Raw genomic sequence first — 142,627 nt, forward strand, 5'->3', positions numbered from 1 at the left:
AAATAAAGAGAAATGTCTAATTAGTGAGAAATGTCCTCAGTCTATATAAATATTGTTAGGATGCCTGGGTCGCTGACCCAGGGTATTTGAGTTTATTATATTATTTATACTTTTTAGTCTTTGGTTTCTTTGAGTTCTGTCTTATGGTTTATGTCTCTGTCTTCTTTAGTTGCTCTGTCTCCCCTATCACCTGTATCCCCTTGTCTAGTTTGCGTCTCTGTGTATCCTTAGTTCCTATATCCCCGTGTTCAGTCAGTGTTTGTGTCTGCCCTGGTCCCATGTCTCTGTTCCCTCTGTAGTGCCTGCATGTGAGTCTGTGTTATGTGTTTCCTGTTTTACTTTGAAGGTCTCTGTCTTATCTCAGTGTGTTCAGTTTACGCTTCCTTTTGTCTCGTCAGTTCTGATTTGCCCCAGCTGTATTTCCCTCCTGTTATTCATTCCCTGATTGCTCCTTCTGTGTATTTAAGCCCTGTGTTTCTCTGTGTCCGTGTCGCGATCTACCGTTTACCAAGCTGTGTGTTCTGTCAGTCCTCCGGTGTTAGTTTATTTTGATTGTTTCCAGTTATGTTATATTTGAGTTTAACATTAAAGCGGTTTTGAGTTCACATCTGTCTCTGGAGTCTGCACCTTGGGTCCTATCTCTGTCCGCACACAGCCGTCATCTAACAAATACCTGACCCCCATCGTGAGCAAATGCTTCGAGAAGCTGGTCAGGGACTTCATCTGCTCTGCACTACCCGACTCACTGGACCCTCTACAGTTTGCATACCGCCACAACAGGTCCACTGATGATGCCATAGCCCTGACACTACATACTGCCCTGTCACACCTGGAGAAGAGAGACACGTATGTGAGAATGCTGTTTGTAGATTACAGCTCAGCATTCAATACCATCGTTCCCTTGAAGCTGGACAGGAAACTGCAGGATCTAGGACTGAGCAGCTCCCTCTGCAGCTGGATCCTTAGCTTCCTGTCTGACAGACGCCAGGTGGTCAGACTGGGCAGCATCACCTCATCCCCCATCACACTGAACACTGGTGCGCCACAGGGGTGTGTACTGAGCCCTCTCCTGTACTCACTCTACACCTACGACTGCACAGCCACTAACAGCTCCAACATCATTGTGAAGTTTGCGGACGACACTACAGTGGTGGGTCTTATCACCAACGGTGATGAGACGGCTTACAGGGAGGAGGTCAGCGCCCTGACCCACTGGTGTCAAGACAACCATCTCACCCTCAACGTCGCAAAGACAAAGGAGTTGATAGTGGACTTCCGGAGGTGCAGAGAAGTACACACCCCCATCACCATCAACGGCGCTGCTGTGGAGAGAGTGAGCAGCTTCCGGTTCCTTGGCGTACACCTGGCTGAGGATCTTACGTGGTCAGTACACACAAACAAAACAGTGAAGAAGGCCCAGCAGCGCCTCTTCTTTCTCAGGAGACTGAAAAGATTCGGCATGAGCCCCCGCATCCTCAGGACCTTCTATCACTGTGCCATTGAGAGCATCCTCACTGGATGCATCACCACCTGGTATGGCAACAGCACCGCCTACAACTGCAAAGCTCTCCAGCGAGTAGTGCGGTGCTCTGAACGGATAATTGGAGGTGAGCTTCCCTCCCTCCAAGACATCTACAGGAAGCGCTGCCTGAGGAAAGCGGGGAGGATCATCAAGGACTCCAGTCACCCCAGCCATAAACTGTTCAGACTGCTTCCATCAGGAAGGAGGTTCTGCAGCATCCGGTCCCGTACCAGCAGACTGAGAGACAGCTTCTTCCATCAGGCCATCAGACTGCTGAACACGTCATAGACACCTCAGCTTCACTACTGGAACTTCAACATTATGCACTCCACACTGTATATAAATGCCACTTGTTTTGCACATATTCAACTCTGTATATTTTATATATTTTATTATTATTATTATTATTATTATTTATTTATTTTTTTTTTTTTTTTTTTTTTTTTTTTACTATTTAATTTGTAAAAATGTGTATACACACACACACACACACACACACACACACACACACACACACACACACACACACACACACACACACACACACGTAGGAAAATATTTAGTATACACATCCAGAAATGCATATACTATTATATATTGTACATATATTTATTAGTTTCAGGTTGGCCATTCTTGTATTTTGCTCGTTTGTGTTGTTGTGTTTGCACATCTCTGTTGCTTGTGGGGCTCGCACACAAGAATTTCACTCGCATGTGCTGTGCCAGTGTGCCTGCACATGTGATGTGACAATAAAAAGTGATTTGATTTGATTTGATTTGAAATATGAGCAGTGACATTTCTCCCCAACAGTCTTATTAATTTTCACATTCTACATCACTTTCTTTTTTCTGTTTCTGAAAACAGTGAATCTATGTGACATTGCTTTGAACCAGAAAAGATAAATAAAGCAATCACATTCAGTATTTCAATCTTTTTGTATTTTTTATTTCTGTATATGCATGTTTCCACATCAGACTCTCTCTGTGAGGTTTCTAAAGTGCAGAGTACTTGTAACTAAAAGAAAATCAGCAACTGTTTGTAGTGTAGGACAATCATAAGGCTGTCGTTCAAGCCAATAACGAAAACGCTTTGAAGTTTCATCAGAAAATTCTTTGGGCAGTTTCTCGCCTCTGTCATTTGTCCAAAACAAAAAGGAAAAAAAACCTGGTGCCAGGTGAAAAGTGATGAGAGACAAATGATTATTTGTAGGAAACTGAGCCACAGGATAAAAACAGACACGTAGTCACAGCTTTATTGACTCAAAGTGAAACGGTGACGTTAAAGAGAGAACGTGTGAATACGTGCGATACTGCACCTACACGCATGCCAGAATCTGAAAGTACTTCAATTGTCACAGCCTCGAAGCCGACTGAGACCAAAGTGCCCGATGATTATGCTGCATTGGAGCTTTCATCGCCCGCTATTGTTATCAGAGTTGATGGCTGTCTGTCTGTCTTTCAGTCAAGATATTTTCCTTCTTTAACTCGCTTCAGCTCGGCCTGTAGCCGCAATGACAACAGGCGTCCCTGCGGGTCAGGTAATGGCTTTTCATCTTTGCTTCCCTAAAGGCTTTATAGTGACACCACCCAAAGAAAAATCTATCTGTGCTCTCCTGTCGGTCACGTCCTTGTACACACCACTCTTCTTCTCACTTCCAAATAGTTACAGCGTTGTCAGAAAGACACAAAGATGGCTATTACTTCATTGTAGTTTGTAAAAGAAACTTGTACAAGAAACTAACCCACTTGAGTGGAATTCAGTAATAAATCCCACAAAATTATATAGAGATATTATTTAGCAGTAATTTATTCATCTGTGATCTCCACCCTGCTTTTGTTCCTGTACAGAAAACCCCAAACAAACCTCTTAAAAACCACAAGACCACAGAGAAGTCTCAGACACGGTGAGAGCAGCGTGTTCTCTGTGGACTGTCCCACTCCCACAGGTAAGCAAGAGACACCTGAAAGCTTTAGCTGTCGTTTATGTGCAAATCATCATCATTTTGACCAAATCAAAACTGCATAAAAATGTTTTCTTGCAGATGAGTTTTGCATTTCTTCTACTGACTCACTCACAATGTGAAGATAAGAATATAAAACAGTTTCAGGACACTGGGGCCGCCTTGAAACCGCATCAGTGTTGTCGGGTTTGTTGACAGTGCTGCCACTGCAGGGAAAGATAAGCATATTAATTTCTTATTGTCACTAAACCTTATTAAGCTACAAACTACCTCAGACACAATTCATCACTTTAATTGCTAAAATTGTGAGATTTTGGTAATGTTTGAGGCAACATTAGCCTTTCTGGGTCATCATCCCTTCCCTGGGGATGGGGGATGAATTCTTCATCTACATGGTCATTGAAGGAGAAAAGGGGAAACGTGTTGCCCTTGCTCCTGTAATTAAGGTTTTGATTTAAGATTTTAGCACCAGGGGATAAATGATATCGCACATGTGCCCTTTAATGAAGAAGAATGTGCTCTTTATTCATCTATTCTGAATCTGATTTAGACATGCATAACGCTGAGTGCTGCAGTCTTTTCAGCTGGGGGGGACCAGAGGCAACGTTTCACTATTCTGGTCAGATGTAGTTTTGGGGGCTGGAAAAGTAGCAGAAACACAATGATGTTAAGGTATGAGTTTAGAACAGCACGTGTTGAATTTTGCAACCACAGATAGTACAATAGAATTAAAACTACTTAATTAATTTTAGAAACTGCAATTGAACCATTGCCTTTCATTTCAAAGATTTCTTCCTAACGGCTGCGTAGAAAGGATTAAATATTAAATACCCTTAAATAAAAAGTGATAAAAAAAACTTGTTGTAAGCCATATTAAATAATTATTGAATCTGATTTATTGTTTTGCTATTTTATGTTAATTTATTCTTTTAGCTCTGCAGCACTTTGGTCAACAGCTGTTGTGCTTACGTGCTTATAAAAATAATTTGACACTGACTTTTTGACTTAAAGCTCGAGGGACCCCAGATGCTAATTTTGCCTGATTTCACCACTAAGGCAATAAAATATGCTGGTGTTAAAAGTCCATTATTCTATCACTGTATTCATCTAAATACTAATTTATCTCCCATGAAAGCAGCTTAAACAAAACTCTAGTTTGCATATGTGACAAACATTATCCTCAATCTGATTTTCTCACTTTGTGTATTTAAGCTACAATCGTGCAGAGTCGGCCTCCTTGTTGCCTGTATTCTGGTTTGCTTCACCTTTTCACGTTCTCCACGTGTTTCCTATTTTCAGATCTGTGAGCTGGGCTTCCAAAAACTAATCTACATACAGTTTGATTGCACATTTGTTACCCTGACAAACTCTAGCTCACAACCTGATCAGCAGTTTCCCTGACACTATTTAACGCCTCTCACACTGACACCATTAATGATGTGAACAAAAGAAACAACGGTGGAAAATCAAGTTGAATGTAATTGTCTTTTTTAATTTATTGATAAAACTCTTATTGCCATACCCATTTTAATCTCTTTGCCTTTTGTTTTTTGTGTTTTCTATAACTCTGCTCCAATTTCAAGTTGAAGGTCATCCATTCATACTCACACTGCCATAGTCTCACACTTTCTTGGTTTGTTGAGTTGGGGACTTCTCAAGCCTTCAAGCCTGAACCATGAAATAACTAAAGAAAATTCTCTTCTTTTGAAAATGTGTTTATTGAAATTAAAAAACTAATTAATTTATTATTATATATAAATGTTAATTTGTGTCAAATTTGCGACATCCAGCAATATTTTTACAATTCATTCCTTACAAATGTATTCTGGATTTATTTTAGTTTTTTTCAGCATCTCACTGATGCCACAGAAGTGAAAGCGTTTGGGTTGTGTGTGGTTTCTGTTTGATCTTCAGCCTCTTGGTGTCCTCGTATCACCTCTTTGCCTCTATTGGGCGATTCCCTATTTGGTTACTTCCTGTTTTGTTTTGTTGTTACTCTTATCTGTCTCTTAGTTTTTCTCCATGTTGTTTTCTTAATTAGCTTCAGCTGTAACCTGTTTTTTCCACTCTCCCTGATTACCTCCCGTGTTTATTAAAAGCCTCGGTTTGCATGTGTTCTTTGCTGAGTCGTGCTGTTGCTTCTCCTTGTGCCCTTGTGCGTCACGTGACCTATGCAAAGGATGGCGCCTTCAAAAAAACCTTTCTAACAAAAAAATCATCAAACTTTCCTGCTTCTTTTTTAGGAGCCCTGAAGTGCAGGGTTTGTTTTTACGCCGTCTTTGAGCATGTTCACCAGTTTTGGCTGTTTAATAAAAACTACTTTCAATCCTTTGTGTTTGCCATGTACACACTGTTCCACATGCTGCTGTGATTATAATTTAATTTTTATTTTTGTTGTTTTCAGTTCAGCTGCAGGGTTTGATTATTTTGACCAAAAAAAGTGATTTTCTCAAATATTAATGAGCCAGCGATGGCCTATCAGACGTGGGCGAACCTCCAGAAAGTTTACTGAAACTCTGAGTTTGTTAACCTTGAAATGAAGGAAACTCCAGGTTTTCTATTCCAGAAAGAAAGCTAAATGTGCACTCTCCTCTCTTCCCTGATACTGAAATATTTGGTGTACATTACTGTAGCAATCACTGTTTGATTAAAGCTTCTGTGTAAAGCTTTATGAAGCTGTAGACACTCTGATCAATGATTGGAATCAGTCACAGTGATGGATGAAAATGTGTCACAGCTGGTTGAAGATGGTGTAAATATTTGAAGTTGAGGCTGAAATGACTGTCAGTCATTCTTCACTCATTTAACATCAATGACATTATTATAGTTTTGCCCTGACACACACTGGATAAAATAAACAGGTGGAAGCTGCTTGGTTTCACAACCTCTGTTACAGAAATAAATGAATGCAATGCTTTGCAAATCTCATAAATAGAAAATAGAAAAAAATACATCTTAAAAAGATTTGGGAGCAGGCTCATGCTCACCACCCTCTACTGAGGAGAGCAGCTCCGTGACTGTTGTCATGTTCTTCTCCGACAGAGGATCGAAGCTGCTCAGTGGTCCTGACACTTTGTTATCATAGTTTTCATTTCCTGAAGATCAGTTTGTGAAAGGTTTGGACTACATGCGGGCCAGCTTAGGACCTGGGCCAGTAAAAGTTCTATTTCTCCTTGTCACAGAATACTTTTTCACTCTGCCCCAGTCCACTTTAAATCAGCTGTCAGAGAAGACAGCAGCTTTTGTTTACATTTGGCTTATTCGATGCATGAAATAGGCTGCAACCTGCAATTATGGATAGCATGTTGAACTGTGTTCAAATTATTTCTGCAAGTGTTCCCGAGCCCAGTGCAGTGATTTGCATGAAATCATGCCTGGTTTTTAAAGCAGTGCAGCCTGAGGGCCAGCAGAGATTCCTCCACTTACTTTCTATAATACGACAATAACATCATCATGTAGGTGGTTGGTACCACCAACAATGCATTTTATAATCAAGGTTTTCTATAATTCCATCTTACCTTTAGTTTACATATGTAGCTAATATGGATGCTTCATTTATTTTGGTGCTTAAATGAAGTCATGGAGGGACACAAAGATTCACTTGAGATTCAGCAGAATGTAATTAGGCCACGAGGTCAACACGACTCTGATCTCACTGCTGATTAATGGTCACATTTCTTTGTTACAAGTTTTCTGTGTTTTTGTGTTTGACTTTCTGCTTCTGTAATTGTCTGTTCCACCACAACTGTTTGTGTTATTGTTTATCATTTGTGTGCATAATTCTCTTTTGTTGTAGTCTTTGTCTTCCATTTCTGGAGTTTTAGAAGGAAAATCCATTTTTACGCATTTCAACTAGTGAAACGTATTAATTCTTTAATCAGCACTGTGGTTTTCATCTGTGCCGAGATAATTGGAAAAGGGTTTTATTGATAACCTGTTAGCCTGTTAATAAGAACAACTTTCATTTGGCAACATAAGAGTGATGAATGCTGAAAATGTGTCTGTGCACGCAGTGATTTCATTAAAAATAATCAATAATTCATGAATGATTCTGTCAGTTATCAAATGCCATTTGCAACATTTCTAATAAACAAAAAGCTAAAACAAATGTTATATTAGAGCATAAAGAGAAATGTGCTAATCCTTTCAACAACAAACTGACCCAAAACGTTTATACTGTTTGTTATAATATCCTCTATGGATCAAAGTATACACATTACATCCACAGGAGTTTCTATGACATTTTAAATCCAGACATGATTAGCTGGGTTTGTTGGCAACAATAACAAACAATGCCGCTTACAGTTGCTGATTCTGTTCATCTGGACGTTTTCAGTGCGAGAAACGTTTCGTCGCTGATCCAGGTGATGTCTTCAGTCTCAGCTGACTGCAGGTTTCCCCAATCTTATAAACACCACATTTGCATAATGACTGAAACCAGCACCACTGAATGAACAATGAGCTGGGAGATCAGTTCCTTGATCATTAATATGCAAATTGTCATGACCACTAATCAAAGACCACTGATCCATGGCCATGAGATCAAGTCAGCCGTTCCCCTACTCTCTATGAATGTACCATTCATAGAGAGTAGGGGAACGGCTGCAATCACAGCATTGTAAGATGGTGAAAGATGTACCCTTAGGCCCCCTCCTCGATTCAGAGATGGTCTTTCCCTTTTCACGTAAATGGCCTCCTTGACTCCGCGCTCAAACCAGCGTTCCTCCCTGTCCAGGATGTGTACATCCTCATCATTGAAAGAGTGTCCACTGGCCTGTAGGTGTAAATAGACTGCAGAGTCCTGGCCTGATGAGGTAGCTCTTCTGTGTTGTGCCATCCGTTTTCGCCAAAGGTTGTTTGGTTCCCCCAAAGTATAAACCCTGGCAATCCTCCCCGCACTTAACAGCGTACACTATGTTACTCTGTTGGTGTCGGGGGACCCCATCCTTGGTGCAGCGTGTTTTGGGGGTTAAAAGCCACAGAGAAGCAGTGTTTAGAAAAAATACCTCTTAACTAGAGTTATGTAAAAGGGAATGTGTGCATGAAAGGGAATCTGAGACAGGATGTTTCTAATGTTAGAGATATTGCACCAATGCAAGAAAGCAGTCCTACATTCAATCGTTTGTGTGTTTATTTGAAACGGAGCTTTTATATTTTAAGCTTATTATATTTGTCTAGTATAGATAACAAATCTGACTCCACTGTGCCTGTCACACTTTAATGGGCCAGGCTGCATTACATTGTTCTGACAAACAGTAAAAGTAATTAGCTGCAGTGTTTTTGGAAGGCAACACTGATTGGGACACAGCAGTCTATTCTTGTTACCTGTTGTGTAAAGATGAACTATTCAAATAATGATTTGAATACAATTCCACAAATATATCCAAGAAAAGCAGCATTTGACATGATTATTCACTGATGCGTCTAAAACCTTGAGATCCGCTGTTTATTTTCAGTTTTCTAATTACAACATGTATGAGTTTATAGCGCTGTGCTGACTTGAACCTTCAGATACTGTACTGAGGTTACACTGAGCTCAAGAAAACTATGCCTTCAGTTTCAAAGTAATTGTTAGTGCTGCAGTGGCTGCTACTGTCACCTCCCACCAAGAAGGGCTTTGTTTCACGTCTTTGGTCAGCTGAAGCCTCAGTGTGGATTTGAGGGTTCTCACTGTACCTGTGTGGGCTTCCTCCCACAGTTTGTTATCTTGATTGGTGATTCTTAATTGGCCACAGGTGTACTTGTTTATCACTTTGTGTTGAGCCCAGTTTTATTTATATGGTACCAAATCACAACGAGAGTTGCCTTAAGCCGCTTTTATTGCAAGGTACAGACCCAACAAGGTTCCCGTACGTATCTGTAGGTAACAATGGTGAGGTCCCTCTTGACCTAAAAAGTAAAAAATTACATCAAATTACTCAAGCCCTTAAACTAAAGCCTTTTTACAGTAACTTTACTGGCATCCAGCTGCCAGAAGTTTCTGTAGAGTTTACAGTTATGTGTTTACAGTGTAGGATTTCTTGATGTCGGCTACTTCCTCTTTCTTTTGATGCTGGAGTCTGTGCAGGTGCTTGTTCGTCCACGATAGCTCCTCTTCCTGATGCTCATCACTGTCTGTCTTCAGCTGTCAGCTTCAGCTCCATCCTCCTGATCTGTGTCTCCATGTTTCTTCATGGATTGTGGCTCTGACGCTCTCTATTTCTATATGTCCTGGCAGTATACGTTTTCTACTTTAAGCATTATAACACAACTATTAATAATGACACGTAAAGTAACTTCTCGACGTGTTATTGATTGACTGGTTTAAATACAGAGTGATGTTTCAGTAAAGCAGCTGATGAATGTCATATTTGCTGAACAGAGAGGTCACTGGCAGTGCAGTGATGCAGTAGTTAGCACTGCCACCTCAGAGCAAGAGGGCCATGGGTGTGAATCCAACGTCTTTCTGTGCTTTTCTGTGTGGAGTTTGCATGTTCTCCCCATGTCCTTACAAGTTCTCTCCAGGTCCTCTGGCTTCCTCCCACAGTCCACAGGTTTGCAGCTGGTGGGGTCAGGTTAACCTTTAGTGACCTGTCCAGGGTGTACCCCGCCGCTCGCCCTTTGGCACATGGGATAGGCTCCTGCAAACTACCCCTCCAAACTGGATAGATGGATGAAAATGGATGGATGAACAGAGATCAGACAGATGTTCATGCTGAACTGAGTTTTTATTTTAATACAAAGAAGCGGCTTGTTGCTGCAACATTTCTATCTGTGCTGGATTATGGAGATATTCTCTATATATGAATGCTTCTGCTAAATGTCTTCGAATGGTTGATACTGTGTATCATGCTTCTTTGAGGTTTATCACTAACCGTAAATTTCAGACTCACCACTGTGAGTTATACTCTCATGTATGATGGTCTGCTTTGGCCAGTCGGAGGAACTCTCGTTTATAGTTTCATGTATAAGGCAATACTGGGATTGCTGCCTTCCTATATATGTTCCCTGCTTGCAGTGAAACATCTGCATGGTTACTTGTTGCTTTCTGTTCCATTTGTCTGAATTGAACTTGGCAAAAGAGCTTTTGTCCATTTAGCACCCTCAGCTTGGAACAAACTGCAGAACCACTGGGAAATGACTGAATTCATTTCATTAAGTGCTTTTAAATCTAAACTAAGAATCCTTGAGGCCAAGTCCATAACATGCAACTGTTTCAATTAACTGAGTTAGTTTTTAATTAATGGAATTTTATTTTTATTTTATTTTTAATTTATTTTTTATTTTTCCATGTGTGTTGTGTGTTTAATTGTGTCATTTTTGTAACTGTGAGACACTTGCTGCTGCCTATGTTGGCCAGGTTTCCCTTGAAAAAGAGGTTTTTAATCTTAGTGGGATCTTCCTGATTAAATAAAGGTTAATTTAAAAAAATAAATAAATAAAACGGTGCTTTTCTGCTCTACCAGAGCTCTGAAAGTGCTTTAAACAATGAATGAATCAAATTAAATTCACTTTCATCTGGTGCCAAAGTGGTTTACAAGCCTCTTTCACTGGGTTGTGGAGTTGAAATTGTCACGCTCGCGGATACAAGCGGCGGAAATGAGCTTCCTCCGAAGGGTGGCTGGCCGCTCCCTTAGAGATAGGGTGAGAAGTTCAGCCATCCAGGAGGGGCTCAGAATAGAGCCGCTGCTCCTCCACATCGAAAGGAGCCAGCTGAGGTGGTTCGGGCATCTGACAAGGATGCCTCCTGGGCGCCTATTGGGTGAGGTGTTCCGGGCATGTCCCAACGGGAGGAGGCCCCGGGGCAGACCCAGGACACGCTGGAGAGATTATATCTCTCGGCTGGCCTGGGAACGCCTTGGTGTTCCCCTGGATAAGCTAGAGGGAGGTCTGGGCCTCTCTGCTTAGGCTGCTGCCCCCGCGACCCGGCCCCGGATAAAGCGAAAGAAAATGGATGGATGGACGTTACAGCTGAACATCAGGCAGCAAACAGCACGCTGACCTGTGAAATTAACTTGTGCTAATTTTATTATTCTGTGGAATTCTGATGACCAAATCACAACATGATGTCTGGGGTGCCATCACAAAACTCTGAACTCAAACTAGACAATCTGAATTAATACAAAGACTTTATTGACAAAGGTGAATTGTAGCAACCAGTGTGGATCAGGGAAATTATTTTACTGCTATTGTTAAATAATCATCATCATTACCATTGCATTAATAATATAATTTACAGTATTGATATTGTATTCAGATGTTTAAACAGTGTGTGTCTTTCAGAAAGACTAAGTTGCAGGCTGACAGGAAGTTGCAGGCTTTGCAGAACTGAAACCGAAAGTAGTCTAAGTGCAGGTTATTTTGAGGATTACATGTGAGGATGAGCCTCTGTTCTGATGAAAGGTCAGAAGTGGCTATATATAGCTTCTTTCCCAGAGCTATCACCGTAGTAAATAAGCACAAAAACAATTGAACCTATTCCATACCGTCACTGTCATTATATTATGCTGCTATTCATACTGTCATTATATTAATGCTGCTATCCTGTATATATTGTACATACTATTGTTTGAGTACTTACGATTTTTTTTTTTGTACTTTTTATATTTTACATTTATATTTATTATTGAAACTTGCACCAAGGGAGTGGCACTCCAATTTCGTTGTACTCTGTACAATGACAATAAAGGCTATTCTATTCTATTCTAAGTGCAACGGGTGAATTGAGAGAGCATTTGAGGACGACATATACACACTAGAGGGGAAAAAACAGTTATTTTCATTGATCTGGGGAGGAATGTTCCAGTGATCTTAACAAATGCAAGAGAAGCTGGACAAAGTGGTTGCTTGCAAACTGGAGTGAGTAATTCCTTAGAGGAATTTGCTGGTTCAGACACGAACTGAGGAGAGGGAGTAATCAGCATGGAGAAACCAGGTGAGTCCAACAGGTGAGTAAACCTGAGCACCAGCATTTTATGTGTAATTTGTTATTTGTCTAAAATATATAAATAATATTGATGCTGTGGTTTTACGAGAACAAAGAATATGTGAAAGAAAGGAAATGGAAGCTTATTCTGAACAGCTCTGGTGTGCAGCGTTGTCTTGATGCATACAGTGCCCACTAAATTAGCAGCAGGAAAACATGCTGTGAATTCTACTGGAAAGGCCCACACTGTCACGATGGCAGGTTTCAGCTGTTTAGTTTTAAAATGAAGCACATCTTTGCTAACAAGGTTCACATACTGCACGCTGCTGGCTAATCACTGTGGTGGGTTATTATTTTGTTTGAATGCCTCTTTGTTTGAGTGTGGGTGCTCTCCATTTCTTTTTCACTGGCTGTCGCTGCAGCTTAAGCACAGCTGTGTGATGCACCAAAATATGAAAGCAGCACGGCTGAAATGAAGTGGAAAATAAAGTAGATGAAAAGGGATAATTGTACAAACAGAAGTGCACATATGTTGGATCACACATGCATGCATACAGTCATTGTGTTGTGTCATAAAAAATATAAAAATTTCTATATTTTTGAGTGTCGGCGCTTTCAAAATAATGTATTTGAGTGTATTTTTGGTGGGGAAGTTATGATAAAAATGGATATTATTCGTTTTCTGACAAATAATGAAGTCTAAGGAGCGTGGAAAGAAAAGCGTCTGGATTTCTTTAAATTGCTTGAAGATGTTTCACCTCTAATCCGAGAAGCTTCTTCAAGTCCAGACGGTTTTCTTTCCAAGCTCCTTAGACTATGATGACCTGGATGACTGAGAACCTTCACAGACAGACAAATAATGAAAAGTCACATAATGTTAGAAGTGTTGCAAAACTTCAAGCAGATACATTTACTTGACAATTGTAAATGTGGTTGTTGAGGTGACTAGGACACCTCCACGAGGCATCTAGTGATGCCAGCTGAGGTTCCTGCCTAGGTGAGGTAAAGTCTGCTCCCTCTGTGACCCAAAGGCTCAAACTTAGCAAAGATGGAAAAAGATGCACAAGCTAAAAAGTGACCTGTGAAATCCAGATGAGATGTGACAAGAGCATTGACAAGTATGGCGGTACTGTGTGGTGTGAGTGAGGGACGAAGGCGGTCAATATTACGGAGATGAAAGTAGGAAGACCGAGTGATATTATTTATATGTGCTGTGAAGGACAGAGTGCTATCGAGGATGACACCAAGACTCTTAACCTGAGGGGAGGGTGTGACATCAGAGTCATCAATGGATAACAAAAGACTGGTTGGAACTGTAGTCAGTTTTGATCTGGTGCCTATTAAAATGAATTCTGTTTTATTGCCTTTAAGTTTAAGAATGTTGTGAGTAAACCAGACCTTGATTTCACTTAAACAGTCAGAAATGGATGTGGGTGGGAGAGTAGCTGTGGGTTTGGAGGATGGGGAGAGCTGGGTGTCATCTATGTAGCAGTGAAACTGGATGTTATGCTTCCTAAAAATATTACCTAGGGGTAGGAGATAGATGATGAAAGTAAAGGACCCAGGACAGAGCCTTGGGGTACACCGGAATTAACTGGAGTAGATACTGATCTGTGAGGGAGTAATTGAACAAACTGTGAGCGGCCAGAGAGATAAGAAGTAAACCAGGCGAGTACTTTACCATCGATGCCAATAGATGTTAATCTGTGAAGGAGGATGTGGTGGGAGATAGTATCGAAAGCTGCTGTAAGGTCAAGGAGAATGAGGATGGATATAAGTCCAGAATCAGCTGCAAGCAGAAGATCATTGGTGATTTTTACTAGAGCTGTTTCTGTACTGTGACATGAATAGAAGTCGGACTGAAACTGTTCGTACAAGTTATTTCCAATGAGATGATGATGAACCTGTGCAGCCACTATCTTTTCAAGAATTTTTGCTAGGAAAAGGAGATTTGAAATTGGCCTGAAATTATTTAGATTGGAGGGATCTGAACCATTCTTTTTCAGTATTGGAGTTATTATTGCAGTTTTAAGAGAAGAAGGAACAGAACCAGATGTAAGAGAGGAGTGTACGATATTAGCACTCAGTGGAGCAAGAGACGGGAATGAGAGTTTAACAAGATTTGTCAGCAGTGGATCAAGTTTACATGATGATGACTTTAAGTTAGTAATTATGGAAGGTAGCTGAGTTATTGTGGGACGTTCACAATTGGACAGAGAGGATGACAGCTGAGAAGGACAAAAAATGCAGATAGAATAATTGACCATTTCACAGGACGAGGGCAATTGTTGATGAAGATTCTCAATCTTGGTGTAAAAAAAGTCCATAAATTTGTTGCAGAGTGTGTATGTATGGCAAAGGTATCTGGGGGTTTAACAATATTATGCAATGTAGAAAAGAAAGTGCGAGTGTTTCCTTCAGCAGATTCAATAACAGAGGTGTAGTAGGCAGATTTAGCATGATGAATAGCTTCTTTATAGTGTTGTGTATGACTGAGATACATGTCCTTGTGAATAGTAAGTCCTGTTTTCCTGGAGAGACGTTCTAGGCGGCGTCCAGTAGCTTTAAGTTGGCGAAATGCAGATGAGTACCATGGCACAGAGCGAGAGAAAGAAACAGTTTGAGTTTTTTGGGGAGCCAATGTATCTAAGAGGTTGATAAGTTCATTGTTATAGTGAGATACCAGGTCGTCTATGAAAGCTGAGGCATCAATGGTAGGTAAGTTATTAATGCCATGGGAAAGAGCTGATAGATCAATGCCCCTAATATTTCTAAAAGTAATTGAGCGGTTTTGTTTATTTTTGTATAGTGGGAGACGGAGACTAGCATTGAAGAAAACTAATTTATGGTCTGAAAAAGGTCAAAACTGTACAACAAGATCCAAAATGTGTCCTTTGGAGTGTGTGGGAACGTCCATATAAAGGTGTAAGCCAAAATTGTCCAGACAAGATATAAAATCTCTTGTGGCTGAATTTGATGTGTTGTCCATGTGGATGTTAAAATCGCCCAGCAGTAGTATATTTGGAGATAAGAGTAGGGTTTCAGCGAGAAAGTTAGAAAAATCAGTTAAAAAGTCAGAGTTGATTTTAGGTGGACGGTAAACAGCAACTAATACTGTGGGGGTTGGTCCGTTAATTTGGATCAGCATTCAAACGAGGAGTAAGCAGGAGCAGAAAGAGAGGATACCTTATACTGCATCCAAATGATGCATTTGACTTAATGAATTTTGAAGAGATTACTAAAAAATCTCTCATACATACACAAGCAGGTGCATTGTCCTTAAAGCATTCATCTCAGCATGTCATTTAAGAGGGGTGATAGTTCTGCTCCCCTTGCAAAATATGCCTGACTTGACTCTCGAAATGTGACGTCTGACGATAATTTGGTACATCTGAGCTAATGCATTAATATTTCATATTTTATAATGGTCCACTCACAGAGCATTGAGTGCAAAGCATAACCCATACACTGTACTCGAGCGACATAAGGCTAATTATAACCTTGTCCTCCAGATAATGACTATTTGAGTATATAATACACTTGTAAAGCAAGGCAGGAGGTTGTTTAGGCCATGCTACTTCACAGTGCAATGGGTTTTAAGCAGTGTTAGATAGTTTTATGTTTTTGCTTTTTCTTTTCCAGTCCAAAAGGAGTAATCTGAACTTCATTACTCAGAACAGCTCCATTAAAAGTGGAGCACTAATGTGCTCGAGCACTAAAGCAAGTAGCAAGCCTGTGCTGACTGATGTAGAAGGACAGGGCAACAGATGTTTTGCCCAAATGACTCCATACAGCACTCGTAAGCCACTATCCACAAGCAAACTGCTAGCTTCACACATCCTCCCTTTGATTACCACTGGTTAACATTAGCGCTCTACCCAGAACGAGGCCTGGGGGCCAGAATCCGTTCAGTCCAGCACACTTGCTTTGGAAAATCTTAAGGCAAGTTGAGTAAAGTGATTTGAATGCTCAGACAGTAGAAAAGTTCTACCTCCCGCATGGCTATTCATGGTACAACAAAGTAATGAAATGAAAAAACTACTAGATGACAGAAAAGTTCCTGTTTTTTCATTTCTGCGGTCCAGCCTACTTAACATGTATGTGGCCCACGATGCAAAAATGAGTTTGACAACCCTGACCCTGAATGTCCAACTGAAGACTTTTGAAGCTCTCTAGCATGGCGTCACGACTTCCAATAACCTCTTAATCTCTTGCTAAAACCAACACGCTAACACCAACTAAACCAAAACAATCCTGTTTGACAATTTGCTAACACGCTAATATCAGCACTCCTACATGACCGAGCATACAAAACGTTTGTGATGTGCATGTGTAAGACTGCAGGAATACCAAGAACATAAAGATGTTGCTGCTGAAAACATTGAGCATTTATTAGCAGTTAACAGAGAGAAGGGAGTTGGGTTTGAAGTAGAGCAGAAGAGCAGGGAGACCCAAAAAATCACAGAGGAAAACAGTCAAATACATTAAGCACATGTACAGACAAGAATTAAAAGAATCCTTTCAAGTAAATCTTTAAGACCTTCTGCAAGAGCAGGGGAGGCACAAGCACAATAAATACTCTAGTTTTTGTGTCCAGTGACTGCATCTAATGCTGACAAACATGCAATGCATGCACAAAGAAGACACAAAACAGTTAAGCTGCCACCAAATTTAGGACATTGGTTGATTGTCCAAAAAAATATAAGTTTTTAATGTTGCATCAATTTCTGATTTGCCCTAAAAATCTGTCTGTGCTACTGGCTTTGTTTTTACAAATGGTAAACATATGCACAGAAATGTTCTATGCATGTATAATCAATAGTGAAAATCTGAGTTCAACTTAAGTTTAAAGACACAAAAATAATTCTGAATACATTCAGTTTCGCTCAACGGTAAGTTTGTTTTCACAAAATACATCACTTTTCTTTTTTTTATAAGGGGGCAGACTGCACAAGAGCACACATTATAGCAATTCACCAATGAGCAGCTCGTGCACATCACAATTCATCCTCCTCTTATACGATGTCATCTTCTGGAAGTAGAAATGAGCCAACAGCAGGTTAGAAACTCCTGTGAATGGTGACATTGGGCTCTATTGTCCTGAAACACAGTGAGAATGCAAATGGAAGCAAAATCTCTTTGTGCAAACATGACAGCGTGATGAGCAAATGTTTGCAGTTTTGAGACGACATTCACTAGCCAAGCACAGCGAGGTACAGTCTAATGCAGGGGTCGGCAACCCTAGGCACGCGTGCCACAGTTGGCACGTGAAGGGTTAAGTGATGGCACGACCATAGCTGGACTGGCCATCGGGGATTTGGTCGGTGGTCCGATGATTTTTTCTTTGTAACGGTATAAACAATGGAAGGTGGTGGATTGGCCAGATGCTGGTCGGTGTGTAAAAATAACTCAGTTGTTTGGTGGTGGTTATGGCGGTGCTTCCACAGATTCAGTAACATTAGCAAGTGGTGGAGGCCAGCAGGTGGATGAGAGAAAGGGGAGGCAGGAGGAGAGACCCGAGGCGGCCGCTGGTCCGAGTGTCAGGTGAACTGAACTTCAGGTAAGAAGTTATGACCTGCAGTCTATCTGGGTCAGATATAAACCAAGTTTAGGTGGAGTTTATTTTCGTTGTGCTGACTTTTTACAGTCAGTTACAATAACTCGTACTGCTACTAGCTAGCATGACGGAGTTTCTATACAGCTGGGTGGGTGCTTTGATGTTGCTGATAGTGAACTTTACTAACTAACCTTATGAATAAAATAGAGTTGCCAACCATCCTGTAAAAAGGCAGAATCGTCCCGCATTCAGAAAAAATATTACGCATTTGGTGTTGAGCTGAGAAGAGACGCAGTTTGCCCCGGACTTCAGCTAGAATGGAAAAAGACACAAAAGTGGATTTATTCTGTTACACTGCACAGCTGCCTCTTCTTCTCTCATTCTCTCCCCTCTCTCTCCTGTTTCTACTTCAATCATGAAACTGATCAATGATCAGCTGATCGGCTTTTCTCTGTTGTTTGTTTATCGCCCATTTTGTGCCAGAAAGAGGAAACCAGCGGATGTCGCGCTAAACAACAGCAGCACGTTTAAGCTTGATCAGCTGTTGTTAGAATTTATTTAATATTAATTTCTAGTATCAGCTGATGTTTGCTGGAGCCACAGCTGTAAAGCTGCTGGTCATGATGTCGGTTTGGATATGTGGTGAGAGGGAAACATGAAGATGAAACCAGGAGATGTCCTTACTGAATCATCAGAGCTGAGCAGGTGATGGAGAAATAGGTTTACCTTTTAGGTGACATGAATGAGTTGAAGGGTTGGGTTGAATAATAACAAACATGCCATATTGGCCCAGTTTATTTCTCTTATCATTGTTGTGAGGAGACCATAAATAGCAGTTGTATTTTCTGTTGTACAGTTCATTTGCTGTCATGGAGTTCTTGTTATGGATAAAAAGTGTCTTTTTTTTCGCTATTCGCTGACAGCTGCCAACATCTGCGAGCAAATATAATTCTATAAAGTGGTTCTATATAGTGTGTAACTGTTCATATAGAGCGTTATTACATTTATTGCTAATGCAATCATATGGCACTCGTCATCAGAAAGGTTGCCTACCCCTGGTCTAATGCAATGAGGAGAAAAGGCTGAGTATATTATTAGCATGAGGCATTCAGCCTCTCATTTTCCAGGTGTCGCCGAGTCCCAGGATCCTTTTCTGTCAGCTGTAAGTAAAGTAAGCAGGATTTAAGTTACGAGTCATCTTCCATCCTCTAAGAGGCTTCTGAGTGAAAAGCACATGTCCATAATTCACCAATAGAGTGTACTTTTTATCGTGTACTGCCTTCTCATGTGTGAAATTGTTTAAAAAATATGTTTTAACAGCACGTATCATTTGTTCAGGGAACACTGGATAGATCGTTGTGTCGCTGCTCATTATACGCCTCTACTTGAATGCACATGAGCTACAACTGCAAGTATTTATAAAGATAATTGGAAGTGGCAAAATGAAAAATAGCTGTAATAATCATCCTGACATAATTCAGAGTTTGTCTGCTCAGATTTGGACTCATTCATCATTCCTGCTGAATTTGATGGCTACAGGTATGCAAGAAATGACACAGAAAGTATACTGCATTTCACAGACTGTCCAAGTCTTTCCACTCAGCAGCCACAGGGCCAACACACGTGTGGGCAGTTATTTTTAATCCCCTATCTAAATGAATATGGACAGAGCCATAACTTCACATTCTTCTTTTCCTGGCCACCGGGACAAAACCCGGATCACTTCCCAATCCCGATTTGAATCTTACTTTGGCCAAAGTCAGCAAGACTTTTTTTTCACTATTTATGCTTTTATACAACTTTGCACTCACATGATCAGTCTGTCCAGTCCTTTCAAGACCAACTACATTTGGCTGCAAGCAGATTTCTGTACCGTCTGCAGGACAGACTGCTGGTGACCACTGCTCTACAGCTGGGAGCGCTCTGACACTGCTGTTACTGTGCGGCACGCTGGCTGTACAGTAGCTGACAGGGAAAACTGCAGAGGTGATGAGGTCAGCTGAAAAGACCATAGGATGTCCTTTAACCTCTTTGGATGAGACTCAAAGCTCTTGATGTCCCTCCAGAGCAAAGAGAATCATCCTGGGCACCACTTGCCCTCTGGAAGGAGGAACATTAAAAGCAGAACAACATTAGGAAAGAGCTTCTTTCCATGGGCGGTAAAGACTTTAAATACACTTAAACTTAACGCTGCCAACACTGAGCTTACATCTCAGGTGTAAAAGCTGGTTTGTGAGTGATTGTAGTAACATGTTTCCTCCTTCCTCTTTTCATGATGTCTGTTTTCATCTTGTCTTTATGCACCTTCAAATGTAGTGCTCTGAAATTTCATTGTTTACTATCTGTACAATGACAGTAAAGATTAATCTTATCTACATAAATGTAAGAAAAATGGAAGTAGGCCCTGAGTTCTGTTAATGTTTCCTCATGAGCTAATCGACTCTGTCACTCATATTCACAGTGGGTAAAAAGTGACGCTGATTTTGTAAATTTTGGTGGTTTAAGGATTAGCCAGGGATTGGCTAAGAACGAGCCGATGAGCGTGCAGCCAGGCAGATCAACTCCTTCATCACATCACATCGTGTTTCAAAACAACAAGATGGTGAAAACACCGGATAACAAGACTTCACAAACCAGTGAGCGATGCCATAGCAGCTTTGTCCTTCCACCTGTTACACTGTCCATGGACACCTCACAGCTAAAACTGTGGCGGAGATGTGAGTTGGTAAAAAGCTCAGTCAAACTTACTGTATTTTGACACATCAGCATGAGGTAGATGAAAGAAAAAACGATTCAAGGTCATGTATAAGATGCATACAAGCTGACGTGTATGATACTTGAAACATACAGTTTTTGAGACTTCTACATCATCAGTGTGTTGTTGCCCCCAAAAAACTCATATATGCAAATTAGTATTCAAGCTTTTAAAAATGTGTTGATATAGCAACAAACCCAAGCTCTAAACCCAAGTAGGGTAAAATATTTGTTTTCTCAAAAAAACAAAAATGAAATTATGCCAGAGATGACAAAAACGCTGTATTTAGTTATATACATTCTTTTTAAACATGCGTCAGTTTGAGGTAGAGAAAAGACTAATGCTGAACTCAGACAAGTGATTCCAAGCATAGTTATAGCTTTAGCTGGCAGGTGTGCATGTCTGTGACGTCACGCATTTCTGCAGCTGCTGTTTTTACACTTGCAGGAAAATAGAGCCCATTGTCTGTTCGATGAAGCTTGTAGCTATTTAAAGAAAACATCTACTGTATGATCAAATTGAGAGAACATGTCTGCTAGAACCAAGATTCACCAGTGCTCAGTTTGCTTTGAGATTATGGGTTTTTTATCCCTCGTTAGCTATCATGCTGCTCATGCTGTGTTTTCACCTCACCATCCAATCCGTAACGTCTATTTTTGCGTTGCTGTGCGAGTCTAGCTTGGATGTGGCACTCATGTGATATACTGTACAATCAAGGTGATGGCTGGAAAAGATGCTGAAATTTCCATAACGTCAGACGACCGCTGTTAAACATGCTACAGTGTGTTTCCAAGCTAACCTCCAGTGGCTGTGATGCAATAGAGGGCACTGTGGTGTTGCCCTCCCTGAGGAAAAAACTTGTTTTATTTTTTACTTAATTATTTTAGTCCTTTTTTAAACTAGGTGCTCAAAAGCTTTTCACCTCCTGTCATTTGGAAATGTCTGAAGGTAATAAGCCACTGTCAGATAAAGGGTCTGGAGTAGCAGCAGTGTTGCCAACTTGTAGCACTTATCAGCCAGCCTGCTTACACTCCAACAAATGATGTTCGTAAGTAAACAGTCTGCCATCAACAGCTTTTGCTGAAAGTGCCGGCTGTACTGTGATGTGTGGGGCTGTGACTCTGGCTCAGTGTTCATTTTTCACCGTGACCTGTGTGCGCTGTTAAAGGCTCTGTGTGTAGAAGTTTAAAAGTCAGCATTTTGGTGATCGTTGGCAGCAAAAACAGTATAGCAATGACAACAGTTAACATTTCTTCACAATTTACAGTACTGTATAAAAAGTTCACGTTAGTTCTTCTTCTTATGAATGTCCGGGACATTTTTTCCTCTTCTTGTCTGCAGAGTGACACTTTTGGTTTGTCTTTGCATCCCTCTTCAGAGTTTGAATAACACAGGAGTAAACGGTCTGATGTCTGCTACAGCGTTTCCTCCTCCTCATCAGCCGTTCCGCTCATATTTAGAACAGGCAGATTTTCCCTCAGTGAGATATCATCCACCCGCTTGGGACCGCTGTCCTCAGGCTCCTCGGGTATGGATGGATCCGAGTTACTGATTACGTATCCTGGCAGGGTGGCACGCATGCTGATCGCGGTTGGACCTGTGCTCCGGTAAACGCGGCTGGAAACGAGCGTGGTGGAGCGTGTGGACGGCCCAGCACCAGCCAGGTGGGACTGGCTGCTGGTGCTGTTGTTGTTCAGACCTACGACCACAGATCCATAACGGTAGCGGCCGCACACAACTGGACCCTCCCACTCAAAGGAAAGATTCCACCGTGTCCATGTTTTCTTTATCTCTGTCTGAACCTGTGGGGGTGTGGGGAAAAAAGCCAGTAAATACACAAAGCTGAGTTGTTTTTTGCAAAGATCAGAGTGCAGAAGAAATATTTTGAGGTGCAGAATACTTTTCTAACCAGTGGTTCCTTGTTCCTGTTTCATTTTGTTTAAAATATCAGAGCAGCCAGACTGCATGCACATCCTCGCTTCAGATCTTATTGTTGCTTACATCCCTGTGTGGAAATTACATATTTTACCACAGTTTTCTGCAGGTAGTCCTGCAAAGACATGCTCTTTAGTTTAACTGGTGATTGCAAATAAGGTGCAGGTGTGAGTGTCAATGTGGCAAGCTGCCTCTCTGTGACTGTCAAGCAAACTGTTGAGGAGGCAAGAGGCATCTCGCTCAGCGCCAGCTGGGATAATCTGTGCAACCCTAACCTGAACAAGCAGCTAATTTAATCATTTAATTGTGTCACTTCCTCCTATATACACCATTTGCAAACACAGAAACCGACTTTTCCCACTCGTGAAGGTATTTTGAAAGGATTGATGTCCAGTAAAACTGTGTGACCCTCGCACAGTTGGCACAGGGACACACTTTGTAAAGAAAGCAAAGCCTGAAAAGACAACATTATTTTTATCTCTGATAAGGAAGTTATGTTTTTGCGAGCACTGGCAGACATGTTTTCTGTCTGTAATGATAACATTTGAACAAATTCTGATAAAACTTTGTGAGGGTGTAGACACGTGTGGTGTGTATTGTCAACATATAAAAAGCACTGTAAGAAGTTTTAAAATGTCGTGTCATATTTGACCCTTGACCTTTCCTTCAAGGCCAATAGACCATCTAAAGATCAAAGTGATATCAGTATACAGGGAATGATATATGTTGATTCTAAATATGACAATATTTCATCATGACATTTATGTGCATGCAGTAATGAGCTTTAAGCCTTTGAATACATGAACAATGCTCCTTAATAAGGTTTAATGAATGCTACACACGCACTTTAGCCATGTCAATGAAAATAATAATAATTGTGCATCAATTACATACAAAACAAAACTGACTCGCTTTGTTTTTGGGGGGGTTTGCCCTATAACAAACAAAACAAATTCTCCAATCCTAATTACGAGGAAAATAAACTTCTTCCTTGATGCATTCCTAATCGCCATGTCTAATAAGTTGTGGTACGAATGCTATGCATGGTATCAAACATTTGAGATTGTTTGCTGGACACGGCAGCCTACACTTTCCTATATGCAAGTGGATGAAAAAGATTCAACTGTGCACGCAGCGCGTGGGCTGAATGACTAAAACAGAGCATTAGGAGCAGCTTAAAGCTCCACGGAGCAGCAGAGTTGGGTGTTAATTCCAAGTGTTGGCTGAGACCCTTTTACCTTACATGAGTCATTTGGCTCAGTGTTAATAACAAAATAACAAATTGCTTTATGGCGCTTTTATTCAACAGAATACAAAAACCTTCAGTTTAATTTGGCGTTGTTTGGTTTTCGGTGACTCTGAAAGGCTCCGGAGAATAAAAAGGAGAGCTCCGCAGGATAATGAGGATCACGAAGGGAAAGTGAACGACAGCATAAAAAAAAGAGAGAAGTTTTGTGTAAAGATCAGAGTGTCAGAAATGGAAACTTTAATTCAGCGCTCAGCACTCTCCGTGCAGAATGAGATAATAAGAGTCAGATAATATGGCAGCACAGATGAAGGGAGAAAAACACGCTTCATCAGCCTGACCACAGATTACATGTACCACCGGAGTAATTAAACCCTTTGTAGGAGATATCAGCAGCTGCATCAGCGCGGCTGGAATTGTTTTCATGTTGTCAGTCTGTTTGCGTGTCTCTTAGTGTGTCATCACGGCAAAAAGTGATCCCAACACCAGCTGTGGGAGGAACTACAACAAAGGCAGCTTTGAGGACTTAGACAGGCGTACAAAAACCTGACACTCTGTGTGTGGACACAACAGTGTGTTGTGAAAGACGCAGACACACAACTCTGCAGCTGTGTTGTTGTGATCGAAATAAAAACTTCAAGTCAGACCCATTAGTACTGAGTTCCCATGTAATTATACAATGACGTAGTAAAAACTGAGTATATCTGAAGCATCAACAACATGTTGACAGGCACAGCAGCCATGCTCTCTAGTTATACTGTCAAAGCACTTCTATCAAGTGTGAATAAATCACTGCCTACTCACCTCTCCATTGCAGTAGCAATAGATAATTGACACAAAGAAGCCCTGAAAAGAAAAATTGAAATACAAGTTATGAACCGTTTCAGACATTTAGTGCGATCATCACATTCTTTACCACTTTGATCTACATGCAATACAAAGAATGGCTATTAAGATGATAGTGATGCTGCAGGTAACCAGTTAATATCACTTTGCTTTAAATACATTTAAAAAATTAAAGTTTTCCACGTAATTTTATGGGATACCTAAAGTGTAAGTTGTTTAATTTAATGAAATTGTCACGATAGTGACTGCGACCCAGTGTTTTGCATGTTTTAGTTTTATTCTTTGATTATTGTTATTTTCTCAGTGTTTCCTGGTTTATTTTGAAAGAGTGTTGTGTGTCACTGTGTTTAGTTTGACTTCCCCTGTGACGTCATTGTGCTAATTCTAGTCAGCTGTTTCCTGATCACCTCCTGTGTGTATTTAAGTCCCCTGTCTTCCGTTGTTCATTGTCAGGTCGTCTGTTTTCCTTCTACGTCGCATTGTAGTCGTTTCATTCTACAGTCTTGTCACAGTTTTTTAGTTTTTCCCAGTTTAGGTTTCTGTTTAGTTGTCGCTCCTACATGTTTACCAGCCTTAATAAAGCCTCGCTTTTGGTTTAAAAATGCAGTCCCTCGCTCCAGCGTCTGCTTTTGGGTGCATTAATAAACGTCCCTGGCATACTCCGCCATGACAGGAATCTGGTCACATTAAATGTACTTGAGTAATTGGGATAGATCCAGTTTACACCAAGCACACCACACCAAGCACTTGAATAAACAGACATTTGATTTTATATATTTCAGCTCAAAATTATGGCTTCAATTTTATCGAGGATGTAGAAGATTTTTCTTATTGTAGTGTCTAATTAAAATAAAGAAAGTGTGTCTCTGGCTCCTTCTGTTCTTGTGTTCACTGAACCAGAAAGTTTTTAACTCAGTTATGAATTATGAAGGTGTCTACAGACCATCTGTGTCTGCATGCTCATGTGTGTGTTTGTGTGCACGTTGCGATGCACAACTAGTGAGAGACATCTTGGTAGTAAATCTCTGAAAAGCCAAAACAAACCAAAGTTCTCTGGAGAGATTTTTAGTTTCTGATTTTACTAAACATTTCATCATGACAGTAACTGAAGAAGAATATACTATTTTTTTTATTTGGCCGGAGAAAAATCTATAATGATCTGCTTTTAAATGCTACTACAGTGCGACAGCAGTAATTAAAGGCTTTTCTAAATGCTAAATCTTTAGAGCCGCTGTGACCGTACAAGCCTCTTGGTTCAGGGAGCACTGTAAAATCTCTACAATCCCTGTCACTCACATCGTTACTGCCGAGACACGTCTAACAGTACTGTAATTAAAAATGCAGGAGCACTGGTGTTACTGTTAATTGATTGGTTTCTATGGATTTGTGGCGAGTCGTTTGAAATGTGTCAGTACCTAAGACACCTGCTGATTTGGCTTGGAAAGAGTGGAATCATTATTAAAAGCTGCCAAACTGGATAAGCTCATGAGTAAAGTCGCTTGCTTGATGCTTTCACTACTCGCTGTGCAATTGTGGTTTTACACGTGTTTATTTAGGCAGCAGATGGAACAGATGCCTGTGACCTTGGAATAGATATAAAGAGCTTGTGTGTACCAGTGTAAATAAACGATGTTCATTGTAGGCCCCCTCTAGCTGTCGGCAACTGCACAATTTTAAATAGTCTCTCATTAACTTGCCAAATAATGCTTGGACTGACCGGCTGAAAGTTTCCACAAACAAAAGAAAAGTGCAAAAGTTAGGAAAACAAAATGTTTTTGTTTTTTAGTTAAAGTGGCCAAAATATTATGGAGCAGGTCCAATGCTAAGCAAGTCCAAGCGACCAGGAAAAATGCATTTGCTCTGTGCACCAAAATTGCATTCCCTTCATGGATCGCCAAAGGTCTGAGCAAAATGACCTGGTGCAGGTGTGTTTGCTGCTCGGTGCATTTTTCACAGGAAGAAGCGGATGCGAAGCGCTCATAACATGTTGTGTAACACAGAAAGTACCTGAAATGAGTTGAAAAACAGCTCACAGTACATTCGGATTTCCCAGCTTGGTCCCTGATATGTATGAGGCATCCCAACGAAGATGATGTAGTGGATGCCGAACACCAGCACGAGCACAAGAGTGGACTTTGCCAGTTTCCTGTGAGGACACACACAAGACAGAGGTTCTAGTTTTCATATCGAAGTGACTGAAAGCAGCCATCGTTACAGTGTACGGCTTAACTAGCGGCAAATTAGTTTGATGTTTGCCAGGTTAATACTTTCTCTGGATGCAGAATTGGCAGTGATTTTTTTTTAAATTGCCAAGCATCTATTCTTCACACAAGCTAAGCTAATTCTCCTGGCTCAAATACAAAAGTACAGGACAGGTTTTCAAACTTGTTGCTCGGGGAATGTTAATTAAGCAAGGTAACTAGACTGCAGAACTAAAGTATACTTTTTCAGTTTATCATTTAGGCTCAGTCTTGGGAGAACGTGCAAAATAAATGATTTTAAGCAAACTCTGGGACTCCGTTTCCCAGAGCATATAACAAGCTTCAGTCTCCACTTCTGGCTTCAGTGAGAATCCCGTTAGTTACCGTTCGTCTAAATCAAAAAGTGACAGATGTTTGAATGCATCAGATAAAATTACTTCTGTTCTGTTGGGACTATTTCCTGGTGGGCATGTATTTGACCTGTTGTTTTTGAGCTCACTGACTAGAAATCAAACTGACAGCTTTATGAATGCTTTAAAAAAGCGGGAAGTACCTCATAGTCTTAGCAATATGAACAAATACACGTTCCAGTCACTGCAGACGGCTAACTGCAGTCCATCATCAGCTCATCAACAACGGCACTGAAGTGTGCACAGTTTCACTCTCAAGCATTTAATAAAGTAAATGAACATCAAAACAAATACTGTGTTAAAGTTGACTTATGCCAGCAAGCTGAAACATGTGCACACACAAATGTAGTGCCAGTGCACACGCTCATTAAACAGTACAGACCTCCAAGGAATATACTGCTCAGGGATCAGTTCCATGCTTTTAATTTATGAGACCATCTGACTTGTTTTGGATTGTACTGCCTTTGGCCTGAAAAACACACTGAAATGTCTAAACTGCCTTTAAGCTCAGATGAGAACTTCATGTAATGACTCATCCTGGAAAGTGAGGAGCAAGTTTGCAGCCTATTAAATTTCTGTTGTCCCTTGTACACCCCCGGGGGGAAATGGGCACAACAACTCCAGCAAAAGATTGCTACAGTCTGCAACAGAGGAGCAGTTTGAACGTCACAGTAAATTAGATCATGCGATGAATTTAAAACTTTCTGACAAGATGCATAAAAGGCTGGAAATACAGGAGAAATCCTTGAGCTTTGAGGATTTCTCCTAATGTGCTGTAGTGTGTTGGTGTGGCTCGTGCCAGGATCGCAGTTATAACTTCGCTTTTCATCTGTGACAGAAATATTATGCAGTAGTCGAAGTTGTCACATGCACATCATTTTGAATTTCCTGTACGAAAAAACAACAACAAAACAAAAAGCAAAAGCTAGCAAGCTAAGAGCAGCTAACATCCCTGCAGAACGAAAGTGGGTGTTCCCATATTATCCTGTAATTAATGGGGCTTAGAGGTGGTTTTTAAAATATGTTCCTGTTTCTTAATTCCAAGCATAAGGTTGTGTTTTCAGGATAACATTGGCTGTTAAAAGCCAGAGTTCAAAAGCACTCCAACGACTGTTTTCACATGACTTACACGGTGAACGTTTGCTTTGCACTTCGTGTGCATGCATCATAACAGCAGACAGTCGTTTCCTTTAATGTGACCAAAGAATAGAAATGGTTGGACCAAATGTAATTACTAAAGAGCTGAATGAATACTGATGCTCCGTCTCTGAAGAACGTTTTACTGTGAATGTTTTAAAATTACCCTTTAAAAATCAACTTGTCAGTGTTTCTTAAATTTCCAATTTCGCTGCATAAATTGAAATCAAAACTTTAATTTGACTAAGGCACAAGGCTAAACATGCGTATGCATTTAAATCAAATGAAAAACAAATCTCACAATATTCTGCATGAAAACATCGATGCACCGGACATGTGAAAACAAAGAATGAACCTTCATTCATGGAGGTAAAAAGGCAGATTTGGCGTGATCAAAGACATCATCTGCAGCCAGTTTAATGTTTTTTTAGCAACAACTTTGTGACCTTAGAGAAAAAAAATGAAACAGATTTTTTTTTCATGTTTCATCTCATTAGTCCACCCACAGCATTCACAGGAAGACACTGCAGGCTTTTGCTCAAAATTCATCAGCACATATTTGGCATGGTTTGTTCCAGTCAAATAAACTGATTAATTCCACGTGCAGCCTCATAGCTATCCTTTGAAGTTCTGCAATTATGGTCACCAAACGTATTTATTCAACCTTATAATCTACAGTTAGACTGCACTAACACAGATACAGACAGATGGAACTGTTTCACTCGCCTTGTCAGTTCCTCAGATCTCGTCTGTATGAATAACTGAAGGGACTGTGCATTACCATGGGGGCACATACGACCCTGGCTGTGGTATGTGTTCACTGACTGATGTAAAGTGCCTTTCAGAGCCATCAGTTACATCAGAGTTGTACCAACCTAAACAACTGATGATCAGATCATGTTTCTGGTCTGCTGAGCCAGTCTTTAGTGATACTGCCACAGCAGAGTGTGGAAATAAAGAAAAAAAACCTTGATTTTCCACAGATTATGTTGCTGTGACGAGAGCGCTGAGCCTGAACGCAAAGGTGTTAATTTACTGGTCGATATAGACTCTGTTCCTGTTCTCAACTGCGGTCATGAGAATCACATCGCGGATACAAGCACTGGAAAAGGGCTTCCTCTGAAGGGTGCCTCGACTAAACTTTGGAGTGAGCGTTGCTGCTACTCCACACTGAAATGAGCCATTTGAGGCGGTCTGGGCATCTGACTTGAATTCCTCCTGGACCCCTCCTACATGACGTGTTTCAGGCACTTTCTACTGAGAGGAGGCGTCGTGATGGATCCAGGACCTGCTGGAGAGATTATATCTCTCAGTTGGATTGGGAATACCTCGCTGTCCTGGACAAGCAGAGGGAGGCATGGAAAAATTAGCTCACTTAATTTAAAGCAGAGGAAACCAGTGCACAGCTTGGTTCTAATTAGTTATGTTACTGTTGATCTCAGTATGTGAATCTCTCATCAGATCCCTTTTGCATTTCCATTTTCGTAACTGCTGGAACAGATTAGCAGAAAGATGACTAAGACAAAGTTTAATGGACGTGTTTGTGTCAAAATCTAAGAATCAAATCAGTTTTTTACTTGATTCTTCGATTTTGGCCGTGTGGGTTCTCATCTCCTCTTTTTTTGGAGCTGGAAAAATAAGGTGTAAACAATTTTTCCTGCTGAAAGATGAACTCCTTGTGGTCCATTAGCTTTTTTTTTTTATCTCAGTGATTTTGTCTGAGTGTGTAAATGGTCTGATTCCGAGAAATAAGCTAATTGAAAGAAATCTACCAAAAGGATTAAAAAGGGAAAATTAATGGGAAAAGGGAAGAAACGGGGAAACTTAGAGAAAATAGCGAGAATGAAACAAAGATAAAGGTGAGGAGGACGAGAGAAAATGGAAACCGGAAGATGGAAGGGTAATTTGATTGCTTTATAGCACAGAAAGGAAAACATTTCTTCAGTTGAGAGTAATTGACTTTTTGATTAGTTTGTTTTTTGTCAAAACTCAAGAAGTGGTACATTTTAGATTGTGTTTTGCTTGTGTTTTCTTTCACAACATTAGAAGTGATTTTAATTTTTTTCTGCAGGTTTTTTTGTTTTGTTTTTTTACCTTTTTGGTGACTGGGATACAATGATAAGGAAAACATAAAATACAAAAGGAAAACTACAAACATAAACTGACTGGAACCTAAAGTGGCAAAAATACTGAGGCCGGAAAACACTGAGAAACACGAAGGGAACTTCAATAACTTCAGGTTCCAACAAGGGACAAAGGGAGAATGAGACAATATGGGAAGGTGATTAGGACAAGTGGAGACAGCTGGAGACACAGCAGAGACAAATCAGGAGTAACGAGACAGGGGAAGCAAAACAAAATCAAAATAAACACTGAGACAAAAAGGTAAACAAACAGAGACATGGCTGACTTCACAAGACAAGACAAAACCCGTGGAAGAGACAAAGGGAACAGGATAGGCAATAACTAAATGGAAAGATAACAAACAAACACATGAATAGACTAAATATAAGGATCTGACAGAGGAGGAAGGAGACACGGTGAAATTTTAAACTCAACACACAGACAGGGAAACAACAACACAAAGACAAAACTGACTTCAAAAAGGTGGGACGCTACACAGAGACAGAGTGGACATGAAAGGGAATCAAATTACTGAGAACTGAGAAATATGAATAAACTAGCAAACAGCGGAAATACTAAACTAGGAGACTAAACATTAAAAAGTAGACTATAACTATAATAATGACTCAGATCTAGATAAACTAGATAAGAAACTCTGAATGGAGGAAAAACACTTGACCACAGGATGTAAGTGAGTTGTTTTAATGTTGATTTGTGTTCTCATGTTTGCATTGTTCAGTTTAAAAGTTTTAAAAACTCAAATAAAACAAATGTGTATGACGTGTATTCAGCTTCCAGTTTACTGGATCATTATCATCTTTTCTGACAAATCGTCTGTTCATCTACACAGAACGACCTCGCCAGCGGCATTCAGAGCTACGCTCCTGTCAGATAATACACTGTAATTATACGGTTTTTATCTGACACATTGACGCCAGCACCAGCAGGGGGGGAAATGGTGATAATTGCAAATGTGTGCGTGCGTGCGTGCGTGCGTGTGTATAATTTTGTGGAGACACTTCAGTTCTCACAACCCGAATAATTCTATTCCAGTATCACATCTTTGCTAAAGGTTAAGGTGGGGGCTTGCGTTGGGCATATAGTGCTTATGTTAGTGTGTTTACTCATCTGAGCCTGAGACAGACCAATCCCTTTGTGGACACGGGAGTACCCCAACCCCATCTATAACAGCCCCTGGCCCCACATTAAGCACTATCGCCTTCTTTTCCATGAAGATCAGCAGCCAAGGCAGTCCCCACGTTTTTATGGTTTCGGGATCAATTTTTATTGCACTGTAATTATATCTTCATTGCAAGAATAGTTTTTTCTGGTAAGCGGTTGCCGCGTTATTGCAGACCCACGCTTATCAAGCTAAGTGAGCTTGTGTTTGTTTAGCTGTTTGCTAGTGGTTGAAGCTGAGCATTGGTGGTTATCAGAGGAACAGTAAGGTTAGGAACACCAAGTCTAGCCCTTACCCAGCTGCTAATGGATTGACCGTGTTGGAGAAAAGTGGTCAAACTTTGTTAAACACGAGTGTTGGAATCCCCCTGACAGCCACCAGGATGAGGAGTACAGCTGATGGCTAGAATCAAGTTACTGTTACATATTTTGCACAGAAATCTTACAATTTCTGTCACTTTTCTCCACATTTCCTTGTCGCTTTATAAAAAATTAATTTGAACCAAACAGCTCCAGCTGTCTTCACAACAGCATCTGTTACTTCCTGTGAGGCTGTGGGAGTGTGTGGGCGTGGTGTTGTCCTCTCCTCCTCCTTCTTTATTGCCCCTCCCCTGTCTCTCTCTGCCCCTGCCTTCTCCTTTTAGGACACACCTGCTGCTCATCTGCCCTCGTTTACCACCAATTACCCTCAGAGGTGATATAAGCTGGAGAAGAGCAGTGTGGCTGTGGGAGAGGCTTTTGGTGGAGTTCCTCTGTGCTGGCCAGTGTGTGAGGCTGGTCTAGGTGTGGAAAAGGCCTGCTGTGTGTGACCAGCCCCACCGTGTGTGGCTCTTTGAGTAGTTCTTAACTGAGCAGTGGTTTTCCTTAAGGGACGGTGGCCTCCATTATTATTGTTAATAGCAGCGTTGCTGTCTTTTTCTGTTGGAGCCTTATAGTTGTTTTCTTTGTTTAAGTGGTCGCCATCTCTTTGGGTTGACCTGTCTGATCTACCATTAAAGCAGCGGTGCTGTGTCCTTCTGTTGTTACTATTTATGTGATTGAGTTAATTGATTATAATAAAGATTTTGTGTTAACTACCTCTGCCTGGTGTTCTTTTCATTTCAACCCAGATCCAACTGTTACTGTCCCCCACCCTCTTCGCCTAGCTTTCATGTGGGGACATAACAGCATCAATAAGCTTGTTGATTTTTGTCTTTATTTACATCACATGGTGTGTATTTCTGTGAGTTCACCTCATTTCATAGACTTTGTACATAATTCTGCGAACCCACTATTAAAATAATCGAGATGATAGCACATTAAAGTGAGAACTAAATCTAAATGTTTTTGGTTAACAGAAGTTTTTTGGGGGGTTTTTTTTGCAGTTTTTTTAGATGAAAGAAATAAAACCAGATGAGCTTAAGGATGTGAGGTTCAAAAATTCAAAGATTTTAGCAGATGACTTGATATTGTCAAGGAGAGACCAGTTTGACGTCTTTAGTCAAACTTTTTACGGGACTGAGAGGCAGGAAATTCAGGGTAATACTAATGAAATATTCACTGAGGTAAGGGAGATTTTTGAAGTTATTAGGTCTAAACAGAAAAGCACAGCTGCATGTATAACCGTATAAAAATGTCATTATTCATTTTCACTACTGCTCTGGTCTTGATGGAAACCAAACTGGAACTTGTCAGATATTCTTGTCAACTGGCTGGCGAGCCTGATGAGAAATGGTTTCCTCAAGAATTTCAGAAATGAAGGGAAGTTTGAACATGCACTGTAATTATGTAAAACAGCCGTATCTGTGAGAGGGAGGACACTAGCTGTCTTGAAGCAATCATTTAATGCACCTGGATAAAAGAGAGATCGCTAACTGAGAGCAGCATGGGGGGGAAAGTGACAGGCAGAACTTTTATATGAAATTTGTCAGGATTCATTTTAGTTAGAGAAGAGACAGATGAGAAACTATGTCCAGGAGATCAGAGAAAACTCAGATGATAAAGACTTGAATTTTGATCTGAAAGAATTGAGCTTGCCAGCAAAGATATTTAGAACTTTTTTTTACAGCCGTCAGTAGAAAAGATTCTATAAGTTGATCAGCTGTGGGTCAAAGCATAGACTAGAACTTCTTCTAAATAGAAGGTTTGTGGTCTGAACCACCCTTACTTCAGCCTCGAGTCTGTTAGAAAGCTACTGAACAATGCATTTCCCCTAATGTAGATAAAGCATCATATTCATTCATTCACAGAGCGCTCTATACAACCCATCTGTCTCATACCTGTGGCCAATCATCATAAACTAATGTGCTCATCTTTGGTCTGTGGGAGTCTGTAATATTTTGGCACACTGAGAATTAAACTCAGTAAATATTTGATGCTGCATCAGTGGATCCTTCACTTGTTGCTCTGTTGAGCTGGGGTTAAGAGTTGTGCTCAGATTCACATCATTATAAGAGAATCTAGTTCCGTAGAGACCTAACACTGCAAATCAGTAAATATTGTCTGTCTGCAAAATTTTCAAAGCTTTCATCCTCACGTCCTAAGAGCTGCAATCAGAAGGCTATCAAAAAAGAAAAAAGGCCTTTTTTTTTTTTTTCCATTTAATTTCATGTCATACACACTGTAGTCTTACACTAGAGTAGTCCAGCCCTTGTATCTGACCATTTTCTAATATATTTCTAACTCTGGGGATGAACCAGTGGACCAGTGTTGTGTCGACACACAGCAGGCAACTTGGAGCCACTTGTAAATTGTACATTTAGGCTCTTTGTCACTAGCAGCCTGTTGCAAAGATGCATAAATTGTTTGCATTTCTTTAGCCGATTCCATGAGAAATACAAAAGATAACACAGTTTGACAGCCGTAAAATTATCTTTGACCAATTAAGTGATTTCCAAAGAGCTAGTAACTGAGAACTCCGTTATATCCATATCTCACCATGGTGTGCAGTTTCCTTAAAAGAAATGAGAAAACTGGACAAATGGAGGACAAATGAAAAAGTGGCAGGCCTAAAGTAATAACAATCTAAAGCAAACTGACAGTATCTGAACCTTATGTCCTTAAGAAACAAGACAGAAGCCTGACACAGCACCTGACTGATGCATCTGGGGAGTGAAACGGTGAGTTATCAGCACATCAGCATTCACGAGTAGTGACATACAGAGGCATTTAGAGCAAACTGCAACCCTGAGCACAGGATGAATGAGTGGCGTTACAGAAAAAGTCATTTCAAACCTGTACTGTTTCCTGGTGTCGTATCGCCCTGCGTTCGTCTCTCGTATTTTAGTGGCCAGAACTCGCACGATGTTCACAAACAAAATAAAGTTGAGCTGGAACAGAAGAAAAGCAAAGACTCTTCATATTTTGACATGCTGAAACTATCATATACATAAAATAAATGAAACCTTTTACAGTGGTGATTAATTCTGATCAGGACACAAAGACTTGACGGCCGTGTGGGCTGGACGTGCAGAACGTCAGCCAGAATCACGATTTGATTCGCTGTCTTTCGGTACACTGCACGAGTGTGTTTCTAATAATCCTTGTTCACCTGTACACTTGTTACAGAACTTGATTTTGTATATCATAAGGTACGGTGTGGAAGCAGGTCTATTAATCATAGCAAAATACCTTTAGAGGCTTACTAACTTCTCCTTTGGAACTTTTGTCATTTCCTCTACGAGACTTTAATGAGACTTGAGCAAAGTAATTTAAAACATGCAAATTGAGGCTTATGTTTTATGCCACCAATGACTTAGTAATACTTTCAGTCTGACACTATGCACCACCTGAATAAGCTTCAGAATCCATATAAAACACTTTGAGACCAGCATCGCTGCACACGTAGACATAATCCAGACATTAAACAGTGAGCCAAAGCACTTTACTTAAACCCACACCTCCTGTGAGTTCATACATTTTACAGTGTTTGTGTTCACTCTTTATCTTCTGCATATTTCCTTTTTAGTATCATAAACACATTACACAGACAAACTGATACAAATGTGACTGTGCTAATTGTAATTGTCGAACATGTGCCAAGGTTTAACCCAGAAAATGAGACCATGTGATGAATTTCAGCTCTAAAACAACAAACAGCCATATTATCACATTTCCAGAAACAGTCAAAGGAGCTTGCAAAGAAAAGCGTCTGGACTTCTTTAAGTTACTTGAAGACGTTTCACCTTTCATCCGAGAAGGTGGAGGGAACTCAAAACTGGATTAGAAGAGCCACCTCCACAGGACAAGACTCAGCTGTCCATCTGCATCTTAAGGTCAAAGGTCACTCTTTCGAGGATGCCAATGTTCACATTTTGGACAGAGAGGACAGATGGTTGTAAAGAGGAGTGAAAGAAGCCATCTATGTCCACTGTGAGCGACCATCTTTGAACAGAGGCGGGGGTTTACGACACCAACTCTCTGCCATCTATAATCCAGTTTTGAGATCCTTCCCAGACGCCTTAACGCCCACTCACATCCTGGGCCATCTGACCTCAGGAATTCGCATGATAAGGTGGGGCCAGGTTTCACAATGAGCTCACCCGAAACTCTGGCTGATTGGGACCCACACCCAGTTTCACACCTTGGCTCAGGCGATTAGAGGATCATCAGGGGGTCCTTTTGTCCCTCTGTGGGGGGAAACTCCCACTAGGTTTAAATCTGGGACTCCCCCCCCCCAATTTGACCTTAGAACTGAAGAAGCTTCTCGGATGAGAGGTGAAACGTCTTCAAGCAACTTAAAGAAGTCCAGACACTTTTCTTTGCAAGCTCCTTTGACTACGATGACCTGGATGACTGAGAACCTTCAGACATTTCCAGAAATACTGATTGACTGTGCTAACTATGAATGCTATCATCTGTGCACTATAAGCAATGAAAAACACAGATGAGATGTCTCTTCTCTTTGTGCTGGGTGTCCTTTTTACACCAACTGTATGCAATCTGCTATAACTGCCTGTGTGTGTCTGTAAGCATACTCGTTTACTTATAAACTTACCAAAAAACATAAAAAATAATGTTGTATATCAATTATGTGTCCAACATTTTCAGTAAATAATTAGCTGACTGTATCATTGCAAGCTGTGTAAATATGAGGCTGCATTTTAACAGCACAGTAGTCCTGCAGACACTAGACTCATTTTCTGTTCTGCCAGTTCAGATATGAACGTTTGTGTTTAGCAGCTCATTAAACAGAGGAATTAAACGTTTTTGTTGTAACCAGAGAAAAAGCATAGTTGAAATTAGAGACCATTTTGTTATGCAGTCGTAGTGTTCAAAAGTAACCCAGTGTCGAACAAGCACAGATCTGTAAAATTTTGTAACTATAGTTTCCACTGACATAACCAGCAGGTACTATAATAATCAAATCTGTGTGCAGACAGACAATACTCAAAATCCCCAAAGTACCAAACATTGTTGGCTGAGCTGTTAGTAACAGACTTTTACCATTAATCACTTAACAATGTAGCAACATGGCCTCAACTCTGTAAACACACAATGGACATTTCATTAGGTACACCTGTGCAGCCAACTGCTAACACAAACATCCAATCACATGGAAGCTGGCAACAGTGATTCAAAAAAAAAAAACAATTACAACCAGTTTGCAGAAGAGCATCTCTGAACCTTGAAGCAGATGGTCTGCAGCAGCAGACCACACCAGGTGTCAGCTGAGAACAGGAAACTGAAGCTACAGTTCATGTGGATCACCCTAAGTGGACAACAGAAGATTGAACAAACACTTCCAGGTCTGATGAGTTTCTGTTCCTGCTGTGTCATTCAGAAGGCAGTGTCAGAACATGAAAGCGTAGATTTATCCTGCTCTGTATCAGCCATTCAGGCTGCAGGTGGCCTGAATATTCTGAGGAATGTTTCCAGCACTTTGCTGAATCTGTGCCACAAAGAATTAGGGAAAGAAAAGTTGGTCCAACAAATGTACACACATTAAGTCTTCATTCAGTAATTTTCTATAACCAGCAGTGAATTTGTCCTGATGAAACAACGCTGCCTCTGATTAGAGTCTGTAGGTGATTTTACCAGTGGGAGCCTGGTGTAAACTCACAGCACGCACAGACAGACACAACTCGGAAGATGTCTTTGAACAAACGTGCAGTTTTAAGTAGCTTGTTCATTAATTCAGAGGTTTTGCATAAGTGCCACTCACAGAAAAACACTGCATAAATTGTGATGTTAAAGCAAGTTTGATATTAAAAAGCCCTCAGTCCAGAGGAGTGATATTCCACGAAATTGATATTCAGTTTTCTATTGGAGAACTATAATCCTGTCATGAATCGCTGTGCGGCAGGCAGGAGTTGGACCCAAAATGCAGGACTCACAGAGGTGAACTCAAAACTCAGCTTTATTTGCTGGCAGGGAAAAAACATACAAACTAATCTAAACTGGGAACTTAGAAAACTCACAGAGAGACACAGGTAGATCCACACAGCATGAGGGACGACGCGACACTGACTCAGAGAAACACAGGGTTTAAATACACTGGGAAGTAACGAGGGGAATGAGACAGAGAAGGAGGGCACAGCTGGGAGAAATCAGGACTGACGAGACAAGCAAAGCAGGACGCATTCACATGAGACACGGACCATCAAAGTAAAACAGGAAGTATCACACAGAGACGCGAACTTGACACAGTGGAGACAGCAACTAAGAAATACAGAGACATAAACCATAAGGCAGAGGTCTAAGAACCAAAATACACAGGGAAATACTCAGCTGGGAACACAAGAGACTAGACTAGAGAGAGTAACAAAAGACCAACCATGAGAACATAATGCACAATGCAGAGTGACCGAAAACAAGAAACTCAAACATGCAAAGACACAATTACACAGAACAGAGGGGACACAGAGAGACATGAAGGGCAAGGGATCAAAACTAGAAGCCATAGAATAAATCACACACAAGTACAATAATACAAAAATCACAAAGAACTAAAAACGCTGGGTCAGGAGACCCAGGACCATGACAAATCCAAAAGTAATTCCAAGTATTTACTACTAAATATTGAATACAGGGTGCGTGTATTACCTCCACATGTAGTTTATGTGAAACATAGAGCACTACATCATTACCAGTGTGAGACGGGGAAAGTTGGAGCCTTTTTAATGATTTGTAGACCTTGGCCTTCTCAGTGCCTTTATAAAAATATCACAGCTCTGATTATCTATGCAGGTTTTTCTTTTTAGAAACACGGAGAGTTCATTAAAACCGTCCTGAGGTCATTTTCTCTTGGGGTTAATTGTGCTCAGATGTATCTGCCTGAGATTCTTATGCCCTGAGAAATTCATGCACACACACACCTACGTGCGCATGTGCGGCATAGTTTTATCTCCTGTGGAATCTATTATTTGTACATCAGCGGTATCATCGTTGTAAGAAGTTTCCTATTCGGTGATCTAAATTTGAGGGATGGTCAGCCCGTTCTCATCAGTGCATCGGTTAGAAAAACGACCCAACGTTGCTTTTTCTCTCTACAGCATTTTAAAGGACACGAGGAACCAGAGGATACCAAGAACACCTGTTCTTCATCCGAACAAACAGTCTGTACAGCAGTCAGTTTCACGCACGAGTATTTAAAGGAACAAACACAACCTGATTTCACTGGATTGTAGGATGAGCATGTAACAAATGTGGGGCTGTTCTCATCCAGTGATTTATTCATTTATCAGTGACCAAAATATTTCCCCCCTTTATTTTAATTTAGCATTTTAGCCCCTAGTAAGGTCTTTAGTGTACAGTGTAAACTAGCTCGCTGCACGCTGGCCTTACATGTAACCCCAGAAAACTTTCTCACTGCAGTGTTTTGAGCTTTTCATAGCCTTACATCACAATCATAACCCACCACATGTTAAAATAATGAAAAGGGGATTGTGTTACTTTGATGTCCAAATATAGAAACTATTTGTCACAGTCGTGGGTCTGTGGCCCAGTGTGTTGAGTAGTTTATTATTTATTTGTTGCATTATTGCTGTCTGTGTTTTGGTCCCCTTGCCCCTCGTGTTACTCTGTGCTCCCTCTGTTTCTGTGTCATCCCTGCCTGTGTGTTCCCTCTGTTCTAGGTTAGTCAGGTCTCTGCATCTGTGCCTTTGCATGTGTGTTGAGTTTCCTGTCTTATTGTGAAGGTCCGTGTCTTATGTCAGTGTATTCAGTTTGCATCCTCCCTGTCTCGTCATGTCGATTAGCTTCAGCCACGTCTCCCTCCTGTGTGCAGTTTCCTCATTTCCCTATGTGTATTTATAGTGTTTGTTCTCTTGTACTCGTCACTGGTCCGTCTGTGTTACCTCCCTGTGTTATTCTGTCTCACCCTAGCATTATCCTGAACATCATCCCGCGAGTCATGCTTTCAGGTTTCTTTAGTTAGTTCCTCCCAGTTTGGTTATTTCTCAGTTCCTGTCCTCACCACCTCTGTGTCACTCTGTATTTCAGAACTTATATTCAGAACTCTGCTGCTCGAGTCCTCACTAAGACCAAAAAAGTGGACCACATCAGTCCAGCTCTGAGGTCTTTACACTGGCTGCCTGTCCGTCAGAGGATAGACTTTAAAGTTCTGATGCTGGTCTATAAAGCTCTGAATGGTTTAGGACCAAAATACATCAGTGACCTCCTGACTCAGTATGAACCTTCCAGATCCCTCAGGTCATCTGGATCCGGTCTTTTATCAGTTCCCAGAGTCAGAACCAGACACGGAGAAGCTGCATTCAGCTTTTATGCTCCTTATATCTGGAACAAACTCCCAGAAAGCCTCAGATCAGCTGAAACACTCAGTTTATTTAAATCCAGGTTGAAGACTCACCTGTTCTCAGCTGCATTTGAATAAAGCACCAAATCCACACTTTTAAGCTTAAATTTCAAAACTTACATTTAACTACTGATTTTATCTGTTTTGATTTTATATACTGTTTTGTTTGTTTGTTAATTTGTTTGTTTGTTTGCTTGTTTTAATCAATTTTAAATCTTGTTTTTGTTTCTAATGTCTCTGTAAAGCACTTTGAATCACCTTGTTGTTGAATTGTGCTATACAAATAAACTTGCCTTGCCTATTTTCACCCCATGTCAATAAAGATCACTCTTCTCATCTAAGTCATTGCCTGCATCTTTGGGTCCTTCTCTTACTCCACACGGCTTGTCTTGTTAGCCGTGATACTATTACAGAAGTTCAGAATTACACAAAAGGGGATTGATGCAAGGAACACCTAAAACCTTAGTTAAGCTTTGTATTTAACCTCTCAGGAAACAGATGTAGCTGTCCATTTGTTTTGACTTCTTTTAAAATTGCTCAGTAGATGCACATTTACACAGGCTGGTTATGGGGTGCTGGCACAGATGCGCTCAGTCAGACGGAACAACTTTCACATTTGTTCACAAGAGCCAGCTCACTGTAATCCACTAGAAAACAAAGGAATCTGCTTTTGGAATGACCTACAGCATAGAGACAGTGTGGAATAACAAGTTTAAACTCCTTCACCTCTATCCATTACATCCAAACAGTACCCACTGTTAGGGTAATCACATGAGACACGCTATTCCTCTTACAGATAATTCTTTTGGGAGAGAGAGAAGAATAATTGCTATTTCTTACCAAGGAGGACAAAGACGACTCAACCTATTGACCAGAAGCACAGTGAGCCAGCTCTCAAGTCTTTTTTTAGCACCCTTGACTTTTCCTTTGAGATAACGGGAATACACCGAGGTCTTGTACTGCCTCCCTAATTAGATAATAAGCTTCCAGGATGGCCTTGAGGCCCTGAGGAAACACCAGGTAGGAGGCATAGGAGCAAAGATTTAAGATCCCACCCACAGAGTCAGAGAGGTTTGTGTATGACCTCTGGAGACCTGTCCATGAAGAAATGCTTCATGGCCGCACGGAAGAGAACGGAAAATCCTTTCCTATTTCCTTCAGTGGTGCATTTTTTATATTTTATAAATAAGACCAGAATTCTTTTTATGTGTCATGATGATTGATCAGTCATTGAGTGTGTGTGTGTGTGTGTGTGTGTGTGTGTGTGTCTCCCACATAATTCTTATAATTATGCCACAAGTAAATATTACAAAAGTGGCAACTTTCATGACTCAATCATAGTTTGAGACAGTTTATTAGCAACATCAAAAATTAAAATAAAACAAATTTTCTGTTTTGTTTTGGGGTTTTTTGTTTTGTTTGTTTGTTTTGCTTCCTCTCGTGGGTACGGCTGAGCTGAAGCAGTTCAGAGGAAAATAAATAAGTAAATCAAACTTCCTGCTGAGCGCTGCGTTGCAGCTACCAGGTGCACCTGTTTGAGGTTATTGCTGCCAGGCACCACTTACTAAATCCAAGGATTTACTTATTTTCCCCCCAGCACACGTTTTCTTTTACATGTTCAACAAAAACTGAAAATATTCTATTTACACGTTGCTAATTTAATTTAACATTCTGACCATTATTATCTTAACTGGCTCATTACGCCTAACCAGGCTTTTACCTGCTGTAACAATTTGCCATGCTGATAAATCATAATGACTCCAAATTATATAATGTGTCTCTGCTGGGATAATAACAATAACAATTGCTTAATAATTAGAATTAGATGGAAGATATTTTATTTATTATTCTATTTAAAATAAATAAATAAATAAATATTGGAATTACAAAAACGGCCCACATACTCTATTCTTCTTTGTTTCACAGAGAGCAGCCCACCAGCCCACGGATACTTCACCACCTCCAACCCATCGACTTACACCAGCCCTCAGGACCACCACTTGTAAGTATAATGAATCGATACTCAGCTGCTGTACAACTAATGCTGAGCTATTTTAAAAGCAAGTGAAAGATTTGTCACCAGCGAGCCCCCGCTGTGAGGATACCCCGACAGATTCAGACCACAATGGAGTGCTGTCAGCGCTTCATGATGGATTTCTAACTCAATCTGATTTAATTACAGTAAACCCTTGTTTTTCTTCTAGTTGAGGTTAATAAATACCTGGCAGCAATTTAAGGAAATATGGCACACACGAGCCAGGCATCGGTGCTTGGATGTCTCTCCTGGCTGCAGCCCATTAAGTGTAACCTGGCACGTATTTGTGAGAAAAATGTAGACTAAGCATCTGATCTCACTGGCAGTGTTTTAACTTTGTGCTGGCAGAGTCTGCTTTCTATACAGATCCTATGGCAATCACCACTGACAGCCTGACAAGTCGCTGAGCACAAAAACGCCCCGAGCACGCACAGAGTGAGGTCACAGGTGCCGACCGGGCAAAAAAAAGAGCTGTCTGTGGACACAGATAAGAAGAAGCTTCTTCCAGGTGCTCCCTCATTCATCAGAGGTTAGCTTCGCTCGTGGTTCTGCATACTCGATTCAGCAGATTCTTGCGCCGGATGACCTTCCTGTTGCAATCCCAGAGGAATTTATGTCTCCTCCTGGTCTCAAACCTTCAAGTGTTCAGCGATTGTGCAAACCACTGCATCACGGAGCCACACTGTCTGTGGACAAAGGTCCTCAACCTTATCCCACACAGTGACTCATTCTTCTCTGTGCCTCACTGAAACTCACTAGCTCTGCATGTAACTAAAATGATAAACAGACTGCCTGATATGGTGTTTTTTGTAGTCTGAGGACTCAAAGCTTTTTGCACTGCAGGCCACATTCACACACTCATTTATACAAATTTCACTCGATTATTTTTATAAGTTTCTGACCTATCACAAACAATCCTGTATTTGTGATGGGGGCAATTTGGGATTCAGGGTCTTTGACATGCAGAGTGGACCAGTCAGGGACTGAAAATGAGTGTTGGTTTTGGATATTAGCAGACAGTTTAGTTTGAATAATGCTCTGATCAGACGAAAACTAAAGAAGCCACCCTCACTATGCGTCACATTTTTTTGATCGGTAGTACCCGCTGTTACAGGTGCATCGCCTAAAGTAATTATTTAAAATGCACAAGTCACCCTTTGCTCATTTTTACACCTAGTTATTTGCTTTCTGTTCCAGTTTCGATGTGCCGATGAGCTTATTGTGTGACAACTTTAATCAAAGGAGAACGACAGGATTGCAACAACTCAGTGTGCAGCGTGATCTGGATAATTGCTGCTCTTCCTTTGTGTTATTTTGCCTCTTCGTGCTCCCCATTGTTTTGGTTAGCCTTGTGGTTTAGCTGCTTGACTTGTCATCTTTGTGCCTGCATCGTTAAGTCAACCGAGTTGTTTGTTTGTTTGTTTGTTTGGTGTACAATTCCCAGGAGGCTTTGGTATCTTTTCCTAATTCTTCCTTTAACTCTTTCATTCCTGCATCATAATTGATATGTAAGTTTTTCAGGCTTGTGCATATTTTTTTACCCCTGAATAAACCTAAATAGATCACCAAACATTTTAAGTGATATAATAAAAATTAAAGTTCATAAAAAATATTTAATATTTAATTCATGATCAGAAGGTTCAGTAAACATTTTCAAAAATGTGAATATTTTGGTAATTTTTTCATGGTTCAGGCATTAAAAGGTTAAAAGCAGGACGTGTCATGATCCTGGGCTCCAGCGTTTTCTGGGACTCTGTTTTCTGTTTGACAGTTTCCGTTTAACTTTGTTGCACTTTTCAGTTTAGTTATAACCTTTGCTTTGGTTAAGTTTGTATTCTGATTTTGTGTTCATCATTTTCTCTGTTATTCTCAGGTTTTTCCGGCTCTTCTATGTTCCCCACGTCTAGTATCTGTTTCCATCATATTTTCTGTTGTTAGGCAGTTTTGTCTTTGTTTACATCGTTCTGTCAATTTCATGTGTTTTAGTCTCAGTCGGGTTATTTTTGTGATAGTCTCTTCAGTTCAGTTTGCTTCCCTCGTGCTCGTTAACTGATTCGGTTCACCTGAGCCTTGTTGTCCTCAGCTGTGTCGCTTTCCCTGATTATCTCATGTCTATTTAAGTCCTCAGTTTCTCTCTGTTCTTTATCATGTCGTTGCCCCTCCCTCCTCAATTGTGCCCAGTTTGTTCTGTTATGAAATAAGTTCTAGTTTTTTGTTTCGGTCGCGTTTCTTGTTGTTTTCTATTTTGTTTCCCGGGCTGCAACAATAAAGCTGTTTAAGTTCTGTTTAGCCCGTCTGACAAGCCCTCTCTCTGCCTACCACACAAACAGCACACAACATTGCATGCACTTTACTACATCGCATTCATATGGTATAAAGGTAGTAAATGGCTTTTCCAGCCTGAGACCAATTTTCTGTGAACAACTGGTAAAAGAACAAATCCTTCTGAGTGAACTCTATTTAAATTCCATAGGTGGTGTTTGGCTTCCCGACACATGAGGGGAATAAGTGTGGAAATTGTAAGCAAAAACAAGTTAGCATTGTCCAAATGAAAGAGGATTGCTGTACACCTTCAGCCTGTTTTCCAGCTGTGGTTGGTGAGCGTGCCTGTGTGCTCCTTCAGATTTATTCCTTAGATTCAACATGTTTCAGATCCAACATATCTCCCATCAGCCACCACCGCTCCGTCTGTCCAATAACAAACACGCACCACTAAAAGTTAAGTGCAAGTGCGAAACCACAACATAAACAGTCAGAGTCACAAGTCAGAGCTGCATGATTGTTAAATATGAAGCACAGAGAAGGTGTTAGAGTGAAGGACACGCGGTGGATCCACCAATCAGAAGGTCACAGGTTGAGTTCTTCATGTGCCAGAACGGTGTGTTTGATATTATTCATGTGTGAATGGGTGAAACTGGCTCATGAAAGCACTTCAGTGGTCGAACTTAAAGTATTGCAATATCACTCTATTTACTGTTTTTCATACTCCGGCACACTGAAGCCTCGAGAGAGAATAAAACGCTGCTTGCAGTTTGTATTTTTAGATTGCTCCCTGCAAAACTTTCAATCAAATCTTTATTTATTTCTGATCTGTAAAGGATACTGAGTGCACACTGCTGCTGAACTGGTTACCAGCAAGATCTTAACGTGAATAGGGAATAGAGATTTTGAAAGATTTAGTTAATATTTATAATATTATTTCTCTTATGTTACAAAACTGCTAATTTTATTGGCTTTAATTGGAGAATTTCATCTTGTAGTAACAGCATCCAAAGCATAAAATCATAACTCGCGTTTAATAACTTTAAATAACCAAATATTAGAAATTCAGAGGTTATGAGAGAAAACTCTGCATTTCAGAAGACAGTCATATAGAATGAGCCACCGATGCTTCATCGTGCTCAGCAACAAGTTGTTTGTGTTCATGGAAGGAAACTTCAAACCTTTCAGGTTACAAGCAAGAAATTCAAAAGCCTGAAGTGAAATTATAGAGGACTGCCCCTTTTTACAAAAGTGTATCCTTGTGAATTTTCAAGCTGCATTTATAGGCAGCAACAAATGTAGCACTCTTACCCCAATCGCTGTCAAGATGGGAACCTGGTAGATCCATTTGATGTTCCCAGCGCTCAACTCCCAGCACCTGCAGGTGACACAGATGCAGAGGAAGGAAGAAGATTCTCAGTGAGAGAGGCAGAAGCAAAAGGTGATGGTGTCATTCAGAAAAGCAGACTGAGTAGAGAAGTGGAACTGTGTAGAGAAACTCTGAAATGCTCGAGACTGCAGTGATGGTGTGATGATCCTAGTGTTTCTATTATTTTTTTCCTGTGACAATAACTGAATATGAGCTTCTTTTGGAGGTTTTCACATCTTTAAGTTATATTTTCTGGATTTAAGATGGCACTGATTTATTTTCTGTGCCATCTTTGAGTTAATGTAGGAATGAATTTCAATTATTGTTTGTCTTTGTTTCATATAACAGTAGCCTGAGGTCCCTCAGTGCTATTGCATCTGTTCCTCTCTTTAAGTATTCGCATCCTCTATTGTTCCCTGTTTTCTTGTTTCGTGCGTCCTTCAGGTTAGTTTTGGTTTTACTTCCTGTCTCCGTCTTCCCCTGGCTCTTCTAACCTGTTCCGACCTGTCTCTTGTTGTCTAATCAGCCCTTTGTGTATAAATAGTCCTGTCTCCCTTTTTGTGCTTTGTCGAAGCATCAAGCACTCCAAATCAAGCATTCTTTGCATATCAAATCCTGTATTTCACTGATTCAAATGTCACCACAATTAAGCAGTGATTACAACGTCCCGCCTCTCTTCTTATTCATTTTGAAGTTTATTTTTTCCAAACTTTTTTGGCAGATGTTTTTATAACCCTGTGAGGTCTTAGTTATCAGTGGAGATGGCCCCAATGCTTACACAGTCTCTGTGGTATCACAATATGTCATTATAGTTTTTATATCATTTTCTTAAAGATGGTTATCCTTCTGACTGGCTATTATCTACATTTTGAACACAGAAGACAGTTTTTACACAGTTTTTACAAAACACAGGGTTAGGGTTAGGTTTTGGAGGGAGGGCTGGAGGACGTCTTACACCTCGCAGGGATAATCTCGTTAGAGTCTGAGTCCTCTCTCTCTTACCTTGCATCTGCCACTGTTGCCCTGACGATCGCCCACACTGCCACAAAAACAGCTGGAACACCTGAAATTAGACATAATGCAAAATGAGATGTTTTGCAGGTGATGTCATATGTGCTGTTTACCTGATTTATTTCCCAGACTGCACTTCACATTGTTTGTCGCTGTATCTCTGACACATCACAATACAGAAGGAGAACCAAGCTGAGGTGATCGTTACAATTTAAAAGCAGCCTGTTTGCTTTATTGACAAAAGTGTAAAACTGTTATTTTAAAATAATATTCAGTCACGACAGAGTGGATCCTGGTGAAAGGTGTTGTATTGGTGTTGTAAAAGGTCACATTACTCAAAGGTCACAAAGTAGGAGAAATAAAACCCGACACGGGCATGTTAGCTAATGCAGGCATCACACACAGAACATGACGTGAATGTAAACATCAGAGTAATCCCACATGCTGGTGACATACAGACACACTTAATTACACATTCATACTTCATGATATAACGCCCTCCGACCCAGCAGCTTTGATTCATGGCGAGTCTCAGAGCAGCACATTCAGCCTCTCCTGTCAGGCGTAATTCTTCTGTCTCTAAAGAGCTTTTGTGTGTTTTCTTATGTGTACACAAACACACATACAGGGACTTCCTAAAGAAACTTCCAACTGCACTGTTACTTTGTTCAAACTGTGTGGGTTGTTATTGATTTCCCTTCCACTCCACAGTTTCTAAACCATTTAAAAACACTTAAATGTACCAGTGTAAAAACAAGAGTAAATGCATTAACTATTCGACTAAGATTAGGTACCTTTGGGGAGTAATATGTTTAAACCTAAAGAGTGGTTTTGTAGATTAAGTTACACCACATTCTCATTCCCAGAGTGTTAAAGTCAGTTGTTTAGTCATAAATCCACAAGGACTCCTTTTGACTTCAGTGACTACAAGGTTTAAAGTTTCATCCTCCCGTGAATCTCTGGAGCACTTTAAGCTCAGCTGTTACTTCAAGATCGCTCCTTAAAATGCTTGCAGAGGGCAATTTTACCACGGCCTTCGACTTGGACAGAGTAAACATCAGCTTCTTTCAAACCTTCAGATGAAGTATCGTGGTGGTTATTGTGCAGCTGGTGCTGAGAACTGGGTCTCCATCTATGGCTTAGTAGTTTTAAACTAGAAGTATGCTTGTTGTTCATTTCAACATTCCCAGGGCAGTGCACCATTTATGTCAACTGGAGTCAAACCGTACCATGGCGAGGTGGCTGAGAGGGAATATTCAGTAACATAACCGGAACCATGGCCAAACTTCACAGTAGTGTTCTTGTGCATCTGAATGGGTGCTACTTCAAAATCACTCCCTTTAAGCATGTTTGCAAGTCTGCAGTTTCACTACTGTCCTCAAACTTGTTTCAGTCTTGTATGTTGACTGTCATAGTTGGAGCCTGAGCACTAAAAGTCCAAATGCTCTATTGCACAGGTGTCGAAGTCCAGGCCTCGAGGGCCAGTGTCCTGCAGGTTTTAGATGTGTCCTTGATCTAACACAGCTGATTTAAATGGCTAAATTACCTCCTCAACATGTCTTGAAGTTCTCCAGAGGCCTGGTAATGAACTGATCACTTGATTCAGGTGTGTTGACCCAGGGTGAGATCTAAAACCTGCAGGACACCGGCCCTCGAGGCCTGGAGTTCGACACCCCTGCTCTATTGTATCTGCTCTGTTTACTAATTCGTCAAATGAATTAGCTTTTTGGAGGCCTTAACATGCAACAGCTAAATCACAGAATTTAGCACACACATCAGGTCTGGTAAACATAATTTCCTTAGAGATTAATAAAGTATTCTGATTCCAATTCTGGAAGAAAAAAAATTACATGTTTATTGGTTTGGGGTTTTCAAAATGCCACCTTTGCAGGTTATAAATAAGTATTATGGACACACAGTTTGAGGTACATGAATGAAATTTGGTACATATGTGTAACATGCAAAGACGGACAACAAAGTCTATGGCCTCCCTGACCCAACAGGAAGTCTGCCATATTGAACTGAAAATGGCTTTTTCAAACTCCACGTAGAGATTTTATCGAATAAAACTCATATTCAGTCAGTTTAAACTACAGACTTGGGCAATATTAAACTGCTGAACTTGCATTACACGCACATTGTCTAATCTCGACCCAACTTTTCAGGTATGATAAGGATTTACCCCTGAACATATTTTAATTGTAATACTTAATAGCTGTCATAGTGCCAGGAACAGGACATGCAATGATTTCTGCTCCCAGGTTGACCAAATCCATCTCAAAAGTGGTCAGAATCAACATCAGGTAGTGATGATGCTTCAGTGTGAAACTGTAAGCAAAAAAATAGTGCGCTTGATATACGAGTCTCAAATTTGGCAGCCTTACGTAATACCTCAAGATGTAGAGAAAAATCTCTTGGAGCCATGTCCCAAAGCCAGCAGGAAGTCAGCCATACTGAATTTAAGAATTTATTGATGTGTACTTTAACAAACCCCACCAAAACATTTCGTCAGATCAACATGAACAATGGTGATCTGACAAAGTGCAAACTGAATTCCTTGGTGATATTAAACTGCGAAGATTTTGAGTTTTCATGAAAGGTCATGGTGGCATGACAAAGTTCAATTATTCATCACAGGACGCACCTTGTCCAGTCTGTCCCTAACTTCACGTGCTGGATAGACACGCCTACGTGCTAATATTAGGTCACACAGTAGGTAATAATCATCATTTAATCTACCGTGGCTCAGGGAGTTGGGAATCGCATCTGTCACCGGAAGGTCGCCGGTTCAATCCCCAGGCTCTCTGTCCTGGTCGTTGTGTCCTTGAGCAAGACACTTTACCCTACTTGCCTACTGGTGTTGGCCAGAGGGCCCAATGGCAGCCTTGCTTCTGTCAGCCTGCCCCAGGGCAGCTGTGGCTACAACCGTAGCTTGCCTCCACCAGTGTGTGAATGTGAGAGTGAATGAATAGTGGCATTGTAAAGCGCTTTGGGTGCCTTGAAAAGCGCTATATAAATCCAATCCATTATTATTATTACGTGAAATTTAAATTGTTTGTTCCACACCTGATCTACATTAGTGTGATATACGGTTAGACAACTGACAAACAGTGGGCACAGAAGGTGTTCAGTAAGTAAGTGACGCAGCACCCAATTAGCTTCCTAAACTGAAAACAGCCACATGTCCGTGTGAGTCTAGTCAACCGCAGCATGCCCGAGATGTAGCTCAGCTCGACCTCAGCACGGGTCGGCTGAAGCTGGCCTGGACGTGTGGCAGGGTGCGAGGGCCCTCTCGTCGCTTTTTGCAGCTTTAATTGGTCATTAAATCTGAGTCTCCATGTATGTCTGATTCTGAATTTTTAGCAAGTTTCAATTAAAGAGTCCAGTTTCCAACCCAGAAAGCAATGAACTGGGTCAGAAATGCAATCAGCAGCATACGTGTCCTGTTTATTCCCACATTCAGAGTTTTCCACTGCGAATTAATCCAAACGCTATCCCCGATGCCTGAGAAAGCACATGTGGGGTAAAAGATTTCAACTCTGGTTTCTGCCATCAACCCACAGTGCTGTCATTCTGCACGCACAAAACGGGGATTTCATTTTTTCTGATGGTTTGCAACTTTTTGCACTTTCACACAGTGAAAAAGGTGTTGAATGATTGCTGTGCTGACACACTAGCAGAGATCCAGTGAACATCGCAGGGGCACCTGTGCAATTTGACAAAATGGGACTTCCAGTGAGCCACTAAAAACAGCCAGACTGGAAGCCATTTGAACATGACCTTAAAGGACCCCTCTGATTCATTAGATAAGCATCAGGGTTCCCAACCCTACCCATAATTCTGGTGCCTAAGCTAACCAGAGTGAATGCTGATGTAAAAAGCCAATGTTGCTTTTCTTCTCAAAACCTTGAGCCACTGCATCAAGGCGCCAACGTCAAATGTGTGACAGAATTGCACTTTTTGATGCTGTGGCGATGATAATATTTTAAATTGCTCCACCAGAGACCATAACTATCTGAGAAGCACAGATACTAGCAAATATTACTCTGAGGCAGGAAAGGAAACAACCCACACTGTCACTGTGTGAGAAGCTAAGACGACGATGTGAGATCCACTTTTGCAAAAAGAGAAATTAAATGTGACAGAACCATTTTTTCTTCCTCTGACATCATTAACAGCAGCATTTATAATGCACGTATTCTATTGCCACTGCCACTTAACTCATTAAGCAACTCCTCAAATCTGTCACACGCTCTAAATTGTATTTGGATGCATGTGGAATTACTGATGGTGTCTCCTGTTCATGCGGCTTCACAAACAGACGTGATAAGATTGTGACTGTCGTTGGCCGAGATCAGCTCCTCATACCTCTTCCCTCTATCATCACTATAAACCCCTTCTCTAAATGCAACAGCTTCAATATTGTTAGCATAATTAATCACTGGAACTTTAATCAGGTGATAAGTGGTCCCCGTCCTTCAGTATGTATATTCTGCAGACCAGACATTTGAAATGAATTCTGTATCTTATCTGCAGCTCCAAAGACAAAATGAAGAAAGAGAGAGAGAGGTTGGCAGAGCTTAAAGGGAGTGTGGGAGCAGAGAAAAGAGCAGGGATGTAATCATGATCTTGTGTTAGTCACCGAGTTTCTTCACTGGGAAAGCTAATGGCTTATAGATATTTTGCAGCGAGTGCTTGACGATAACTGCAGATGGAAACAAAACACCGTGTTGTTAAAGGAACCGTTGGGCTTTCATCTAAAACATGACAAATTAAAAATGTGCTAAAAGTGTGTGTTTAGGGCAACTTTACCAATAAGACGACTTAAAAATGGTTGATAGTGAACTCTAACAGATATATCTGCAAAGTGTTTTACCCTGCTGGGGAATGCTTCCCCCTCTTATCTCTTGCTGGTGTCATGCTGTCGAGCCAAAGCAGCTCAAAAATGTGTGCTGAAAAAATAATTAGTTCAAAAGAAGGCAGGGAGTGGCGGCATCATTATGTGGATTCATCCCCTCCTGTGAATGAACACATGGATTCATAAAAGACAAACCACAAGCCAAAGAATGGCTGTAAATTATGCAAATATACAAATCAGCTTAAGAAAATGCATCGCATGCCCTTTATATTCCTCAGTCATAAATTTTAATAGTATTATTTGGTATATGGAGGAATTTTACAGTAACTTTTTGAGAATGTTTTAACGTGTCTGTAAAGCAAATTTCAGTTAATGAATCAGGCGACCCCAAAGACTTGAGCAGAAAGGCTATTTATTTTACAGAAATAGTGCTTTAATGATTTAAAAAGCAAATGAAAAAAAAAATTAATAAATGTCTGATTTAAAATATGTTTAAAATAATAAAGTTTGTACATTTTTGCTTGAACTGTTAATCCATTATTTTCCAAATGTTTGTTAAAGCTCCTCAAATAACCAGAAGTTCAAATTTATAAATATTTCGCTACATGATTATAGGCAGATTATATAATAATTCCCAAAAGCTTTAATAGTTCAATTTTTGCTTTAAGTTATTGTGTTATTTACATAATAATGTAAATAACCTAATAATGATCCTTATTGCTGTTTTAGAGCAGCGGTGCTTCAAAGGATAGCTGCAGATTTCTGTCAGAATCTGCAAATTATACAGTACAAAGAAAATGTTCACGTTGTCTTCCCAACAGTTTCACACACTTGCAAGTAATCAATTAAGTGCATCTGATTAGCAGCACCTGGCTGCTGCACAACCTCTTAATTCCTATAGAACCAGTAATGGTGCACATAGTTTTCACAGGACTGCATCTGATCACATTTGAACTTTCAACGCAGTTTGATGGAGGAGTCAATAAAAGGTCTATTATTATTTTATATTTTAGTATTTTATTACAGCTGATGTAATCCAACATTAGTGACTTAAAGTAACTACAAGTAAAGAAAACCAGAGGAGACGGAAAAGTAATGTGAATGCTCTTTGCTCTTTGCTTGTTCATGTGGCTTCAAAGAAACAAACGAAAAATACGTTGTGGGGAAAAAACCCTTTCATCTACTTTTCTTAACAATGTGACACACTCCTTTGCAAGGACAGAACAAAAACTTGAACAAAAACACAAAACAAATCTGTTCTGTTTCAGATGAAACAACATAATTTTATTCCAAAAGTCTTTTTTGCTGCTTTTGATGTGATGAATTACACAACTGCCATCAAAACAACAATAAACTGCAGATATAAAACTGACTTCTGTTAATCACTCACTTAACTCTGCTCGAAAGGTTTGGAAATTCCCCTACACAGCAGACATAAACTATATTAATGAGTCTCTTCTCTGAAGCATGTTGGAAAACATTAAGCGCTGTTTTACATATGGTGTCATATTGTAGTTGCAATGAAGCCATAAACTTCAGAACTGATGCTTTCGTCACGTTTTGTCCTCCTTCATAACTGCGTTATGTGTAATGTAATCTTTTAGTGCTTACCCCATCCGATGAGTATCAAACCCCAGAGGTATTTGGAATCTGATCGGAAGGCCATGAAGATGAGACTGTGGAGGTAAAGGCCTTCTACCAGAATCCAGTAGTAATTGGTAGCCAGAAAGTAGATGAAGAGCAGCACAGTCACCTTGCAGCCAATCTGAAAGCATTAACAGTTTTATCAGATCCTATTTGAAACTAGTATTATGCAGCTTATTATGCTGTTATTTTGCATGTCTGTGTGTTGACACACGCGATGATCACAGTACTTCAAAGTATTCAAACACCACAGGTGATGATAAGAGAGGAAATGATCTCATTACAATCAGAAGCAGCTTGCTGTATAAATTTGCACAAAGATGTTATTAACTAGAACATAAACACAGTAAAGCAGCTTCTGCTAACTATGTCATTGTTTGTGTATGATTCCAAGATTAGTGACATGTACAGGCTATGCCCACTAAATTTTATACTGTAAAGGTTTCAGACGTAAACTGGATTGTTTTCTTTTTTTCATTTTTCATCTCTGAAAATCAAAATCGTATGATAGAAGTCTGCTAAACTCACTACTCAGTTGTTACAATAGAACTGACACTATATACAGTGGGGCAAAAAAGTATTTAGTCAGCCACCGATTGTGCAAGTTCCCCCACCTAAAATGATGACGGAGGTCAGTAATTTGCACCAGAGGTACACTTCAACTGTGAGAGACAGAATGTGAAAAAAAAAAAATCCATGAATCCACATGGTAGGATTTGTAAAGAATTTATTGGTAAATCAGGGTGGAAAATAAGTATTTGGTCAATAACAAAAATACAACTCAATACTTTGTAACATAACCTTTGTTGGCAATAACAGAGGTCAAACGTTTACTATAGGTCTTTACCAGGTTTGCACACACAGTAGCTGGTATTTTGGCCCATTCCTCCATGCAGATCTTCTCGAGAGCAGTGATGTTTTGGGGCTGTCGCCGAGCAACACGGACTTTCAACTCCCGCCACAGATTTTCTATGGGGTTGAGGTCTGGAGACTGGCTAGGCCACTCCAGGACTTTCAAATGCTTCTTACGGAGCCACCCCTTTGTTGCCCGGGCGGTGTGTTTTGGATCATTGTCATGTTGGAAGACCCAGCCTCGTTTCATCTTCAAAGTTCTCACTGATGGAAGGAGGTTTTGGCTCAAAATCTCACGATACATGGCCCCATTCATTCTGTCCTTAACACGGATCAGTCGTCCTGTCCCCTTGGCAGAAAAACAGCCCCATAGCATGATGTTTCCACCCCCATGCTTCACAGTAGGTATGGTGTTCTTGGGATGCAACTCAGTATTCTTCTTCCTCCAAACACGACGAGTTGAGTTTATACCAAAAAGTTCTACTTTGGTTTCATCTGACCACATGACATTCTCCCAATCCTCTGCTGTATCATCCATGTGCTCTCTGGCAAACTTCAGACGGGCCTGGACATGCACTGGCTTCAGCAGCGGAACACGTCTGGCACTGCGGGATTTGATTCCCTGCCGTTGTAGTGTGTTACTGATGGTGACCTTTGTTACTTTGGTCCCAGCTCTCTGCAGGTCATTCACCAGGTCCCCCCGTGTGGTTCTGGGATCTTTGCTCACCGTTCTCATGATCATTTTGACCCCACGGGATGAGATCTTGCGTGGAGCCCCAGATCGAGGGAGATTATCAGTGGTCTTGTATGTCTTCCATTTTCTGATGATTGCTCCCACAGTTGATTTTTTCACACCAAGCTGCTTGCCTATTGTAGATTCACTCTTCCCAGTCTGGTGCAGGTCTACAATACTTTTCCTGGTGTCCTTCGAAAGCTCTTTGGTCTTGGCCATGGCGGAGTTTGGAGTCTGACTGTTTGAGGCTGTGGACAGGTGTCTTTTATACAGATGATGAGTTCAAACAGGTGCCATTCATACAGGTAACGAGTGGGGGACAGAAAAGCTTCTTACAGAAGACGTTACAGGTCTGTGAGAGCCAGAGATTTTCCTTGTTTGAGGTGACCAAATACTTATTTTCCACCCTGATTTACGAATAAATTCTTTACAAATCCTACCATGTGGATTCATGGATTTTTTTTTCACATTCTGTCTCTCACAGTTGAAGTGTACCTCTGGTGCAAATTACTGACCTCTGTCATCATTTTAAGTGGGGGAACTTGCACAATCGGTGGCTGACTAAATACTTTTTTGCCCCACTGTAGATTAAAGTAGTGGGACTGAAAGCACCGGGATTTAAAGATTAAGAAATGTGGCCACAAACTTTTTATTACAGGGCTATTTAAATGCAAAAAGTTTAACTTACAAGGTTTTTCAAGTTAACGAAAGTGTGGGGGGAAATAGATTAACCACATCTCAAAAAAAGACAAAAAAAAAAAAAAACTCGTATTATTGTATTCTAGACACCCAGTTTAAGTCTAAGTATTAAAACATTTTTAAACTGTGGAAAATCGATATCAAAGTGTGCAAACCCAGTCCTAAAACTGTAAAAAATAGTTTCCTTAAAAGCAAATCTTTAAAATTAATACAACACATATAATAACCCTGGTAATTTGTGCAAATTAAATCTCCAAAAGTTGATTCTGTTCATCTGGATGTTTTCAGTGGGAGAAACGTTTCGTCACTCATCCAGGTGACTTCCTCAGTCTCAGCTGACTGCAGGTTTCAATCTTATAAACAGGACATTTGCATAATGACTGAAACCAGCACCACTGAATGAACAATGGGCTGGGAGGTCAGTTCTTTCATCATTAATATGCAAATTCTCCTGGCCATTGATCAAAGCCCACTGATCAATGGCCATGAGTACCAATCACATTAGACTTTCATACTCAGTCCTGCTACAGTCCAGCCTGTGCATTCACTCGGGGACCAAACAACTCCTAAGTGTGCCACATATATGATTTGTTTACCTCCACTGTGTGGAGAATAGTTTGACACTAGAAGTCTGCTCTCACATTCAGTGGGGAAACCTTCTCACAGGGAAGAGTCACACACTGAATTAATGTTTAAAGGAAAAAGCAGTGAGACTTCTCCTGCAATGCAGTCATTGCAGGAGAAGTCTCACTTAAAACGTTACTGCCTCTTATTTTCAGTCTGGGATGTGAAAATAGGACATTTTCTGTGGAAGTGTCCTGCCAAAGGTGAGAATGTGTTTCCACCCATTTCCATATATATACACAATCTTGCAGAACTCATGCAAGTAGATGCTTTATTATACATCACAGGCAGTATGTGATGGTATAGGTTGTGGCTCCGACTGTCTCAGACTCAAAGGCTGAGTCATTCAAGTATTCAAGTGATTATCTCAGTTTCCTGGAGCAAATATGCTCCAGCTACAGGTAAGTGGACTCTAAACGAAAGGTTTCACCTTCAAACATGTTGCTCATCAATGAATATTCATTGTATTTCCTTCTGGAACTTTACGTTTTCTTACCAGATCACCTTATTTAATCATTTAAATTAACAATAACTGATAATTTATGGGACAGGGGTGGGATTAAATAAGTGTATACTTCTTCCCACTCCCTTTCAACATGTAAATTAATCAGAATGTTTTTTTGTATGTAATTTGTATAGTATATATTTTTTCTCTCATTTCTTTTCTAAATGTACTTGTATATTGTTCACATGTTGAAATAAATTACCAATCAATCAAAAAAAAAAACAACAAGCTTATGAGGGTGGAATTGCTCCTCTGAATAATATGAATACATTTAAATAACTAAATCAGCTGGTACAGTAAGTGCAAACCAAATAATTAATACTAACAATGCTGCTTACAAGACTCTAAGCTTTAAACAGGAAAAACAAGCTCTGCTCTTGTTTGCTACAGCAAGACAAATGAAATTTAAATACCAAATACAAGGGGTCTGTAGCTGGGATAATAATGTAGTCTAAAACTGGTGACTTACACAAATTAAATACACACAAATGGAAGAAAACCCAGAATAAACAAACAAATCTAAAGTGAATGCCATTTCTCGTTGCTTACGTGTTCATGTGGCTTCAAAGAAAGGAAGAAAAAAAATCGGGACAAAAACCTTTCATCTGCTCACTTTAACAATGTCTCATCCTTCTTTTCAAGGACAGAAAAACCTGTAACACAGCCAGCAGTTCTGTTTCATGTCATCATGTTATCGGTACACATAAACACCCAAGTCACCTGTTATTAACATCATAATTAGGACTAATAGAGCTGTTTACAACATTCAAATTAACCTACGAGGGATCAACCAAAAAAAATAAATGGATAAATAAATAGAATTGTTAACCCATCCTCTGAACGTCACACAGGCTGAATGCATCTGCAGTACGGTCAAACCATTAGAAGTTTTGGCGTCACTGTCTACGTCAAGCTGCTCGGGGTTATAACTGAATCAGACTCCATTTTATTAGACATTTCTCTCTGTTTTTGTTTCATAGAAAATTCTCTAAAAACATCCCATCGTTGTGTTCACTGTGTACTGTTCCGCTTCTTCATATTCAGATCCACATCTCCTGCGACATTCAGTTCATGATTATTTTGTGGGGATTTTTCATTAACGTTTTTGTTGTTATGGTGTCCACCTGTGCTCTGTGGTGCTCTCTGTCGTGTTTTATTTTGAAAGTGTCTTGTTCTGCTTCCTTTGTCTGGTTGGTTCAGTCTCAAACATCAACCCAGTGATCAAAAAAAAACACAAAACCCTTGCTGACTTCAGTGACATCACCTGATTGGTCAGCAGCAGAGCTTTGACGTCAACATGTTTAAAGACTTCCTGTCTGATGTTAAGGACCTCACTTTGAATCGTGGGACTTTTGCTCAATGTTTTGGGTTTTTTGGTCTCGAGTTCTGTTTGTTTCTTTGTTTCATCTTTGTGTTTTTGTTCTTATTTTATTCTCAGTTGTGATTCGGGGGGGGGTTAGCTTAATCTTGTCTTGGGTCTAAATCCTGGCTGCTGCACAGCCGTGACATTGACATTGTCAAATAACCTGTTACTCATTTTTTTAATTCTTCTGATTTTATTTAAAGTTTGGGGTGGTTGCTTTGCCCAAAGATTTTCTGTTCTTAACTTTTTTTTCTGTACTGGATTTCTTCTGAGGCAACCCATGTTTAATGTCCCAGCACTGTATTGTGTGAGTAATTCCCTCAGGCCACTCTGCAGACGTTTGGACTTGGAGAAAGTTTGTACGAAGGCTCAAAATATCCACCAAAGGGTCCTCGCGCACTTGACAAATTGACCGTGGGACACCCCTAAGCCCTCACAGACTTAGCTGGATGATGCTTCAAGTGTGTGAGGGTGGACACTGAGATTAGGTCTTTTTCTTTGTGATTTCATGATTGTTTCCACCTGATCCTCATCAGCCAATCAGCCCTGTGTGCATATTTATTCATGTGTTGCCGTCTGTTTTTGTTAGCTTGTTTGTTTACGAGCGCTTCAGCAGTTCTCACTGCTTTCCTTCCTTTGGCACGCTTTCTGATGTTTGAGTTTGTCATTTCTCTTGGATTCATTTTACCCTACTGTGCTTTTTTTGAGGATTTTTATAATTCAATCAATACTGTTTTTTTATTTGCATCTGAAAAATCAGGTTCAATTCAAAAAATAAATGCTGCAAATTCATCCTGTGAAATTATATGGTTGGTGTGAACGGCTGCATTAAGATCTGAAGTATATTAATGTGCAAAATATTTGCATGAATTTTATATGTCCAGTGAGTAAAATCTATTATTCTTAGAAATACAGAAACAAAATCTGGCTTTGTTGTGTAATGACACCTGATGATCCTGATTAAAGTCACTCATTCCAACAAACACTGTACCACATCTCTAATTTGGATCTTATTTAATGTGCATGGTACTTACATACTGCGACTTGTCCAGTGATGCTATGCTAACAGTTTTTAAGCTGTCGAGCAGAGCAGAGTCCAAGTCCTGCAATCCCGCCCTGGAATACACAACTTTGTCCTTCACGAAGATGCTGACTGCTCGTAGCATGAAGGAAACAAAGAGGTGCATGTGGATGTAGTTTCTGGTGCAGTGAAGACGCCTGCCACACAAGCAAAGACAAAGTTATAAAAACTGCAAAGCATTTCTCATAAATGATGAAATGAGTCCAAGGCTACCCTTGTGGCACTGTTGAGCAGAAATGCAAAAAAGTATAAAAACATGATCTCATGACCACAAACACCAGTAAAGCCGGAGAGTTTAAACGATCTTCTTCCCTCCTGTGTCATCTCTGTAATGTCAGCTATAGGAGTTGAATTTGTATATGTGTGTTCCATTTAACAGAAAATAATCCACCAGTTTTATGCAACATTCAGCCTCAACAGGAAGAGGAGCTGGTGAATAGTAGATAAACAGAGCTGACAGAGGGGACGAATCCTCAGCGATCCTGTCTATTTCTGTCAGAGGAGTGAAACTGTCGATGCAGCACATGCCTGCCCTGTAAATCATCGACGTACAGAGCACCGTGACACACAGGTGTACTGAGTTTTTCCACCGTATGGCCGGTAAAGAAACTGTCAAGGATTTTCAAACTGTCTCATTGTAAGCACGGGTCTCTGGCTATATAACTGTGCAAGGATAAGAGCACGCCTCTGTTAAAGCCAGCGCAGCACTTCTATATCTCTGTTCTGTTTTGCTGCAGTAAACACAGAGAGCATTAAAAACTGTAAAACCTTGCAAACAAATAAGTATTAGTGTTGCTGTCACTGCTCCTGTTGTTCCTGCATATAATTACCATGAGCAGTACAGGAACATGAGGCAGAGAGAGGGGGGGGGAACAAATCCTTGCAAACTCCTGTTAAACGAGTGGCCAAGTCATTGTCTTCAGGGTTGAAGATGATGCAACTGTTTGGTGTATTTTACTCAACAGTTGGGGTTTGTTCAAACGTGTGACTGAAGCTCAGCTTATGTGTTTTATTCTTCCTTAATTGGATTTTAAGAAGTGGTAAACTGTGGTAGAGAACACCGAGGCAGCTGCGCTCCGACGGACCTTTCAAACATGTGTAGTGTTTATATTTCATGCCTTCACAGTATGATGAATTCATAATGTCTCCACCTAATTTTCAACTGCAAATGTATAAAGTAAGTTTAAATAACCAGATGTTTTTTCCATAATTTATTTTCAAGACAGCAGGGAGGAGGTTGTTGTTGTTGTTGTTGTGTTTGTGTTTTGTTTTGTTGTTTGTTTGTTTGTTTTGGGGGGGGGATTAAGACACTTTTTGATGACCATTATCTTGTCCTGTTTTACCCAAATATGACAACACAACAGCCATACAAACATTATTTATTATTTATTTTAATGAAAGTGTAAATGACAATTTATATAACCTTGTTTAACCCTTACATCAGTTAAACACTGTCCTCACTCCTATATACTACCATCTATAATTGGCAGTATTATTTCATCATCATCACTCAGACCACAAAACGTTAAAAATAATGACTGCAGACTCGTCTCTGCATTCAAACTGCTGTCAAACATCAAAACTGACTTGAAGTTTCTGATACTTCAAAACAATTAATCCCTGTGTGTTTTTGTTTTTTCCTACTCTGGAAAACACTGCACTGCTCAGCACAGCTGACTGTGGCTTGCATAGGGTTAATGTACTGCAGCTCTTTAAAGGGCGCTTTACATTTTCTAACACACATTGTGTACATTATCACTAGAGACAAAAACTGAGGCAGACAGCAGCGGGAGCTTTGAGGGCTGATAAAGAATCAGAATCAGAGATTTGTCGGCACTTTAAGAAGTCAGAAACACTGGATTTAAGGCCTGTATTTGTCAAACGGAGCCTTGATGGCTCTTTGAAATTTCAGCTGCAAATGATCCAGAAAATGTGCTCTGTTTGAAGTTTCCCTTTTTAAACATGCATCTCTGATCACCTCGGGCACTTTAGCATCTGAAGAGTAAGAGGATGTTTACTCAACTTTCAGCTTCCATCTCTCGCAATCAAATCCAGCAACCCAGTCAAAACTTGGTGTTAAAATCAGGAGGAAGTTTACCTACACACAGAATACCCATCAGTGGTGGCACAGAGCTCATTGTTCTGGATAATTTTTATGCAGAAGGCAGGAGAGGTGCTTCTAAATGGGAACGTGTAACACTGGTGTTGCATAAATGACCAGTTCTTACACTCAGGTTTTAAATCTTAAGAAATGCCGTCTTCAGTTACCGGTAAGTGGGTTTTTGTGTGATATACAATTTCAGGTGGGCAGGGATTTTGAAAAGGTTTTTGAAGTGTTGATGGGATTATTACACCTACCGTAACACGCCATAATAAATCTGGAGAGCCCTGCCAGTGGAACTGCAAAATCAAAGGCAGTTTGAAATGATCGCCTCCTGTTTACTTGCATCTCTCTCAGGTCCATGTGAAACGAGGTTTTCATCTACATCAAAGCTTTTATTTTCATAATTTAAAATATTTCTTTACACTTGTTTGAATCCTCTTATGTAAGGAAGCAAGCGGTTACAGTAAGTCACATAATTTGCAGAGTCTTTTTCAGATGAATGTGGTTGGCTGCTCCGTCTCCAGTTACCGGATCATTAGAGGTATCTTCCTGTTGCTTGGATATAACCTGCCTTCAAAAATACTAAAAATAACTGAGCCCATGATTCTGCAGTTTCCTTTTCAAGGTTACTTAAAATAACATCATTCAGAAGCTGTTATTCGTTAGAACTAATCAATTTAAATCGAACCAGTTAAGAAATTAATTTACCCTAATCAGTGATGGACATTGATAACTTTGATGGCCATTGTGATTTTGAAGATCAGATTCTGTATCCATTCCTTTACTGGTTTCCACAGATGTTCAGCAAACCACTTTTATTCCCAGAGTGCAGAAGCACAGCAGGAAAAAGTCCTTCATGTGGTCCAGGTGAAAAGCTCCACTGGCACCACTTTCAACATTAATAGTGTGAATGCCGTGACTGAGATCCTGTTTCTCTGTAAACTTTAATCTTCTACTTTATTCTAGTTGCTCCGTTTCTTTGCCGCTTAACTACTCCCTCAGTTTTCATTCGATTTTCACCATTCAAATTTTAAGCTCTTCTGCTCATTCTGCTAATGCCAGCTATATCTTTTGGTGCTGATAACTTTTATACTTTTTGAAATATTAAGCTTTCTATGTCATTTTTGACTCATTTGAATGAATGGGACCACATTAGCAGTGTGATCACCAGGTTAGCTTGCCGGGCTGAGCTGTGTTTTAGCTCAGTGAGATGAGCAGCCGTTTTCAGAGCAGGAGGGTTCGAATCCCGCAACATTTTTTTCAGTAAACACTTTAACTTTTTTAACACTTTTCAGAACAAATTTCAGCTTCTACACCCTTTTCAGCAGAAATTTTAGCTTTTTCACCTCTTTTCAGCACAAATTCCAGGTTGTTCAGTGGTTTTCTTCACCTATTTTCAGCAGAAACTTCAAGTTCCGCTCTTTTCAATTTCAATTCAATTTCAGCCTCTTCTGCTCTTTCAGCAGAATTTCAGCCTTTTTGCCTGTTTTGAGTATACAGTTCTGCTTCTTCACCTCTTTTCAGCACGATTCAGCTTCTTCGGGACCCTGCACATTTTTTCTCTCACCATATCTGTCTTTGGGACAAGAACTAGTTTGGCTCAGTGAGATGAGCAGCTGCCGTGAGACCTGGTGGTGCAGGTTCAAATCCTACCTGTGGCTGTTGTCACACGTCTTCTCTGCTTGCACTCAGTGTGCTTTATTGATATTGTTCAGTGTACCCTTTCAAATACAACGGTTTTCAGCAAAGACTTCAGTTTCTACAAAGTATTTTCAGCAGATAGTTCTCCTTCTGCTGTTTTCAGATTCCACTACAAGGCATTCACACTGCATTTTCGCAGGAAATGCAACTTTTTCTAGATTAATTTCTTAATTTAAAAAAAAGAAGAAGCTTGGAAACATATCCAAATAAAAACTACTACAAAACCACTATTTACAATTTCTTTTGGATGACATCTTTCTTATGTATTTGTGTTTTATCTACAAGACCGTTTATTTTTCTTTATTTGGATCACAAATGTAAAAACCTGTAGCAGTCATGGATAAATGCCGGGGTTCTGGTCAGAGTCAGTCTGACACATATTTTGTTAAAGCTAGCCATCGGTCCGATCCCTTTTTCAAGAAGAAGGCACAAGTCGATGTTTACAGTGTATTTACAGCTTCAACAGTACACCGTATCAACAGAGAGATTGCCCCTTTCACACTCAGTCCCACCAAAATCTAATTCTGTCTTTCCAGCCAGGCTATTTGCAACAGTTGGCATGGTATTGACTGCTTACCAGGATCCAAGCTCTGTGCAGATGGCGATGCAGGGAATGACGAACTGGAGGGGAAGTGTGCACGACTTTGTTTTGAATTCTTGGATCTGGTAATTAGGGATGTGTTTGCATGACACTACACAGGATGTGACTTGTATGCTAACCTTATAGCCAGATAAGAATGGCTCCCTGTGTCCTTGTGTATATTGTTTAGTATGTTCTCATATTTCTGGTATTTTCTGATTGATTTCTTAATGTTCTTAGTTTGTTTATGATTGTCCAGTTTTTTATTCCTGGTTTATAATAAGTGTCAGTTCCTATTTTGAGTTTTTCTTGCACCGTTCCTGTTGAGGAACACAGGATGCCTTTGTGAGTTTCATTTACCTTTGCAAAGGGGTCAAACAACATGCCAGTAGCCTGCATTTTGACCAAGAGGGACTGCAAGCCTAGAATATTTATACAGACAAGCTATCTTTCTGCCATGGTCCGAGCGCTGTGTAATAAAAGATAACTCGTACATCAACACGTGGTATTTCTGAAAGATTACATGGAGACAGAATATGACAGCATGTCAGAGCCTTTCATTCGGCACGGTCAGCTTGACCCGGAGAAGCAGGGGTCTTAAATTTTCCATTATGTTCCTTCAATCTTTCGTTCTTTGTCGTTTGTCCCTCTCATTTCCCAACGCTTATACATTTGCCCTCTCTGTTCGCCCGTGCCTCTTAATGTTTCAGTATCTGTGTCTAGTAGTTTTCTATTTCCTCTTTTATTTTCCAGCCTGATTTCCCTTCATGGCATTGATTAGTTTTACTTCCACTTTGTGTTTATCATGATTGAGCTCGCCTGTGTAATCCCCCTCACCTGTTCCTTGTGTGTATTTATAGTATTTGTCTTCTTGCAGCCTCCCTGCATGTTTCCCTCTCTGCTCTTCTTGGCTTTAGTTACTTTGCATTTTGGACTCTGTTCTCTTTTGGATTTGTTATTTTTGGGCTTTGATGAGACACGGCTCACATTTTTGTTCTGTCCATTCTGCCTCTGAAAGCTGCGTTCTGGGTACTCATATCTACGCTCCAATACGACAGGACAAAGTAAAAAATTTACATCAACTGTCGAAACTTTCAAAAATGTGGCTGTGGTTCTAAAATAATTGCTAAGGGAAAATCTTGGCTCCTGAAGGTCAGTTTTGCTACATCTACTGCTGCACTGCCGCTGAACGTCAACACTGCACATAAAATGATCTCTACTTGTCTCATGTGGACATACAGATGAGTCATTATTTATTCTGCTAATCTCTAACATGTCCAGTAGAGTGGATGTGTTTTAGTTTAGATCTGTAATGAGCACATCTTACATTTCCATAGGCAGATGTGTGAGACGGCAGCGTCCCCATCACCACACTCTAAATTACCGTATTTCCCGGACTACAAAGCGCACCTGAATATTAGCCGCACAAGCTAAAATCAGGGGAAAATCCTGTTTTGTACATACATTAGCCGCACCTGACTAAAAGCCGCAGGTGTTTCAATGTTGACTTATCATATGTAAGAGAATATGCACAAAGGGAATTGTCAGGAAAGAGATGGCTGTTTGGAGACACACCGCTTTTATTAATATTTTGAAAAACAAGTTATGGGTACATATTTGCACATGTAGTACATAACAGTAACCTACAGCACACCAGAAAAATAGATTCGGACTACCTTTTAGGCTCAGGTGCAGTGACACGGCTTTAACAAGAAGAAAAGTCAGTCATTCACCATCTTTCTCTTCTTCCTGCGCTCTAAAACCACCAAAGTCCTCTTCTCCAATGTCGGAAACGAACAGGCTCAGGATGGCTTCGTCATCCACTCTCAGCTTCTTTCCTTCGTTGTCACTTTCAAAACCAAAGAAATCCTCGTTGTCAGTGTCAGAGTCGAACACCCTCAGAAGGGCCGTGGCGGTGTCCTCCTCTCCATCATGCAGCAGTCCAGCCCTTCAAAATCCGTTGGTGATCGTGGATGTTTTCGCACTTTTCCACGCTGTCAGAATCCACCGGTGGAGTTGGGCATAACTTGCTTTTCGCAAGTTTATCGCCGCTCGTCATCCACGCCTCCCGCTGAATGCGTAGCGCTACTTTGAAGTTTGTTTTTCGCGCTACTTCGTACGGCACTACGTTGCCTGGCGGATGGACATGTGACTAACATACCACTCTTGAACCCCGATCCTTCCGCCAGGCAACGTAGTGCCGTACAACAGCGGAACAAACAAAACAAATCGTCTTACGATATCACAAAAATCATGGAAAATCCATAGAAAAGCCGCACCTGACTAAAAGCCGCAGGGTTCAAAGCTTGTGCAAAAAGTAGCGGCTTATAGCCCGACAATTACGGTAGACTAATTAGCATTCTGCCATTTGAAGTATACTCAACTCTGCATCCTCTAGATGTGGTTCAAAACGGTACATGAGGCAACAGGACACAAATATTCCAGCTGACAAGGGAGCTGACAGAGGCATCACAAGAATATAAATATCCCGGCTGCTGGGGAATTTTCATAACCTGTAAAGTTCAAGTCAGTAAGGCATTAAATGTTGCTGTTATTTTTAAGTTCCTGCCACCGCTGATTTTCAGAATCCAAAGCAGGATGTGCAGCAGGAGTCCGGCTCCCACTGATGTGTTTTCTATCTGCAGAAGCTCACATTTGACAAACTGCAGTTTATGATTTAAGCAAAAACAAAAACTGCTCTCTTACCGGAAGTATCCAATGATCATGATGGCCACTAGCAGAGAGCTGAAGGACACGGCATAGCCAATGGTATACATGACGTACAGCCGCTCAAAGAAGTCTTGCTGTGACAAGAAAGAGAGACATTTCCTATTTAGTCAACTTCTGAACAAGACTGGTACAATTTACACAATCATGACTCACAATGGTATGGTGGAAAAAACGGGGCTGCAATGAGAACATGGAAGCCCAGCACGAATGGAGTTTAATTAAAACAGAAAAATGAGTCAGCATTACATCCCTAATCTTTGATAGAGTAGAAATTACTTCAGGATTTTTAGCAGCAAATCCATTCCCTGGAAATCTAAGATAATGTAATCTCTACGAGGAGTGGTTAGGCTCAAAGCAGCCAGAAGATCCAGCTGATACCAAAAACAAAAGATGGCTATAAGTCTCTCTTCCTGGTAATGTTTTATTTTCAGAGCAGATGACATCCCCAGGGTAGTGTGGTTGCTTAGATGAATAGGTTGAATATGAAAAGCTGTGTGGAGTGAAATTAAAAGGCTAATTTTATAAGAAAATTATTAATTTTCTTGACAAGATTTTAATTCTTTGTAAAGAAAAATGATGATGGAGGGAAATTAAGGCTGAGCTGATCCATCATTTATAAAGCGACAGACCTGGAAGTCTTTTTGTTAAACACGCCTCAAACTAAATTTGAGATATTAAGCACATGTTAGGCTTATCGTTAAAAAGCTGTACCAGTCGCTCAAAGTCAGTTGTGATTTCACAAAAGCTGCAATCGAGCCAAGTTGGATGAAGGACTCAGAGGCTTGTAGATTTGATTCTTCTATCTAAAGCAAGTTTGTGGAGAGCTTTTAGCAGGTTGGAGAGGCAAACTTTTTTATTTATAAAGTTACTATTTTTTTATTGTTTTCATGGAAACAGCCCAACTTTCTATAATTCAACACTGAATGGAAGCTTGTTATCTGTTATCACTCGGCTGCAATTTGTCACTCCTCCAAACTCAAGTGTCTCAGTAAAGCAAAGTCTCTGCAGCAGCACGTCGACTACTTTTTGTTTCCTACTACAGTACACCCACTCCTGACATGAGGCATCCAAAGCTGGCAATTAGCCGGTGAACACAGCAGCAGTTAGCAGCTAAAAAGTCAAATATTTCCCCCTGGAGCTGTTAGAGACGCACACAAAAGACCTAAGAAAACACATGGTAACGAGTCCAAATACTAATGATTCTCCATTTATCTGTCTGCTGTGTGAATATGTGTGTGAATACACTTACAAATGCTGCTTTAAAAGGTGACGTGAAGGCATATTAATGTCACTAATGTAGTGTCAGGTTGGATAATCCATTTATTATTCATCTCTGTCTCTCTTCCACAGCATGTTTTTATCCAGTCTTCCTTCTCTCACCCCACCCAGTCGCAGCAGATGGCCCCGCCCCTCCCTGAGCCTGGTTCTGTTGGAGGTTTCTTCCTGTTAAAAGGGAGTTTTTCCTTCCCACTGTCGCCAAAGTGCTTATTCATAGGGGGTCATATGATTGTTGGGTTTGTCTCTGTATGTATTATTGTAGGGTCTGCCTTACAATATAAAGTGCCTTGAGGCGACTGTTGCTGTGATTTCGCGCTGTATAAATAAAATTGAATTGATTAACATCTTATATGTGTAGCAGGCAAAACAAGGAAAGGGGAAAAGTAACTGAAAGTAACTTTTAGATGAAATATGAGAATTTAAATGGCTGTAAACAGACGGATGGCGAGATGAAAACTTCTCCAATTATTGAGATTTTGTATCCTTTTCTGCCTTCAAATGGCTAAAATATCAAAATCTGCAGTTAAAATTGATATTTTCATAATGAATCATACCAAACAGCACACTAATCACTATGGCGGATGCTAGGCTTTATTGATTAATATGTTTGAGCTTCAAGAGATGCAGATTGTCTGAATGATTACATGTTTTTAAATTTTATTTATTTTTTGGTTGCTTGGAGCACAGTGTCCTCATTTGTCCTGAAATAATTCTGCTATATGATTAGTCACCAGCTTACACTTTGTTTGGTTTCCTTATCAAATGTCTGCTTTGTATTTTATTGGGGGGGCATATCTGGGCGGACGGTACCGTAGAGGATGTAAGAAATGCTTTTTGGAGCTGATTACTGAGTAGAAAATAAGACTGTCATAATCCTGCTGTACAAAAGTTAGCAGTATTTCAGATTTCCTTTAATCATTTTTCTTCTACAACCTGAGAAGGAACACATAATGAACAGCTAACAACTCATAAATATGCAGCCTTTGATGAGAGCCTGAAAGCTGTGTTAAAGGATAACAAGTAAAAAGGGTGAGAATGTGAGCTTCGGAGGATGAGGAGCTGTTTGGTTGTTAGACACTCGAGGTAAGAATATGAAGCTCTGCACCACAAAACAGATGTTTGTGTAAGATGGAGCAGATGGGGCAGCAGATGTTTCAGAGAACATCCAGGCTTATTCACAGAGGTCTGCTCTATGTATGTTTATTGACCTGTGTGCAACACTGCGCGAGGCTTGATTCACCCCTCGTTTATTTACATTCAGATGGGAAAATGGAAGATATGGCAGCAATTTATCGAAACATGGAAACAGTATGTGAGGTGAAAGCACAGTTTGTACATTTTGAAAGAGCTTAAAAGTCAAAGAAATTGTATGGCTGCTTTTTTCTTCAGCACAGCCTGAATGCTGAAATCAGATGCTTTCCAGATAGGATTACACAGTAGATCTAAATCTAATGGTACTTTTCTGCGTTCATATTTTCAGTCGTTTTAACAAGCTCTCCAGCAACACTGGCTGAAATCCAGCTCCAACCCATCACAGAGTGTTTTACAGACAAGTGTAGATACTCGGTGTACCTCCCCAGACCTCCTACAGACAAACCGATGAAGATCTGAACCAAATATTTTCAAATTTAGATTCATCACTCCACCCTGCCACTGACTTCCAGCCCAGTTGTCTCTTGTCTAAAGCACACATCAGGCGTTCCTCCCGCTTCCCTTCTCTAAAAATGACTTCTTGACAGCCACCCTTCCATTTCTGATGAGGCTTCGGTGAACAGCGGGAGGATCAGCTGAAGGTTCAGGTGCATCTCTCAGCTCCTGCGTCGGGTCTGTGTGGCTCTCAGACACTGTTCATCTGCAGTGGATCGTTTTTAGGCCTGTCACTTCTTTTGTTCTCCACTTGTCTAGTGTCATTAAAATTTTTAAGAGGCAACAATGCCAAGTTTTCAGCTTATAGCAGCGTGTTGGTGTAAAAATACTATTTCATGCCTGTCAAACTGTGTTATCTTTGGCATTTTTCATGGTTTCAGCTGAAGAAACAGGAAGAAATGTGTCTTTGCAACAGGCTGCTTGTAATAAAGTGCCAAAAGATACAATTTAAATTTGGTTCTTTGTTGTCTCTTGTCTGTTTTAGACACATCTAGTTGCTTCATCTCTTGATTTAGGACCTTTTTTGTTTTGTTTGAATGATTCAAAGCCAGTGTTGAGTTCCTTAATAATAGGGAAAAGGGTGGTGCAGTGGTGTGATCGTGCAGTATGCACCCGGGAAAGGTCGTCAGGCTTAAGTTAAGGGAAAGTCTGGCTGCTTGGAAGCAAAATGTACAGAATGAGGGGTAGCTGGAGACTTTTACTGTATACTCACAATGGAAAACATTTCACACATACAGCTGCAACTTTAATATTTTATAGCGATACTTACTCTCCCATCTTCGTCACTGAAGGGCTGGAGAAAGCGTAAACACTCTGAGTAATTGGTCCATGTTTTGTTCCACTGCTCCACAAAGACCCAGGAACCGTTGATGTCACACTTCCTGTAAGCATGTCCTACAAAATGCCCATTTTAAAAATAAAAAATAATTTCACTCAAACAAAAACACCTTTAAAAAGGTTTAAGTAACTAATGCATAAATGGCCCAAACACATCTATTCTTACACAGGTGATCTGAAATTATTAATCACAATGAATAATAAAAACTACACCTTACTTCTGTGTCGTGTATAAAAGGGGAAAAAAAACATTTTTAATGCCTTTAAAAACCTTTTTACCTTCAATTCATTGTGACTTTCACATCAGGGAAAGAACGGATGTAAATCAAACTATTAATGACTGAATTTAAAACATTAATGTTGACGCTCGATGTGATGGACAGAGTTCGTTCCACTTTAATTCTTTAATTTTTTTTCTTTGTGGCCTGAATATGAAGCTGAAATTATTCAAGAATCCTGCTGTAAGGACCAAAAAGTTTCACTAATTATCCACCAAATATGATGTTCCACTTTTCTGTGAAGAACACATCAGAGCAAAATTTCTCAAAAAGCAAACTTTCATCTTGTCCAAGACCTTCAAAATCCTCAAAACTCTTTTTCGGATTGTACGCGCTACCTGAGAATATAACGAGTCATGCTGAAAATGCTTGTATTAGATGTTCGCTGAACAGTTTGAGTTTTTCTTTGCATGTTAAGCTCTAATTCGGTGCTGGAAAAGAAAAGTGTTAACCTTGGTGATTGAAGTCATAGATGTACGATGGGCAGGGGACCTTGGTGATGAGCCCGGGGGAGCCGTGGGGCCAACAAATCAGACCGTCCCAGTCTGGAGGGCACACCTCATCTGCAGTGAGAAGATGAAGAAGTCAACACGTCACCGATATGATACCCTCTGTTTTTCCTATGTGTGCTTGTTTGTTTTACATGCCAAGAATATGGACTTCTATCATATATATCCATTCACATTGTGATGCGAATAGGCTTGTACGCTCACAGGCCACTTTGTTAGGTGCACCTGTTCAACTGCTCATTAATGTCAGCTCGGCACATCATTTAGCCATGTAGACATGGTCACAACAACCTGCTGTTCAAAGTGAACATGAAAGTAGCAAAGAAATGGGATTTAAGTGACTTTGAATGTGGCATGATTGTTGGTTCAAGAGAGGCTGGTTGGAGTATTTCAGAAACTGTAAATCCTTGAGATGCTTTTCTCAGAAAATGCCAGCAGATCAACAAAGGTCTGTCATCCAGTGAGCGGCAGTTCCTTTGCACAAATGTCTCGCAGATGTCAGGAGAATGGCCAAACTGCTTTAAGCTGACAGGAAGGCAACAGGAACTCAAATAGCCCCTATTCACACCTGAGGTATGCAGAAAAGCGTCTCTGAATATAATACACCGAACCTTGAAGCAGAAAACCACACCGGGGCCGCTCCTGACAGCTAAGAACAGGAAACGGGTTATAATTTGGTGTCGCCACAACAAGACAATAAAAGATTGGAAAACTGTCTCGATTTCTGCTGCGATATTCAGATTCAGAATTTAATTTAAAAACAAACAAGTGTGGCTCCATCCCAGGTCACCGGCTCAGGCTGGTGGTGAAACGATGTGGCGAATGTTTATTTGGACCCACTGTTTGAATCCCACAGCCTACCTGAGCGTTGTTGCTGAGCAGGTCCTTCCATTTACATCCACAGCGTTTCCATCACCTGATGGCTGGGTAACGCTCCGTGTCACAAAGATGAAATCATCTCAAACTGGTTTATGAAACATGAAAATTAGCTCTCCCCAGTTGGTCTCAGAGCTTTTATTATTGATCTCCTTTTTAGTTTTCAGAGCAGAGATTACTGCTGTGCCTTTAATCTCCTAAAACCCGAATTCTTTCATGGTGTGCACTTTTAATTTCTCTTTGTTATTTGGGCTGATTGGGACCTGATGAATGTTTTTACCTGATTTTTGTTTGAGAAAAATGAGATCCACATATGAGGACATTTGTTTTAAATTTCAATAGAACAGTGGCAGTATAATGTCCTCATAAGTGGATATCAGGCCATTGTAGAGCAAAATTTTGTATTTTGGTCTAGACAACCTAAAATGTGATGTCCACATATGTGGATGCCAGGTCCTAGGAGGTTAAAACAGCAGTTTTAAAGGCCCGACTCTTTGTGGTGTCGGGCCTTTGCGGTGGTGACGACTTGGACACTCCAGAATGAGTTTCCTCATTGCCCTAAGCTTTTTGTTATGAATTCAGAATTTTAATCCACACCTCAAAGGGTTGATGATTTCAGCTTCCACTGACTGCTTCCCCTGTTACCCAACCGGGTTACAGAAGCCAGAGGGTGTGCTTTAAATCCTGGGTTTAGGTTGTAAGAATCACTTTTAGATACTCGTCAATTTTTTGCTTGCAAAAGTGGAAGCTCCATATACAAATACGACTCCCTCCTTTCTGCTCTCTGAGCACTGAGCATCCTTAATTGAGATAAGGAGTGCAGAAGAGTTTGTGGTCACATCAAATATTGATTTCCTTTTGTTTTAATTTTCCCTGTTTACTGACAGTTGGGAAAAGATGTTTAATCAAAAGTATTGATTCCATTATTTTTGGAATCGTCCTAATTTTTCCCCCATCATACAATTTAAAGTGTTGATGTTTCAGCTAAGCTCAAATGAGTTGAGTGTTGTTTTGCAGCGACTGTATCTGCGTGTATGGTTTGTACCTGTGGTTCCTGGTTCAGTGTTGGAGAGATTCTGGTAGCACTGCATTTTGATTTCATACAGGATGTACATCTGCTCCTGTGCAGAGAGCGGCCCATCAAACCCCATCTGTGGAGCACAGCAAACACGATCAGATCTTTGACCCTGTGCATACATGACTGTAAGTCACCATTTCCTGAAATTTCAACAACACTGGGAACATCTTCCTGCGTGCTGTGGGCCAGACCTGCTCTGCCCCAGGTCTTTGATTTTAATCTTGAACTGAGCATATATAAAAAATTATGTGAATTTTAAAATTAGAAACTCTTTGATGCATGTAAAGCGACTTCTTTATAGGTATTGTACAGGGTGGGCCATTTATATGGATACACCGTAATAACATGGGAATGGTTGGTGATATTAAAGTCCTGTTTGTGGCACATTAGTATATGTGAGGGGGCAAACTCCTCCAGATGGGTGGTGACCATGGTGGCCATTTAGAAGTCGGCCATCTTGGATACAACTTTTGTTTTTTCAATAGGAAGAGGGCCATGTGACACATCAAACTTATTGGTAATGTCACAAGAAAAACAATGGTGTGCTTGGTTTCAGCGTAACTTTATTCTTTCATGAGTTATTTACAAGTTTCTCTTTGTTCACAGCCATTGACATGTCAAAGAGGTTAACACGTGAGGAGCGAAATTGTGTTGATATCTGGTGAACGCAGTAACCAGGTCATTGCAGCAGATTTCAATGCAAGACCCCCTACGAGACCACCCATCTCCCATGCAACAGTCAGCAAACTGCTTGCTAAGTTTCATGAAACTGGTTCAGTGTTGGATTTGCCAAAATGTGGACGCAAGAAAACTGTCACTAATGAAGAAACATCAGTGGCTGTCCTAGCTTCATTCAGCAAGAGCCCACAGCGTAGCACTCGCCGCATGTCACTGGAGAGTGGCATTAGTCGAACATCCCTTCGGCAGATATTAGCTACTCACAGATGGCACCCTTACAAACTCCAGCTACTGCAGCTGACACTAACCCACATTGGATGGATCCTCCAAGACTGTTGGAACAACAAAAGTGATGGTTTGGTGTGGTATATGGGGTACAACGATAGTGGGTCCATTCTTCATCAATGGAAACCTCAAGGCCACTGGATATTTGAAATTGCTACATGATGATGTGTTTCCCTCTTTATGCACTGAAGCTGGCACGTTCCCTGAGTTTTTCCAGCAAGATGGTGCACCACCACATTATGGGTGCCATAGATGAACAGTTTCCTGGAAAGTGGATTGGTCGTCGTGGGCCAGTTGAATGGCCCCCAAGGTCTCCCGATCTGACCCCGTTAGACTTTTATCTTTGGGGTCATCTGAAGGCAATTGTCTATGGGGTGAAGATACGAGACGTGCAGCACCTGAAACTACGGATACTGGATGCCTGTGCTGGCCTATCATGTGATTTGCTGAGGTCAAATGGCCCAGGATGCGAGTGGGCATTAAGGCATCTGGGAAGGATCTCAGATTATGGCTTTCAGGCCATCCAGCTCTTAATGTTCTTAATTAATAGTTAATGAATAACTAATAGATTTAAACCACATCGATTTTATGGCAATAAAAATAAATTATATTTTCATTATTATTAAGTTAAAGAAAATTATGAGTAAACCAAACTTTAATTTTAACTAAACAATCAGAAAGAGACGTGGAGGGAGAATAGCAGTGGGTTTGGAAGATAAACAGAAATGAGTGTTATATCACCTGAAAATATTGCAGAGAGGTAGAAGATAAATATTGAAGAGCAAAGCCCCCGGGACAGAGCCTCGAGGCACACCACAATAATCTGAATTATACTGATATATATATATATTTATTTGCACAAACTGAACAGCCGGAGAGGTACGAGAAAACCATGCAAGTGACTGTTTATGCCATTAGAGACTAATCTATAGCGGACGGTGTGGTGGGAGAATGTATCAAAAGCTGCAATAAGATCAATGAGATGAGATCCAACCTTGCAAAGCTAGTGTGGGGAGAATTTTGGGTGACATCTCTTCTCATGGAGAGTCCTCGATTCAATTTTTGCCTCACTTTCATCAATCAATGCAGAATTTAAAGCAGATTTTTTGTGGTGCATAAATTCTTGGAGACGAGCAATAATATAGATTCACTCTTCAGCTACTCACACGTTGCCAAAAGTTTAGGCCTTGCATATTTATACATTTAACACTTGGCATGAATGAAAATGAAAAATATATAAAGAATGTGCTGGTGAGATTATTACACTTATGACTTATGAAAAGATGATTCGCCCAAAAACTTAAATCGTCCTTTCTTAACACTGCTTTTCCTAATTTATTTAAATGATTTCTTTCTGTAGAAGTGAAAATGACTGAGATAACAAATGTATTAGAGTTTTTTAATGTAAAACATTTGCATTCCTTTTTCTTTTGCTCTCTCTTTCTGCCACAGCCTTTTTCTTTATGCAAGTCCAACATGCTTTCCATTTTGAGGCTGATACAGAAAATATACATGTGACCTGGTAAGATTGCTGTCACGATTCTTCCCCAAACGTGACCAGGATTGTTATTCAGACATCATACTCACATGTCAAACTGCTATCAGATTTGCATAACAGGGTGCATGTCTGGAAGTCGATCCAGTCGAGACTGTTTTGTTATAGTTTGGACCAAAGTGAAGAAGTGACCAAAGAGAGAGAGAGCTCTCTCTGAAGTGATGCTTCTGACATGACTAAAACAGGCATATCACTCACACATATTTCCTAAAAGCTTCTTTTAAAACCCCGACATCAGTTTTGATTGACTTCTTATACGAGTCTAAACAAAAAGAAAAATCGATTTTTGCCTTTATTTACTTTTATATTAACAGTATGCTTGCTTTATTCCTCAAAACGTAAGAAAAGGTCCAGAATCAGTGGATTCCAGTCATTCTTTCAGTGATTTTCAATCTTTTTTTGTTTGTTTCTTCTTTTCACATTGATTTCCATATACTTCACTTCCAGTTAATGTCTCATTCCCTCTGACTCCGTACCAGTGCTGAGAGCTCGTCGATTTTAATTGCCAACTATCGTGATGGGAAATGTGCGATCGTTGGCAATTAAAATCGACGAGCTCTCAGCACTGGTACGGAGTCAGAGGGAATACCGAGAGTGTAGCCTGATGTGTTTCACCGAATCATGGCTGCACCAGGTCATTCCCGATGAGAATGCTTCCGTGGAAGGCTTCCACACTGTTCGGGCGGACAGGGACAGCATCGCTAGCGGTAAGCGGAAAGGAGGTGGGCTTGCTGTTTTAGTTAACAACCGGTGGTGTAACCCTGCCAACATAACAGTCAAAGAAAGGATTTGTTGCCCGGACACTGAACTGTGTGCTGTTGGACTCAGGCCGTATTATTTACCCAGGGAATTCTCTCACGTCATCTTGGTGGCTGTCTATGTTCCCCCCTCTGTCGTGGACTGGGTGGTTTTCCACAGCATCAGCTCCTCCCCACTGGGTGGAGTCTTTGTTGTTCCTCACCTGATGGCAATCGGACCAGCAGTATTTATGACCGGCGCACTCAACTGGTCTTCGCCAGATTATCTGCCAACTTTAGTCAGTTCTCGGCCTCACGTCCATTCCTTGGTGACTCATCAGATGTATTAACCGTATCTCTGTTTTTCTCGTCAGCCGCGAAAACCCACCTACCAAGCTCTCCTGGAAACCAGTTTGCTGCCGCCGGTAATCCCTCTCCGTGTCGGAGCTGCCATTCTTTCCTGCCTGCCTCCCTGCATTGCATGCAGTACCCACCTGGACCTCTCCTGCCTCCCCCCTCCACGCAACCCTCACCTGCAAGTTTGTAAGACAGCTCAGTGTACTATCCTTAGATTCACTCGCAGCTCTCTGTGGGATTCCCCTGACTGCTCTCTCCTCTGTTTCAGTGCCCTGGCCCGCCACAGTTTCCCCTGCCCAGTACCTGCACTCAGTTATCCCTGCCGTCTAGTTATCATCACAGTATCTTCTCTCGCCTCAGACATCTAGTTTATGTTCATTGATTCTAGTCTGCACTTTCTGTTAGCCTTTGAGCATTGTAAAATAAATATCTCTTTTCGTTACACCTCACCCCTGGCCTCCGGTTTTGAATCTGCACTTGAGTCCCTTCCATTTCCACGGGCCACTGCGCCTGACAGTATAATCTGGCCAGTGTATGGACTCAGCGGATCAAATCCGGACCGCCGTCTCAAAACAGGGCGCCATTCTTGGCACTCACGAGGACGCGCTCCAGTTTCTCCTGGCGAAGGTTAACTCACTCACCGACGAGCAGGAGAAGATGCAGTCCGCGGTTCAGACCCTTCAGTCGGCCACTGCCCCGGAACCCGAACCCGTTCCCGGTACGTCGGCATCGGTATCCGCGCCGCCGCCGCTTCAGCCCGCTGCGGGTCCTGAGCCCCTGCAGACGCCGATGTTCCACGATGCCGCCTCCCCGGAGCCGGAACCTTTTTCTGGCGGCCGGGGGGGATGTAGCGGTTTCCTCCTTCAGTGCGAGCTAGCGTTCGGGCGCTCACCCCGCTCGTTTGTTTCTGAAACCGTGCGGATTTCTTATTTAGTCGGGAAACTGCGCGATCGCGCCCTTACATGGGCAGAGGCTTATCTAGCTAGACATCCGTTACCGACTTGTCATTATGACGACTTTCTGAGTGAGTTTAAGAAGACTTTCGCTCACCCGACCTCTGAACGCAGTTCGGCGCGGAAGCTGTTGCATCTTCGTCAGGGACGGCGGAGCGTTGCGGACTTCCTGATCGATTTCCGCATCGCCGCCGCCGAGGCGGGCTGGTCTGATCGGGCTCTACACGGGGTGTATTTGCACTCCCTCAACGATGAGATGAAGGACCACCTGGCCTCCCGGGACGAGCCCGCTAATTTTGAGGAGCTGGTTTCCCTCACACTTCGCATTGACAGCAGGTTGCGGGAGCGAGAGTGGGAGAGGGACTACAGCTCCCGTCGGTCCTTGCGGCGGTCATCTCCGGTCGTTTCTCTCCCGCCACCGCTTCCGGTTCAGCCGTCCACTCCCTTTGCTGGCACGGGGGGTGGTGAACCGGAACCGGAACCCATGCAGATCGGGCGTTACCAGCTGACGGTGGAAGAGAGAGAGAGGCGTCGCCATTCACACTCTTGCTTTTATTGTGGCTCCGGTGAGCATTTGATTTCTTCCTGCCCTAAGAAGGGAAAAGAGACCGCCCGCCGGTAGATCCGGGGGTACGGGTGGGCGGTACCAGGGTTAACGCCAAGCCCCGATTTTTGCTTTCTGTGACACTCTTACTCGGTCAGGGAGCCCACGTCTCATCAGCGCTGGTTGATTCAGGGGCCGAGCAGAGTTTGATTGACAGGGGATTTGCTGAACAGCTTCAGATCCCTCTTTTTGAGTTAAATCCGTCTATTCCAGTCTATTAAACGATCAGGTCTTTTCTTACATCACTCATCGCACTGCACCGGTTACCTTGATCACTTCCGGCAACCACAGAGAAACACTGATCTTTTACACCTCACAATCCCCTGACACGCCCATAATTCTAGGTTTCCCATGGCTAAGGCATCATAATCCTCACCTGGATTGGGTGGGACAGAGGGTCGTGAGTTGGAGCCCATATTGTCACGCAAACTGTCTCGTCTCAGCTGCCCCACCAGGGGCCACCGAGCCCTCTAGCAAGGAGAACTGCACCCCTGACCTCTCTGCGGTTCCCCCCGAATATCATGACATATCTGAAGTTTTTAATAAAGATAAGGCACTGTCCCTGCCACCCCATCGCCCTTACGATTGTGCCATTACCTTGTTTTCCGGCTCCACGTTACCTTCCAGCCGCCTCTACAACTTGTCACGCCCTGAACGGGCTGCCATGGAAAAATACATCAGAGACTCACTGGCAGCTGGACTCATCAGACCATCAACTTCCCCTGTGGGAGCTGGCTTCTTCTTCGTGGGTAAGAAAGATGGCACACTCCGCCCATGCATTGACTTTCGGCCCCTTAATGACATCACGGTTAAAAACAAATACCCATTACCACTCATCAGCTCCGCTTTTGAGCCCCTCCATGGGGCCACCATTTTTACCAAACTGGATCTCAGGAACGCATATCACCTAGTCAGAATCAGGGAGGGGGATGAGTGGAAAACTGCGTTTAACACACACTTAGGACATTTCGAGTATCTAGTCATGCCATTTGGCCTCACTAACGCACCTGCAGTTTTTCAAACCCTAGTGAATGATGTCCTTAGGGATTTTCTGGATCGTTTCGTCTTCGTTTACCTCGACGACATCCTGATTTTTTCCAAGGACCTCAAGGAACACAGAGTCCATGTCCGGGCCGTACTCCAGCGGTTGTTGGAGAACAAGTTATATGTCAAAGCCGAGAAATGCGAATTCCACTCACCGTCTGTGTCGTTTCTGGGTTACATTCTTGCAGGGGGGCAGGTGAAGACAGATCCGGCTAAAGTGAAGGCAGTAGCGGAATGGCCATTGCCAACCTCCCGAAAACACTTACAAGGGTTTTTGGGCTTCGCGAACTTCTACCGCCGCTTCATCAGGAATTACAGTCAAGTAGCCGCTCCCCTAACTCGTCTAACTTCCTCTAAGCTACCTTACCATTGGAGTCCAGAGGCCGACGCCGCCTTCTCCCGGTTGAAAGAACTGTTTACCTCTGCGCCGGTCTTAATCCATCCCGATCATAGTAAACCTTTTGTCGTGGAAGTAGACGCGTCAGGCGTTGGGGTCGGGGCGGTGTTGTCCCAGCGTTCAGGTTCATCTGCTAAGCTTCAGCCCTGCGCCTTTTTCTCCCGCCGCCTCTCACCTGCGGAGAGGAATTATGACGTTGGAGACAGGGAGTTGCTTGCTGTAAAGCTAGCGCTGGAGGAATGGCGGCATTTACTTGAGGGAGCAGAGCATCCATTCACTATTTGGACTGACCATAAGAACTTAACCTATTTACGCACAGCCAAAAGGCTCAACTCGCGCCAAGCTCGATGGTCCCTATTCTTTACTCGATTTAACTTTTCCATCTCTTACCGACCAGGCACCCGCAACACCAAGCCGGATGCTCTGTCCCGCCAGTTCGACCCTGTGTGTGACCCGTCTGATGCACCCACCATCTTGCCGGCAGGAGTCAGGATCGGTTCTGTCGCCTGGGACGTGGAGGAGGACATCCGCCGTGCGCTGGAGACTGAGCCAGACCCCGGCACGGGCCCTCCGAACCGACGCTATGTCCCCACCGTGGCTCGCCCTAAGGTGATCGATTGGGTCCACAAGGGCAAATTTTCTTGCCATCCGGGTGGGGGGAGAACAGGCTCACTCCTTAAAAGGTATTTCTGGTGGGAGACTATTGATAAAGACGTCAAAGAATATGTAGCTGCCTGTCCTGTCTGCGCACGTAACAAATCGAGCTCACTACGCCCAGCTGGACTTTTACGACCCCTCACTATACCTCATCGCCCCTGGTCTCACATTGCATTGGATTTTGTCACTGGCCTTCCCGTCTCCTCAGGTAAAACCACGATTCTCACTGTGGTGGATAGATTCTCCAAAGCTGCACACTTCATTGCCCTAAACAAACTCCCCACTGCAACGGAGACAGCCAAGATTATGACTGAGCAGGTCTTCAGACTCCACGGCATACCTTGCGAGATCGTGTCAGATAGGGGCCCTCAGTTCATTTCGCGAGTGTGGAGGTCGTTCTGCACCGCTCTCGGGGCTAAACCCTACTTGAGCTCAGGATTTCATCCACAGACGAATGGGCAGGCCGAACGGCTCAACCAGGAACTGGAGGCCACCCTCCGTTGTGTCGCTGCCTCCAACCCCGCCTCATGGTCCTCGTTGCTGCCATGGGCAGAATACGCTCACAATTCGCTTACGTCTTCTGCTACTGGCCTCTCGCCTTTCGAGGCCTCCATAGGTTACCAGCCGCCTCTCTTCCCCGACCAGGAGGCCGGCCTCGAGGTTCCCTCGGTCCAACACCATCTCCGACGTTGTCAGCGGGCGTGGAGGTTGACCCGTCGGTCGTTGTGCCGGTCCGTTGCTCGCCAGTGCCTGTACGCGGACCGTCGCCGCAGGGCAGCCCCTGCCTACTCCCCTGGGCAGAAAGTGTGGTTGTCTGCTAAGGACGTTCCCCTCAAGGTGGCATCCCGTAAGCTGGCCCCGCGTTTCATTGGACCCTTCGAGGTGGAGCGGGTCCTCAGCCCTTCTGCGCTGCGGTTGAAGCTGCCTTCCTCGCTGCGCATTCACCCGACCTTCCACGTCTCCCAGGTCAAGCCGGTGGTCGTGAGTCCGTTGTGCCCTCCTTCCGCTCCCCCTCCTCCCGCCCGGCTCGTGGATGGGCATCCTGCCTTCGCGGTCCGGCGCATTCTGGACGTCCGTCGGCGGGGACGGGTCCGGCAGTTCTTGGTGGACTGGGAGGGTTATGGGCCTGAGGAGCGGTCCTGGGTGTCTCGTTCCTTGATTTTGGATCCTGCTTTGCTTTCTGCTTTTTACGGGGCTCGACGCGGGCCGCGGGTGGCTCGGTCGCCGGGGGTCGACCCTTGATGGGGGGGTAGTGTCGTGGACTGGGTGGTTTTCCACAGCATCAGCTCCTCCCCACTGGGTGGAGTCTTTGTTGTTCCTCACCTGATGGCAATCGGACCAGCAGTATTTATGACCGGCGCACTCAACTGGTCTTCGCCAGATTATCTGCCAACTTTAGTCAGTTCTCGGCCTCACGTCCATTCCTTGGTGACTCATCAGATGTATTAACCGTATCTCTGTTTTTCTCGTCAGCCGCGAAAACCCACCTACCAAGCTCTCCTGGAAACCAGTTTGCTGCCGCCGGTAATCCCTCTCCGTGTCGGAGCTGCCATTCTTTCCTGCCTGCCTCCCTGCATTGCATGCAGTACCCACCTGGACCTCTCCTGCCTCCCCCCTCCACGCAACCCTCACCTGCAAGTTTGTAAGACAGCTCAGTGTACTATCCTTAGATTCACTCGCAGCTCTCTGTGGGATTCCCCTGACTGCTCTCTCCTCTGTTTCAGTGCCCTGGCCCGCCACAGTTTCCCCTGCCCAGTACCTGCACTCAGTTATCCCTGCCGTCTAGTTATCATCACAGTATCTTCTCTCGCCTCAGACATCTAGTTTATGTTCATTGATTCTAGTCTGCACTTTCTGTTAGCCTTTGAGCATTGTAAAATAAATATCTCTTTTCGTTACACCTCACCCCTGGCCTCCGGTTTTGAATCTGCACTTGAGTCCCTTCCATTTCCACGGGCCACTGCGCCTGACACCCTCTGCTAACCCCACAGCTGCATGTGACACTATCCACTCTGCCATAGCTCGGCTACAGACTCAGCACCCGAGTGCCTTTATTGTGATCTCGGGTGACTTCAACCATGTATCACTGGACAATACACTACCAACATTCAAACAATATGTGGACTGTCCCACCAGGGGAGAGAAAACTTTAGACTTACTGTATGCTAACGTCAAGGATGCATACAGCTCCTCCTCCCTCCCCCCACTTGGTAGGTCAGATCATAACCTGATTCACCTCACCCCCCGCTATGTGCCAATTGTGAGGAGGGAACCTGTGACCACCAGGACTGTCAGGAGGTGGTCAGAGGAGGCAATAGCAGAACTACAGGGCTGTTTCGAGGTGACCGACTGGGAAACACTCTGTGAGCCTCACGCCGAGGACATCAATGGGCTTACTGAGTGTATCACAGGCTACATAACTTTCTGCACCGACTCCATTGTTCCAGCTCAGACTGTTCATTGTTACCCAAATAACAAGCCGTGGGTGACTAAGGACATCAAAGCCCTCCTCAACAACAAGAAGAGGGCTTTCAGAGGGGGCAACAAAGAGGAGGTGAGGAAGATCCAGGTGTTACTAAAGGACAAGATCAGAGAGGCTAAGGACAATTACAGGAGGAAGCTGGAGTGGAAACTCCAGCAGAACAGCATGAGAGAGGTGTGGAGGGGCATGAAGACCATCACTGGATTCAGGCCAACCAATAGCAGGGGAGCTGAGGGAGGTGAGAATAGAGCCGACGAGTTGAATCTGTTTTTCAATAGATTCGACACCACAGTGTCTGCACCCACCCCCACAACCTCACCTGCAGTCAGCCTGGAATCCAGAGCCACACCACTGTGCCAGCCTCTCTCTTCACATGTTGCCTCCTGTGAGATTCCTGACACCCCTCCCCCACCCATCACCTTCACTCAATACCAGGTTGAGATGCAAATGAGGAGACTTCACTCAGGCAAGTCTGCTGGACCAGACGGAGTGAGTCCCCTTGTCTTCAAGACCTGTGCCCCCCAGCTGTGTGGAGTCTTTCATAAACTGTTTATGCTGAGTCTGAGTCTGCAGAGGGTCCCGGTGATGTGGAAGACATCATGCCTCGTCCCTGTACCAAAGACGCCCCGTCCCAGTGGCCCCCAGGATTACAGGCCCGTGGCACTGACCTCCCACATCATGAAGACCCTGGAAAGGCTCATCCTGGACCAGCTGCGACCCATAGTAAGACCACATCTGGATCCCCTTCAGTTCGCTTATCAGCCTCGTCTCGGAACAGAGGACGCCATCATCTACCTGCTCAATCGTGTCTACACCCATCTGGACCAGCCGGCGAGCACTGTGAGGGTCATGTTTTTTGACTTTTCCAGTGCTTTCAACACCATCAGGCCGACCCTCCTGGGTGATAAGTTAGCAGCGATGCAGGTGGATGCTTCTCTGGTGTCCTAGATTGTTGATTACCTGACAGGAAGACCACAATATGTACGTCTCCCACAGTGTGTGTCTGACAAGGTGATTAGCAACACAGGGGCACCACAGGGGACTGTCCTCTCCCCCTTCCTCTTCACCCTCTACACCACAGACTTCAGCCACTGCACAGAGACCTGCCATCTTCAGAAGTTTTCTGATGACTCTGCGGTGGTTGGATGCATCAGCAGGGATGATGAGACAGAGTACCGGGCTGTGGTCGACTCCTTTGTCACGTGGTGTGAGCAGAATCATCTGCAGCTCAACGTGGCAAAGACCAAGGAACTGATCGTGGACTTCAGGAAGACCAGGAAACACTTGACCCCTGTTTCAATTCAGGGGGTCAGTGTTGACATTGTGGAGGACTATAAATACCTTGGAGTACACATTGACAATAAACTGGACTGGGCTAAAAACACCACAGCACTTTACAGGAAGGGCCAGAGTCGTCTCTATTTTTTGAGGCGACTGAGGTCCTTCAACATCTGCCAGAAAATGCTGAGGATTTTCTATGAGTCTGTTGTGGCCAGTGCGATCCTCTATGCTGTTGCATGCTGGGGGAGCAGGCTGAGGGTCGCAGATGCCAACAGACTTAATAAACTGATCCGTAAGGCCAGCAATGTTGTGGGGATGGAGCTGGACTCCCTCAAGGTGGTGTCGGAGAGGCGGATGCTGTCCAAGATAAAGACAATGTTGGATAACACCTCCCACCCACTCCATGACATGCTGGTCAGTCACAGGAGCTCGTTCAGTGAGAGACTGAGATTACCGAAAAGCACCACTGAACGACACAGGAAATCATTCCTGCCTGTGGCCATCTCCCTGTACAACGCATCCACTTAACACACTGTTTGCTGCTACAACTACACATGTTTCTTTTCCAACTATTTATTTATGAGTGACTTATGTATGTATGTATGTATATATATGTATATATTGTACTATTCTTAGTTAGTGTATTGTCTGTCTTGTCTTAATGTTGGTTTAAAATGGAGCACTGTAACAAAAAATAATTTCCCCCAGGGATCAATAAAGTATTCTGATTCTGATTCTGATTCTGATTTCTACGGAGCCCCGCAGGCAACATGGGAGAAAAAAAAAATTAAGACGGACTTTTGCGAGATCTCACAAAACAAACTCGGGATCTCGCAAAACTAACTCGAGATCTCGCAAAAGTTTTAGCCGCAATCTTCGGATGCCGGCTTGAAGCCAACCGGGAGGTCGAGGCACGATGTGCCGGGAAAGCGGTGCTCCTCCCGGCTGTAGTAGGTCTCGACCTCCCGTTAGCTTCGAGCTAACGGGAGGTCGAAGGCCGAAGAATGCGGCTAAAACTTTTGCGAGATCTCGCAAAAGTCCATCTTAAGTTTTTTTCTCCCATGTCCCCTGCAGGCTCCGTACATTTCCACTCTCATAATTTGCTTCACTTCTTACAGAAATCTAAGACCTCTCAGATGTACTCCTCAAACTTTTAACATCCTTTTATGTGATTATTCCAGTTTTCCAAACCCAAGCCTGACATTCACTGAAAATCTAAAAAAAAGACGTCATTACAGCTTTAAGCCATCTCACAGCCTCTCCAGGAAAATAACAGTGTGGTTATTGTACCATGTCAAGCTTACAAACCCATGTACGATCATATATCCAACAGCCCATTAAGCAGAAGAATCAAACACGGTTAATATTCTTTGCAGATCATGTTTAAGATGTCTGTGTTTCAGATTTGAAGCTTTAACATTTCCCAGTAGAGTTAATTATAGTTAACATACTTTCAGAAATATGTTAAAGCTCCATCTGGAGTGTGGTAGGAAACTTGGACTTACTCTTAATTTATGCATGCATAAATTAAAGATACTGGAGGAGCCAACCGATCGACTCTCAGAATCGTTATAATGTTGAGCTAACACAAAGCATTTGGTAGAAGCTTAAGAAGGATTCCCACCATGTTTGTTTACTAAATTTTAACAACTTGTACATTAAGCACAAATTGGGGCAGGTTAAAAATTATTACCTAGAATATTTAAAACCTGAACAACAGTCTTGACTTTGCAGCCATTGTTCCCAGACCATTATTGTAAATCAAATCAAAAACCTCTGGAGTTCTTTGCTGTAACTGGTCATCTAAAGCATCTGGAGCATCTGGAGCCTACATAATTGATCACGTAATTGATCATTTGCATTTATATTTGTCTACTGGTGCAACTAAAACTGAGCCAATCATGTTGAACTATATCCAGCAACAGTTACTTTTACTTAAAGGCTGGAAAAGGAAGAAATTACAAGCAGCTACATGGGGAGGTCAATACAGCATAGTATTGCAATATTTTGTGCGCCAATATTGTATTGATACAGGAACATGAAATATTCAAATTTAATTAAAAAAACTGAAATACTTGAACCATGAATACCATGAACAAGAGAGCTCATGTTGCCTGATCGGAGGCAACCGAAACAGGTCTCTCGTATAAATAACACATTAAGTCATAGTGGGATTACTTTTATCAAGGTAAATTTACATAAATAAAGGTTGAATTAAAAAACATTCTGCAGGTTTGGACTGAATGCAGTCCCTCTAAGAGAGGTTGGTGAAGGTTTGCAAATAATTGCTATCTAATTTATAAATCCAGAAATCAGTCTGAGTCTTTCTCAATGAGCACAACTGGAGGGGATTCAACACAGCTGGCTGCCAGTCAAACAGGAAGGTTGCTGTAGACAGAAACATGTGATTTACAATGATTTATCTCAGTTAACTGCTGTATTTTCAGAAAAATATTGCATTTAATTGCTAACTTGATCCCATTCAGATGCAGAAAGACTCCAACTTACAGCAGCATTTGTGGCATTTTCACCACATTTTTTCATTTTGCAGCAAAAAAAAATAACTGTAGAGACAAAACTTACAGATTTTACTGGATAAAACAGATACTGAAAAAGTTTAACTTTGAGTTCATAATTTGGTGATAAGTCACATATATATATATATATATATATATGGTCCCCGTGGTAATCAGAGCACTAGGTGCGGTGACTCCCAAGCTAGGCGAGTGGCTCCAGCAGATCCTGGGAATAACATCGGAGATCTCTGTCCAGAAGAGCGCAGTCCTGGGAACAGCTAAGATACTGCAGGACCCTCAAGCTCCCAGGCCTCTGGTAGAGGACCCGAGCTTGAAGGATAAACCGCAGGCAGGGGCGTGCTGGGTGTTTGTTTTTTATATTATTTTTTATTGCAACACTCGGCATATCGTAAAATTATTAGCTGTTAGCTGTTTTGCTGTTGCACATGCTGTCCACCAGAGGGCACACCTATTTTGAACCACAAAATGATAAGGACATGTGTGTTACATCTGTTAGAAAGGGAAAATTTGTTTTTAACATCAGCAGATATCAGTATTTTATGTCATCAGACTCTATGGTCAGGTTGGGTGTTTAGCTTTCCCTTCTGGGTGCGGCCCTCCACGGCTGTCGCAGTTTCTAATGCAGCACCTTGGGGAAAATTAATTGTCTGCTCTGCCGGATATAAACAGCGCTACAAATAAAGCTTGAGTCATAGGTGTAGATAATCCCAGTATGAATGAATAACTGGTTGAAACTCTTCTAGCAGCGATAACCTCAAAAAAAGCACTTCCTGTTGTAGCAGCTTATACCTTCAAAACCTTTTAGAGCCATTTTGGACCATAATTGCTTCAACAGAGCTCAGGTGGGGATTTTTGACGTCATTTCACAGTATCTCTACATCTATTCTATTTCTTGTACAAGCAGCTCTCCTGATACTTAAAGCCCTTACCCAACCCTTCTTTTTTCACCTTGGAGAATAATATGTCCTGTGTTACAGTTGAATCATCATAACTGGGCCCCAGCTTTGTCAAAGGTAGCCACAGTACTAAATCAGCTCCCATTCATAGACAGATTTTCTAAATAGAAGGTGTCTGTGTCCCACACCTGAAGGCTTGTTCCATTAATTGGACTCCAGATTTACACCTTCCTGAGCCAAACAACCCAGCCTAAGCCCAGCCATCTCACTGAGGGTGGTTAGCTGGTACACAGCAGATGTTTGACTTTCAGTCTTGGGATAAATAATTATAGTGCCAGGCATCAGAATCAGTTCATTAAGTACATTTAAACCCCTGAAACTTCCTTCGTGGATCCTTTGTTAGATGCAGAAAGGAGCTCTCTTCTTTATTTCATACCCTAAAACTTCCCAGCGGGTCAGTGTGTTATTTTTAAAACTAAGGTAAACTGAAGCTGCTGTTTAATATGTGCACGCTTTATTTGATGTTGCAAATCAGGCTGACGTGTTCATCACTGACTCAGAGTTCAGCCAGTGAGCCTTGGTAGGCTTTACCTAATCTGACTCCAGACTCTGAATTAATCCCCACAATTTGTCCAACAATACAAAGAGATCTGACGTTGAACCCACTGATGAAACAGTTGAAGTAAAGGTTAATCTGTGGGATTAAGAGTGAAAGGTGTTATCGTCACACATCTTTGTCTTAGCCAGCTAAATATCTCTCTTCATGGAAAAAATGCATGTAAACCTGATGGCAGACATGGATGAAATTAAAGCAGCTGTACAGGAAGAAGATTGCACTTCACTTGCAAACTGAAGCAAAGACTTGAGTCTGATTAGCAGGCAACAGCCTGGAAAATGTATTTAAAAAAACACCTTTCTTTAAATACAATACTGACAAATTAAAGGAGGAGTAGCATCTGTCAGTGAAGCAAAAACCAAACAATCCCAACTTTCAATGACTCATATTTCAACATTTGAATCTATATGGCCAGCACTATTCATTATTCCATTATTGCTATTTGATATTCATATTATGAAATGATGCCTTGGCATCAGAAATGTTATTTTCTAGTTTTTATGTACACTCAGATCCTTCATCATCACAGAGGATCCAGTGCTGAAGCCGCTGTCCGTGGTGCTGTTAATGCAGGAACACTCTCCTGCCCTCGACAAGCTTATGCTTCACTATAAACAACTGGGACTCATCAGTGACTAATAGTACATCAAGTCTGGTGATTCATGTGTCAATTTTTTAGTCAGCCCAGCTTCGGGTTACATGCAAAATACTATATTCACATGCATCATCTTATTTAAAAAAAACAACAACAACAATTTAAGACAAATAATCTAAACTCAAACATACTGGTCTTGTTCCTAGGAGGCATTCAGTTTGGTTTTGCTTCATTACTTAAAAAAGTGAGGCTTAACAAACCCATCACAATGTGATCTGAAAGGCAGCTGATGGTTATTTTAGAACACAAAACTTATCAGATGTGGAACAAACTGCTCCTAGCAAGTTAAGCTCATAACAAATGCATCGCCTCCATCTGCTGTGCTGATATTGATATTGATTTTATGATGAAATGTGGAGTGTGCGTGCGTGCGTACCTGTGTGGTCGCAAAAATCTACAGCACAAAATAACAAAATAAATGACTTATACACTTATACTGTTATATCTATCTATCGCTCGTTGTTGACTCCTATCGTACACACACACACACACACACACACACACATTCATATATATATATATATATATATATATATATATATATATATAAATAAAACAGAAAAATGCGCACATGCACTATACTTGCATACATGGCTGGTGTTCTTTAGATTGCCTGCTGTGTCTGCACACAGGGGAAATGATGCATGGTGCTGGTCTAACATTATATAATGACAGTTTATATTCTCATGTTTCTGTCGAGCCTCTTTGGGCTCAATGGGGGAAACAATTGCTCAAAAATATGACTTTAGCAGCACAAACATGCCGCGTGCTGTGGCGCGTGCCCAGCATAACGTTTCTTACCTGTGCGTCAACCACAAGCCAACACAGGAAAAAGTTTGGGACTAATATCCATAAGAGAAAATTCATAGTTCGTCGATCTGCCTTCATCCCCGGCAGTGTGAAGAGAACACCAGGTTAAATAGTTAATTGTAAATCCGGCTTTCTTTCTTCACACCGGAGTATTTCGGGAAAGTTTAACCCAAGTTGTGGTCAAAACCTGAGCCGTCCGCGCAGTGGAAACGACAGCGGTAGTGGACAAAATCCCACGTTTCCCCACTCGGGAAATCCTGTCGTGCACCCATGAATGTTTCCAAAAAGGACTCAGAAATCACCACGGAGTCATCCCGGGCATAATCCTGGAGGAGCGGTGCAGACTAGTGATGGGTCGTTCGCGAACGAAATGGCTCTTAGAGCCGACTCTTTGACGTGAACGACGCGAGCCGGCTCCTTATCGCGAGCCGTCACGTGGGTTTTTTTTTTTTTTCTTTCTCTCAGCCTCTCTCTGGCACTTTTTTCCCGCTTCACTCTGCACGCGGGCCTTGTGCTTTACGCTGGGCAGAGGGGGGAGGGGCGGTAGTTACACTCAGTAGCACAGGAACAGAGCCAGAGAGAGAGAAAGAGAGGCAGGGACAACAACATTAGAAAGGTATAGTAATCATCCACAACTATTTTCGGTTGCAGATGATAAAGGATTGAGAAAGTTTATTCATGCAGGTCCATATGACAGAGAATATGCATGTTCTTTTAGTTTTCATATTATAATTTATATTTAATTGTGTTGTGGTTTGCAGTGTTTTGTGTTCTTTTCACTTTAAATTTGTGAAAGGAAAAAGCTGAAAATTTAAATAGTTAAAACTTGAAATGTGAATAGTTGATTTTTGTATTATATGATTTATTTATTACATTTTATGTGGAGTGAATAAATAAAAGTATATTTACGGTGGCCCCTAGAGACAAAGCACGAACTCTGAAGCATGTACAAACTCCAAAACACGTAAAAACACGTACAAACTCCAAAACACGTAAAAACTCCAAAACATGTAAAAACACGTACAAACTCCGAAGCACGTAAAAACTCAGAAGCATATAAAAACTCAGAAGCACATAAAAACTCAAAACACGTACAAAAGACAACAGAAGTGCTCCAGGATGCTGGGCGCAGTGTTGAGCCTTTGTTATCTTGTGGCTACACAAGCCAGCAAGTACCAACGACCGGATTTGGTGTGTGGTAATAACAGGTAAATGAACTTTTTTTTTAATTATTTGAATATATATATGAGTGCCTGTGTATAAATACACAAACAATACACACATGCTTTCAATTGTGTAATTTAAGTGATCTAGTAGCTCTGCTTTGGAAGTTCAGTATATATAAACATATATAAATAAAACCACTTGTTTTTACGTTAGTAATTCCTTTTGTGCATAATTTTATATTATTGTTAATAATAAATTAATTAAAGCAACAAAACAACCTGAAGAGCCGGTTCGGAGCCGAAAGAGCCGGCTCTTTTTAGTGAGCCGAACCGAAAGAGCCGGCTCTCTAAAAAGAGCCGGAAATCCCATCACTAGTGCAGACACCCGAGATTCCCGTTAAGTCTGTGATGTGACGCTCAAGCACAGCACGCAGCGCCCGACGTGTGAGCCGGGGGGGGAGAGGTGGGGTTCATGTACAAGTGGTGTCATTCTGAAACATCCTCTGTCGTAAACACGCACAGCAAAGAGATGTTTTCCTTCTCCTCGCGCACTGATTCAGTGCCCTGGGTAGGAGCAGTGCCGCTGATTGCTTACAAGGGCGTGGGTTTGGTGTCAACACTGGAGGGCATTCATTAGGCGGGCAAACTTCAGATCCTTCCCCAGGAAACACCGAGCATTAAACAGGGAATGCTCTGCGTCACTTTGTGCCAGATTTTGGTGAAAAAGCTTAAATTCTGTAAAAATGCAGAAATATGGAAAACTGTTCTAATTCAATATAACTTACTGCTATCATACAAAATCATCGTAACGCGTGATTTTGTATGAAAGGCTGGAAAGTAAAGTGTTGCTAGAAAGAAGCGGCTAGGTTAATCGGCAGCTACTAAATTATGAAAGAATTTCAAAATAATGTTCACGGTGTAAAAATGTTAATAATGTGTGTAATATCAGAAAATCTGGAGAAATCTCTGTGCAAAGCCACGACTGATGAATCTTTCATCAGCCTGAACCTTGACCTTAAAAAACCACATTTTCTCAGTTTAAATTTGATGTGTTTGTCATTTTCCACTGTGAAAATCATTCTTTAAATTATTTAAATTTTACACATCATGCCAACTTTTTTGGAATTACTACTAGACTGACCCCCTATGATAACTGCAGGGGTTCGGTGTGACAGGCCTTGTGTGTTCAACATAAATCATGACTGTGGGGAGGAAACAAACTAAAAACTTAATTGTATTGTTTTGCATTTATAATTAGATTGCATCATATTTTAGAGCAGAGCTACAGATTAAAAATGCCCAAGGCGAAGCGGTCAAAGTCTGGCTGTACTTCACAGCAAAAGATGCAAACTCAGCAGCAACAAGTGCTTTAAGCTGATACTGTGATACTGTCAAAGGAGGTAACACCTCGAATCCGATGAAACACCTGGCGACGCATAGCGTTTTTTAAAAGCCGAGAAATGCACCGTATTTGATTTCTTGCTGCGAGACCTCACACCGTGCACATCTATTTAGTATTTAGTATTTATTTATTTATTGTCATTGTCAAGAACAATGAAATTGCGTTTGGGGCTTCCATCTACTGCGGGTGTGGTGCCTGTTATCGGACCGGAGTTAGCAACATCCCCCAAGAATCTGAAGAGGAGAGTCCTGGCCCCTAGCCCTGCCAGTGTAGCAGAAATGATGAGGATGATGATGCAGCAGCAGCCGTTCTTCTCTGCGTGAGTAGCTTAATGTTCGTGTGTAATTTACGTTGAGTAGGCTAACCACGTGATTACATTAATGCATGTAAGGTGAACTAGCAAACATCATCATAGCTACATGCGGCTGTCTTCTTGTTTGATGGCAGATACTCCCTTCACCCTGGCCAAAAAGGCTAAAATGACCAAAGAAAAAGTGGAAAACAGTTAAACATGAGAGGTTTTTGGACAAAATTGGTGTTTTTTCCATTGTTTAAGCACTGCTTCCAGCCAAGAGTGATACCATATATGCCCCATAGCTGCAGAAAAGGCTAACATTGTTATCTTTTTACAAAAAAACAGCTAAACATGAGAGGTTTTTGGACAAAGTGTGTGTTCTCCATTCTTTAAGCACCAGTTCGAGCTCCGCTTAAGCACCGGCACCGTTTCAAAAGTACCAGTTTGGTACTGGTATTGGATAAAACCTAAACGATACCCATCCCTAGTCAGGGCTGAGATCAGGTTCAAAGAGTAAGTAAATATTATATTTAACTGGCAGCAACACTTCTTTTAAAGAAACTTATTTGGATTTGAAAGGGGGAAAGAAATGCCTTTAGAGTGTGTGTGTGCGTGCGTGCGTGCGTGCGTGCGTGCGCACACACACACACACACACAATTACCACACACGCTCACACTTTTTATTCATATTTTGGGAGATAAAAACAGAACTGAAGAACAGGAGACCCACCCATGTCAAACGCATAATTTCCTTTGTGAGTCACGTTAGAGATGTTTCATCATCAAACAAACAAAAAAAAAACCAAACATCTAAACAAAAGTCGTCTGTCTGAATTTGAAATGTCTGAAAATCTGGCACATCTCAGTTTTAGTTTCATCACAAACTAAAGTAGCTTTTGTGTTTTACAGAGTGAGGAAAAGTAACACATCACACCCATCCGTCTTTATTACTCGTCTTTGTCCTGTCTCCCTCCCCTCACCCAGCCGGTCGTAGCAGATGGCCCCGCCCCTCGCTGAGCCTCGTTCTGCTGAAGGGTTCTTGCTGTAAAAAGGGAGTTTTTCCTTCCCACTGTCACCAAAGCATTTGCTCAAACAGGGTCATCTGATTGTTGGGTTTTATCTGTTTTCTCTGTATTACTCCGGGTCTTTACCTTAGATTCTAAGGCTTAGAATATAAAGCACCCAAGGTGACTGGGATTTGGCACTATATAAATAAAATTAAATGCAATTTACAGACCTCCCTCTCCACAGACACCTCCTCACTCCAGGGAGTCTGGGACGGATGGTTCGGATGCCCAGACCGCCTCAGCTGGCTACTTTTGATGTTGAGGAGTAGCAGCTGTTGAGCCTTCTCACAAAAGATGGAGCTACTCATTCTGTTAGTCACCACCCACAGTTGATGGTCATAAGGTGAAGGTGGGAATCTAGATGGGCCAGTAAATGAAAAGCTTTGCTTTCATGCTCAGCTCTCTCTCAAAGCATAACAGACCCGTATAGTATGTGAATCACTCCACTCCTCTCACTCAGACTACACCCCGAGATACTTACACCCCTCCACATGTGGCAGCTCCTCCTCAGCCTTTTACATCTGAGAGCCTTAGCATCAGATTTAGAGGTGTTAGCTCCCATTTGTGTTCTGGCTACAACAGTACAGGGACTGATACTCAATACTCACAAAGCACCAGAAACTACCAAAGAAACTGCATTGATTTAAAACAATTGTATCTATAAACTCAACAAGGAAAATATTCAAGGCAGTCGCCCCATTTTCCCATAGACGTCTGAGGAGTATTACCATTTTTGGCAAGTAGAGGCGTCGGCTCCTACTGACCATAAATGCTGATTTAACTCTTACTCCTATAAAGACAGCTATAATTTGACAACTTCCACAGTAGCCTTATTGAAACCTCAGAATATATCAGTAAAGACGTGGTTTAATGACTATTGGAATAGTTTCTGGGGGTTTTAAGGGCAATTACCTTGTTAAAGACCTTCCTCACTAACTGCTGATGAACTATGACAATATGCACTCAGTTCTGAAATGAGCTTCCACGGTTGCTTCTTCTGAGAGGTAAAAAGTGGTAATGTTTGCCTTTGTACAGGGAGGGGAGGCTGTCACAGAGGTCACCGGGCTGGCCTCAGCGGAGCAGGTATGAAAAGTGAGGCACGTCAGTTTTGCTTGAAATAACAAAATGATAATATATTTGAATATGAAGGCTCCTTACAGAACACATTTGTCCTTGAACAGTATTTGGATGGACAACAGAATTTTAGAGCTGTAAGAGATTTTTCTGCTCAGAGCCGGCTCTCAAGGTCTCTGTCAGGAGTCTGTCTACTTTTAGGAAGACAGACACTGGCCTTGCTTACACAACATTCCTCCTCTTTCTAATAGATTAAAGGTGAAGGAGCTGTGTTAGCCCTCTGTGAAATGATGAGAAGACGAGAATAAAATGTAGACGGGCACTCCAGTACACGACCTTCACAGCTAGTAGCCGCACATAATACGAACACATGGGGTCATCTCTGTTCTCCTCGATGATGAGCTTTCTGCAGACCTGAATCTGCCGGGTGCCGTCAGACTTCAGGAGTGAATCCAGGCTGTGCAGGATGTCTTTCTGTTATCTGGATTCACTTAGTAGCAGAGCATTAAAGAGCTGTATGGATGTTGTTCAGCAAGACTGGAAACAACACTCTGCATTGTTAACATTTAGCTGATTTGCAGCCAGGAAAGAAAGCTGGAAGAAATGCTGACTCTAGAAGTTAGAAGTTACCAGTGAGACACAGGAGAACCTGATGGATTGTAACTGTGACTCCATTACAATGATTTTAACATAGTTAAAGGATACGGTCTCTGTAGTTTGGATGAGTTCAAGCCCTGCTCCCGTCTCCAGCCTCTGATCTGACAACATTTCTGCAACACTGAGTGTTGCACAACCAAGTGTCTGGAGATTTTTTAAGAAGTCTGTGCAACAATTTCTGTTTCATCACTTTCTAGCTCACGTTGAGCCGTGTCTGTCTTTCTGTCATAAGTTGGCTGTGTGAGCTGCTTATTATGGACCCAAATGCAAAGCACAGGAGGCAGGAGTCACATTCAATATGAGCGTTTAATGCTGATTAGTCCAAAAACACAGGAACAAACAGGAAATAGAGCAAAGAAATACTAAACACTGGAAATCCCCAGGGAATACAGATTCACCGGAAAACTTAGAGCAAGGAAACACAGAGCTTTATGAGGGACGATGTAACAATGAACTCGGGGAGACAGAGACAGCATATACCGGGGGTGTCGAACCTCAGTCCTTGAGTGCCCTGAAACTTTTCCATGTGTCCCTGCTGCAAGGCACTTGAATAAAATTTGTAAGTCATTAGCAAGACTTGACTGCATGCCGAGGTGGCAACCCCTAACCCCTAACAACCCCTAACCCTACTCACATAAATGCAAATAAAAGCGTACGTTTAAAAACAAAAAAGTACTTCTAAAACTACTTTTATTGTGCCACGCTCATTCACTCTTGAGCTGCTGTAACATGAATCAAATAGCTGAATTGCCACCTCAGCATGTCTTGCTAATGACCTACTGAACTTTATTCAGGTGTGTTGCAGCAGGCACACATGGAAAAGTTTCAGGACACCGGCCCTCGAGGACTGGAGTTTGACACCCGTGGCATATACACTCACAGCAGAACAAGGGGTGAGATACCAGGCGGTTGCACAAGTGGAGACAACAGACATAATGGCAGGGAGAAATAAACTCAAAACAGGAAGACACAACCGAACAGGAAACTAAGAATCAACTCGACACAGAGGAGGACAAAGGACGAGCAGAGATGGGACAGAAGAGAAGGAAATGCAAAAGAGTATCAGGGGCTGAGTCTGTGACCCAGCATTTTCAGTTTGTTTTGATCTATTTGTGATATTTTGAAGATGACGTCAAGTTTTAGGATTATTATTAGTTTGCCTCAAGTTTTAGTCTCGGTTATGTTTCGCCCAGGCCTTCTGTGTTGTCATTTCTACGTCTCTCCATGTTTCCTGTTTTATTTATTTTGAAAGTCTTGTGTTTCTTTGTTCAGTGTGTTTAGTTTTACTCTTCCCCGTTATGTCCATTTGTGTCAGCTGTGTCCCCTGATCACCTGCTGTGTGTATGTAGTCTCTGTGTTTTCAGTCTTAGTCAGGTCGTCTGTTTTCCTCCCTTCATGTCACGTCTAACGTTCAGGTACTTCATGTTCTTGTTCATGTGTTTTCCCATAGTTTCCCGCATGCTCCTGCTCTGAATAATGTTCATGTCTTTTACATAGTCATCAGTCTAGTTTTTCCCAGTTTAGGTTTTAGTTTTAGTCGTTGCCATTGTTCAATGTTGCCTTATTTTGTATTCATGTTTTCCGGCCCAAATAAACAGCTCGCTTTTTGTTATACTCTGTTTTTCTCCCGTGTCCGACTTCAAACACACCTGCCCGTCCAAACCAAGACAAAAAGATCTAAACGTGAACTGAAACTAACAGTAACTGAGGACTCGAAGTACGGTGGAATATCCAATTGAAGACTTACTGGATATTTATCCTCCGCCGGGAAATTTACACCGTAGTTAAGTCATGACCATAAACCTCTCTGAAACCATACGGCGGGACCTGGCGTGCAACTCTCTGGAAATGTAACTACACTTTAACTCAACGCAGCCCAAAACTATTGTGGTTAGCCCACCAACTTTTTTTTGCCACAGTTTTTGACTGAACATATCAGATAAAAGGAAACTAAACACTGGGTATCTATGAAATACAGAAACCCAACCCAAGAACAAGCCAAAATAATGAAACATGAACATAAATCACTTCTCCAAACCCAAAAGGAATAATCCACCAACAGAAACTCGCCACACTCTCATATTTTAGCGTTGTGCTGACAGCGCAGGAAGGCGGCGTCCCCATTCACACCGTGGAACATGAATTTGAGAGACAGCTTGACAGCTTTTTCTATTTCTGTGCCATTACGTCTGCACTCTAATCAGATTGTGAATTAAGAGGGGATGAGAGTGGATGGCACCTGTTTTATCTGCACAAATTGTCTTGCTCTGCCAGAAGCAATTTTGTGTGAAAACCCAAGCCTGTTCACCTGCTCTTTAAAAGGTCTACGACTGTTTATAAAGCACTTCGTTCTCAAATCAAAAGTGAGAGAACAATGCACACGTGGGCAGAGCCTGCCTGGTGACTCATTAATGAGCTGATGCATTTAGCGCATACTCCAGGACATCACACTGTGAACGGCATCCTGTTCAGATGGTAACTGCTGATGGCGTGCAGCTGTCAAATTGACATGTGTTGGCCAGCATTAACCTAAACTGAAATGTCTGTAAAATAAACCACTTTACAACCTTGTGCTAGCAGTGTAACCACAGAGAGGAGGGACGGGGAGAGGCAGAGAGGGAATTAGTGTGTCATTCAAACATTTTCTGAATGTATTTTCACAGAAATATCCTGTGTGCACTCAGTGTGTCCTCTCTGATAAACTGTTATAATAGGCTGTGATTACAGGGTGATTTTACATTGAAGCACTGATTGTTTGGGGATTTTTTTTGTTTTCTCTGCTCAATAAGTGGAAAAGGTCGTCTTTAGCCATCCTTGAAGGGGTGCTTTGACGGTGCTGGTGTCATATCCTTGTCACGACCCTTGCTGACACCTAAAGTGTCAAAATAACTCCTAGAAAACCTAAGATCTAAAGTCACTCTATGCTTTTTTCATTTTTAAAACACAGCGAGCTGTAAAAACTTATATTTGGACATTTCAGGCAAAGCTCAGTGAAGTGCTGCAACTTTTAAAAAATATTTGGAATTGATTTTTGTGCCTTAAAACTGTCAAAAATGACTTTAAATTTACAGTCAAAGCCAGTCGCTGTGTCTGAGATCACTCACTATGTATTCAAAGGTACAGCAACACTTCTGTTTCTGTTTGGTGGAGACATTTCATCCGAGAGGCTCCAAGCTGTGCAGAGTCCCAGGTATTAAACCACTCAGACCTACTGTGAAGGGAACCGTAGGTGGCAGATCTGTTAAGTAGGTCGTTCACAGGAGAGACTGATGACCTCTTTTACTCTTTCAACATCCTTGACAGAGTGATCTGTAAACCAAATGATACTTTACACGGGAGGATAAATAAAAGTACTTGAAGGCTGTGAGGAAAATTATGTTTTCAGTATCTTTGTTTTCCTGTTTCTGTTGCAGACGACATATTAAGCTGGTTAAATAAGCATTGAACTTTTTTCCAGTAGCTGTTCACGGCGTTCTCAGTTTTCCTAACAAGTGAAGAATCTCTGATTTGATCCTGGGATAGATTCAAATTCTTTTGTGGGGTGTTGGTGGTGTCAAGAAGAGCATGTGGTGTAAAAATCTGCCAAATCAACCATGTGGCGCTCCCTGCTGTGCTGACCTTTTATGAATAATCAAACTTAACTTGTACCAGGATGGTGGGAAGAAAAAGAAAATTGAGAAGCAAAGGAACAGCTCAGCATACGACATTATGTGCAACATTATGTAGTGGAGGGAGTGCTGTGGCATACACGTATGACTGCCAGTGGAACAGCTTCACTGTTGTTTATTGATGATGTGACTGATGGAAGCAGCAGGATGTACTCTGAGGTGCACATGGCTGTACTCTGCTCAGATTTCAGACAAATGCTGAGAAGATGCTGCTTCACAGTGCAAGATGTCAAGGACCCAAAGCAAACTGCAAACACTGCCTGGCAGAGCATCTTAAGGGAGGAAATGGTGCACTTCAAGTGTTAAAAACAGGGTTTCCACCTTAAATGATGCTAGTTTGTTTAGCTAATAATATAGCTATATGATAGATCCAAGAATTGATTCATGAATCTGGTGAGCAGGGTCAACTATCCCAGCTGTCATGGGGCGAGAGGCGGGGTACACCCTGACAGGTCGGCAGTCTGTTGCAGGTCTAACGCAGAGACAGACAACCATTCACACTCACATTCACACCTATGGGCAATTCAGACTCACCAGTCACCCTAACCCCACTAACTGCACGTCTTTGGACTCTGGGAGGAAGCCAAAGAAGCTGGAGAGAACTCACACAGAGGGGAGAACACGTAACGCTAAAGTCTTGAAGCTCTGCACTTCTCGTCTTTGTTCAGAAACCGATGGACCCAACCATGGATCAGCACTTTGCTCTACATGGGATGAAACATCCATGACTACCAGCAGCTCTTGACAGCTCTGATGCTTTGATGTCAAGGGGTCAGGGTTCAGGAGACAACTTGACTTCCTTTAATGATGACTTCCCCTCCTCCCCTAAGAGGATCGCAGCCTTCATCCATACTCGTGCATTGTTTTTTCTAATGGTGACTTGTGCAGTGATCCTTTGTGTTGCTGGAGCTTTAATAAATTAATATATAACCTTTGCGCAGACTGTTTTTCACTTGCTGGTTTAGTCGTGTCACCTCCCACTCCAGCTTCAATCAAATGCATTCACGTTATTGTTCGTTTCAAAGGCCTGTCTGGCTCAAAGGATGCTGCTTCTCTAATGCTAATTTTGGACTTTGCTTTCATATTGGAGAGCACAGCGCTGATTGATTGACTCTCCAAAAAAGGACACACATGACTCAGGATGTGAGTCATTTTGAAATGTGGGGAAGTGTAAGGTGCCTTTTAATGTGAGTATTTTGTTTCTAAAATAATAACATAAAGTTCTCCTGGTATTTGGTTCAACACAGGAACACATTCTTGACTTGTGTGGTTTGTTTTGCACTCTCACTGATATGTATTTTTTCTTTCTGTCTTTTTCCATTTCCAGCTCTAACTGCTGTTGAGGACATTGTAATTTTACAGTGACTCGCTGAGCTGCTCTGAAAGGGAGAAATACATTTGAGGCTCTTAGCTCACCTTCAATTTAAGGCTGCTGCTTCTGATCTGAGGAACGATGGAACATTTGAGACCAACAGAAGCATTTTAAAACATACACTCACATGAATTATATTTTTAAAGTAAAAGCTTGCTCACAGTGAAGATTTTTTCCTCTTTGTTTGTTTGCAGAGATCGTTTTATTCTGAGGAAACTAAGTTTAAGATGCTCTCTCTTTGGGCCTTAGTTTATTATTAACCTTGATTTTTCTATATTGTTAGTCGTTACTTCAAAGTTCCAGTTTTTCTTTTGACTCTGTGTTTCCTGTCTCATTTTCTTGCGTCAGCTCCTGTATGTTAAATTCATTCATGCGTTTTAGTTACAGTTCTCACTTCCTGTTTAATTTTAGCAGCATTCAGTTTTGCATCCCTCTCCTGCCTCATTGTCTTTGATTATTTTCAGCTGCATCTTGTTGCCCTGCTGTGTCCAATTTCATGATTACCCTTTTAAATACTGAGGCTTCAAAGACACACGACCGCTGACTGTGCTATAACTCGTGTGCCATTTTGGAAGTGTGAGGATTTGGTGGCAGCGAAGGATCAGCTAAATCAATCAATCAATCAATCAATATTTATAAAGCACTTTTCATACAAAAAATGTAGCACAAAGTGCTTTACATAGTTAAAAGCAGCCCACCCCACCCTCCAACTCACTCCCCACACTCTCATTAACATAAATGATGTGAATACACACATATCCCCCCCCCCCCCACACACACACACACACACACTTAAAGAGTAAAAATTGGGCTGGGTTCGCATGAGTCAAGTGAGGAAACACTATAACAGGGAGCCGTCTGCACCGGGAGCCGGTCACAGACCGCAGCCTCCAGGCTGGGCACACAGCAGGAGGGAGGCAAAGGAGCCCCCCAGCCAGGCTGAGAGGACCCCCAGAGACCCAGCAGCCACGGTCGATCACAACCCCGGTGCAGAGAGCGCCCTCCGAGGAAACACTGGAGATATGACACAATAGGATATATACAGGGTAAAACGATAAAATAAATAAGAACGGGATACAATATAAATATAAATATAAATAGAGTAAGAAGATTAAAAAATGAATAAGAATAAAATCAGTAAATATTAGGTAAAGCCTAAATTAATAATAGAATAACCGGATAGAATAAATAAGCATAAAATAAATAAACGCTAAGTAAAAGCTAAATTAAAAAGGTGGGTCTTGAGCCTGTTCTTAAAAACATGTACGTTCTCTGCGGCCCTGAGCTCCTCCGGCAGGCTGTTCCACAGACGAGGACCATACCACTGAAAAGCTGCCTCTCCATGAGCATGTGTCCTGACTTTAGGGACAATTAAAAGGCCAGTACCAGAGGACCTCAGGGTCCGCGAGGGTTCGTATGGTAAAAGCAGATCTGAGAGATAAGAAGGCCCAAGACCATTAAGACATTTAAAAACCAATAAAAGAACTTTAAAATCGATCCTGAAACACACGGGGAGCCAGTGCAGCGATTCTAAAACCGGTGTAATGTGGGCCCGCCCTCTGGTCTCCGTCAGCACACGAGCTGCCGAGTTTTGCAAAAGTTGTAAAGGTGAAATATTCTTCTTAGGAAGACCAGAGAGCAGGGCAGTAATCAATGCGACTGGCAATAAAAGCATGCATCAGCATCTCCGTGTTGGCCCGAGAGAGAATAGGGCGACTCTGGCTATATTTTTTAGATGATAAAATCCAATTTTGGTTACATGTTTAATATGTGGGATAAAACCAAGCTCAGAGTCAAAAATAACACCCAGGTTTTGCACTTGTAGCGAAGGACATAGTGAAAATGCCTCTAATTTAGACAAGAGTTTCTCTCTCTGAGCCTCGGGACCGACGATTAAAACTTCAGTTTTGTCCTGGTTAAGCTGTAAAAAGTTTTCTGCCATCCAAGATCGTATATCTAAGATACAGTTAAAAAGGGCATCCATTGGTCTGGTGTCATCAGGAGACACAGAGATGTACAGCTGAGTGTCATCAGCGTTAACTGTGAAAGTTCACTCCATGCCTCCTGATGACACCGCCGAGAGGGAGCATATACAAATTAAAAAGTACAGGGCCTAGAACCGACCCTTGAGGCACACCACATGTCATTCTATGGATCTTAGAGGAGCATGTATCCATACTCACCATAAAAGTTCTGTCAGAGAGACAGGAAGTGAACCAGTTGTGTACAGCACCAGAGAGGCCCACCATGTATTTCAGTCTGTTTAAAAGAATAGCGTGGTCTACTGTATCAAAGGCTGCGCTTAGATCCAGTAGCACCAGGACAGAGCTTTTGGGAGTCCCAGTTACATCTAAGATCATTTAAAACCTTTAGGAGAGCCGTCTCTGTGCTGTGGTTCACCCTAAATCCAGACTGGAATATCTCCAGGATCTGTCTATCATTCAGAAAATCAGTAATCTGAGTAAAAACAAGTTTTTCTAAGATTTTACTTAAAAATGGTGAGTTGGATACAGGTCTGTGGTTATTAAAATCATTACAATCCAAACTGCTCTTCTTCAGAAGGGGCCTCACCACCGCCGCAGGCAGCAGGGAAGACACCCAACTGAAGAGAGCAATTCATCATATATAAAAGCTCAGCTTCAAAGAATCCATAAAGTGTTTTAAAGAGTAAAGAAGGGATTGGATCTAAAAGACATGTGGTGGGTCTCACTGTGGAGAAAACTTTCTGAAGGTTCTCAGCATTAACCAGGACAAAGCTGTCCAGTGTCTCCTCAGGTACAATCGAGCCCTCAGATGTGTTTACAAACATATCGCGATTAGATAAAACATCAGATCTGATGGCGCTGACGTTTCCCCTGAAGTGGTCTGCAAACTGCTCACAGAGCGAGTCTGTGGGGGTTCTTTGGGAGCTGTTAAAATCAGGGTTAAATAAATGATCTATGGTGGAAAAGAGGACCTTGGGATTATTTTTGTTATTACTGATTATTTTGGCGAAGTATGAATTTCTTGAGTTCCTTAGTGTATTATTGTACATTTTAAGTTGCTCGCAAAATATTTGATGGTTGATAGTATTTTTATTTTTCCTCCATCTCCTTTCTGCTGCCCTGCAATTTCTTTTGAGTGTTTTGACTTCTTCGTTTCTCCAGGGTGATGCATGTTTTACGTTAATCTTTTTGGTGGTGAGTGGAGCAACGGAGTCAAGGCTTTTCTTCAGTTTGCTGTTGAAATGATTAAAAATCAAATCGCAGGGTGCAGGTAAAATCACAGGGGGGCATTCGTCTAAAACCCTGGTAAAATTTGCAGCCACTTCAGAGGTTAGATAGCGCCTCCTCACAGGTCTCTGAATAAAAATATCAGTGTGTCCCATTCGAGGTTGGAATTTTAAACTGGAACTCTCATTCAAGTTAGACTTCCAACTTGTCAAGTCAGAGCAGCCTGGACCAACCCCAGCAGAACAATCCAATGGCAGCTATACACATAAACAGCCACTGTTGAGTATTTGTTACTCACTGAATAAGCAATATAGATTTACAGTATAGAGAAACATTGTATTTGTGTTACTGTTTTAGCCTAGCTTACCACTTCCATTTGTGGATGCTTGCGTTTGGTAAGACATGTTAAAAACTAAAGCTGTGAACTATCTTCCCAGTACAGTCCAGTACATTAAGTACAGGTCCTGCTTAATATAAACTGGCTAATGTCACACTAGTACAAACCACTACAGATGAAAATCTTACTGCCGTGTTTGTTGTACAGAAAACTGTCAAACAGCAAAGCCGAACAAAGTATGCAGATGAAAAGAGGTGTATCGTTAAAAAGTTCTCCAGCAAACACGTTTTCCATCTCATGAATAAGCCCTCAAACCTGACAGGCACCAGGAGAGCAAGGCTGGTCGGCTTTTCTTTACACTGCTGAGTGCCTGAGAGGAGCGAAGAGCTGATTGAGGAAAAGTGCAACAGGTCCTAGAAGCACCGAATTTAGGTTATGATGGCATAAATTAGCCACTTGTCAGCCTGCCTGGTTCTTGAACAGTGTCTGCCTCATTCTGACACGTGTGAATTGTCCATTGAATGAACCACTTTGAACCAAAAAATAATGTATTCTAGAATTTCACCTGCTTTTTTTCACCTGGAAAAAAAGATGATGGGATGGGGGGAGTGGGGGCACATGAGCTCATCATAGCTGAAACAACCTTGGCTGTGAAAATTTTGGTAATGGAGAAGTGTTTACAGCACTGTTACGCTCCAGCCTAGGGGTACCGGTACGCAACATAAGAGTTCAAATGCAGAAAAACCCATTTCTTAGTGAACAGTGGTTTATTGGTTTATTTTAACTGAAGCGTGACTCCAGGGTGAACAAAGGCCAAAATAACAAACAAAACCAGCTTAATCAGTCAAGGAAGTGCTACCTAAACCCTACCCTAAACCTATAAACAGGAGGAAACAATACAGAAAACAACAAGGCAGCTCACCCCTTCGGCTTCAGTGACTATTTACAAGGTGCTATTTACAAGAGGAAGCTAATTTACACACTATATACTAGGTTACAGAGTTTGGAGGCCAGGGTCAGGTCTGCTGCTGCTGTCAGTTGCTGCCCCAGGACAACTGCTGGTGAGGGATTTTGAAAGCGACCACGTGATCAGGGGACCAATCAGCAGCCGTCAGCTTATCCAATCAGGGACCTGCAGAGACTTAAAGAAACAGCCACCAAAACACATTACGGCCAGGGCCGTAACACCCCCGCCCCCCCTCGCCCTTCCCAAGACCAAACATCTCCCCTATAGGTGTTTGGCACTTAGGAGTTCAGAAAACCACGCGACGGCGCATCTGCCATTACATTCTCGGTTCCTTTTTTGTGATGGATCTCCAGATTGAAATCCTTCCATCTCATGAGCCTCTGGTTAGAATTTTGCATCCTAGTCAAAAACACGAGGGGGTTGTGATCGGTGTAAACTAGAGATGGCACGATACCACTTTTTTATGTCCGATACCGATACCGATATCATAAATTTGGATATCTGCCGATACCGATATGAATCCGATATAATGTTTTTTAATCAACAAAACTGTTTTTTTAAATATCTTGCTGCATTTTGTATAAGTTCATATTCAAGTTTAAAACAACAACTACACTAAAGCTATTCTGTTATACCTGTATGCAAAAAAAAAAAATTCATAGTTCAGCAATACTGATCAATCTAATAAACTTAGACCTACACCATCCTCCCTATTCTGGTATTTTAAAGAGTACTTAGCGTAAATATTAAGCAACCTAACTAATAGGGTTCCAACTCCCAGCAACAACAAAAATAAATAAATAAAAAATAGGGAACCACCCCTCACGCTCCACCTCATGATGCTTAATCGACGTAATCAACCTTAATTTGACACAGTGTGGAAAAAAAAATGCACAGAAATCAATTATTTTTCAAGAAATATTAAATAGATTCAACATCTTTCTTCAACAAAATTGCAGACTGCACAGATGGTACCTTCCCAAAGGAAAAAGTACTATAGCTTACTAGGGTATATATATTAGACTTAATAGTCACTATATACAGTAATACAGTAAAAGGATGCTGGGCATCCTCTGCACACGGCCATTAACAACCAGAAGAGTCTGTTCAGTGACAGGTTGCGTGTGTGTGTGTGTGTGTGTGTGTGTGTGTGTATATATATATATATATAAAAACACCCAGCGCGCCCCTGCGGGCGGTTTATCCTTCAAGCTCGGGTCCTCTACCAGAGGCCTGGGAGCTTGAGGGTCCTGCGCAGTATCTTAGCTGTTCCCAGGACTGCGCTCTTCTGGACAGAGATCTCCGATGTTATTCCCGGGATCTGCTGGAGCCACTCGCCTAGCTTGGGAGTCACCGCACCTAGTGCTCCGATTACCACAGGGACCACCGTTACCTTCACCCTCCACATCCTCTCGAGCTCTTCTCTGAGCCCTTGGTATTTCTCCAGCTTCTCGTGTTCCTTCTTCCTGATATTGCTGTCATTCGGAACCGCTACATCGATCACTACGGCCGTCTTCTTCTGTTTGTCTACCACCACTATGTCCGGTTGGTTAGCCACCACCATTTTGTCCGTCTGTATCTGGAAGTCCCACAGGATCTTAGCTCGGTCATTCTCCACCACCCTTGGGGGCATCTCCCATTTTGACCTCGGGACTTCTAGGTTATACTCGGCACAGATGTTCCTGTACACTATGCCGGCCACTTGGTTATGGCGTTCCATGTATGCCTTGCCTGCTAGCATCTTGCACCCTGCTGTTATGTGCTGGATTGTCTCTGGGGCATCTTTACACAGCCTGCACCTGGGGTCTTGCCTGGTGTGATAGACCCCAGCCTCTATGGATCTTGTACTCAGAGCTTGTTCTTGTGCTGCCATGATTAGTGCCTCTGTGCTGTCTTTCAGTCCAGCTTTGTCCAGCCACTGGTAGGATTTCTGGATATCAGCCACCTCCTCTATCTGCCGGTGGTACATACCGTGCAGGGGCCTGTCCTTCCATGATGGTTCCTCGTCTCCCTCCTCTTTCTTGGGTTTCTGCTGCCTGAGGTATTCACTGAGCACTCGGTCAGTTGGGGCCATCTTCCCAATGTATTCTTGGATGTTCGTTGTCTCATCCTGGACTGTGGTGCTGACACTCACCAGTCCCCGGCCCCCTTCCTTCCGCTTAGCGTACAGCCTCAGGGTGCTGGACTTGGGGTGAAACCCTCCATGCATGGTAAGGAGCTTTCTTGTCTTTATGTCAGTGGCTTCTATCTCCTCCTTTGGCCAGCCTATTACCCCAGCAGGGTACCTGATCACGGGCAGGGCGTACGTGTTGATGGCCCGGATCTTGTTCTTACCATTCAGCTGACTCCTCAGGACTTGCCTGACCCTCTGCAGGTACTTGGTGGTTGCAGCCTTTCTAGCGGCCTCTTCATGGTTCCCATTTGCCTGCGGGATCCCCAGGTACTTGTAACTGTCCTCTATGTCTGCAATGTTGCCTTCTGGTAGTTCAATCCCCTCAGTTCTGACTACCTTCCCTCTCTTTGTTACCATCCGACTACACTTCTCCAGTCCGAACGACATTCCAATGTCATTGCTGTATAGCCTGGTAGTGTGGATCAGTGAATCGATGTCTCGTTCACTCTTGGCATACAGCTTGATGTCATCCATGTACAGGAGGTGGCTGACAACTGCTCCGTTCCGTAGTCGGTATCCGTAGCCAGTCTTGTTAATGATCTCACTGAGGGGGTTCAGGCCTATGCAGAACAGCAGTGGGGACAGAGCATCTCCTTGGTAGATCCCGCACTTGATGGTAACTTGTGCTATGGGCTTGGAGTTGGCCTCTAGTGTTGTACGCCACATCCCCATTGAGTTCCTGATGAAGGCTCTTAGGGTCCCATTGATCTTGTACAATTCTAGGCATTCCAGTATCCAGCTGTGGGGCATAGAGTCATAGGCCTTCTTGTAATCAATCCAGGCAGTGCACAGGTTGGTCAGTCTGGTCTTGCAGTCTCGGCTGATTGTTCTGTCTACCAGTAGCTGGTGTTTTGCACCTCTGGTATTCTTGCCAATTCCTTTCTGTGTCCCGCTCATGTATTGACCCATGTGCCTGTTCATCTTAGCCGATATGATGCCTGACAGGAGCTTCCATGTAGTACTGAGGCAGGTTATTGGTCGGTAGTTGGAGGGGACCGGTCCCTTCTTGGGGTCCTTGGGGATCAGGACCGTCCGGCCTTCAGTTAGCCATTCCGGGTGTCTCTCGTTAACTAGCAGCTGGTTCATTTGTGCTGCCAGACGCTCGTGGAGTGCAGTCAGCTTCTTCAGCCAGTAGGCGTGAACCATGTCGGGCCCTGGTGCTGTCCAACTCTTCATACTGGAGACCCTTTCTTGGATATCTGCCACTGTGATGGTTACTGGACCCTGTTCAGGGAGGTCGCTGTGGTCAGCCCTCAGATCCTCTAGCCACTGAGCATTGCCGTTATGGGTTGCATCCTTCTCCCATATGCTCTTCCAGTATTGCTCCGTCTCCAGCCTTGGTGGTGCTGTTCTCTTATTGTTCCCTTGCCACTGAGAGTACACCTTTGCTGGTTCTGTGGAGAACAGCTGGTTTATTCTCCTGCCTTCTATCTCTCTGGTGTACCTCCTCAAGCGGCTGGCCAAGGCTGTGAGTCTTTGCTTGGCAGTTTCCAAGGCCTCAGGTATGGACAGCTTGCTGTATTTCTTAGGCACCTTATTTGTCGCACCTTTCTGCAACTCCGTTAGTTGGCTAACCTCCCTCCGTGCTACTTTGATCTTGCCCTCTAGCCTCCTTCTCCATGGAGGGTACTGCCCCTTGTGGCTGTTCAACTTGTAGCCAAGCATCTCACTGATCACTGCTGCCGTATTGTAGATCAGCTTGTTAGTGTCGGTAATCGTGGTTGTAGGTATTGCCCGTAGTGCTGCATTAACATCATCTAGCAGACCTTCTGAGGGTACTTCACGTAATCTTGGTAACCGGCTACGGGGGATCCAGGTTTCAAGCTTGGCCATGATCCTATTTTTCAGGTCAGCTCCTCTCGCACTCAACGATCCTTCTCCCTTGCCCACCGATGCCTTCTTGTTCCAGTAGCCCACTTTTCGTCAGGGTGCCCTGGTTCCTCAACACCTGACGCGGACCTTGTTGATCCGGGCGACGTCCGAGCCGGCATGCCTTCATATTTATCTGTCTCGCTCATGTCTGCGGTAGGCTTGCTTAGCATAGGGGGTCTAGCCTTAGGACCCTTACTGGATACAGACGCCCCAGGCAGGAATCGAACTTGCGATCCTCTGTTCCAAAGGCGTGTAGTTTAACCACTACGCTATCCAGCTGCTATATATATATAATATTCTGTAACTCTGTAACTTCTGTCGTTGCTGTGCTTTTTTGGAAATCGAATTTCCCAGAGGAACCCACCCGAGGGATTAATAAAGTTCTATCTTATCTTATCTTATCTTATCTTAATTGTATTCATTTTACATCAAATTAAAACTTTGGGTGTCAGATAATTATTTATTAAACGCTAGACATTTTAAATGAGAATAAGAAAGAAAAGTATGTCTTTGTGCCCCCTTTTCCCTGTTAATGCCCTATCGGCCCCCCTGGCTAAACTTTGCTAGATCCGCCCCTGCACAGTTACCAGCCGTCAGCTACATAGAAAAAGATCCTCGAGTAGAAAGTAATATTAAATAAATTCTAACAACAGCTTATCAAGCTTAAACGTGCTGCTGTTGTTCAGCCGCTGGTTTCCTCTTTCTGGTGCAAAGTGGGCCAAAAGCAAACTAGAGACACGGACTCGCAACAGAAAAGCCGATCAGCTGATCATTAAGCAGTTTCATGATTGAAGTAGCAGCAAGAAGAGGCAGTCGCTCCATATATCGCTTGTTAAGCTTAACGCAGGAATGCTTTACAAACATTCAGAGATGGACTTACACACTTGCTTTACTTCTCTCGGGGATAACTTTGTCGGAGATGAAATGCCGGGTTGCTAGCGAAGCTCCAAAGCATGCCACAGCCGCTCTATCACGTGATGCATACTGCTCCGTGCTAACATTCTGAGGTGAGTTACGGCGTGTGGCAAGTTTTGTGAGGTGCTTTCGTGATATTTAATGGATCGGATTAAATTTTTTATTTTTCTCCGATATCCGATCCAGTAATTTAGGTCAGTATCGGACCGATACCGATACGTAATATCGGATCGGTCCATCTCTAGTGTAAACAATGACAGGTGATGAACTAGAGCCGACATAGACTTCAAAATGCTGTAGAGCAAGCAACAGAGAAAGAGCTTCTTTTTCAAAAAAAAGCATGACTTGACAGCAAGTAAACAAGTAGGTTTTGAGTTGTGATTTAAATAAGGGAATCTATATTTCTTAAGATGAAGGAAGTGAGTTCCAGAGCCGAGGAGCAGAGCGACTGAGAGCTCTGTGCCCCATAGTGGTAAGACGAGCAGAAGGAACAACAAGATGAAGATCTGAGAGAGCGGGAAACTGCGGTGATATGAGGCAGATCACAGAGATAAGAAGGGGCAAGGTTATGAATACACTTAAACGTGAGAACTGATTTTAAAGTTTATCCTGGCTTCTAGGGGCAACCAGTGAAGCTGTTGAAGAATTGGGGTGACATGGTCTCTAATGGGAGTACGAGTTATGACCCGAGCTCCAGAATTCTGAAGAAGTTGAAGTTTATGGAAGGACTTACTGGGGAGACCAAATAGGAGGGAGTTGCACTATGGACAAGGATGTCAGCAGCATGGAGAGGGACGAAGTCGGTTAATGTTACACAAGTGAAGGTATGCAGACCGGGCTTTGTAAAAAATGTGTGACATTGAAATGAGAGAGTAGTGTTGAGTATGACACCCAAACTCTTTACCTGCAGGAAAGGAAGGATCAGGGAATTTTCAATATTAATGGAGAAACTGTGAGATTTGGTTAAGGTAGAGGCCGTGCCAATGAGTAAAATTTCTGTTTTATTACTGTTTAGTTTGACAAAATTGGAGGAGAACCAAGATCTGATCTCCATAAGACAGTTCGAGAGGGAGGGAGGTGGAAGGGATGAATTAGGTTTGGTCAATGGTAACTTTATTGTCGCTAACGGGAAATTGATTTGCAGTATGTCTGTACAAACAAACAGACAACCAACACATCACATACACTCACCAAAATAATATAATATAAGCCTGATAAAACAACCTAGATTTTTCATCAAAAAAGTGCAATGTGCAATGGCCACAACACTCATGGTTTAGTGTTATTAACTATGATAATAGCACTAGGTACAAAAGACAATCTATGTCTCTTTGTCTTCACTGCAGGCACTTTATAACGACAACCTGATGGAAGCAGTTGAAAATCATTAAAGAGTGGATGATCTGAACACAACAGGACAGAGGTTGCCTTCCTCAGCACCTGCCTGTTATAAAAGTCCACAAGCTGGACCTGAGACCTCCCTGAAATCTTGCCAGCCACTTTAACCAGGTTGTTAAGTCTGGTCCTATTATTCAGGGACATATTACCGTACCAAGCAATGATACAGAAAGTTAAAACAGATTCAGCTGTTTGGAAAAACAACCGTTTACTCTCACACACTGAGATCTGTCAGTTAAAAAGTCTAAATTCCAACCAACACGATTAAAATCAAGTTTAAACTGGTTAAGAAGCTTATCAACTAAAAGATGTGGCTGGATAGAATTAAAAGCTGAAGAAAAATCAATAAATAAGACCCGAGCATGAGCTTTGGCGCCATCAAGATGGCGATAAAGGAAGTTCAACAGAGTGACCACTGCATCATCCACACCTCTGCGAGGCCTGTATGCAAATTGTAGTGGATCTATCAGCTTCTCTACTTGCTGCAGGATCTCCTTCCTGACAAGTTTTTCAAAGGACTTCATCACTAAAGATGTAAGAGCAACAGGCCTAAAATCATTTAATGATGTAGGTTTTGTGGTCTTAGCAACCGGAGAAATAATTGATTTTTTCCATACCTCTGGAACCTTCTGTTGCTGAAGAGATAAAAGAAAGATGTAATAAAAAATACTGCATAATTGCTCTGCGCATGTTCTAAGCACCTGGCCACATATATTATCAGGACCTGGACTTTTATTAGTCTTACTCATTTTAAAAAGATTTCCCACCCTTCTTTCATCAAAGAACAAAGCTGGGGGGCCTCTGGTGCTCTCTATTAAGAAATCAAGCGTATTCCTTGGATTATGATTATCATTAAATCTCAAATAAAATCTATTCAGCTCACTGGCTGAGAGTCTGAACTAAAACCAGGGAGACTTATCTTATTACAGTCACTGTAACAGTGACCAGTCATGTGTTTCATGCCTGCCCAGGCCACCCTTAAGTTATTGCTACCCATCTCCGCCTCTACCTTATCCTTGTATTTTATTTAGGCTTTTTTAATTTCTGATCTAATCTCCTTCCTAATTTCTCTAACTTTCAAGATATTCCCTTCAATAAAAGCTTTTTTCCTTTCATGAATCAGCCTCATAAGAGCTATTGAAGACCATGGTTTGTAATTAGGGAAAAAATGCACAACCTTTGAGGGGATAATCATGTCTCTGCAAAAGGATATATAGCTGCAGACAACGTCAGTGAGTTCATTAATGTCTCTACATGATTCTATAAACACCGACCAGGCTGTACAGTCAAAGCAGATCTGCAGGGCTAAAGAGGCGTCGTCACTCCAAACCTTTATGCGGTGTTTCCTCACTTTCTCTCTTCTCAGTACAGTCTTGTAAACTGGCAGAAGATGCACCGTGTTGTGATCCGAGGATCCGAGGGCGGGGCCAGCCACAGATGTATACGCGCCTTTTATGGAACCGTAACATAGATCCAGAGTCTTATTGAAGCGTGTGGGACAGTTCACATACTGATAAAAACTGCTCAGTGTTTTCTTCAAGTCGCAGCGATTAAAGTCCCCAAGAACAATATTAGGGGCTTCAGGAGAGAGAGATTGTAGTGAGTGGATGACGTTGGAGATGGTGACAGTCGCATTCTTAGGATTCGCTTTAGGGTGGATGTAAACGACGGTGACGTTGATCTGTGGGCATTCCCTCGGCAGATAAAACGGCCTCAAAGACACAGAGAGGAGCTCAATGTCAGGCAGACACACTTGTCTACGAATGGTCACGTTTTTACACCATTTCTGATTTATATACAAACACACCCCTCCTCCTTGAGATTTCTGGGTAGCTCCGGGGTCTCGATCCAAACGTATGGGAAACCCGAAGCCATTTAGTTCCAGAGAACAATCAGGGTCATAATCCTTGAGCCAAGTCTCTGTGAATGCCATAAGACATGTATCCCTGTAGTCACGTAAATGTGCGACATTCAAATGCAGTTCATCCAATTTACTCCTCAGAGACTGCACATTAGCCAGGATTATTGATGGTAAAGGAATACGATTGTATCGTATTTGCTTCCACAATCGCTGACGTAGGCCTCCCTTCTTACCCCGCTTCCTTGCTTTGACTCTGTTAAAAACAAAAGTGCCCCTGTGGTTACTGGATAATGTTACGTCTGGTTCAGTTTGGGTAAGAAGGAAAAACAGCCGAGTCCGTGTAGGTGACAAACATAGTGATTTTATTACATGCTTCTAAGACAGAAGCATGGGAAGACAAGCGTACAGCCACAGATCTCCAAAGAGTGGACCGTTCCCCATCCTTATGTAACCCATGATGACATCACACAGTTAGACCTTACTGGAAATGATAACAGTCTCCCCATAGTCCAAAGTTCTCCTTATACAAACATCAGATGATACTTTAGAGAAAACCAAGTGTGTGACATGTCATGTTGTGCAGTTCTGTGAGCCTGTGTGTCCAACTAGAGAATGTCCTGACATGACCTCCCTGTGTAAATAAGGGTGAACGTGCGTGTTTACATAACTCTCTATGTGCATGTTCTGATGTAGGCCTGCAAATGAATTAGAACAAGGTCCTGCTAGACCCTCCAGTTATGGACGGTGAATACAATGCTGTGGATACCATTTGAGACTTGATTACAATGATGATAATATGCATACATTAATCTTTACTCAGATTACCATAGATATAAAACAAAGATTATACTGTCATCAGATTCCACAATGGTAAATGATTAATGATTGATACTTCTAATTATAACTGTGATCATAAAAATACAAAATAAAATATCTCCTGGTCACAATAACCCAGAGCTGGAAAACACTGGAGGGTGAAAAGAGTCCAGAGACGGGCCTTTCCACCGAAGATCCAGAAGAAACTCCCGTGAGTATGTAATTGTTTGAGAGTAGCACTGACTCCAAACAACCGTCAGGATTGCTAATAAAATAAAAAACCCATCTTCATTAAAAGAAGTTCCACAAAGCACAAGCCGATGCTATAGGATTTCCTATGAATTAGGTTTGGAGGAGATGTAGAGCTGGGTGTCATCAGCATAACAATGAAAATTGTATTATATTTTCAGAATATTTGGCCGAGAGGGAGCATGTCGATAATGAATAACAGAGGGCCTAAGACTGAACCCTGGGGCACACCAGCAGGAAACACAATAGAGACTTGAAGAGTGTGATTTAAGTTGGATAAACTGAGTGCGGTCTGAGAGATATGAGGTGAACCAGGCAAGGGGGGTGTGACTAATGCCAGTGGATGCTAATCTGCTCAGGAGGATATTATGAGAAATTGTATCAAATGCGCACTAAGATCGAGAAGGATGAGAATGGTTAAAAGACCAGAATCAGCTGCCATCAGAAGCTCATTAGTGATCCTTAACAAAGCAGTTTTTGTACTATGATTGGTGCGGAAACCAGACTGAAATTGTTCGTAGAGATTATGGTCACTGAGGTATGAGTGAAGCTGGGAGGCAACAACTTTAATACAGTGGGAAGAGGGTCAAGATGACAAGTGGATGATTTTGATTTTTGAATAAGATTTGATATATCAGCTATGGAGGGAAGAGTAAAACATGAAAATGACTGGGAGGAAGACGGTGAGGAAAACAGAAAGTCTACTTCACAGATTTTATGAGCGAGAAAAGATATAAGAGAGTTGCAAAAGTCAGCAGAGTCCATATGAGAGGGGAATGAGTCGGGAGGTTTTGTAATTTTACTAAACAATGAAAAGAGAGACCTGGAGTTACCTTCACTAGAACTGATTAAACCTGAATAGTATGCAGATTTGGCTGAGGCAATGCAGTCCTTATACAACAAGAGATGATCGTTATACATTTCTTTGTGTATAGTAAGTCTGGTTTTCTTGAACAGACATTCGAGTTCATATAACTTAAGAGAAAAGGAGCGTTTGACTCACACTGGACTCCTCCAGCATGGTAACACTCATCCAGTTCAGGGTGTCTTGACATAAACTGCAAAGCAACACCTCTCTAAGAAGATTTTATTAGAGCAGCCTGGTCTTCACATTTCACATCAAATTAAAATCACTTAGCAAGTTACTGCATGAAGTGGAAAACACACTATTAATTAACATTTACTTTGTCAGTTTTAATGATGGCGTGCCGCCGTGAATCATGGGATGGCACTGCCTCCTTTCCTTTCATAAAGGGTGACTCAGTGTATCCTCTGCTAATAAAGGAAGCCCTCAAAGCCTTTCCTTAGTTTTCAGATCATTTGACAGGCTCTGAATGTGGCCGAAGATACTTCCAGGTTACATCACACGCACACATGGGTATTTTTCTGTCCACATGGAAACATCAAATAAATAATATCCATCACTATAAAATGCCATGTTAAAGCAGTCAGGGGAGATAAAACCCTAACCTCAAATATCTCTAAATGTTGGCCAATCGGAAGCATAGCCTGAAGATACGATGATGCGCACTCTGATATCATGAAAGGAGTTTTTAAAAAGTTTATTTTTCAGTAGCCTAAAGGTGTGAACAAGAGGACAAAATGCACAGGAAAAGCCATGTTTACCAAAATAAAATGTACAGGTGGACAGGGCCTCGGTTAGGAAGCTTGACTGCACTTACCTGCGTCTTGTTCCCGCCTGTGTCCAACTATCAGTGACCCCTGTGTGTATCCACAGTCCCGTCTCTTTGCCTTTGACAGTTTCATGCTCTTCACGCCAGTTTTTTCTGCTCTTGTGCTTTGTGCTCACTTTCACACTTTGTATCAGCCAAAATAAAAGCCCAGTTTTTGTTTTACTGTCTGCCTCTTTGTCCAGTATTTGGATCCTCTCCTCCTTCCTGACGATGCATACTGAGATGCTGATTTGCCTCCAGCCATGCGGCCTGTCTGGCTCGACTAGTTTATCCTCCTACAAATGATATAAGTGTAACGCACAAGCACGCATAAGAAATTCACATTCAGTGCCAACTATTTAATGCCAATGTAGGAAAAAGTCCAAGAAGCCAACTTCAGCCTGCAGCCACGTTTTTAACCAAGATTATTGTAAACTAATGCCTTGGTTTCTGAAAAATTAAAATCAATTTGTCATTTTTAAGACTGCTAGGGTGAGCAATTGTCCTAAACTCAAAGTAAATAAACTTACCATAAACTCAAAGGAAAGTAAACACTGAAGCCCGCTGTATAAATAGTTATTAGAAAAAGTAATCTCATGTGTTTACTTTAATGAAAAATGAACGAAACCCTGCTGCGATTCTTTCTGGCTTTCCACTTACCAAACTCCTCAACATTCAGTGTGAGTGCAGAAGTGAAAGCGCAGTATTATCAGGTCAGACTGAAAGATACCGTATAATCACTCAAGTGGTAATTACAAAAATGTGTGGAATATTTGAGGCATGATTTCCCGATGCCGACGCGTCTGTGAGAGTCGCACCTGTGCGGAAACCAGCTGCGGCTGAAAACACTGTGAACAAACATTTTATCTGCCACTCACCCCACCGTATATAATCAAATCATTCAAATCAAGTGAAGGTGGAAAGAAGGGAGGCAATCATTTACTAATCGTTAGAAAGGAGGAATGTTTGTACGAGAGAGCGAAGTAATGAAATGTTGTTTTGCAGGTACTGAGAATTAAAAGGTTCAATTGGCTGTGATTTCCAAGCTTTGCTGGATATTTCATACGTGTGATAAAATGCAAACTGCAGGGAAGTGAAGGTATTTTTATTTATTCTTCTCTGGCATTCTCAATTGAACCGAAACATTTTTATTCCAATGGTGGCGGTATTTTTTATTCAGTTCATTTCAAAATAAATTATAGTTGTTGTTGTTTTTTTGTTGTTCAGTTCATTTTTATTTCAAACATATACATTCACCAACATTTCATAAAATCTTTCCATGCAGTTGTTTGAAAAGGAGTAGGCAGAAGTCTATACTTATTTAGCCCTACCCCCTCAGGTTTACATCCTCATCATCTAAATTTGAACAACAAAAACGTATACAATGCCTTCAACTTAGAACATAACATCACAAAAAATATTTTCTCATGTTCAACTAAAACTATATTTAGATTTGCTAATTTACAGAAGAAAATTAACATCGCTTTGATTGCTTTCTTGGGTTAATTGCATTTTCTTCTCTCATTCTTATACTTAAACTGGTTAATATCACTACTGACCTTTATTTCTTCTTTTAACTCATTCCAGAATTTAACTCCCGCCATTGAAATAGACATCCTTTTCAATGTTGTTCTTACTCTTTGTAATTTTAAATTCCACTTCCCTCTAAAATTGTACTTCCCTTCTCTTTCTAAGATTTCGATTGGGAGCATCCCTTTCCTTGCCTTATATACAGTATTATTTGCACTGTTTTAAACTTCACCAGATCCTGGAATTTTATAGCTTGCGTCTTAATACTGTTTGTGTGAGCCCTATACCCCTCCTGATTTATTAGTCTAATAGCCCATTTCTGCATTATGATTATAGTCTGAATATTACTTATATATGTATTTCCTATTATGTATGGTAATAGTAAAGCACAATATAACATGTACAGTGTTTTCCTATCCAGAAATTGTTTTACTTTCCCCAAGACAGCAATGCCCTGAGCTAACTTTCCCCTCACATAACATAATTATTTATTTATTTATTTATTTATTTGTTGTTGGTATTGTATTTTTAAACTGTGACATCTGATTTTACATGCAAAACATAACAGTTATAAAGCGACGTGTGAAATGGAAACGAAGCCTGAATGTAATGATGTGTAGTTCTTTTCTAACCCACATTTAACTGAAAATAGAACAAAGATATGAAAAAAAAATACATTTTCTGTTTGCCTTCGATGTCTTTAGCATGTTGTGAAATTTTCCACACAGTATTAGTATTTCTTTTATCAGCTCTCTGTAAGGGTTTGAGGGACTCAAAATGATTTTCACGTCTTGCTTGTAAATATCAGCGTCTGAGCAGTTTGAGGCCTCCTTTGTGGTATTTTTCACTTCCATGACTTCCTAAAGGTTTCAGTAGGGGGCAGGTCTGGATTCCACCCAGGCAAGTTTTGGGTCAGTACAGAGTGTGCTGTTGTAATCAGAAGCAACAGTGGGGCAAACCCTGAGAGTCAGTGAAGCTGTGCTGTGAGGACAAATGACTCACCTTTCAAAAACCAAAATGATTTCTCTTTAGAGCTCCACTAAATTTGTTTTCTTCCTGGGCCATTTTCTCTGTTGGTCCACAAAGAGGTCTGCAGTTTACTGCTCTGTGTATCTGCAGATGTTTCACGACTGTCACGCTTTCCGCTCCTTGCCTTAGTATAAAAACACGCATAGACAACCTACAATAGCTCGTATTTATTTGTCGTCAAAGTCAAGTCATAACCAGAAAACCTGAAAATACATCACAGAGCTTCCATAACTAAAGGGAATGACATAATGTGACCAAGTTTGGATCCATGAATGAATGAAACTTCTTATTGTAGCTCAAAGAATCATAACCATTCTTACCATAATCTCTGAATCTACCCCTCCTTCATCTGTCATACATGGAACATTTCACATTAGCATTAATAATGCATCCATGTAGTTTCTTCCTCTTGTCCAGCTTAGGGTCACATGGTGGTCTGGAGCCTATCCTGGCTGCCATAGGCTGAGAGGCAGGACCTTGGCGACCTATGACAGGGCTTGGCGTTAATAATGTTAACTGGGAAATGCAGCCAGGTAACCTCACTACACCTAGTTGGAAAATGGTGATAAAATGATATCACTTTACTTCAGAAAATTATGCCAAGGGTGTCATGATTGATCAGGTGATCCTGATCAATCACTAATATGAATCAATTAGGTAATATTTCATTAACCATTGGTTGTATTATATGCAGAATTTGTTCTTGGTGAAATAGGACTTTATTATAAAGGTTGTTAAGATCAGTGTTGGGAAGGTTACTTTTATAATGTATTCCACTACAGATTACAGATTACATGCCCCAAAATGTATTTTGTAACGTATTCCGTTACGTTACTCAATGAGAGTAACGTACTAATACTTTGGATTACTTAATAATATTATCATGCTTTTTGCAACTACATGAACTGAAGGCTACTCTCCATACCAACACCAACTAGATGTTTAGATCTTAATATGAATGAGTAACAGTAGGTGGACATTAGGTAGGGCTGCACTTTTTGCAGCGATCTCGTACAGAAAACTATTCCGAATGAGGCTACATTCTTTAGGGCGACGCCTGTAACACTCTGCCTGTTGCCTTCATATTAAATCATTTTTGTGAATCTTTTTTTTTTTTAATTTCTTCACGTCATTATGCGGGCTGCAAGTAGAGGTGACATGGGCCGCGAGATTGACACACAGACATGAGAGCCTCTTAATGCGTGTTTTGTTTGGGTTTCCACCGGCGTGGAAACCAAAAATATAGAGTTCATAGCCTTATGAAACAGGAAATACCGCATGTAATCCATTCATTTCAACAAAGTAACTGTATTCTGAATACCACCTTTTAAAACGGAATGTAACGGAATACAGTTACTCATATTTTGTATTTTAAATACGTAACGCCGGTACATGTATTCCGTTACTCCCGAACACTGGTTAAGTTCCAGAATCACGTCTGCTGTTTCTTGATTGGCTCCTCCCAGCACAGTGAATGTGGACGTGTGCTTTTCTCTCTGCTCTGTCCAAGGTGTGTATTGGCTGAAACAGGTGACTGCTGAGTGGCTGCTGTCAGTGGGCTTCCTGCATCTCGATTGTTGCCCTGTATCCTCCCAACTAACGGCCAGATCTTTAATAATTCTGTGTATTTGTGTAAGAACTGATCTAAGAGTCTGTCTGTGAAAAGTGTGGTTCACTAGTGTGCTTTTTATTACTGCACCTGTTTTCTAGTTTATTTTTGGTTGTTTTGGGGGTTTTGTAAATCTACTGTGTATATTAAGATATAGGAGTGAGAAGTCGTTTCTGTTGAATCCTCTTTCCTTTGGTTATGATTTCAGGCTAGAGATTTGTGTTTTGCTTGCTTTTATTTTCAGTTTGAGAACACTGGGGAACATTAAAGGCTTTGGTTATTGATTGGGCATCGCGATGAAGCAAATAAACTGCCACGTAACATTTTCAGTTGTTGTTGGCCTTTTCCTGGGTGTGGTTGGAGTTGTGGCTCATGTTACATACAGGTTTTTGTGTCGTTTTTGTGCTGATGTTGATGTAAGAGGAGGTTTAGAAGTCTCCAGTTACTGAGTCAGCAGAGTCAGGTGCACTATACCTTGAACTAGAAAGACTTTGATAAGACCACAGAACAGCTTTTCCACCGCGGCCCATCTTAAGCGATCGCTGGGCCACAGAGCACGGTCGCTGTGTGGAATCCTGTTTAATCTTTGCACTGCAGAGTTTAATTTGATTTTTGGAAGAATTCTGCATCCCAATCAGTGATTTCCTACAACATAGTCGCGCTCTCTGTGGGTGACTCTTTGACGTACCGAGTCTTAAATTAAATTAAAAGTCTGTGGGATGTTCCACTGGGTGTTTCTTTATGTAAATCAATGCATTCTATACAGTTCTCAAACTGTTTCAGTGGGTTTGTATGAAATGTCCACTGTCATTGAATAAACCACTCAACAGTGGCTAAAATTAGCTCCCCTCACCGCCATGTGACTGATCTCTAGCCGAGCATGTCATCATGAAGAAAATGTGATGTCGAGTCTCTTTGTGGGATTTAATAACAGGTTTTAACAGAGTCATGTTCGAATGAATGTATGGCTCGCTGAACATTTCATACAACTAAATGCAATGACGCTGCTAAAATAATGGAATCAATGCAGGCCTGTGTGCCAAAGTGTTTCCATGACTACAGAAAGTGTGCAGTCCCATATATGCCACAAACTCTTCACCACTTCATCACTGAGGTTCCCCAGTCTTAATGCACTGATGGCACACATTAGAGCAGGACTACGTGAATGTATGAATATGGTGTCTGGGGCAACTTTCCAATGAGGAGATAAAAAGTGGCACAACTAGGAAGTTATGGCTTCCAAATCTGGAAAGTGTTAATTGCAAGTTTCTAATGCTTTTAATCAAAAATAAAGTGAATAAAAAGAGGAGGCGAGGGTGAAGACGTCAGTCAACAACATCTGTGTAGTTTGCATTTATAAGAATAGCTAATACAGTCCCGATCAAAAGTTTAAGACCAGCTGAAAATGGCCAAAAATCATATTTTGCATGGTTGGATCTTAACAAGGTTCCAAGCTTCAACATGCAACAAGAAGAAATGTTAGTGAGACAAAACATTTTTTAACATGGAATTTATTAAAAACAACACTTAAATTGAAACAGGCTGTTTTACAGCTGATCAAAAGTTTAGATCAGGTAGTCACACTGTCAGGATGGCAAAAAACGTTACCTTTTTGAACGTGGTCAGGTTGTTGAACTGTGTGAGCAGGGTCTCTCGCAGAACGCCATCGCTGCTGAGGTGGGACGCAGTCAGAAAACTTTTGTAAATGATCCTGAAGGTTATGGAACAGAAAAGTAAAGTGGAAGACCCCAAAAAATGTCACCAGCACTAGGGATGGGTATCGTTTAGGTTTTGTCCGATACCGGTGCCAAACTGGTACTTTTGAAACGGTGCCGGTGCTTAAACGGTGCTCGAACCGGTGCTTAAAGAATGGAGAACACAAAATTGGTCCAAAACTGTTTTCCACTTTTTCTTTGGTCATTTTAGCCTTTTTGGCCAGGGTGAAGGGAGTATCTGCCATCAAACAAGAAGACAGCCTCATGTAGCTATGATGATGTTTGCTAGTTCACCTTACATGCATTAATGTAATCACGTGGTTAGCCTACTCAACGTAAATTACACACGAACAACATTAAGCTACTCACGCAGAGAAGAACGGCTGCTGCTGCATCATCATCATCATCATTCCTGCTACACTGGCAGGGCTAGGGGCCAGGACTCTCCTCTTCGGGTTTTTGGGGGATGTTGCTAACTCCGCGTCCGATAACAGGCACCACACCCGCAGTAGATGTGCTCGGTGTGAGGTCTCGCAGCAAGCTATCAAATACGGCGCATTTCTCGGCTTTTAAAAAAAACGCTATGCCTCGCCAGGTGTTTCATCAGATTTGAGGTGTTACCTCCTTTGACAGTATCACAGTATCAGCTTAAAGCACTTGTTGCTGCTGAGTTTGCATCTTTTGCTGTGAAGTACAGCCAGACTTATGACCACTTCGCCTTGGGCGTTTTTAATCTGTAGCTCTGCTCTAACAGAACGTACCTACCTGGCCCCGCCCACTGTCCTCGGAAACGTAAAATGATTGGCTAGAATCGAAAGCGTATCACAGCTCAGGAAAAAAAAGCACCGAAATAAAGCACCGAAATGTGCGCTGCTTTTCGGTCTGGTTACTACCGTTTATGTCAGAACCGGTGCCATGATACCGGTACCCATCCCTAACCAGCACTGAGCCAGTTGGCTGTCCGTCACCTTGTTAAGATCCAACCATGCAAATAAGATTTTTGGCCATTTTCAACTGCTCTTAAACTTTTGATCAGGACTGTAGTATCTACCAAATCTGACAGAGTGCTGTTCATGGATTAGTGCAAGTCTCCACCACTGCACTGATTAAGCGTCTTCACAAGAACACTTAGTTGTGATTAGAGATATACAGAGATATATGTCCTTTACTGTCTTCTGGGGGGGGGGGGGAATCAATATTTAATCAGTGCTGTACAAAAGCAAGACAAGGATATTCACTTTTCTTTGAGCACTATAGAGGATCTTCCCATAGAGGTGAGTGCAGATCGATCTTTATGCACCCTGCAACTATAGCAAACAAGCCATATTTATGGCGAGACACTGAAAGCGCGGCGATAAGCCAACAGCGTGTAGCTCTAAAATATTTACAATGCATTTGAAGCAGAAAAAAAAAGCTCTGCTTAAAATGTTGACAAGCACAGTAACATTTCCAGGGTGCTGTGGAAGAACGATGGGGCACAAAGAAAAGACAAAATAAAATCTCTGACTTGTAACTGTCAGTGAAAAAAAGTCATGGTTGTAACTTGCACACAATGAAATATAAAAATCTGCAGTCGGTACAACAAACCACCTGGAGATTAGCTGAACATTTTGTCATCATTGTGCCACACTATGCAACACCTGGGACAATCATAACAACTCTTTAAATCATTATTTTAAGGTTAATATTCAGGTGGCAGCATGCCAATCTCAACACTGCTGCAATTATAGGGCTGCTGCATTATTAGCTGATACTTTTGCATCTTCCAAAGACAGTTGTGCTTTATCCAGTTACCACGAGCCAACTAGTCTCGGGAGCTTTGGGAATATATAATTTAGCTACATTACCTCAGGTGTCACCTGTGCTTATTATACCTGACAGGTGTCTGGAGGCAAGAAGGTGGAAGCACAAAGACCTGCAGAGGGAGCAGCAGGAGGTCAGCGTGCTTCTGACATCTCATTAAAGTTCGCCGAGATTTGAGAAAACATTTAAAAGAGCCAAACTTGTCTGTCACGGTAGGAATCCCCAGACATTAGCAAAAAGGAAGAGCAAATGCTACAGTGGGGCAAAAAAGTATTTAGTCAGCCACCGATTGTGCAAGTTCCCCCACTTAAAATGATGACAGAGGTCAGTAATTTGCACCAGAGGTACACTTCAACTGTGAGAGACAGAATGTGAAAACAAAATCCATGAATCCACATGGTAGGATTTGTAAAGAATTTATTCGTAAATCAGGGTGGAAAATAAGTATTTGGTCACCTCAAACAAGGAAAATCTCTGGCTCTCACAGACCTGTAACGTCTTCTGTAAGAAGCTTTTCTGTCCCCCACTCGTTACCTGTATGAATGGCACCTGTTTGAACTCATCATCTGTATAAAAGACACCTGTCCACAGCCTCAAACAGTCAGACTCCAAACTCCGCCATGGCCAAGACCAAACAGCTTTCGAAGGACACCAGGAAAAGTATTGTAGACCTGCACCAGACTGGGAAGAGTGAATCTACAATAGGCAAGCAGCTTGGTGTGAAAAAATCAACTGTGGGAGCAATCATCAGAAAATGGAAGACATACAAGACCACTGATAATCTCCCTCCATCTGGGGCTCCACGCAAGATCTCATCCCGTGGGGTCAAAATGATCATGAGAACGGTGAGCAAAGATCCCAGAACCACACGGGGGGACCTGGTGAATGACCTGCAGAGAGCTGGGACCAAAGTAACAAAGGTCACCATCAGTAACACACTACAACGGCAGGGAATCAAATCCCGCAGTGCCAGACGTGTTCCGCTGCTGAAGCCAGTGCATGTCCAGGCCCGTCTGAAGTTTGCCAGAGAGCACATGGATGATACAGCAGAGGATTGGGAGAATGTCATGTGGTCAGATGAAACCAAAGTAGAACTTTTTGGTATAAACTCAACTCGTCGTGTTTGGAGGAAGAAGAATACTGAGTTGCATCCCAAGAACACCATACCTACTGTGAAGCATGGGGGTGGAAACATCATGCTATGGGGCTGTTTTTCTGCCAAGGGGACAGGACGACTGATCCGTGTTAAGGACAGAATGAATGGGGCCATGTATCGTGAGATTTTGAGCCAAAACCTCCTTCCATCAGTGAGAACTTTGAAGATGAAACGAGGCTGGGTCTTCCAACATGACAATGATCCAAAACACACCGCCCGGGCAACAAAGGAGTGGCTCCGTAAGAAGCATTTGAAAGTCCTGGAGTGGCCTAGCCAGTCTCCAGACCTCAACCCCATAGAAAATCTGTGGCGGGAGTTGAAAGTCCGTGTTGCTCGGCGACAGCCCCAAAACATCACTGCTCTCGAGAAGATCTGCATGGAGGAATGGGCCAAAATACCAGCTGAACCTGCTCTCGTCTGTGAAGAGCACAGGGTGCCATCGGTGGACCTGCCAGTTCTGGTATTCTATAACCAGTCGGGCTCCACGGGGCAGTGAGCACAGAGCCCGCTAGAGGGCGTCGGGCCCTCAGGTCACCCCCCTGAAGTTCTGACTGACGGTCAGGAGTATTCAGACCAGTGGTTGATGGTCATTTTGTAGTTCGTGCACATCCTGCTCCTCCTTCCACACATACTGGTCCTGCAGACAGTTTACGGCCCTGTCCAGCTTCCTGTTCCTGGAGTCTCTGTCATGCTCCTGAGATCATGCTGGGAGACTCACTGATAAGCTGTCCTAGAAGAGTTCAACTCCCTGGAGCGTCTGCAGATTGTCCAAAATGCTGCAGCGAGGCTTCTGACAAAAACATACTCTCATGTAACACCGTTGCTTATACAGCTGCACTGGCTCCCTGTTGAATTCAGAGTCCACTTTAAGATTCTGGTTCTGACATTTAAAGCTCTTCAAGAACAAGCACCAGCGTACACCATTGAACTTTTACAGCCCTATGCCCCTAGCAGGTCCCTGAGGTCTTGTGATCAGGGCCTACTTGTTATTCAGTATACAAGACTGAAAACCAAGGGTGACAGAGCTTTTGCTACTGTGGCCGCCAGACTGTGGACTCTCTTCCTCAGAACTTAAGATCTGCAGACTCAGTGATTACTTTTAAAAAAACAGCTAAAAACATCTTTTTAAAATTGCATTTTGTTAACTTTTGACTGTTTTAGTTTCATACCTCGTGAAGCACTTTGTGATCTTTTATCTAGAAATGTGCTATATAAATAAAATTTTACTTTTTACTTACCTTTTTTTTGCCTGTTTGGTGAGTTTTCCTGACGTGCACCACAGACCGGCTCTGCTGCACCATCATTCTGTCTTCTGTGCTACACTTAAGTAATCATCATATTTCTAGTTAACTGGAGATGAACAATGTGTTAGGTGATGTGCTTCTGCTATGAGTGAATCAGATACACCTGAGTTATTTGAATGCAGTTTTATTGACAGATAGAAGAAACTGCAGTGGCGGAGGCAGGGTCTTTTAAGTGGGGGGGCTTAAATGTCTCACAAAGATACAGGACCTGAACCTTTAAGGACTTTTTATGTGTCACTGCTGTGCTGAGAGGAGATGCTCAGCTTATCACCATCAGCATCAGCCAAGTATTGATAAAGTATCTCTCATCCTAAACTCTGGCATGTTTGAACTGATGCTCTGCTGTTACACATTACATGCCTGCTATCAGTTGAACATGAAAGATCGTGCTCGTCCACTAACACCAAGCCGAACAGTGTTTTTGTAGCACCAACGAGCTGTTTAAGAAACGCTCTATAACAAGTGGCACCATGTTGCTGAAAGTCCAAAACATTTCCTGTCTGCACTTCACAATAAACGTGTGGTTGGTGGGAGGTTTGTATCAACAGTACTTTCAGCAGCTCTGGATCAACTGCTGCCGAAGCCATCGTGTCTGACCCGCAGCCACTCTGTGGTGAATCTCTGACCACGCACAGACGTGCACAGAGTCCCGAGGAGCTGCTGCAGGGACGGCTCAGGTTCAGGAAACGAAAATAGCACCGGTGATGCTTGGAGGGGGCGATATGGTGGCCACTCCCCCTCCACCTGTACAGATGAGTTAAAACAGGCTAATTTGCTTCAGTTTGATGGCTGACCTTTAAATGTAACAGCTTCATCTCTTTAAAGTGTTCTTAAATCCTCGAGTCTTTGACGTTAAGTCGATCGAAGAGACAGCACTTAACATTACTCACACAATAAATGGATCAAGGTATGTTGGAATAAAATAAAAATATCTGGATTGCATTCAAATCACACAAAAATTCTGAATATTTACCTGTTTAAAAACAGTTGAAAAGAGACTTCTTCTTCCAGCATTTCTATTTAAATGTAAAAAGTCTGAAAAGCCTACACTTGAAAGTTTCCCAAAGTGAAAATTGGTTTTCTAATGACATGTTGTCAGTAATGAATGTCAGCAGCCCAGTTCTTCCTCACAGCCTGCAAATGAAATTGGCAGTTTTCAAGCAGCATTCGTGCCGGGCCCAAGGACTTGCTAGCTTCCATTTAATCTGTCACACACCGCCATTAAATGCAACAGTGACAAAAAAGCGTAAAAAAGCATCTGCATTTTTCCAGGAGACTCGGTGTACCTTGTTCTTGATTAAAAACAAATGCTCCAACAAAATCATTACATCTGTTAGAGTCATTTTTGGAGCCGAGCCCTCAGTAACAACAGCTGGATCTGTGGCATTTCAGCCCAAGTGAAGAGTTTTCATTGTGAGGCTGCTGTGGCTTCAACAGGAGATGCTGTCTGGCCCCCTGGTTCAGGGTTGGTCAGGATGAAAAGACTGAATTTAATGTTGCTATTATAGCATCTGACAGTCCTGCTGACGATGTACCATCAAATATACAAACTTTGTTGTCCTGATGTTTGCCCAACACGAGCAGATGTAGTGTTGCTTTCACTGGTTTGGACCAGGCTCCATGTTTCTCATCTGAAATTTAGAATAAGGCCACAGCCACCGAGGGGTCCTCAATGATTAATGCTGCTTAGCTGTGTGTGCCACCTGTGTCTCAATCCCAGTGAAGCCAGCTTTAAGCTCTAATACAGTTCGTACAGGCGAGTTTAATAAATGGATGAATGTTTATTTCCTCTGTATTTGAACGTGGGCCTGACTCACTGGTGACCATCTGAGGAAGTCAAGGATTTGGCTTCATTGAGCCACTGTGGCACTGGGTGACTGGGCTGTCCACTGGGAGGCTCTGTGGCTCAGCCCCCATCATCAAGTCTGCAGGTGTCCTTGGTCAGGATACTGAACCCCAAACCTGAAGCATCCACCACTCTTTGAGTGGTTAGAAGCTCTTCGTTTTAGTCCTGGAGCTGCATTCATATCTATGTAGCATCATGCATGTTGTATAAACACGAGTAATATCACTGCAAAAGCTTCTTATGAAGTGGTCACCTGTGACTGCAGTCACCGTGCATCAGCAGCTGCAGTGCCAAGCAGCACACGGACCCCAAATCTGTGTCAGCAAGAGCAAAAACCCTTTGCCCACTCCTCAAAAATCAGACCCGCCCACTCTGCGGGGTGACAACCATCCCACAGGACAGAGGGGTAAAAAGGTTCCAGCGCCAACAGCTTTTCAGATCACTTTCTGAAACGAGTGGATAATTAAAGGCGTCTGTTTGTGTAATCGGTACATTCTGATAACCCAGAAAATGAGTTCCTCTCAGGAATGATTATTCTTCAGTAGCCCCAATGGTTCCTCTTTAAAATTCATCTTAGACGGATCCTCTGGAAACAGGAGACCTGCTATAACCAAGGAGGCAGCGGGGATTTGTTAAGCTTGATCTCAGTAATTGTTCTGTGGGTCTGTAAGCCCTTTATGAAACATTTCTCCTTTTCCCGCTCTAGTCTTAATAAAACTATGTATAACTTATTATTTGCCCCCTGGGATCAGCTGTCTTATAGATGAATTCTTTTTTTAAAGTGAAAATGAAACTGCACATCTTGATTATCCACGGCTTGATCTTATTGCTTTAGTTACTTAGTATCCTCGAGGTCTGAGCTTGTCATTGTTGCACCTTTGAACAGGATTATGTTTATGTGTATAAATACAGTGGGGCAAAAAAGTATTTAGTCAGCCACCGATTGTGCAGGTTCCCCCACTTAAAATGATGACAGAGGTCAGTAATTTGCACCAGAGGTACACTTCAACTGTGAGAGACAGAATGTGAAAAAAAAATCCATGAATCCACATGGTAGGATTTGTAAAGAATTTATTTGTAAATTAGGGTGGAAAATAAGTATTTGGTCACCTCAAACAAGGAAAATCTCTGGCTCTCACAGACCTGTAACGTCTTCTGTAAGAAGCTTTTCTGTCCCCCACTCGTTACCTGTATGAATGGCACCTGTTTGAACTCATCATCTGTATAAAAGACACCTGTCCACAGCCTCAAACAGTCAGACTCCAAACTCCACCATGGCCAAGACCAAAGAGCTTTCGAAGGACACCAGGAAAAGTATTGTAGACCTGCACCAGACTGGGAAGAGTGAATCTACAATAGGCAAGCAGCTTGGTGTGAAAAAATCAACTGTGGGAGCAATCATCAGAAAATGGAAGACATACAAGACCACTGATAATCTCCCTCCATCTGGGGCTCCACGCAAGATCTCATCCCGTGGGGTCAAAATGATCATGAGAACGGTGAGCAAAGATCCCAGAACCACACGGGGGGACCTGGTGAATGACCTGCAGAGAGCTGGGACCAAAGTAACAAAGGTCACCATCAGTAACACACTACAACGGCAGGGAATCAAATCCCGCAGTGCCAGACGTGTTCCGCTGCTGAAGCCAGTGCATGTCCAGGCCCGTCTGAAGTTTGCCAGAGAGCACATGGATGATACAGCAGAAGATTGGGAAAATGTCATGTGGTCAGATGAAACCAAAGTAGAACTTTTTGGTATAAACTCAACTCGTCGTGTTTGGAGGAAGAAGAATACTGAGTTGCATCCCAAGAACACCATACCTACTGTGAAGCATGGGGGTGGAAACATCATGCTATGGGGCTGTTTTTCTGCCAAGGGGACAGGACGACTGATCCGTGTTAAGGACAGAATGAATGGGGCCATGTATCGTGAGATTTTGAGCCAAAACCTCCTTCCATCAGTGAGATCTTTGAAGATGAAACGAGGCTGGGTCTTCCAACATGACAATGATCCAAAACACACCGCCCGGGCAACAAAGGAGTGGCTCCGTAAGAAGCATTTGAAAGTCCTGGAGTGGCCTAGCCAGTCTCCAGACCTCAACCCCATAGAAAATCTGTGGCGGGAGTTGAAAGTCCGTGTTGCTCGGCGACAGCCCCAAAACATCACTGCTCTCGAGAAGATCTGCATGGAGGAATGGGCCAAAATACCAGCTACTGTGTGTGCAAACCTGGTAAAGACCTATAGTAAACGTTTGACCTCTGTTATTGCCAACAAAGGTTATGTTACAAAGTATTGAGTTGTATTTTTGTTATTGACCAAATACTTATTTTCCACCCTGATTTACGAATAAATTCTTTACAAATCCTACCATGTGGATTCATGGATTTTTTTTTCACATTCTGTCTCTCACAGTTGAAGTGTACCTCTGGTGCAAATTACTGACCTCTGTCATCATTTTAAGTGGGGGAACTTGCACAATCGGTGGCTGACTAAATACTTTTTTGCCCCACTGTACATAATACTACAGCCTGCAAAGGCTTTGAAAGATTTACATGGTGTATCCTCCAAACGCTGATGATGAAAGGAAAACATTTCTTTAAATATCGACAGCTGAGAGATTCTTGAAAGATTATCAGTGTCTCTCACTTTAAAGGCCCCAAACAAGCAGCTTGATTAAATATTAGCAACAAAAGAGTGTTTATAACATTCTTGGATGATGGCCTTTCTCAATCTGTTTTCTCACTGCATAGAATAACATTAGAAAACTGAAATGTCAGCAGAAGATACGCTTGTGTTATAAGTCAGTGAATACAAACCTCAGTCTAAGTTTGCATCCACTCATCCACCCAAACCGTCACCCTCGGATGAGAGGAAACCACTTAGGATGTTTAGGAGGAACACAGGAACCATCGAGGCTCAAGTCAGCCATGAACTGGAAACCACTGGAACACCAGCATCACCGTCCACAGTGAAGCCAGCTTTACATCACCATGAACTGAGAGGGTGTTAAAGAAAAAACAAAGCAGAGAGGTCAGATATTTAGCAGTAAGATGGTGATGGCTGCCAAAAGCATCCGGTCGAGTTGCAACTTGCTAATGGACATTTAATCAGATATTAGTGGGGGTGTATGTGTTTGTGCACCCAGCTCTTACCTTTTAGGTCAGAGGTCTCAAACCTAAATGAGCTGTGGGCCATTGCTGGCACTGTCATCTCACTGGAGGGGCACTTTAGTGTTCAAGTAGTACAAAAACAACAAGAAAACACCCACAAATAGAGTTTTGTTTGTTTGTTTTTTAATTTCAAATATTGTTTAACAACACAGAACTGCAAACGTGAGCGTAAACTTTTTTTCTCACTCTTAACTAACTGAAGCCTTTCACTGAACCACCAAATAAACAAGCTGGTCCTCTCTTTCTGGACAGACGTGGCAGCACTTCTGCTATCATTTTGTTCATATTTAACAAAATAAAAGCGCAGACATAAGTACACATTAGTTTGTGACTCTCTCACTGAGCTAACAGCTTATTCCTCAGCATGTTTGTGCTCTCTGCTCATGTTGTCTTCATATTAAATCATTTTGGGCTTTTTAAAGAACTTATTTTAATATTGCACTCAACAACAAACAAGTGACAAAAAAGTCACTTCAAAAGACAAATTTCTTCATGTCAATATATGAGCCGCAAGTGGCCCCTGGGCTGCGAGTTTGAGACCGTGAGCACAGTCTCCGTATAAAACAACTTGATGTCACCCACTGGTTTATGGACTACAACTCTGCACCCTTGATTTTTTTTTCCGTGACCATCTTGTTTTTGAAACAAGCACAGATCTTGTTTTATTGCCTCTTTTACATTTAAACGCCACTATAATTTACAAATTAACATCAGGCAGTATTTAAAAAGAGTTAGAATACCTCGGACGTGTCTTTTACTGAGGTCATGAATCTAGTGAGGAGTGCTGTTGTTTTCCCATAGGCTTTTATATAATTAACCACCAACACCGTGCTGAGGGGGATCATACAGCATTTACATTTACATTCAGAATGGGACGCCACGTCTCTCTTTCATAGATCACTGGACTGAAGATTGATCCAACATTGCATCAGTGATTTGATGTGAGCTCTGGGTAGCATGATACCGTGTTGAGTCTATTTAACAAAGACAATAAAACACAGTTTTATCATAAAAATGACTTTAACAAAAAAATAAAATAAAACTATTTCTTGCTTGTGTTGTGACAAATGATAAAGAGGACAAGAAACAGCAGAATCTTAGGTTGCTCATTAGAACAGTGTAGTCTGTCAGTGACACTTAAGGTGAGCTTCTTTCAGTGTCAGGAGTGAAAGTTGCATCAGTGCACTATTATGTGGGAGTAAAAGTGAGTATGTGCATCTCAGAGTTGTTTCATTGTGGGCAGAAGTGACAAGTTGTTCCAAAAAAGCTTTGATTATTGCAAGAGCAATTAGCTTTTGAGCCCAAATACTGTCAAATACTGAATATTACTACACTGCACTACAGAGGAGCCATGGTTAATATTAGAATACATGAGTGCAAAAATAGTGGCTTTGCAGATTTACATGACAGATATCCTCGACGAGGGAGTGGTCACGGCTCACTGGCTGTGCTCCCAGGGCTGCTCATCGAGAGACTGGTGAGTGACAGGCAGGAGATTTTCTTTGCATTTCATTTCATCAAACATCCTTCAGCGCCACGTTGACATGAAATTTACTGGAGACTGAAGGCTCAGGCTGGTCACCAAAATTAGCACAGTGTAATTTCTCCATAATTGCAATAATTTGGATGGGATGATGATAACATTCCCACTGCGTGTCACAAGAAATCAAAGAAACTGTCCTCCTAGTGCTGTATTATATGTTATATATATGGCTTAAATTTCAGTTGATGGAGCTGAGGGAAAAAACAGTTTAATTCAGCTGTTTTTAACTATAACTGAAAATGCTGTGTTAAATACTTTATATTAAAATATATAGACTATATATTTTGTTGATTGCATTTCCTCTGTAAATTATTCTTTAATTATATTGTGTAGTATACTCTGTTCAATACTGGGACAAATCTGAAAACACAGATATATGAGGTAACCTTTGATGTTTTTGCATTACTATCTGCTGTTTACCATATATCAATTCAACTGAGTTTCATTTATATGGCACCAAATCACCAACAACAGTTGCCTTGAGATCCTTTATATTGTAAGGTAAAGTCCCTACGACGAGGAAACAGAGAAAACCCCAAAATTCATATCAGACACTTGAGACCCTATAAGGTAGGGGTAGGGAACGTTAGTCCTCGAGAGCCGGTGTCCTGCAGGTTTTAGAGCTCACCCTGGGTCACCACACCTGAATCAAATGATTAGTTCAAGACATATTGAGGAGCTAATTTAGCCATTTAAATCAGCTGTGTCAGATCAAAGACACATCTAAAACCTGCAGGACGCTGGCTCTCGAGGCCTGGAGTTCCCTGCCCCTGCTATAAGGGCTCAAAAGTCCTGGAAAAATACAGTGAATGAAAAACACCAGCTTCTCACCCATGCTTATGTACCTAATGAGCCTATAACTCTGAATTGAATCCAGTACAAAAGTAAAATGTAACCCAGGTCCTAAAATCATCTCAAACAAAAAAGGGACACAGATTTATATATTTGTTTTGGTTGAACAAGGGTTAGGTTTCTCCAGGGTTGATGAGCTCTGATGAGAGCCTATTGTTTAATTCCACTCCTCGCATGTCAGCCAATCGGTGAGGCTCTAGGCAGCTCTTGTCCCTCCTCAGTACCAGCTCCCAAGTTTTCAGTCTCTTGCTTCCACAGCCAAACAGAGCAGGCGGGCTAAAACTTTGTTATTTGTAAGCTGGAGAAATTAATCTCTTAACAAGTTTAAAAAACCCTTAAAATGATATTGTTCACAAAGTATGGTTTTGCACTTGTTGTCATAGAGGTCAGAGCAAGACGGAGGGTTTACTGAGCTGTGGCGTCACGTAAACGCTGAGCATCCACTCGACGGCGGTAAGCTAAATGTGGCCAATTAGACACGTGATGTACCGAGTGCGGTTACAGTTGTTGGGTGTGTTGTTATGGTAGTCATATCATTAACCAAGTCATTAACATGTGAAAAGCTGTAAATGGTTAAAGCAGCTGAAAATAAGTTTATGAGAGATAATTGTAAGCAGACTTTATGCTGATACTGTTCTAATGTCAATCGGTTATTTTACTATACTCGGTGTTGAACACTTGGAGGTAACTTTTAGTGTATTTCCACTTGTACTAGTAGGCCTTTGGTACAAGCGGGATTAAGCACATCTATTTTCAATACTCCTATTCGTGGACTGAGTCCTTGTGTTTACGTGTTATTGAAATTGGAAAGGGAATAATTCACTTATTTATTTGTGATTTTATAGATATATATATGTAGTGAGTTATTTCTGCTGGATGTAATTAATTTTTACCATGAAAGTGAGTTATATGGTGACTATAATTCCTGAATGTTTGAAGCCTTGTAGATAATCTTTACTGCAGATTACAACTGAATTTTGAATATTGATACTGTGAACTTTGAACCTTGATATTTTAATGTTGTACAACATGACCGAACTGATGATGACTGAGTTGATAGCTGATCTGAATAGTAGTTACTGCAGTGTGACACTAGTTTAGTTTGTGAGAGTTCTTCTTAAATTGTTCGTGACATATATTTGACCATTGTTTATAGGTCAGGTTTTTATATGGGACGAATCCAAAGACCAGGTCAGCGATTCCAGATCCCCGAGTGTTCCAGTGTTCGCTGGATGGCGAGCCAACCCAAGATCCTAGGAGACGATATACATATACACGCACACTCATTTGCACGTTGATGGACTACAATCCTCTAATGCTAAAGTAGTTGGGCGATCGTGGCTCAAGAGTTGGCAGTTTGTCTTGTGATCGGAAGGTTGCCGGTTCGAGCAATATTTTTTTTGCTACTTTGGGGGAAAACTTTATACTTGAAGTTCTGTTAAACATGTTGTAACTCTGTTGTTTACAAAATTATTTTAAAGGCTTAACATCACTAAAGTACTTTTAAGCCACACAACTGTGGTTGTCTGGTTCCTCTGCCGTTAATGTACCAGAGCTTCTGATACTAGCCCAAATTACTCATTACCTTGGTTATTATCCATCGGTACTGTATATAACTCCACGTAAGTGCTACAAAAATATTGCCTGATTTCATCACATATACTTTAGCTATCTTACACAAACACACACAGACACACAAACTCTGAAAGTGAAATCAGAATGTCTCTGATGTAGCTGCTCATCCAGCCACAATCCATCACAATTTACAGTTTATTGCCCGTAAAATGACAAATGCGACTACGACCTTGAGCTCAACCCATTAACTGATCACTGTGTGTGAGTTTAATTAAATCCTGACCAATGTTGTAGCAGCAGGTAATCCAACTCTTAAACATTCAAATCTGGCGTGATATGAGAAAAACATTTAGAAAAAAAAGGTTTTAAATGTTAAAGAAAACAGAGTCTTTGACACAGTCCAATCCACTACGGAGTAAAACGGTTAAAGATTAAATTGATCCAAACTCTTGTTATCATATCTTTTAAATAACTGAGACTGGAAAGTGTACTCAGAGTAAACTCTCAGTAAACACTCACAGATGTCACATGACGATGTGCTGTTCTCTCAGGACATTGCATGGTTAAGGATACATGTGGACAGAGCAATTAGATGCATCAAGGACAATAAAATATTTACACCATCCCTCCTCTGACCTTTGCTGTCAGTGTCGACCAGCTTTTTGCAGTAGCCTGCCTCCCAAGTATTATCAAAACAAACCCCTGAGCTAAGAATCTCGCTGTAAGTTAAGCTGCTCAGTTCACAGGGGAATCGGATAGCTCATCTGGTAGAGGGGGCACCCTGTATACTGAGGCTACCAGCCCTCTGCAGCAGCTGTGGGCTTGAATTTAATCGACAGAATAAAGACACCAACTACTTTAAAAAGTTGCACAGTTCATACTGTGACATAGTTCATAGAGTTCATAGCTCTTGAGGTGCTTGTAACTGCACTGATGTCATAGCAAATAGATTTAGTAGGAGTGACTTTCACGGAGAGGCAGAGTGCCATGCTGTATTTGAAGATTGTTGCAGTGAACACAGTTCTTCACATTAAGGCACTTTATGTCAACCAGTCGAAATGTTGGCTGTGCAGATGGATCACAGATCAGCCAGTCTGGTGCTGCACTGAGCCAGGGGCCGTTAGGGTGGACGACGAACCCATGGGGCCTGTAGTTGATATTTTTCATTTTGCAGTATTCTCTAGCTGCCTCAAAGTCCATGTCTGCAGTCTGTCTGATTCCTTTGAGGATTTTTTTCTGAGAGACACTAGAGAGTTTCTTCCCTCACAAAACTTACCTCTCTAAAACATGAAGATGTGATCCTTGGCCTGCAGAGCTGATGCCACTCCCGGTCAGGTGTCTGTTCTCTTCTTGCTGACTCAATCTTATGTGCCATGTCCACTGTGACAATTAAGCTTTTGAGGTGGACATGTTCCTCCTCAGTGCACACGTGCACACACTCTGTGGGGTCCAAGCTGTACTCACTTAGTGGCCATGAAGGGTAAGAAGGAGGATCTTTGTGAATCCTCACAGACTTTATGGGTAGTAAGGACTGCTGGTAAGAGAGCACACTGACCTTTTGTGCTAAGCCTAAAGCTGTCTCAACAAGAGTGTGCTCGTCACTGATGGACATACCTGTAGTTGCTGCTAGAGGTCAATCTGTCACATCAGAGTCTTTGTATGATTCTCCAATCTTTAGCAAGGAGATGTCAAGTGGGTCACCAACCAAGCCCTTGTACAGTGTTCTTCTGGGAAAGACAATAATAATGTGAGAGGGTAAAAGTAGCCAGCGAGAAAGTCATCTGTGAAACACTCGTCTGTGGGAAATTCCAGAGGCGATTAACTCACTCTGGTGCGAGTGGGTATATCGTTCGGTAAGAGGCTTTTGCCATTTTGTTTGGATCATTTATTATTGTAGGTGCCCATTTTTAATGCGTGTTGCTGGACTTTTTTTAGTGTGACCACGAGTTTTAATGGAGGAATTGATCAAGTTCTAGATCGACTGCATGCAGGGAAACTGATCAATATTGTAGGTATATTGAGTGTTTGTTTTAGTTTTGTGATTTTTGAATGGTTTAAGAAAACCATGTATTCTGTCATCTGTAGTGGAAAACATTTTAAAAGTAACCTTCCCAACACTGAATATATATACTTAAAAACCACTGCACCCAAAACTTTCGCACTTGAGCACAGAGTACCCAAAAGGCATACTCAGGTGAGAATAAAGATTTTACTTTAGTAAAAGTCGAACTAATTTAAATAAATATTACTTAAATACAAGTATCAAAAGGTACATTTACTTAGACTGTCAAAACTACAAGAAAATATTTTTCTAACGTCCCATTTTTTGTGTATGATTCCTATGAAAGCACATTTTTGCCAGGTTAATAAAACAGTATTTTTATCTTCTTTTTCTCAAACTTAAAGCTTGAGAAACAAAAGTCGACACTATACTAATGAAGAGTTTACGATAATCAAGGGGATTGGTCATGATCAGGGGGTTTCACTCACATGTGCTGTACCAATGTACCTGCACATGTGATGTGACAATAAAGAGTGATTTGATTTGATCACTTACCCTGTGAGGCTTGATAAATACTGTCCCTGAGCTGGAACAGGTGAAAAATTGGAAAACTGGACAGAACCCTCAACCCATCCTTCACACTTCTCTCAGCCTGTGTGGCATTTGACCTTTACACATAGACAGCACTCGTCACCATGTCTTTGTTTGATACTGGTTTAAAAAAAGTGATAAGCAATCATGTATATGTCATTGTAAGAAAGCAATCGATCCAGAATGACAACATTTTCAGTCAGCTATGATAGATGTAATTGAATACTGATTTGGAGAACAAAATTACAAAGCTAATACTAAAATGTACTAAGCTAAGCTAAAGTACATATACATACACATTACTTTGTAGTCACATATAGTTTAAACCCTTTATCCATTTTGGTTGCAGGAGTTTTAGATGTCTCGGTGCATATGAGATGGACATCAGAGATGCTCATCTTCAGCCGCTCCGCGAGGCATTTTGTATAAAACAAGGCTATATTAATCAAATGCTATTGCATTGCTTTCTCCTGCTGTCAGGTCACAGGGCTTGCACAGGACCTGGACCAAAAGGAAGTAGTTTGTCCCGTTTGGCCTAATACCTAATAAACCTGTATGGAGGCTTATCACTGCCTTCTGTGTCTGTTAAGGTTCAGGCTCTGGATGCTGGACTGGGGTCTGCATGCACAAAGCTTTGACATCGATTCTGGGTTTTTTTGTTAGCTTTGCGTTAGCATGCTGTCTGCACAGATGGTTGCAGAAAGCAAAACTTTTGCATTTTGCATTTCTTTCTGTCCTGGATGCCGTTTGCATTTTATGGCATATCCATCCCACACTTGTGCTTTTGTGCAATAAAACATCTGCAGTCAAAATTTGTAGACTTGTTAACCTCACCCTTTTGGAAACAAACTGAAATCAGCACGAGAACCTTTGTAACACGAGTAACAGCATAATTATAACTGTAATGTGATAACTGAATTCAACATTCAATTAGTTACTTAGTTACTTTTTAAAACATGATTTACAACCTGAATAGGTGATAAAGTGATAGATCTTTCAGCCCAATTCTACTTTTTCTGCATAATCCATCATACAAAATGTAATCAAATGGAAAAGTCTCTTTTTAAAACTTGTTTTATTAGTTTTAATCTTTTAACTTTATGCATCAAGCAAACATTTAATTATATGCAACATTCTCTGACTGGAAGAAATTAGTTTAACATTTAAACCTATTTTCTGCACATTCCAGCTCATAAAATAAAATATTTTGTGTGTTTACACTCAGTCTTTCAAATAGATGCAAGTAAAACACAGCAGAAAATAAATAAAATCAAAGACTCAGCGGTCCTGTTGCTCTATTTTCACCTTTATAGCAGGAGCAGGGCAGGCAGAGGTTTACCCTGGTGCAGGTGTGCCGCAGCGGTCAGTTGAAGAATCCGCGAGTTTCTCTGTGAATTTCACATTCCAGCGGCAGCGTATTTGTTGCTTGCTTGGACGTTTAGGGGTTTTTTTCGCTGTAAAAAGAAGTTTTCTTCCCACGCACAGCGGACACTAATGTTTTTGTCACTTTTTAATGAATTCAAACTCAAAGTAAGGTCAGTACTTCCACGCTTTAAACGCTGCACGCTCATACTCTCTCTGCACTCCATATATGATCCATTGTTGATCTGCACACAGCTGTTGTCACGAACGTCGCACTCGCTTACGTCACTGTCATGAGACACTCTCGCAAAAAAAACCACGGTTTTAATAACACAGTAACGCAGCATGCTTACGGGAAAGTAACAGTAATCTAATTACCTTTTTTTGAATAGTAATCCCTTACTTTACGCGTTACTTGAAAAAAGTAATCGGATTACAGTAACGCGTTACTGCCCATCTCTGATCGCCGCACCTGTGAGTGAGCTGGATAGATTTGGGATCAACTTAACATTTTGTTCTCAAAGTTGTTAGAAGAAGAAAAATGGGCAAGGATTTGTTGAGCCTTAGATCTTTTTCCTTTTTTTGATTTACATACACTGAATTTTACCAGATGTTAATTTGGTGTTTTTCTTAGAAACCTTTCAGTTACCTCAGCTGGCATTTGCATGTGTGACATTTCACTCCATCCGGTCTCATTCATCCACAGACCTCAGTGTCATTTCAAAGATATCAAACAAAAGGTGTGTTTCCATCAAAAGACCTGTGGCTTCAGACTCGAGGTTTCAGAAACAGCTCCCAGACTTCTTAAAACCCTGTTAAAAAGACAGCGTGTCATGGCCTTTTGGAGTCTCTGAATTCTTGGTGATCTATTTAAGTTTGGGTCCTAACTTTTCTGTTATTATGTCACTGAAAGTTTTGACAATACCGACTTCTTCATCGTTTTATACTGAGAGCGATCCTTGGACTCTGTGTTCTAGCAAAGAGCTTTGGCTTTGTGTTCATCACTCAGGCCTCGCGGTGTTCCTCGCATGTTACGTGTGAGATGAGTGCTTTTCATTTTTGGGATGTCTTCCTCCTCCTTTTATGTGTACACTTGAGTGCCTCAGTGTTACCTTGTCATGTTCATCATGTATTCAGTTAGTATTTCCTGTTTTACTTTTCTTGATTGTCTGCACCTCTGTCTCCTTCCTTCCAGCTCTTTCCACTCCCTGAATCTCTCTGCTGGTATAAATAATCCTCTCTTCCTTGTAGCCTTTGTTTGATTGTCTGTTTTACTAGTATTTTCCTCTTTCTTTAGTCTCCCAGGTTTCTTAATCTCCGTGCTTCCCTGTGTTTGCACCTTTTGTCTTTTGTATTTGTTTACAGTTTGTTTGCTTTTATTATCACATTATAAGCAGAAAAGGTTTCAATCTTATCCAGGTAACTTCAAGATTAACCCTGGATTTTCTGTACTATGAGGATGGTTCACTTCTTACCTCGGTATATCACCATGGTAATATACCATGATGATATAACATAGCCTGATATGGAGCAGGTTAATATTTGATCCCAGAGCAGAGTACCTATTTCCTGTTTTGATATTTATTCTTTACTTTCACATCCTTAAATACCACCAAGTCTGCAGCCGAAAGAGCTAAATTATAATCCTTCGGATTCTAAGTGTCTTAATAATAGAGCTGTGACATTAATAAATCTGCTAAATTACACCATCTGCTCTCTTCCTGCTTTCAAATATGTTCAACTTTATTAAGATAGAAGCTCCTCTCCAGTGTTATTGACTTTAAAGCCCTCATACATTCATACAATGTATTTAATATAAATTTACTGTACAGTGCTTTTCCTCCCACACATTCATTCACTCAGCTGGCTTTTCTGTAGTGGCTGTGTTACGTTGAGTCCTCACCGAATCTATTTAACACATTCATATTTTTCTAATATTAGAGTTTTCAAAGTCATTTTTCTGAATCTCCCTCTTATGAAAAAATGAAGGTTTTGCTGAGAGAGAGAAACATGTCAATCATGTAAACCCTTTATTTCTTGAAGCTCCACAGTATTACCAACAACAGGCTCAGTAATCGGGATCTAAAGTATGAAACATATGAAGTAATCCCACTGGCTGAGGAAAAAACATTTTCCAAACTCCTTTTTTCTTCCTTGATTTGTCAACTTTTCACACCAGTGCAAATCATGATGTAACAGCTGCAATAAAAAAGCAGCAGGAATACTTTTCTACATGACTCTGTGTCTCAGCTGCCTGTCGGGATTATCTGTCAAACGCTTATTGATGCATTTATTTATTAATTCATTAATGCATAACAATAAGATGAAATGGAATTGGATCTGGTGACAGTTTGAGGTCTCTCATTTCCACGGCGACAGAAAGTTATTCCTTTTTTTCCAGTATTAGCTAGTCACAAACTGTAAACTGAATTTTTAAAGCAAAAGAAAAAAGTGATATTCCCACTTATTTTAAATTTTAAAAAAATCTAATTAATTGATGCAGAAAATATCAAGAAAGAGTTACATAGCTAGACAGACAGAGAGCCAGGAGGATTTTGGCTGATCATATTAACAGATGAGTTTCCCAGAAAACATGACTTGCAAGTAGAACACTAGTGTATAACTACGAGCCTCTCTCTCTCCTCCGACCTGCTAAAAAAACAATATTTTGTTATTTTGATTACTAATATTCTTATTAATATTCTTACTGCCTTCGATGCTTGTTGCCTCCTGGGAACACGAGGCGGGTCTGGGCCCGCGCTGGAGTCTCGACGCAGTGGCAGGATGGCTGCTGTGTTGCCTGGGATTACTCCTCATCCCCTACCCAACCCTCTTGCTGGTCACATGCTCTATAATGTTGTACTGTGGACATTTATGTGCTTTCTGTGCAGAGGAGTTTTTTTGTTTCCTGTTCTCATGCTATCCTCCTGTAGCCCAGCATGAGCAGAGGTCTCTTTTTTTCCTCTTGTACTTTCCCATTGTAGTGTACATTTCAGTGTTTTTTTCTATAATGCAACGTTCTCTGACTTGTATCCCCATGTGATGTCTGTGTTGTGTGTGTATGGTCTGCATGTGGCGAATAAAATTTGAACTTGAACTTGAACTCTCATTCTTATTCACAATAAGTTCATAATCTGATTTTGTGGAGAAGGCGGCGGGACAAAGATCACAGGCCTTGACAGATTCAGGTGAATTTGTGGTTTGATTTTAGGTACAGAATGAGATCAGCTGAGGCAGAGCAGTGAACCCCGGGCTGGCTGTGGGGGTAAAAATGGGAATCTGTCACTGACAAACTGAACACTGAAGTCATTGAATTATGGCTTTGAAAGTCACATCCTTATATAACCTACTGGCGCACGGGATGGCTTTGGAAAATATCGAGGGGGGCAAAAATTTTGGACTTTTACTTTTATTTATTTTCTTACGTTTCTCAGGTTGTGCTTCTTTCAAACTAAAAGATAGAAAAACTGAAGTTACCATTTTTCGCTCTCAGTTAGAACCCTTTCTGCAATTTTATGCATTTATTTCTTACAATTTAGCTCAACAGATGTCTGTCATTCACTGCAGCACAGTTTCTTTATCGTGTGGAAGAACCGAGACTATGGTTGTGTGACAAAGTGGATGAGCAGTTGCAATGCTCTCCATTTGTCCCATAT

The 142,627-nt window shown here is 41.8% G+C and overlaps 1 protein-coding gene across 1 annotated transcript; it reads right to left on the reverse strand.

Moving 5' to 3' along the window:
- Positions 1 to 20,677: 20,677 nt before the first annotated feature.
- Positions 20,678 to 90,135, reverse strand: pth2ra (parathyroid hormone 2 receptor a). Its single transcript, XM_085434731.1, has 13 exons — positions 89,701 to 90,135; positions 73,133 to 73,238; positions 71,155 to 71,265; positions 70,357 to 70,481; positions 66,639 to 66,736; positions 59,501 to 59,684; positions 53,658 to 53,811; positions 47,180 to 47,240; positions 46,120 to 46,186; positions 34,991 to 35,085; positions 26,734 to 26,872; positions 24,685 to 24,726; positions 20,678 to 22,501 (listed from the first exon to the last, which is right to left on the reverse strand). Exons 1-13 carry the CDS (start codon positions 89,785 to 89,787, stop codon positions 22,115 to 22,117), a joined length of 1,656 nt encoding a protein of 551 aa, XP_085290857.1. The 5' UTR covers positions 89,788 to 90,135; the 3' UTR covers positions 20,678 to 22,114.
- Positions 90,136 to 142,627: the final 52,492 nt, after the last annotated feature.

The sequence above is a fragment of the Copadichromis virginalis genome, linkage group LG16 (assembly GCF_057382275.1).
Source record: "Copadichromis virginalis isolate Kocher_CV1m ecotype Utaka linkage group LG16, C_Virginalis_male_GT1.1, whole genome shotgun sequence".
NCBI lineage: Eukaryota > Metazoa > Chordata > Actinopteri > Cichliformes > Cichlidae > Copadichromis > Copadichromis virginalis.

Coding starts and splice junctions, on each gene's coding strand:
- pth2ra (XM_085434731.1), bottom strand. CDS start 89,787: ATGAAGGCAGATCGACGAACTATGAATTTTCTCTTATGGATATTAGTC. Junction 71,266..73,132: donor CACTGAACCAGGAACCACAG/GTACAAACCATA, acceptor TTCTCACTGCAG/ATGAGGTGTGCCCTCCAGAC. Junction 53,812..59,500: donor CACTGGACAAGTCGCAGTAT/GTAAGTACCATG, acceptor TAATGCTTTCAG/ATTGGCTGCAAGGTGACTGT.